At 36.4% G+C, this 144,179-nt stretch overlaps 1 long non-coding RNA gene across 1 annotated transcript; it reads right to left on the reverse strand.

Annotated features, from left to right (window-relative positions):
• Positions 1-27,916: 27,916 nt before the first annotated feature.
• LOC144375854 (uncharacterized) lies at positions 27,917-98,671 on the reverse strand. The gene is made up of 4 exons (XR_013435706.1): positions 98,577-98,671; positions 95,454-95,500; positions 34,255-34,410; positions 27,917-27,994 (listed from the first exon to the last, which is right to left on the reverse strand). It is a non-coding gene; the product is annotated as an uncharacterized LOC144375854 (long non-coding RNA).
• Between the last annotated feature and the right edge of the window lie 45,508 nt (positions 98,672-144,179).

Raw genomic sequence — 144,179 nt, forward strand, 5'->3', positions numbered from 1 at the left:
TTTTATAATTCCCCAAAGAAATCTCATCTCATAAATTGTCTTCTTATCCTCATACCTGTCCTAGACAACCACTAATGAATGTGTTCACTGTCTCCGTAGATTTGCCTCTTCTGAAATTTTCATATAAATGGAAGTAGACAACATCATGATCTTTTATGACTGGCTTCTATCAATTAGCAAAACGTTTCAATGTTTATCCATCATGCACATGTATCTGTACATTTTTATTACTTAATTATATTCTATTGTATGGATATATCCATTTATCAGCCAACGAACATTTGGATTGTCTCCAATTTGAGATTATTCTGAACTATGCTGCTATGCACATTCACATACAATCTTTGGTATGGACATGTTTCTTCTCTTGGATGCAGGTAGTCTTGTCGGGTTCTACAGTACTCACAGGGGTCACCTTTTGAGGAAGAGTCAAACTTGTCCAAATTGAGTGTAAGATTAGCACTTCATAGAAAGTTTATTTTTTGCCAAAGGACAGCATTCGAACTTAACTGCTATCAGTACATTAGTCAACTAAGAAATAAAGCCACATAAATTGAACGGGATTAAAAGTGCTCTTGGACATGAGATTTAGTGAATATTTGAAGCATTTCACCTTGAAAACATTTTAGTGTTTATCAAGAGAACATGAGTCTTGGGTCGGATAACTTTGAGTAAAAATTCACCCCTTCTATTCGGGAGACCATCCTCATAGACTGAAAGCCTAGATAGAATCATAAGGACTGTAGACAGAGCAAGAAGGAGGAGGATACCAATAGGAATACAGAATGCATAGTTCAATCACCTTTCGTTACCAAGGTGAGTGCATTCCACAACCTAGAATGGGTGATAGGCACATCAGTCTGACACCAAGTGTGACCTCCAATCTTAAACTCCAATCTAAATCCCTTAGTGAAATAAAACAGCATGCAATTTTACAAAAATCAAGATGCACATATCTTATATGCAGCTGTTTTCTTCATGTGTGGAAGTTATTGTACTGTGCACAAGGATCAATACTCAAGGATCCCTACTCTTAAACCCTAGGGAAGTTCAGACCATAACACAAAGGCAAATGTGGAGCTGCCCATCTGCCGAGCCTAGGGATCCTTGAGTATTGATCCTTGTTCACAATACAATAATTATTCAAACTGAAACGAAATATAACCGCCTTTTAAAGAAGGAACGAAAGCAAATGCTAGCATTATGCATATGAGTTAAGATAAACAAGTTTGGCATAGATAAGACGAATTGCATAAATTAGAATTGCAATATCAAATTATGAAAAAATTGCAGCAACTTATTTATTGATGCAAGTATGTGGCATCTCAAAATTTTTAAAATTTTACTTTTGGTTTAAAATTTACAGAATAAAAAATATCAGAGGGATTAGTAGGATGAGCCCCATGCATTCTTTACCTGCAAGGTAAAGGTTGACATTCTGTCACTTGTGTTATTTCTCTACACATGTGCACATTCACACACACCTCTTCCTGAACTGTGTGTATGGAAGTGTCAAATTTCATGACTTTGCTTATCTCAATACATGCCACAACCAGATAGCAAGGACATTGTTCTGCACAACCATAATATAATTATCACATTTAGGGATGTCAAAATTCAGACATATAAAATAAAGGTTATTCATGAAAATGCAATAAGAAAATAAAAAATATTGTTCATCTCAGAAACTTTCTCAGGGTTTATCTCTCCAGGTTGGTAGCCCCAAAGCAAGAGAAGTAGCATCAAGTAGGGACATAAGAGGTATTCTGCTATGTCTGTAGTATTTTGTTCCTTAAGAAAAAATATTTCTTTTGTTTAAAAAAAAAGTGATGCCGGTCAGGCACGGTGAAACACACCTATAATCCCAGCGAGGGAGGCTGAGGCAGGAGGATGGAGAGTTCAAAGCCAGCCTCAGCAATAGTGAGGCACTAAGAAACTTAGTGAGACTCTGTCTCTAAATAAAATACAAAATAGGGCTGAGGATGTGGCTCATTGTCGAGTGCCTCTGATTTCAATCCCCTACCCCTGCAAAACAAAGATACTGTGTAACTGTAACCTACATTGCCCTAGAGGAAAGAACATCCAGAGATGGTAATACGAAATGAAAATATTTTAAATATCAGAATTTCACATAATTCAACCTATTGTATTACATCTACTTAATATAATAGTATATATAATATTGTATCTCTAATACTGTCTCTTTATAACCATCAACAGGGAAGCTTATTGAGATATACAGGAGTATCTGTTGGCTTGATTTTAAAAATCTACATGCATAGATTGAACATTGGAAGTTCAGACCATAACACAAAGGCAAATGCGGAGCTGCCCATCTGCCGAGCCTTCTGGAGGAAATCCATGCGGGAAACCTTACAAAGACAGGAACAGAAGTAAGTTTGTAAGTTTGCAAGTGCCTCTCACTGTCCTCCACCCAGTGGCAGCTCATAGCAGTCTGACATCTCTGAGTAACTGACTCCAGAAGAGAGACACTGATCCTGGACCTTGGGGCTTTGGAACTTTATAAGAAGGGAGACTGCAACATGCCCGGTGTGAGTGAGCAGCGTCTGTGCTACAGAAGCAGAAGGTCTGGCAGTACCTGGGCTCCAGCCCTACCCTGCCATCCCAGGGTCTGTGGTCAGGAGATCCCCGCTTGAGGGAGAGCAGATTCCAGGCTTCACACCGGATCTCTCTCACTGCTGGGTACACGTGGAGGTAGCTAGTTTCCATGGAATTTCATAAGAGGCTAAGTTCTTTTCTGGGGTGCAGACTTGTGTTTAATAAATTAATACTTTCCTCACGAGCACCAAAGAAAAGGCGTGCCTGCTCTGGATGATAAAAATTGTTGATGAATAGGAAGGAAAAACCTAGGGAGACAATATAACCTAAACCTATTGCAGAACAGGTTTTAAGCACGTGACAGTGTAAGGAGATATTGCCGCACTCCGGCTTCAGCAAAATAACCCAAAGGGGGGGGGGGCAACAACTTGTGTACGTTGATACAGCAGGAGTGGGAGCCATTTATTGTAGGACAACAGAGCTATTTATACATTCCACACAGCTTATCTTAATTAACATAAACTCGATATATCAGTCAACCAATAAGGAATCTCCACACTTAATGGCTCACTTTTGTTACTTCTCAAACCACTCCCTCTGGCATTTTGCCAGGCACCATCCAGACTTGTTTACGAACTCTAACATTCCCCTGGCAAAATGCCAGGTGTTATTTTGACTTGTTTACAGACTCTAACAGACATGAGTAAAATGTGAGAAGCTTGCAGGATAAATCGGGAGATACACATCAGAGCCCTTGGATTTTCAATCCTCAAGGGCTCTTAGGCAAGCCACTGACGTTTGGATTCTCCTAATTTTATCTAAAATTGTATGCTGAAGTTTTATCTGAAAATAGAATGGTTTTGTTGAAAAATTCTTTTGACTCACATCTGTCTCTTGGTAAGGTTCTAAGCATTAGATTGTGGGAAGAAGAAGAGAGTCTCTGATGTCAATCTTTCTTTTTTTTTTTTTTCTTCATCTTTCTAATATGGGGTCAAGAATCCCCACCTTAGTAATAGTTTCAAACACATTATCAAATCATTTACCCTGTTAGTCTTGGTCTGCACCTTGCCTTTGGTAAAATACACCCTCAATATTGTAGGTATAGTATATCCCATAATACTATAGGGGAACATAAGAATTCCATAATGTTGTAACATTTTGATGATCGGCAAGTAAAAGGGGTATCCTTTAAAGAGTTTTGTTCTCATCTTCATTTTTATTATTTTTATATCTTCCTTCACAGTCTTCCTGAGTAAGAAGTCAGTTACAGGAAACTAATAAATGGTTTCTGGTTTTGCTTTTCAAACTGATTTTTTTTAAACAACTATTTACTAGATTTTCTATCATTAATCAGAATTCTGTATTTTGTGAAATGGTAACATTAAAGAATGGGAAAGCACTGACAGTGAATCAACCATATCCGAATTATATTTTCAAGGATCAAAGGCTTTGTACAACTCCCTCAATATCTCATCCTGGTTGTTAAAGTGGTAGAGGAGGAGACCCTGAATAAGACAGATAGGACTTCTCTTGAATTAGCATTTTCAAAAATTTCATTTCTTACTCAACTTATTACCCAATTTTGTCATTCCACAAATCCTTCATAGCTTAACTAGAAAGGGAGAAGTGAAAATATAAAAAGAGACCAAAATTTGACAAGATTTTCAACATTTCCCATATAATCTTATTGTATCTTCTTAGCAAAACTGGTAGCAGATAGGAAAAACAGAACTCAAGAGAGTCAAGAGATTTGCTTAGGAACTCATTGCTAAAAAATCATAAAGTTGGAACTGGAATTCCGACCTTTAGATTCTGAAATTTTGACAGGGTGACTTGAGTGTGTAATAGGATTTTCTTCCAAGACAGTGATGTCTCTCCATTCCCTGACAGCGTGTCTTGGGAACTAAGCTGAAGGGCCCCATGAGGGAGTGCCCTCCTGTCCTATGAATGCAGAAGAGCTGTCCTCAGGCTCCCCAGGTCTCTAGGCGGTTGTCCCATCCCTCCTTTTGATATGTCATTAACAATTCTCAAACCACAGACAGTTTCTATAAGAAATCTAGTTCCCTTCATGGGTAAGCCTTGAATTACAGTTATCAAAATATCTGACATGAACAACTTCATGGGGAAAGGTTTATTTTAGTTCAGGATTTCAGAGGCTTCAGGCCATGGTCATCTGGTCCAAGGCAGAAACATCCTGGTGGGGGCATGCCAGAAGAAAGCAATTAGCATATGGCAGCTGAAAAGCAGAGGAGGTGGGCAAAGGCAGGAGATGTAGTCCCCAGGGGCACATCTCCAAGGATCTGCTGCCTCCAAATAACTTCCAACTCCTACAGTTTCCACCACCTCCCTCTAATCAATTTAGCTGTGAGTTCCTCAGTTAATCTAGGGATGTGGACAGAGTCCTCAAGATGCAGCCACCTCCCAAGAGCCCCACCCCGAACACCACTGCACCAGAGACCAAGGCTTCATTCAATACCTGGAGCTTTGGGGACATTCCAGACCTAACAGTGCCTTCTCAGATATTGCTAAGGACCCCTGAGCAGTCTTAGTGGAAACTAAGGTATTACAGACACATAAGAAAAACATTTACCAATGTTAAATATTGTCATCATTGTCCCTTCTCAGGCCACCCTTCTCCATGACCTCTGCCCCTCCCACATTATTTCAGGAATCTGAGCTTCTCCCAGGTCACTGTGGTCTAAATGTGTCAAATGATTCCTTTTTTGTTTGTTTGTTTCTCAATACTGTCCTAACATTAAGCATTTAATAGATGTGAGTCAGCTTTTCATGTAGTATCTGGGGACTGTAGCCAAGTAGAGGAAGAGTCAACCTGAATATTTTTTTCAAAAGTCAATTGGCATTCTATCCTTGACATCTATCTGCTTAGCCATCTACTGCTTTGAGTCTGGTGCTGAGTCGTTAGTATTTCCCATTTGTTCCAAGCAGCATCCCCCACCCCATCTGCTACCCACTTCTGTTGAACCCAAGTTGCAAGCCACAGCTTCTATCCCAACTAGAAGCCAAAAATAATTCATGTCATAATCACCTCTTCATTCAATGAATATACTCCTTTTACAGTATTAGGCAAAGCACTCAACTCTTGACTATTACAAACTCTTCCTGAATAGAATCTTTCACACAACCAAGAAAAGTATCAGTGTTTTACAAAAGCAGAAAGCTCTGAACCTCAAAAGCAAATTCCCCTGCTTATTGTGCAGTGGAAACATGATAGGAGATTGTTTTCCACCACATTCTTCTCCTCTTTCTTCATCTTCTTCTTCACAATATCAAAAATCTCAAATCCACTTTCCAGACAGAATTTACCCTCAAACCTTCAGATCCACCCCATCCGAAAGTCACTAAAAACTTGATACTTTCTACAACAAAATGGATAACCAAATATGTGCACAGAGACAGTATAGCAGCAAATAGGTAATATTACTAACTTTTCCAGATCCCCAGATCCAAAGCTGTGTTTTCAGTGTTCCCCAACTGCCACCATCTTTTAAGGAAGGCTTATGAAATGAAGGCAAGGGTTGCAATCTATGGATGGATTTCCCTTCAGCATACACTGCTAAAGAGCATTTGTAAATGAGATTCCTGTACTAGTCTGATTATTTACACGTGAGGAAAAGCATAATCCTAACATCTTGCTGGTTTGGTTGCCTATTTGTTTTTCTGATACAATCTTTTTCCTAAAATGACTTTTTATGCTTATAAATTAAAACCATTCATCAAAACTGATACTTCCTACATCTAATTTTTAAAAACCTCAGCATCACTGGATAGTTGGAGAAATTGAAAAAAAATGAAATAAAACCTGCATTTCACCAAAGGGAATGAAGAAAATTAAGAAAAATAGTGTGCACCTTGCAGATATTGGATTTGGACAGTTATCCTTGAATTCAATACCTTACTCAATAAACTAGAATGAAAGCCTTTTAGGTAAACTTTGAGATAATCTTAGACATCCATTTGTTGAGCATATGAGGAAGCTAAGGCTTTTTCTACAAGAAAGTGATAGAATTCAGTTTGAAGCATAGTTCTCTGCCTTTGGCCAATGACACCAGGAATTCATCTCCTTCACCTATTTACCAAAGCAATTTAGGTCCTTCATTTACAATATTTTTGTTATATAACAATGTCCTAAGAAGGAACAATCATATATATATATATATATATATATATATATATATATATATAACAGTTTCTTTAAAATGCAAGCACACTTCTGTTTTCAGAGTCAAACAGTGTTGTATAACATTGTGAACCGCAATGTACTTTTCTTTCATGAAGTTTTCTTTTCTCTATATAGGAAAATGTTCTTGCTCCCAAGAAGAAAGAACAACTGACCCAATCCTGTCTCCTCAGTCATATCTGTTTGTGGCCAGGGTCAGGATCTCCTAAAACAAGACATCAAAAAAACTTGCCTTCTGTCTCATCTCAAACCTATCATGAATTTAAAATTCTGCCTTCTCCATCTTTACAGTACAATGTTGTATGTGAAAATCTCTCTGTATGGTATTCACTCTGTGATGGCAGTCACATTTGCATACACCCCACACCATCCACCTCACTTTTCATTAAATGTGCATTAACCTACAACTACCCTGGACTATAAAAGTATAAGAGGATATGATAACATAGCATTAAAGTGACAGTAAATCAGCAGAAACAGAACAGATTTTTTAGTTCAGTTGCTTTGCAGGCTATAAATGTGAACCATTCTTCCATGAAGTTATAGATATTTTCAGTGAGCATAACTGACCTCTCCTGGAGTCGGTTTTTAAATCAGAGAAATAAAAGCACATTTAGATGGGATGATAACCATATTTTCATAATGAAAATTAAGGCTACAAAATAGCTTATTACAGTTTCTAATTTGCAACCATATTATTTCCTACTGTAATGCACTTGAATGTATGCATGAAAATGTTAATGAAGCCATTTATTGATACAGGCCTTCCTCTAAGGCTACTCAGATTGTTTACTTTTCTCAAATATTTCAGAATTGTTGTTGATTTAAAATATATAAAAAAGAGAAACCGTGTAACTGTCTTAATTGAATATCTAGCTATAATAGTTTCTACTCCAAAACTTTCTCATGAAGAAACACTGATACTTTATAAAGATCTAAGTATTTTTCTTACCTGATTTAGGTAATTTGTATCCCTTCAGTAATTTTATTATGAAAGTTATAGAAATGCTATTTAATTTAGAAAGAAACTCATCCACTAATACAAGCAGTTTTTATTCTACTATATTTCTTTGAATTTCTTATAGTTGCACAACCTATTAACCTCTGTTGTCCTGGTAGAATTTTGACTGAGTCCATTCCAGACTCAGTTTCCCAGTAGGAATCCCCAAGTTGAAGATGGTGACTGAGAAATAGTTCTTTTGGTTTTCCAGAAGCATCTCGAAGGTGGGTCAAAATACAGTGATGTTGTAGAAAGGTCAACAATGAAGGAAATACTTACAGGAAGAAATGCCCAAAATCTTCCTGGCAAATTCCATGAACTATAGACATTAGCTCTAATAATAATAAAACACATTTTCAACAGCTGTCTAGAAGTTACAAAATGATTCTGTAGGAATTTTTGCAGTTCATTAAGACAACATTCCAATAACATACCAAGTAGCAATGATCTATTTTGCAGATGGGAAACCGGGTCTCCGGTCTTCAGAGTATTTATTTATTTATTTATTTATTTATTTTTTTAAATTGTTGGTCGTTCAAAACATTACACAGTTCTTAATACATCATCTTTCACAGTTTGATTCAAGTGGGTTATGAACTCCCAACTTTACCCCGTATACAGATTGCTGTTTCACATCAGTTACCCTTCCATTGATTGACATATTGCCTTTCTAGTGTCTGATGTATTCTGCTGTCTGTCCTATTCTCTACTATCCCCCCTCCCCTCCCCTCCCCTCCCCTCCCCTTTTCTCATCCCTGTTTAATGTAAATCTTCTTCTCAAGCTCTTCGTCCTTACCCTGTCCTTGTTTACTCCCCTTATATCAAAGGGGTCATTTGGTATTTGTTTTTTAATGATTGACTAGCTTCACTTAGCATAATCTGCTCTAATGCCATCCATTTCCCTCCAAATTCTATGATTTTGTCGTTCCTTAATGCAGAGTAATACTCCATTGTGTATAAATGCCACATTTTTTTTTATCCATTCATCTATTGAAGGGCATCTAGGCTGATTCCATAATCTTGCTATAGTGAATTGTGCTGCTATGAACATCGTTGTAGCAGTGTCTCTGTAACATGCTCTTATTAGGTCTTTAGGGAATAGACCGAGAAGGGGAATAGCTGGGTCAAATGGTGGTTCCGTTCCCAGCTTTCCAAGAAATCTCCATACTGCTTTCCAAATTGGCTGTACCAATTTGCAGTCCCACCAGCAATGAACAAGAGTGCCCTTTTCCCCGCATCCTCTCCAGCACTTATTGTTGTTTGATTTCCTAATGGCTGCCAATCTTACTGGAGTGAGGTGGTATCTTAGGGTAGTTTTGATTTGCATTTCTCTAACTGCTAGCGATGGTGAGCATTTTTTCATGTATTTATTGATTGATTGTATGTCCTCCTCTGAGAACTGTCTGTTCAGGTCCTTGGCCCATTTATTGATTGGGTTATTTGTTATCTTATTGACTAATTTTTTGAGTTCTTTGTATATTCTGGTTATTAGGGCTCTATCTGAAGTGTGTGGATTAAAGATTTGTTCCCAGGATGTAGGCTCCCTGTTTATCTCTCTTATTGTTTCTTTTGCTGAGAAAAAACTTTTTAGTTTGAGTAAGTCCCATTTGTTGATTCTAGTTGTTAACTCTTGCGCTATGGGTGTCCTATTGAGGAATTTGGGGCCCGATCCCACAGTATGTAGATCATAACCAACTTTTTCTTCTATCAGATGCCATGTCTCTGATTTAATATCAAGCTCCTTAATCCATTTTGAGTTAACTTTTGTGCATGGCGAGAGATAGGGGTTCAGATTCATTTTGATGCAAATGGATTTCCAGTTTTCCCAGCACCATTTGTTGAAGATGCTATCCTTCCTCCATTGCCTGCTTTTAGCCCCTTTATCAAATATAAGATAGTTGTAGTTTTGTGGATTGGTTTCTGTGTCCTCTATTCTGTACCATTGGTCCACCCGCCTGTTTTGGTACCAGTACCATGCTGTTTTTGTTACTATTGCTCTGTAGTATAGTTTGAAGTCTGGTATCGCTATACCGCCTGATTCACACTTCCTGCTTAGCATTGTTTTTGCTATTCTGGGTCTTTTATTATTCCATATGAATTTCATGATTCTTTTATCTATTTCTACAAGAAATTCCATTGGGATTTTGATTGGCATTGCATTGAACTTATAGAGAACTTTTGGTAATATCGCCATTTTGATGATGTTAGTTCTACCTATCCATGAGCAGGGTATATTTTTCCATCTTCTAAGGTCTTCTTCTATATCTTTCTTTAGGGTTCTATAATTTTCATTATATAAATCTTTCACCTCTTTTGTTAGGTTGATTCCCAAGTATTTTATTTTTTGGGGGGATATTGTGAATGGAGTAGTTGTCCTCATTTCCGTTTCAGAGGATTTGTCACTGATATACAGGAATGCCTTTGATTTATGCGTGTTGATCTTATATCCTGCCACTTTGCTGAATTCATTTATTAGCTCTAATAGCTTCTGTGTAGACCCTTTTGGGTCTGCTAGGTATAGGATCATATCATCTGCAAATAGTGATAATTTAAGTTCTTCTTTTCCTATTTTTATGCCTTTAATTTCTTTCGTCTGTCTAATTGCTCTGGCCAGTGTTTCGAGGACTATGTTGAACAGAAGTGGTGAGAGAGGGCATCCCTGTCTTGTACCAGATCTTAGAGGGAATGCCTTCAATTTTTCTCCATTCAGAATGATGCTGGCCTGTGGCTTATCGTAGATTGCTTTTACAATGTTGAGGTATGTTCCAGTTATCCCTAATTTTTCTAGAGTTTTGAACATAAAGGGATGCTGTACTTTGTCGAATGCTTTTTCTGCATCTATCGAGATGATCATATGGTTCTTATTTTTAAGTCTATTGATGTGGTGAATAACATTTATTGATTTCCGTATATTGAACCAGCCTTGCATCCCAGGGATGAATCCTACTTGATCATGATGTATCATTTTTTTGATATGTATTTGAATCCGATTCGCCAGAATTTTATTGAGGATTTTTGCGTCAAGGTTCATTAGAGATATTGGTCTGTAGTTTTCTTTCTTTGAAGTGTCTTTGTCTGGTTTCGGAATCAGGGTGATGTTGGCCTCGTAGAATGAATTTGGAAGTTCTCCCTCTTTTTATATTTCCTGAAATAGCTTGAAAAGTATTGGTGTTAGTTCCTCTTTAAAGGTTTTGTAAAACTCTGCTGTATACCCATCCGGTCCTGGGCTTTTCTTAGTTGGTAATCTTTTGATGGTTTCTTCTATTTCCTCTATTGTTATTGGTCTGTTTAGGTTGTCTATATCCTCCTGACTCAATCTGGGCAGGTCATAAGACTTAAGGAATTTATCTATGCCTTCACTATCTTCTATTTTATTGGAGTATAAGGATTCAAAATAATTTCTGATTATCTTCTGTATTTCTGAAGTGTCTGTTGTGATATTACCTTTTTCATCCCGTATGTTAGTAATTTGAGTTCTCTCTCTTCTTCTCTTCGTTAGCATGGCTAAGGGTCTGTCAATTTTATTTATTTTTTCAAAAAACCAACTTTTAGTCTTGTCAATTTTTTCAATTGTTTCTTTTGTTTCAATTTCATTTATTTCAGCTCTGATTTTAATTATTTCTTGCGTTCTACTTCTTTTGCTGTTGTTTTGCTCTTCTTTTTCTAGGATTTTGAGATGAAGTATGAGATCATTTATTTGTTGGTTTTTTCTTTTTTTGAGGAATGAACTCCAAGCAATGAATTTTCCTCTTAGAACTGCTTTCAATGTGTCCCATAGATTCCGATATGTTGTGTCTGTGTTTTCATTTAACTCTAGGAATTTTTTAATTTCCTCCTTGATGTCTTCTAAAACCCATTGATCATTCAGCAACCTATTGTTCATTCTCCAAGTGATGCTTGATTTTTTCTTCATTCTTTTATCATTGATTTTCAGTTTTATTCCATTATGATCAGATAAGATGCATGGTATTATCTCTACCCCTTTATATTGTCTAAGAGTTGCCCTGTGACATAATATATGGTCTATTTTTGAGAAGGTTCCATGTGCTGCTGAGAAAAAAGTGTATCTACTTGATTTTGGGTGGTATAGTCTATATATGTCAATTAAGTCTAGGTTGTTAATTGTGTTATTGAGTTCTATAGTTTCTTTATTTAACTTTTGTTTGTAAGATCTGTCCAGTGGTGAGAAAGGTGTATTGAAGTCTCCCATGATTATTGTATGGTGGTCTATTAGACTCTTGAACTTGAGGAGAGTTTGCTTGATGAACACAGCCGCACCATTATTTGGGGCATATATATTTATGATTGTTATGTCTTGTTGGTGTATGTTTCCCTTGAGCAGTATGAAGTGTCCTTCTTTATCCCTTTTGATTAACTTTGGCTTGAAATCTATTTTATTAGATATGAGTATGGACACTCCTGCTTGTTTCCGCATTCCATATGAGTGGTATGATTTTTCCCAACCTTTCACCTTCAGTCTATGAATATCTTTTTCTATCAGATGCGTCTCCTGTAGGCAGCATATTGTTGGGTCTTCTTTTGTGATCCATTCTACTAGCCTGTGTCTCTTAATTGGTGAATTTAAGCCATTAACATTTAGGGTTATTATTGAGATATGATTTGTTCTTCTAGCCATATTTGTTTATTGATGTTTCTAAACCTGATTTGTTATCCTCTTTGACTATCTTTCCCCCTTTACTGTCCCATTTCCTCTTCCTGTAATGTTTTGCCAAGGATTTTTTGAAGAGATGGTTTTCTAGCTGCGAATTCTTTTAACTTTTGTTTATCATGGAAGGTTTTAATTTCATCTTCTATCCTGAAGCTTAATTTCGCCGGATACACGATTCTTGGTTGGAACCCATTTTCTTTCAGTGTTTGAAATATGTTATTCCAGGATCTTCTAGCTTTCAGGGTCTGTGTTGAGAGATCAGCTGTTATCCTGATTGGTTTGCCCCTAAATGTAATCTGCTTTCTTTCTCTTGCAGCTTTTAAAATTCTCTCTTTATTCTGTATGTTGGACATCTTCATTATAATGTGTCTAGGTGTGGATCTCTTATGATTTTGCACATTCGGCGTCCTGTAGGCTTCTAGGATTTGTGATTCTGTCTCATTCTTCAAGTCTGGGAAGTTTTCTTGTATAATCTCACTGAATAGTCTGTTTATTCCTTTAGTTTGGAGCTCTGTGCCTTCCTGTATCCCAATGACTCTTAAATTTGGTCTTTTGATATTGTCCCATAATTCTTGGATGTTCTGCTCATGGTTTCTTAGCAGACTTGCTGAGCTGTCTATGTTCTTTTCCAGTTGAAATACTTTGTCTTCATTGTCTGATGTTCTCTCTTCTAAGTGATCTAATCTGCTGGTAGTATTCTCAATTGAGTTTTTAAGTTGGTTTAATGATTCCTGCATTTCTAGGATTTCAATTTGTTTGTTTTTTATTACCTCTATCTCCATGTGAAATTGATCTTTTACTTCCTGGATTTGTTTGTCAATGTGATCTTTCATTGTCTGATTTTGCTGTCTCATGTCTTCCTTGAGACTCCAGATCATCTGAAGCATATATATCCTGTACTCTTTATCTGACATTCCGTCTGTTGCAGCTATTACCTCTTCTAAAGTTGAGTTGACCTGCATTGCTTGTGGTCCTTTCTTTCCTTGTCTTTTCATACTGCTCGCGTTTCTTTCTGCTGGTGCAACTGTTGTGTTTTTGAAATTTACCTCCTATTTATTTATATTGCTCTTATATAGTTGGGAAGTCTCCCTTGCAGGGCGGGTAGTGGCTGTGCTCCTCCCCTAATTAGGGTGGTCTGTCTACCACACTAATTGGTCGCAGGTCTGCCCCCACTGCAGGCACTGGTGGCTGTTCTGCTCTGACCCCACTCCAATTGTGGTAACGTAACTACCACGCCCTGGGGTCGTTGGTCCTGATCTGGATGTGGGTGGCGGCTCTGCTGTGCCCCCACTCCAATTGGTGTGACGTGTCTACCACGCTGGCAGACCTCTAGGTCGGTGGGTCGCAGTTCTGCACAGGCCCCACTCCCAATGGGGGTACCTGACTACCTCTCCAACGGGTCGCTGAGCCCCCTCCGGACCCGGGCGGCGACCCTGCTCCACCCCCACTCCAACCAGTGTGACGCGACTGCCTCAGTGTTACGTGTCCACCACGTTGGCAAGCTACCTGGCCTGTCTTGCCAGTGGGTCGCTGGTCCTATTCTAGGCGTGGGCGGCTTCTCTCTTCAGCCCCAGCTGCATTTGGGGTTTCATGATACCACGCCGGTGGGTCACTTGGCCTGCTCTGGGCGCAGGTGGAAGCTCCACTCTGCCCCCACAGCACCCAGAAGGACCCTGGCCGAGAAGCAGTCACCGCCGGTTCCCTAGCCTTGGGCCAAAGCAGCTTAGGTAGCAAGAACCCCGCCTTTCCGATCCAGATACACTCTCTCCGCTAGGAGCTGGCTCCAGCGAGCGACCCCCACGGGTTCCCCAGCCCCAAGCCAAAACTGTCCCCTGGGAGTCAGAACCCAGTCGCCCCAAGCTCAGCGCACGCTCCACTCGGAGCTCGCCTTCACAGGCAGTCTCCGCAGATTCCTCAGACCTGGGCCTGGTTAGCCCCGGGAACCCAAGTCCCGGGAACCCAAGTCCCGCTGCTCAGTACCCGGCGCACGCCTTGCCAGGCACGAGCCTTCAAGAGTATTCTCCACAAGATCCCCAGTCCCGATCCTGAGCAAGAAATCTGTCTGCTAGACGCAGGCAAATACCAGCCTGAATTCACCTGTTCTGTAGCTGAATGAGCTGAGATCAGCAGAACAATGGGATGATTACATCATCTGTCCAAGATGGCGGCCGCCGTCCTCCGTGGTCAGACCGGTGACTGGAACCACCGCTTCTCTCCTCTGTCTCAAGCCGGAACTCCGCACCAAGCGCTGCTGATGTATCACTGGCAGGAGCCCTCCAAATCCGTATCGCTGTTCTCCCTCTCCTCGCTGTTCTCCCGCTCCGGTACCCTGCCGATCCCCAGCGCGCGCCACAGACAACCAGCCGCGGAGCAATCAGGCTATGCGACCCTCCGTGCGGAGAAATGGAGCTCCCACTGCCGAACCTCGCACGATGGAAACCTGTCTATTAGATTCTGTAGCGCCTCAATTTCACTGGAAATTCCCAACAAGATATCCTTCAGCCGTTTCATATCTTCTTTCACTGGCTCAGTGATGCGGCACACTGGGGTGATGCACTCCCTTCGCCGCCATCTTCTTCCCCTTCTTCAGAGTATTTAATCCTTGCAATAGAGTGTGAAATTTCCAACACCAAGCTAAGGTGAGGCTTCCCACTCTTGACTCTCAATACTGTTCTCTAGAAGTCAATACTATACACAAAGAAGGTTCCTACCCACATGTATATTTTTGATGAATGGTTGTAGACTAAGATTTTACTATTAAGTAACTTTATTCTAGTTTTTTTTTAAAAACCCTTTACCACAAACATTTTTTTTTTTGGTTGGTTTACCTATGTACTATGGAATTTCTTGTTCTATCTCTAATATCTGATTTGGAAAGAGAGTTCTGGAGTCTCTGATTGATTCCTCTGGCTTCTAATGGTTACTTTTAAATTCATCTCTCTGCAATCTTTTCCTTCAGAAACTGGAATCTAAAAAGTGCATTTCGGAAAAGCAATATATGTAATATCCCAAGTTTACTGGGGAAAAATTGTACAATTGAATCCCATCAAATGTACGATCCAAAACCAATATATAAGAAATTTTTGCACTTTTCTGGATTAAAAGAGAGTATGGAATAAAAAACCATCTAGGAAACAGTGATAGAGTGAAATAGCACAGCAGTGACTTTCTCTGAAATATTTTTAATCTAACAATCAATAAATAGATTTCAATGCCAGACATAGAATTATAGCTGTTCCTCAAGTAATAACTGATTCAATCACAAGCAATATGCTTACATATGTGTTTTTATTATTTTCATGTCAAAAATCAAGCCTTGACACAATGCCAATTTCTAAAGTGAAAATATTTTGCCAATTGAATTTAGTAATATTTCTTGTAGAACATAGGATTGGCTGAAGGCTGAAAAACATGAAAGAAACAGGTATAAACCTCTACAAATATCTGACTTTTGCTAGCTCCTAAAATAACGGACTTAGAATTGCCTGGTTTCTGATAGGTAGTCGTCCCCTTTCTGCCAGTATCCTTATCTGTAAATATGAATACCTCCTCAATGATCTACCCTATTGCAATGGTTTAAAAAATTAAAAAATAGTATGCTGAAATATTCATAAGATGTTATTCTCTTTCCATTTCTCACTTCACTAAAGTTAAAATTATCGATGAATCAATTATTTTAATATGGTACTTGATTATGAAATGTTTTGAACTATTCACATCAGAATCCTTATCTTTAATATGTCAATGAACGACAAGACGTTGAAGATCTCAGATTGAAAATTTGAAAGTTTGCTTAAAGAAATAAATATTAAGAGTGGACTTGTCACTCCTACAAAAGTATTTTCCTACCTCCCTAGAGAAATCCACTTTTCCATGTGTCTGATTCATATTACTGACTCATCTGGAATATTTTCATCCTCTAAATAAAATCCCATTCGACCCTAAAGCCCCTGCTGCCTTTAATCATCTCTCTCTTTCCATTCTCGTCTTATATATTGTCTTTACCACCCTATTGAAAGCCCTTTTTGCTCACAAATTATTTTATTAATGTTAGATTCATCTCCCCTTCCGGGTATGCTGAAAAGCAGTGGTTCATATTGCACAATGGTGTTGGACTACATCGTCACCACTCATAACAAATGTTCACACTAGCAATTTTATGAACTTGGACAAGTTGCCAGCTTCTTAGTTTCCTTATCTGTAAAATGTTCTGTTGTTATTCTGAGTATTGGAAAGTACATAATACATCCAGACAGCATGTAACACTTAGCGAACTCTCAAAAATTGTTGTTTCTTTGGTTATTATTAATGCTGTTTAGTTCCTCTTCTGTAATATCCGACATGGAAACTTGTATGCACTCTTTGTCGCGTATACATCTGTTTTTCAAATGATGCTTTTGTAAATGTGGTGCTGAGGTCAATGCTAATTGATGTGGTTTTGGTTATTTGTGTTTACCTAAGAGTTTTACTCAACATAATTATATTGTATATTGCTGAAATGGTTCTCTGTATTACTGAATCTCAATAACATGGAGTTTCATCCTATTATTTAAAAAAAATTTATGAATAATCATTTTAACCAATATTGACTCTCTGATATAGTTAAATGTATCTTCTCAGAAGAAAAGAAAGAACTAAAACACATATCAAGAATCACGGAAAATAGAGCTAATGAAGGATTTTTTTGAACTTCTCCCTAATGGGAGGCTCTCAGATCACATTTTCCTCAGTGGCCAACAAGCTAGGAGTTATCATAATATTGTGCTTAACCTAGAATATCAATATCCTTGAAATATCTTCTAAGATAAAAAATACTTCTGAAATATTATAAAAATAATAAAATTATAATTATGATTGGGTCACGAAAATTTAATGGTTAATTATTTTTAAAGCTTCAGAATTATGGAAGAAAAGCAAATATTTCCCCTTATTGCTGAATCCTAGATTCCAGCTGTAGTCAGGAGGTTGCACGTTGACCACAGAAAATTGACATTCATTTTCAAATGAATTAAAGGAAGAGGTGAGTTATTTGGACACAAATCATTTATTGCCTTAAGTTCATGAATTTCTTTTTTCTCTGTATATTCTTCTTGCCTGTCATGCGTGCCACCTGGGTTCGAGCCTCAGCACCACATACAAATAAAGATGTTGTGTCCACCGAAAACTAAAAAATAAATATTAAAATTCTCTCTCTCTCTCTCTCTCTCTCAAAAAGTCTGTATCTACAATGGTTTATCCTTGACATCATTTTTTATGTATTTTCTTCTCATCTTTAGAGTTTGTAAGTGGGCATTTTACATTACTAAATTTTCACAATAGTCAAGTAGAAAGTTCCTTGTGGGAAAGACATGGGCTAAATGAAATAACATTGAAAAAACATATTGAAGAACTGGGCAGAGTTCCTGTTTTGTTTAAAACATAAATTTCATTACACAAGACACTATTGAGATTGACATTGGTGTTACACTATAGCTGAATATCTCATTATACAATATATTACTATTTGGAATTACATGATCAGTTCTTTCAAAATCAACTTCTTAAAGTTGTTTAGCTGGTGTCCTATCTTCTGGCATACCTTTGTAGGAATTTTTGTCAGGGCCACAGCCGAGTCGGGATGATGCATGGCATTTTTGCCAGAAGTAGTGGTTGAGAGGTGATGCCAGCGAGCCATTAAGATGATGAATTTTGAGTTCTCGTGGAGTTTCTGTTGAGTTCCGGTTGAGCTCTTCCCAGGGATTCCTGAAGAGTTCGAGTTGGTTGGTGAAGTTCCGGTGGTGGGAGTTCTAGTTGGTGTGGTGTGTTCCTGGAGGAGCCTCATGGGTGGCATTCGGGAGAGTTTCAGGGAGTGTGCTGGTGGAGTTCAGAAATAAAGTTTGTTCCTGCTTGAGTGGCTCGTGATTTGTGCCCAGCCAGACTGAGGCAGGAATTTATTCCCTACAAACTGAAATGTTTGAATGTTCTTAACAATCTGTAGTAGTTCACAGAATCAAAAGTTTTCTGGCTTGTTAATAAGTGCTGCATTTTATGGATAAAATAAATCCTATATTCATACTTACCGTAATTCACAGAATTTCATCATCTAATCCACATAACAATTTAATTCAAATTACAAAAGGAATGTTAAACTATGTCTGAAATTGAATGTTCACATATGAACAATTAGTTAGAGCAACACATTTTATGAGGATTTTGTCTTCCTGCTTATTTATGGTGGTAACCAACACAATCATTCAGTTATCTATTGTGAAGAGTTCAGGAGTTTCAAAAATGACATGTAAGTGGGCCTGGAACTTTCTAAAACTCAAGGATAAACTTAATATCAGATTTGGACTGGAAGTTTAACCATCATATGTCCTTTACATAGTTTATCCAGACCCACATAAATACACAAATATCTTTATAATCAAATGGGTATATGTTAAAGAAACATAAATCATACATATACATCTTTATATCCTTTTTTACCCACAATTTTGTATTTTATAATTTTGTATTTGACAGTTTATTAAATGTTCTTAAAATATTTAAATAATTACATGATTCAGCTATATCAAAGTTCTCAATCATTCTCTTATTCTTGAGCTTCGTTATCTTTAAGATTTTCTATTTTTAACACGTTAATTTAATGTTGAGTAAAACAAAAACCTTTTAAAAATCATATAAACACATTATCAACTCAAATACTTACCAAAAGGCAAAATTGTAAGCCTAAAGTTTAAGGAATTAATTAAAGATAATCAATCAAAAAAATAAATATTTTATATGTAGATCATACTGTATATTACATGAGAATACCAAATAATAGCTCTCATTGAAAACAATGTGAATCAGAATTTTAATCAGTGTCTTTGAATTCATTTTATGATTAAAGGAAGAAAGGGGAGAGAGTCACATAAATATATTTATCTGACACTAGACAGAGGTCCAAACATGTATGTGGAAGAAAAGACAGCCTTTCTAACAAATGAGGCTCGGAAAACTGGAAATCCATATGTAAAATAATAAAATTTGACTCTTACTGCTCACCTACACAAAAGTCAACTCAACATAGATCAAGACCTAGGAATTAGACCAGAAAACTCTGCAACTGCTAGAAGAAACTGTGGGCCCAACACCCCAGCGTGTTGGCACAGGAACCAATTTCCCTAACAAGATTCCTAAAGCATGAGAAATAATGTTTTACAAATCAATAAGTGGAATGGCATCAAATTAAAAGCCTTCTGCATAGCGAAGAAAACAATTAAATATGTGAAGAGATAGCCTACAGAATAGGAGATTTGTACCTGCTTCTCATACAGCAACAATATCCAGAATATGTAAAGGACTCAAAATGCTTAGCACCAAAAAAAAAAAATCAACTAACCAATAAATGGGAAAAATAAATAGACACTTCTTAAAAGAAGAAAGACAAATTGCCAAGAAATATATGAAAAAAAATGTTCAACTACTCTAGTAATTAGGGAAATTCAAATCAAAACCACATTCAGATTTTATCTCAGTCCAAACCCAAAGACAGTTACCAAGAATATAAATAATAATAAATTTTGGCAACCAACATGAAAAAAATTCAACATCACTAGGGAAATACGAATAAAGTATGTGGGGGAAAGGTACACTCATACATTGTTAGTTGGACTACAAATTAGTGCAACCATTTTGGAAAATAGAATGGAGATCCTCAGAAAACTAGGAAGAGAATTCCCAGAGGAACCAGCTGTCACACTCCTAAGTATTTAGCCAAAAGATATAAAATCAGCTTACTACAGAGATATAAACCACATCAATGTTTATAGTAGCATAATTCACAATAGCAAAGCTATCTAACCAACCTAGGTGAATAAACAACAAGAATGTGATATATATATATATATATATATATATATATAGAGAGAGAGAGAGAGAGAGAGAGAGAGAGAGAGATATTTACACACACACATACACACATACATACATATATACATACATACATACATATACATACATACACTCACACACAGGCATATACACAATGAAGTATTACACAGCCATAAAGAAGAATGAAATTATGGCATTTGTAGTTAAATGGGCGGAACTGAAGTCTTCATAATAAATGAAATAAACCATTTCAAAAAATGAAAAGTTTAATGTTTTCTCTGATATTCAGATACTAAACCAAGCTAATAAGGGGGAAAATAAAAAGAAAGGGACAGCAGGAAAAAATACGGTGATGGAATACCATCAAAGTAGAGGAAGGTTCAGTAGAGTAGACAATAAGAATTAAGGGGGAGGGAGGAGTGATGGAATAAGGTAAGATCAGTGGAGTGAATCTGACAGAACTTTCTTTACATGAATATATTACAGTGAATTTTAATATCAAGTATATTCACAAGACACCAATTTACAAAAAAAAACTATAAATAATTTGCAGAAAATTCAGTAGAATAGAGAAAAGGGTTCGGGGAAGGTAGGAGAGAGTGGAAGGGGAGAAGAGCTGGGGATTGAATTAGAACAAATTATATTCCATGCTTCTATGCTTTAGTGATTGTGTCACAATGTATCTTAATGTTATCTATAACTGTAAGAATTAATAAAAGGATAAAGGAGAGGGAGAAAAAATAAAGCACAGTACCCAAATTACCAGATTGAGCCTGGAATAGAATTTCATTAAAATTTGCCTCTTTAATAAAGTTCCATATACATATATTGAGGTGCCGGGGGGTGACGAATAACTTCTGTAGATTGATGCAGCAGGAATGGAAGCCGTTTATTGTAGGACAACAGAGCTATTTATACATTTTGCACAGCTTATCTTAATTAGCATAAACTAGATACATCAGTCAACCAATAAGGAATCTCCACACTTAATGGCTCACTTTTGTTACTTCTCAAACCACTCCCTCTGGCATTTTGCCAGGCACCATCCAAACTTGTTTACGAACTCTAACATTCCCCTGGCAAAATACCACGTGTTATTTTGACTTGTCTACAGACCTTAACATTGAGGAAAGAGAGAGAGAGAGAGAGAGAGAGAGAGAGAGAGAGAAAGGAAAAAAAGAGAGATTCCAATATTCGTTAGTTATAAAAATCAACTCAAAATGGAATAAAAACTTAAATTTAAAAACTGAAAAGCATTATAGGAAAACAAAGGGAAAATCCTTCAATGTACTGGAATGGGTAGGATTTTTTTTTGGAAAAGAAAAAGCACAGAAAATAAAAGCAAAATTAGACAAATTGGATTCCATAAAGCTAAAATAAAAAAAAAAAACTTGTGCATAGCAGAGGAAACACAGCACAGTGCAGCGACAGCCAACAGAATGGGAAAAAGTGTTTGCAATGCATATACATCATAGCAAGAATACTTGAGGAACTCCAAAACCTCAATGGCAACAAACAACCTCATTAAAATAATGGACAATATATCTAAAATATATTTCTCCAAAGAAGAAATAAAAATTACCAACATGAAAAAAAAAATCTTCAACATCACTAATTAGCAAAGAAATTCAAATCAAAACCAAATTGAGCTGTCACCTCACCCCAGTAAGAATGGCTAATGTCGAAAAGACTCAAGGTGACCAGTACTGGTAAGGGTGTGGGCCTTGTGCCATGTTGGTGGGAACACAGATTAGTAATGAATTAAAGGCAATAAGACAAAGGTGGCTTCAAAAATTGAGATCTTTTTAATGCCATTAGATCCAGCAATTCCACTAACATGTCTACCTCCTAAGGAGACAGAATCCAGGAGCTGAGAGACATTTGAACTCCCATATTCATCCGAGCACTATTCAAAATAGCCAAGACATAGAAACAACCTGTGTGTGTCAACTGATGAGCGGATAAAACAAATGCTATTCATGCACACAGTGGAATAATCTGTACCTACGAAAAGAATGAAATCCTGCCACTTGCGTCCACTTGGATAGAGCCGGAGATTGTTATGTTAAGTGAAATAAGTCAGACACAGAGACAAGAGGAGCATCCTCTAGCTCATGTGAGATTTAAAAGAGTAAATTTCATACAGTGGAGAGTAGAACGGTGATCCCCAGAGACCAGAGACAAGGGGCACTTGAATCTGGGGATGTGCCTTTTGGGGAGTTAGTTGCAGTTACAGCGAGCAGTTCAAGGGGCTGCCACACAGTATGGTGATTGGAGATGACAATCATGTTCTGCACTTCTCAGAAAGACAGAAAAGAGGATTGTGAAGATTTATACCACAAGGAAATGATAAAAAGTTTAATTTTAAAAACACAGGAAAAAAATCATAGAAATATTTCCATTTGAAAGAAGAAATAACCCCTACGTATTCAAGAATGCATGTTCAAACAACAAAAAAAAAATCATCTGGTGAGAAGCAACCTGGCATCAGGAGTTTGGACACCCTCAGGTAGAAACAGTGGACATGACCACTCCTCACATTCCCAGACTGGAGGCACCAGCTTTAATCTTTATGAGGTTGCATGGAATAGGTCGAAAATGGTGAAATGGTTGAGTCCTTGTGCCCTTTCTCTGGTCCTTGGAAGCTGTATTTATCTGCCCCTGCCTCAGCTTTTCCATATTTCAGATTTCTTCAGCACTTACACTGAGAGATGCAGAAAAGAAGATACCTCTAGGGTGTTTGCCACAGCATCACCCCACCATCTCAAGTCCCTAATCAGCCTACCTTCCTCCACATCTCAGACAGAGTCCTTTGTCAGTGACCTTATCATATTTGCAAAGGGTTTTCATTGTTGTTACTATAAATAAATATCATGAGAAATAGGCTTAAAAGCATTTACTACATAAATCTAGACAACAAATTATTTTTTTTTTACTAAGGTACAAAGAAAATTTAATTGACAATAGATAGTCTTCCCAACAAATGATGTTGGCATCGATATGCTAAGGAAATTATAATCCTCAACATTCTCCCACTATTGAATACAAAAAGTTTACTCAAAATGAAACAGGGATTTAAACTTAAAACTATGAAATTATAAAATATATAGAAGAAAATGTAGTGAAAAATCTTCATGAACTGGAGTTAGACAGTAAGTATTTATGCATGACATATACATGACACCAGAATCAAGATATATATATATATAACAACTAAGGAATGTGACTTATTCAAAATTAAAATAACTTTGAACAGAGAAACTATAGCATGCCTCACAGCTTGGATGGTGCCTGGTGTTATCATATGGCTTTTTGAAATGCTGTCTGGACCCAGTTTTGAGTCCCTGGAGGGAATCTAGTGGGTGTCTTCTCTTTAGCAGCTGATTAAATACAGCATCTGTCTTATTATTAAAGATTCCAGTAACTCCCCACCACCTTCAGTACCACCGCCTTCACTCAAGGTGCCACTGTCCTTCAGGTGCAGGATCGTAATTATTCCTTCACTCACCTTTCTACTGTCCACATTTGTCCAGCTCCTCACTCCTTTCCCCAACATATCGCCCAGGAGAATTTGTATAAAAATATAAATTCATAGCTCTTAATAGTCAAGGACTTTCCATCTCTTTCAGAGGAACATTTACAATCTTTGGAATCCCTTGAGGACATCACACTACTTGCCACCTTCCCAAATCCTCAGTACCATTCTGATCTCTCATCACCTCCCTCGGTGTTTGCTCCTTCTTATAATAGGGTCTCCATACTCCAAGAGCTTGGGCTCTGGCTGTTTCCTCTGCTTGGAGCACTTGTTCACTGAGCTCTTCACTGAAGCCTTCCAGTCTCTTTCCATGTTTGATTCAAATGTTACTTTCTCAAGAGACCTTACCCTACCGCTGAATACATTTCAATACTACTGGGTACTTCCCATCCCCTTTTCTCCTCTATTTTCCTCCATAGCAGATACCATAGAAAATATTGGATGAAGATAAATGAGAATATGGTAAGATTGGACTCAGGCATTCTAAACAGGAAGGGCAAAGGAAGGTAGAGGGGAATGAAATTGATTATATTTTTATATGCATATATGAAAATAGAATAAAGAATCCCACTAGTACCTATGATTACAAAGAACCAACAAATTTTTTAAATGAAAAATAATAAAAGGCAAAACCATAAGAACAGTCAGGAATTTTTGATTGATTGAGTATAATGAGAAAATGGAATAAGACAGAAATCATTTGCTGACTTCTGGCTTTGATGATTTGTAAATGATGCCGCCATTTACAGGCATGCATATGAGAAGCAGCTGGATCTTGGAAGAGCAGTTTAAACAAAATTTCAGGAGAAAATATTGAATATTAAGTGTCACTGGAACATCCTGAGAAGAATTCCGAGTCATGTAGATTGATCTGGAACTACCTAGAATAAAACCCCCTCCACTTGATCTACATATTAGGGTAAAGAAAGTAACTGAAGTTCTGCAAGGGGGTGAGATGATCAAAAAGCCAAGTGTAGAGTGAGAAGGGAAGAGAAGCAAAGATGAGACTTCTGAAACATCCAAGGTGTAGCAGGCAACCAAAGGACTGAGCAGGAGCCAGAGAAAAAAACCAGAAGGGAATGTTCAAGCAGAGGGGGGAAAAAATGAGCAGAATGGAGAAGTCAATAGTCTTAAATGCTATATGAGATTAAACCTCTGGTGGACACTGGATTCAGTCATTAATAAATTATGCATATTCTTGGTGAGTTCTAGTTTTAGCCCCTAAAACCATGAAGAAAAAAATATCTATTGGAAGAAAAAAAAAAAACAACTTTCAAATAACCGAAAACAACAATCGTGGCTTTTCTTCTGAAAATTTTCCTCCAGGAACCACAATGTCTGACAGCTTCAGTTTGTTAGCAGGTTGCACGTGAATTTCCCCTGGCCACTGCCCCTTGGCCTCACAGCTCTAACAGGGCAACTGAGGCTGACTAACATTTGACTCTTCAGCAACTTTTTTTTTTTTCTGAAAGGCCTCTGTTTTCTCCAAAATTGATGAAATTAACGAGGCCTGGTTTTGAAACAAAGACTAGTTTAATCAGATAATAATTAAATTCTGGAAAGTTAAAGTCATGAAAGAGTGAAGACTTTCTTGGAGGTTAATATAATAAAGCCTAGCCCTTTGGTAGTTCCTTCCGGGCATGAATTTGCCAAGAAAGACTTTCAATTTAGGAAGGAAGATAATAGAACATTAAAATAATATATAAATGGAAAAACCTGGATCATATAAATTTGGATTAAAAGGTCATAATATCTCCTCAAATGATCGATTGCTTCTTTATATTCTAACCATAACAACAGAGAAATGTGTTAGGGGCTCTTCAAGTCACAGAAGACAAGATGAGAAATGAACCTATTATCTGTGAGAATCACAAACAACATCTTTCAAACAGTTGAAACTAATGAAGGAAGCCTCAATGAAGCAATATTACTTGTATTCATTATCTTAAATAAGCATGTATTTATTTTGCTATGTTAAATGATTTTACAGAAATGACACCGATTGCCAGCTACTATCAATATTTTGCTAAAATGGTCATGCCTCATTTTAAATCAGTTAGATGTACTCTGGGTCTGGAAGAGCTGGGGTTTTATGAATTTGCTACAGTAAAACTGTTATGTAGCAGAGTTTCCACTCTTCTAGAATCAAATCAAAGAAACTTCTGGTGACTCCCTAGAGAGGCTGTTCCACTGTGTCAACTGGGCTAAAAGGAAATCACATTTCCAAGAACTCCCTTTTCTTCTTGGTAGGGCTGACCATGAAAGAAGTCTGCATGAGTTTTAGAAGGTGAAATTGAAAGAACTGCTGTTTTTTTTTTTTTTTTAAACTTAAAAGGCCAGAGTAGCATTAAGCTGTGCAGCAGATTCTTTTGGGGATATCTCATGCTGGGGTGATCACCTGTCCTAGTTGAACAGAAGCTGTATCAGGTATTGAAAGTTCCTTGTTCCCTGAAACCCCTCAGTCCTAGGCAAATCAATACAGCCATTGACCCACTGCTGGTCACGTTGGTAAAAGGCAAAATCTGAGTGCTTCTCCCCCAGACCTGGATGGACTGAATTTGAACTGGACTTCTTCAGTTTCTCTGATGCCAAAGCATCCTTTTATAAACCTAGCTTTTCCAGCAGGTCATCCATATCAGTGAAGTTAAGAAGTGTGGGTGAGACACAAGGTAAGTGTGGGTTCCAGGGAGAACTTACTATTTCACTTCATCATTGAAGGCTTCGGTTTACCTGTGTTCTCAACCTCAAGACCCCTTTTCTTCAATATTGATAGCCTGGCCACCAGCCTAGCTGCCTACAGGTCAACAATAAATGCAGAACCGCTATCCACCACTGCTTGCCCAGGTCCCACGCTGTGTCTTGTCAAGTCCAATAATAAATCCCTTACTCCCATCACTTCTCTGCTCAAGCAAAGAATGATGTACCTTTGCCAATACCTGGAGCACAAACCTGTGAATTACTTTAGCATTAGTAATAACAGCCCCTTATATTACTATACTATTATGTATTTGTTAAGTATGTGTATTAATCTATCTATCATAATTGGAAAGAAAGAATTTCTATCACTATTTCCAATATTTACAAATATTAATATTTAAATATATTCAACATTAACATATAAAATAATTAATATTTTAAAATCTTTAAATATATTCCAATATTTACCAATATATAAACATATTCCAAGAATAAAGCCTTGATCTTATTCTTTTCTTAAATGATTTCTCCCCTCTAAAAGAAAATTAAAATAGTCATTTAGCCAGAAATTTTGAATATATGATCTATTCTACCATGTGCTAAAGGATCAGTGTATAAAATGTACACATGTAACCAAGCTATGGATAATAAAATTATTTTAAAGATTCCAACTAGCTTAATAACTGATTTCTTTATTCTAATTTATTTGAATTCCAATCTATGATGACTAGTGAGTTTAATCCTAATTACCTAAGAAAAATTTTGTCTTTATTGATTGAGAACATGAGTCAATATTTTTACTTCAGGACCTATACATAAGGATCCATATTTTTTTAATATCTTTATTTTTTATCTATTCATTTTTTATGTGGTGCTGAGGCTTGAACCCAGTACCTCACATGTGTGAGGTAAGTGCTCTACCACTGAGCTATGACCCCAGCCCCTAAGGATCCATATTTTAACTTGGAATGTTTTTTTCTGAAGCATTGACAGTACACCTAATCAGGACTTCTTTCATGCAATGATAATATTTTATCTATTATTTACAATCATCGTTTCCTTTTTGTTCTTCATCTGCCCTACAATTTCTTCTTAGAAGATGGCTCCTAGGTCAAGTCATCTTAACACACTGGAATCCAGGACCTCTTGCATGAATCCTGTATCTGTCATGACAGCTGTCCTTTCCGAGGTGATGTTTGGTCTTAGTTATCATGTCTAACATATAAAGTCAGAACAACAGAGGAACAGAGCTACTTCAACAAACACAGGAAAATAATTTGATAAATAAGAGAAAGTTTCTTTAAGTTGAAGTTTCTCAGAAAAAGAAGTGAATCATTTCTATGTCATCTTATGCTTTAGTCAGCTTTTCATCACTGTGACCAAAAAACCCAACAAGAACAATTTAGAGAATGAAAGTTTATTTTGGTTCATGGTTTCAAAGCCTCAGTCCATGATCAGCCAAGTCCACAACTCTGGGCCCTAGATGAAGCAAAACAACATGGTGTCAGGGTGTGGGAAACTGTTCAGCTGATGACATCCAGGAATCAAAGAGAGAAAAAGAGACCTCTGTCTGCCAGGGACAAAACATAATCCCAAAGACATGCCACAAGTGACCTACATCCTCCAGTCTTACCTACCTGCCCACAGTTACCACTCATTAATCCATTGAAATTATTAACCCACCAAATGGATTAAACCACTGATTAGGTTACAACTCTTATGGTCTAATCATTTCACCTCATGTTCCTGCATCTTCTTTTGTGGGAGATGAGTTTTTTGGGGACACCACATATCCAAACTTTAACACCTCCATATTGTACTATAGGTATTAGTGCAATGAGGAGAAAATAAATAATTAAATAATAAATAAAAGGAAGAAATAAAGGCCATCATTTGCAGAGGATATGCTTTTGATTATCTACTCAGAAAATCAAGCATCAATCAAAACACTATTTGAAGTAAAAAGTAAATTTAACAGTGCTGATGTCAAATAAAGTCAATAGTCAAAATTGATTCCATTTGTACATTCTGATAACAAAGTTAACAATAAAATTTGAAAACCATTTACGAATAGTATCAAAGAACACTAAATGCCCAATAGTATATTTAACAATTTTTTTACAAACTTTTATACTGAGAAACACAAAATATTATTAAGAGAAATTAAGGACTATCTTAAGTCAAATGGAAAAAGATTGTTTTCATAGATTCAATATTTTGAAGATGTTTGTTCTTCTCAAATCAGCCTATAAATTGTGTGAACCCACACGTATGTCTCTGCAGATATGTGTGGAAATTAATTGGCAATTAACCTGGAAAGAATTTGAACCCAAACAGAGAGTCCCTAAAATCTTCATTTTTAAGCCCTGCTAATCTATAAACTATTACAATACAAGCAGAAAATAGAAGAATGAACACTTTAAGAATCCCAAAATATACTGAGAGAAGTTTTGAATGGTGGCTAATACCTTCATATGTAAATATTGAGTGAGACATAAAGTAAAATGCTGATAGGATAATTCAAAGACATTTAGAAGATACATATCTGTTCCAAATATGGAAAAAAATGAGTTTCAAAAACAATATAGCACACCCATGTCATAAAGTTAAAGAACTGGTAGCTCTTAGTATAAATCTCTGGAATCATGCTAATTTAATTTAGATTTTTCTCTCCTCTTTTAGGAATTGTCAGGCACAGTACTAAGATTAATAATGTTTAGTATTTGGTGTGTCTCTTATAAATGTATTCACTGGAAATTTCTCCAGCTAGAAAATATTAAGAATAACTATAAACAGAACAGGACAGTAGTAAAAGAGTTCTTAGAGCTCATTACAATTAGAATATTTTATAAATACTTTTAGTCTATCTCTTCAAGATTACATGTAATCATTAGAAATTGCATGAACTGTAAAGAAACAAGTGAACCTTGTGTAAATCTGTATGGCCTCCTTATAAAGACACCCCCTCCAAAATATAACTAAGCAAGTTTATCTCAAAATTTCAATACAGCATTGTCTTTGATGATCATTTAATGCTAAGGCTGTGTTTCTTTATTAAATAGTTACTCAAGCATGACTTTAATGATTCAGCTAGGAAAGCTGAATTTAATTCTCATAGGTGTTTACATGTCCTTCCATGGTAACGTAAAGGACAGAATAATGAGCTAAAAAATGTATTTTAAATTGTATTCCACCCCGCTGTTGAATTTCCCCTCTTAATAATAATTGTTAGAAGACAGTCACTAGTATATTTCATGCTGCATATACATTTTAATACATGCAGGCAAGCTTTCTCTCCTCACTCTTAGCTAGTTTCAGGCCCCCTAGTGGACACACAGGTACATTTCCAGGGAAAAACGGCATTGGATCCTATTTAAATGAATATCATCTTTTCAAGGTTTGGACTTGGTGTAGGTATTAGAGACTAATGTATAGAAAATAAATGTGCTCCTTTTTTAGGAGATTAAATCATTGCTCCCTTGATTAAGAATGAGCTTTCATCTGTATTGTGGTTTACTACAACTGATATTTAGCCTTTCTCAGGTTTGATAAATGCCATATCATCAGTAAGAGGCCATCAAAGAATGACAGAAGATGATACCCATAGTGAGCAACTTGACCATCCCAAGCATTCTGCCACACAGCAGAGAGATAATGACAATAATCCCAGTGAAGTTCACCCCAGCCTTTTAGGCTGTGACCTGTGTTTCTGTTCACACCCATCTGCTCATAGCAATTGATGAGGATAATGGCAGTACCAGTATGCGCCGTTGTTGTGTTGGCTTCTGTGGGAATTTTTCCTAGGCAAGAAAAGCCATAAAATAGGAAACACAATGATAACCTTTACCAAAAAAGAAAATATCCCACAGCTGTCCACAGGCAAGAAGGCCTTTCTGCTCTTTTAGTGGGTTCCACCCAGAGGACCTCACCCTGATCTTGGAGGATATTTCTGCTTATAATTCCGCTTGCACTTGTGTTCTCTCAGCATTTTCAGTCAATTGTGCTTGTATTTGCAAATTTTTATATCTCTTGAAGCACTCTACTGTCCATGTTGTCCTAATTCTCTCTTAAGACCCAATTATTGTTATGCAAAAATATAAAGGGATATTGGCTTAGAGTGGTCTCCCCATAATAAGATTTTCTCCTAAGCCCTATTATAGCAAGTGTGTGAATTTGCAGAAAGCAAGCTTTTTTTGCATATACCAGGTAATAGAAGAATACATTTTACTCAACTAATAGGAAATAAACGAATCACTTGAGTTTAGGTAATGAAGTGATGATTAAAAAATATTTAATTGAATAAAAATTTTACTCTTTCAAAACAATTACGTATTAATATAATTTCCAGAGATAGTTTGTCATCAATTTGATTTATTTAATCAGTTGATGCCTGTCTGTACTTTCAAGAGTATATGAAAATCATTCCATATTTTAGTCTCCTAGGAACATTGTATGATCTATACCACAAATTTATAAAAGATTGCTGTAGGGCTATAGATGTTGAGCCTGGACATCATTCTAGGGCCTTATTCTTATGAGTAATAATTTATTTCTTAAAGTCTAATCTAGGTTTGTTGGTTTTAATTTTATTTGTCTATATTATACATTATTGATTGGATCAATCTACAAGCACAGCTGGTCCAGACGTTGAAGCTAGAGAAGACACCACCATCTTGGAATTTCCTGAGAAACTCTGCCAATGCTCAAATGTATATGAAACAAGAAATATGGTGGCCATGGGATGGAGAGTGGAGAGAGACACAAAGGTGAGGTAGGAGGCATTCCTTATCCTCTCTCACACCTAATATGCCCCAGAGAATGAATGCAAATATATTGAACATTCTTTTTCCACCACTTTATTGCCTTATGGTTCTCTGGATATGAAGTGTTTAGAAAATTATAGGAAAAGAAGAACAATAATGACCCTGAAATGAATTCCCTAAATATTATTGGTAACAAACTGGGAAAAAAAATTAAGGAACATCAATTGACTTTCAAATTTAGTATGCTACTCTCATTAGGTTTTTGAAAAGCTACCTTTGGAAGTAGTGGTTTTTCTTCCCCATCTAATATACTCATTCATGTTAGGATTAGAACATTCTTTTGCTCTCTGTGTGTCTTAGGCAGGATCTAGAATATTCCCCAGTGGCCCATGTGTTAGAGGCTTCTCGAGAATGGTGCTATATGGATGTTGTAAAACCTTTAAGAAATAGGGCCTATAGGAATGTCCACAGGGGATTGGGGATATGCCCTTGGGGATATGCCCTTGTAGGAAATGGTGGGACCCTGATCCCCTCCTCATTCTCTTTCCCTTCCTAGCCATGCAGTGAGCAGTGTGGCTCTACCATGCCCTGCTGCCATGATGTCATCTCCACCAGATGACTAAAGGCAATGAGTTTGTCTGATCTTGGACTGGGACCTATAGAACTGAATCAAAATAAAACTTGTTTTTGTATAAGTTGATAGCTTCAATAATTGTAACCTTAATGAAATGCAGGTTAATGTACTGGAGTAGTATACTCCATGAATCTTTAGCTGTTTTATGCATAAAAGCTGCAGGACACTGGCTTCTGAATGAGTTGTAAAATATAATTAAGGAATGTTCAAAAGCCTCTGACTGCTTAGAAACATGAGGAAAATGATCACTAGGAAGAGATCAGAGGGAACAAATTTCAAAAAAAAAAATGTAAAGGAGGCCAAAAATAGATTCTACACCTTTGCATTGGGGGAGAGGACCCCAAATATATACCAAATGAGCCATACTTGTTAGAACTTTGTATGTCCTGTCTGGGCAGAAACCAGTCTGTGATGAACTGTCCTCTGCACCTTTCAGAATCCTGAACCAGGAGGCATCTCTCCACCATGTAGAGTCTGTCCCCAGGATGCCACTTATGGCTAACAGAACAGACTGACCTTCATGTTTCTGAACATGTCTCTGAACATCTGTGTCCTGAATATGACCGTGTACACCGTTGGCAGGTAGCTAACATAGCAGCCTATAAATTAGTAAGCTGATTACATAATATAACTGGGGAAGCAAAGGAGATAGAATAACCAAAATATCTTTTTATAGAAAAAAAATTGTTAGAATCACTACTCTCTTTCAAAGTTACAGTGTGAAATTAACATAAGATCAATGTAATACAATTAACAGAATAGGCCCACACATGGATGGGTCTATGTGTCAGATGCCTCACCCTTCCCTACAACTGAACCTCAATCTTTACCTCATACCTTTTGCAAAAGTTAACTCAAATTGGTCATTGACTTAAGTATAGAACTGGAACTATAAAATTTCCAATTAAAATATTTATTAAAAAAATAATTATAATCTTGAGTTATACAAATATTTTATAGTCTATATGATAATCAATTTATGTCTCAATTTAGCGTATGGTAAACATTGTTGGTTTTTTGAACAAATACTAGTATAAAAGTTGCTATAAACACTTTTGTTTTGTTTTGTTACTGGTTATTAAACCCAGGAATGCTTTGGTCCTGAGCTTCATCCCCAGCCTTAAACCAGTGATCCTCCTGAGTCAGCCTCTCAAGTAGCTGGGATAATAGGTGTGCATCACCATGCAGGGCTTGTTTTGTTTTACTTTCTTTTGCTTCATATTATTAGCATTTACAATCAGTGGACTCGCCCTGTTATCCTCTTAGACTGAATTACCCTCCATAACATAGGTCAGCTTCAAAGAATCAATTGAAGGCCAAGGTGGTGATTTTTGAAAGAAGAAGGAACTCTGCCTGCAGAATGAAACAAGTAAATCACACGTGAGTTCTCAGCCCTCAGACTTAAGAATTAACTTTCTTTATTGTAGGGTCAAAAAAGAAGAAGAAGAAAAAGGAGGAGGAGGAAGAGGAGGAGGAGAAGCAGGAGAAGCAGGAGGAGGAGGAAGAGAGAAGAAGAAGAAGAATCATCATAACGTGAGTTCTACCCTCTTGATTTTTACGTGGACATAACACCATTGTTAACCATAGGCATGATGTCCCTTGAGCGGCCATAGTCAACACCCCAGACTTGGGAGCATAAATAACAAAAGCTTTTTTTTTTTTTTCTTTGCCATTCAGGAAGCTAGGAAGCCCCAGGTAAAGCTGCTGATCAATTCACTTTCTACGGAGGGCTCTCCTCCTCTTCTCCTGGCTGTAGACTGCTCACTTACAGGTATGTCCTCACATAGAGTGACCTGATCTTCCTAAAAACCCTACTTTAGAACACACTGCAGGGTGGAATGTCAGGATCTTAATTTTGGAAAACACAGTTCTGTGAACCACCTTGTACATGTTGATCCTAACTTGTCAACCACAGAGACTACATGTCACAGTTCAGAACTTTAATTCTCCTTTTCTCTCATTTCTTCCTTTTCTTTCTTTCTTTTGTTTCATTTTTTTTTAATACTGCTGACACCTTAACCTGCTCTTCCCACAGCCTGGCATCATCCTCTGCTTTCTCAGTAAAGGCCCTGTTTGAATGCTCTGTAGCCAAAGCCCTTTGGACTTCTCTCCTGCTCATTAGTGAATGGTGAAGCTGCTGGGCAAGTCACTTGATGTTCCTGTTTATGACATTACATCTCAACTGAGAACGTAGAGATGGATTGTTTTTGAGTTCCTGGTAACGTATGAGTTTATGGTATTGTACAAATCTGCCTTAGAAAGTCCTTGTGGGCTTTCAACCCTGCTGCCCTGCATGTCACCAAAGTCCCTCCATTTTAGAACCCAGCCCATCTTCCACTTACCTGAGTTAGTTGTCATATATATTGGGTCTATTTTATGAATTCCATGATGACAATGACCTCTCAACCTCTAAGGTACATTGTTTTGTGTGCATGTGTGTCACTCCTTCAATATGTGTTCACTGAATTCATTTTAGTTCTTTGAGTAAGCTTTCACACCTAAATAGAGACCAGAAATCAGTCAGACTCATTAGAAAAGTTACCATTTATACTAATGTATCATAATTTATAATAATGTATCATAATAATGTCAATCAGAGGTACCAGCAGTTATATCAACTACTATTTTATATATCTTTTCATAAGAAATGAATCAGGGGAATGTGGAGAGATATAACCTTTTCAGGTTTTCAGTTGAGGGCAGAAAGAACAAACACATCAATAATGCCATTCAAGTTAGTAGTAGAGCAAAAATGAAAACTCAAGTATCGTTTTCTTTGTTTTTTCCAATGTTTTTTTACTTTTCCTTTTTAAGGATTCAAGTATATATTTAAATAATTCCACTTATTATTTAAAAGTATTGTTGTAAAGTATTTACAACAACAGCCCTAGCATATACAATAGTTAAGAATCATTATATTTCAAAGGAATTTACTGAAATATTGAATATGTCACACGTTATAAAATATAAAATTAAACTCCATGTGTAGGAACATACATTCAAAACAGGAAAAATCAGACAAAACAGTTTTGACAGTCTTCCTCTCCTTCAAAAATTATTCCTTAAAAATTACGAATTGGCTTCCAAAACAATACACATAGTAGCAGAAATCATAGACTGAAGCAAATACAATAAAATAATAAATAATTATGTGCAAATAGTGTCAAAGAAATCATAATAAGTATATAGCATATTAAAAATTCAAAAATCAAACAGCAAAAACTGAAAAGTAAAAAATAATCATAATAGTATAGGACTTTCAGGGGTAAAGCAAGAGGAAGAACTGAGCGATAAGATTTTGACTAGTGACCTAAAATCTTACAGAAACTCAGCTGTGAAAATGATCAATGGGAAGATGCTAAAATCAAACCTTCATTTTCAACTGTTTATTCTAATATAACGATTTGATTTCAGGATGAAGTTCAGGACAGGGATTGACAAATCGCTCTGTGTCACTGTCTACTTGGACATGGGCATGTGAATGTGTCCTTATTACTAAACTTTGGTGTATTTTTACATACTAGCTTATGAATTTAGTGTTGAATCTTTAGATGCCTCTGAACTTGGAAATGTAGCATATGGTTTAGAATCCAAGAAATTCCACTTATTATTTAAAAGTTTTACAAAATTGATGGAAAAGCAATAATTGCCAATAGCTTCATATGAGTTAAATACTCAATCAGTGTTGTATAAAAGTACTTAAGAAGAAATATGCCATATACATGCAATGAATAAATATTAGCTAAATATGCACTGAAATTGAACACCATACTTTGTAAATGTTTAATACCTCTTTGTTGCTTGAATGAAGGCAATTATTAAATAAGACATGCTACATTAGGTTTGGTTTCTTTTCTATCATAATTACATCCATTTGTCCATTTTATGTGCTTAAAAAGTGCACAAGAAAACCATGTAATAGTCTATTGCTGAAAAATATTGTTTTTATTCAAAAGTACTTCAGAGTATGAGTCTAACATTTCTGGGGTTCAGCCATTAATTAGTAATTATTGAAAACTTATAGATAGAGGCCTGTCAATGCCCTTTGTATTTTTTTTTTATATTTTTAAATGACTGATTAGATAGGCCACTACCACAGTCACTACCTTCTTCAAAGTAGGTGGAGCAACGTGGATTGTGATGGTGTTTATAGCTCTAGGAGTTCACAAGAGAATCTAACATGTCTCTTTCTACACCCTTGACAGAGGGCCACAGAGGACAGGTCATTTGTGTCATTGCACAATTTCCTTAGCTACAATCCTCACTCACTATGACTAGGAAATTAACATTGCAAATATCCTTTTATGTAATTCTTAAGGAATTCTGCAAAGGATGATCTTGTCAATGAAGACAGCTTCTTGTGTTTTATTTTCAATATTCTACTAATATTGTAGTCATTATCCAAAAGGTCAAAATATACATTATTTGGTTTACCAAACTTAACATTATTCATTGACTCTCTCCCTATATGTGCTGCAATTCCTTGCCTAACTTCTGTGCTTCTTGTCTGTACTCTAAGTGAAGATTGCAAGCCCCAGAAGACTAAAGTATTACGATCAGTGTTTCCTTTATCAGAGAAATATTCATTTATTTACCCTTTCTTCCTTTACCTCTTCTTGTCTTTCCTGAACTTCAATATATATTTTCCCAATGACTGAATATCATGGTTTATTAATTTTTAGATCATGGGTGCATGTCTTAAATTCATTGAATTTGCTTTTACTCCACATTCATAGAGACTTTTTTTATATTGAATTAATACATATTTCACATATTTTCTTTCATTGATTTATGCAACAATTCCCTTGTTTCTTGACTTTCAATGTTTTTATTGAAGTCACTGTTAACCTTATTGTTTGTATTATGTCTTTGGTAATTTTTTTATTAGATAGATGTATTTTTATTGTCTTTTTCACATTTGAATTTCAAAAAAAACCCTTTTTTGGAATATGGCTAGAAGTGAATTTTTTATCTTGTTTTCTATTCAAATTGATGGTCTTTGTTCCCTCTGCAAAAAAATAAACAAATAAAAAAAATTGTTCAAGTAATATCTCTATCTTCTCCTTTGTTCTCTACACTGCTATTCAAATGAAGTATCTATTATTCTTTCTCAATGTATTGGTATATCTATGCATTATTGGTATATACCCTGTGTTTTATTTAGCTTTTCGTTGCTATGACCAAAAGACTTTACAAGAACAATTTTAGAGGAGGAAAAGTTTATGTTGGGCTCACAGTTTCACAGGTCCTAGTCCACAGACAGCCAATTCCATTGCTCTATGTCTCAGATGAGACAAAATATCCTGGTGGAAATATTTGGAGGAGGAAAGCATCGCAGAATATGGTTCTAGAAAGTAGGGGGAGGGGAGAGAGAGAGAGAGAGAGAGAGAGAGAGAGAGAGAGAGAGAGAGAGAGAGAGAGAGAGAGCTCTATTCAATAGGACAAAAGATAAGATCCAAAGGCAAACCTTCAGTGATCTACAACTTCCAGCCACACCCTATCTGTAAATAGCTACCATCCAGTTAATCCATTCAGCTGGATTGATGCACTGATTAGGTTAAGTGTGTCATGATCCAATTGTTCCCCCATGAGTTTGGAGGAAATGTGTTGTATCTGAACTATAATACTCTGTCTTTTGTATTTCACAAATTTATTTTCTGTTCTTTGATGTTGTTTTAGTCAGTTTTCTTTTTCTGCTGTGACTAAAGGATCTGACCGGGACAAATGTAGAAGAGGAAAGTTTATTTGAGAGCTCATAGTTTCAGAGGTCTTAGTCCACAGAAGGCTGGCTCTTCTTGGGGCTAGAGATGAAGATGAACATCATTGTGGTGTGTGTGGCAGAGGGAAGCAGCTCATATCATGGTGATCAAGAAGCAGATAAAGAATCCACTTTCCTGATATAAATATATACACCAAACCAAACCTCAATTCCCACCTCCTCCAGCCACACCCTACCACATCAGTTACCACTCAGTTAATCCCTATCAGGGGATTACATCACTGACTGGGTTAAGACTCTTAAAACCCAATCATTTCTCCTCTAAACCTTCTTGCATTGTCTCACAGGTGAGCTTTTGGGGGACAACTCACATCTAAACCATAAAAGATATCAATATTTTCTTCTCTTCTACCTTCCAATTTATTGTTTCTCTTTCAACTATGTTTCATCTGCTTTTTACTTTGGGTTTTAGTATTTCTTTAGATATTTTCAATCTTTTAGAGTTTCAATTTTTATTGAAAATCTTTCTTTAAAAATATTCTTAACCATATTAAGCATGTTCATTTAAAGATTTTTATTAATAACTGTTCATAACCCACTTGAATCAAATATATGAAATATGATATGTTAAGAGCTATGTAATGTTTTGAACAACTAATAATAAAAATTGAAAAAAGAAAAAATTCATCATAAAAAAGAATAACTGAGTTATCTGGAATTTAACAATGCTGCCATCTACATTGATAGCCTATGAATCTAACCGATTAATGATTTCTCCTGGTTTTTGTCCTTTGCTTGTCATCAGTCAGAGTATTTTTTGATTATCAGTTAATATTAAAATTCCATAAAATAATTTGATGATATTTTCCTCAGTAGGAGATTCACATTTGTTTTTCGCATATGACTAAATGGCATTCGCCACTTCAGAATAATTTTTTTAATGGACTTTTGCATGAAGAGTGTTTAAGAAAAGTTTAATATGAAATGTAATATTGGCTATGCCCATTTAAGCCATCTTCAAGCCAGTTCTTCTGTTTTTTAATGTTGTTTGTTGGTAAAAATGAATGCAATAATGGTATCCTCTTCTAAGTGTTGATGTAAAGGACTTAATAGCAATCATTGGGAAAGTGTTGTCACTGAAAAGAATTCCATTATAATTTTTATTTACGGTGATGATGATGTTGATGATATGCAGCAAATAGAGTTAAATTGGTGCCAAGTGCTGAAATTTGAATATATCCTAATGAATACAAGATAAAGAAATGAAGTACAATTACTCACAATATTAGCTTTGCATTTTCCCATCGATTATTTCTGATAAAACACAGGAACTAGAGGAGGTTCCTGTACAGTTGGTAATGTATTTTATCCTTTATCATTCTGCTTCACGTTTTCTTGCTCTCTTGGAGTATCTCTTTTCTTTTTTTTCCAAAATATCATTGTATCAAAGTGACTTTTTAATAATACCTTTTGTTCATATAGGCAGTAACTATAGTTATTACAGTGTTTTATAGTACAAAGATGCATAGAGTTCAGAAGAGAAGAATAAATGATTTGATGAAACTTGAAACAGCATATCATATTTTCAAATTCTATAACATATTAAAAACATACCTCTTTCATGGATGTTACTCAAGTTTTAAATAATTTTAAACATTTAAGTATCAGGTTTCTGTATAACATAATATAATTCAATTGAAATGATGACTATTTAAACATTTTCTTTGGTTTTTATGTCATTTATGTATTTGAAAGTGGTAACCATTATTAAGAAATTAAATTAAAATCTTAAACTAACTTCAAAGGAAGTGTAGAGAAAGTGCACTTGGAAGAGATTAGTGAAGAAATGTATTGCTTTGAAGACAATTTGTTTTAAATTATAGCTAGAAAAATTCAATCTATGAATCCATAATGTGAGACAAACATTTTCTGAAAGTGAAAATGACTAGAATTGACAACTTTTGTAAACTTTAGTTCAAGAAAATTTATTACAGCTGAAGTAAATGACCTCAGTAAAAATCAGAATAAAAAATAATAAATAATTTTTTAAAACAACAATATGAAAAGAACTATATATTGAATATGGTAAAATTAATTTGAAAATATTTTTTTCTCTAAGATAAACTTGATTTATCTGAGCCATCTTAGAAAAAAATATTTTTTTTTTCATGTTTAAAAGAAAATAAACTTGATTTATCTGAGCCATCTTAGAAAAAAAATATTTTTTTTTCATATTTAAAAGAAAGAAGAAATATCTCATGTCAAAGCATAAAATGGCACAGAAATTCTCTTGTATGTAAGACACTGGTGCTCTCCCTGTAAAAATCTACTAAATGCTGAATACTTTCTCCTATACTTTTTCATTTAATCCACATAACAACTCTGTGGAGATTGAGTTCATTTTCATCAATGTTAAATCAGGAAGCTGGGATTCCATTTTTGCCAAATTTACCCCAGGCCCAAGAAAGGACAGCATTTTGGTTGTGTTTCAGCAGAGTGTCTTTTCACTCCGCATGCATCTTCTTCTGAGTATTGTGCTCTATGTAATAGAATTTGCTCCTAATGTGTTTTCTTAAGCAACCATTTACTACCAATTATAAGAAATGTGACTTTATTATACACTTATGGTCATATTATGTTTTATTTTTGTTTGTTTGTATCCCGAACAGAGTTTTCCAAGTGAGATTGAAAAAAAAAGTCTGAGTCCCAAAGTGGGAAACTGATGATAAAATTCAAATCTATGTCTTCCATGATAAAAACTTTTATTTACACACACACACACACACACACACACACACACACACACCACACACACACACACACACACACACACACACACAACTTATGTTGGGCCAAATATAGCATTTGATGAATAATGCTGGCATATTCCTGATTCATTACTTAGTAGTTCAATAATGCAGAGATTGAGATTGGCTTTAAAATATTTCAGGAAAACAAATGAGACACGAAGGAGACAGGTGAAGTGAAACTTCCAGTTGTGCCGGTCCCTGCCAGTGTGGCACCTCAGTTGTGGCCATTATGCTGCTCTCTGCAATTGTATGTGTGAAAGTTTTCATAATACGGAGTTATTTCCAGATGCCATAATGAATCAAGTTCTCTTTGTTGTAATCCAAAGCAATATCATTTGCTATAGTTTCTTAAGGACTTGAATTTTAAAAAGAGAAACAAGAAACACAATCATTTCTACCAGGAATTTTTACCTAACTTACTATTTATTATGACCTTCCTTCCGAAACCAATAAGCTTTCACTTTAAAACGAAAAAAGAACAAGTGAGAGAAATGAAGAGGAAAGAAAATAAAGTAAAATCCGAGAACACTAACACACCTCACCTCATCCACCCAACCGTCTGAGGATTTGCTCCTGAATGTCATTTAATTTTCATGCTGCTGAGCAAGATCATAAGAGGAATGACACTAAAAGGCCAGAGCACTAGGAGGACTGTCACTGTTGTATTAAAGAGAAACAGGCTTTCGTTCTCAGGCTCCCTCTCAATTTTCAGAATTTAGTGTCACAGACTACCCAGCATACAAATGCATTTTAAATCCCATGATTTTTCCTGCATCTAAGCAAAGAATTCAAAGAAAGAGAGAGAGAGAGAGAGAGAGACTTGCAATTGCAATATTTAGTTGTTTTAATTTAAAAAAATAAAATGAACCAGAATCGGGAAAAATATCTAAACCAAATGCAATTAATTGCCTGAAGAGCATTACACAGGCTCAATTTGATATTCCTCTGGAAATGTTCCCTACAGATGCTAAAATGGCTCTCTTATAACCATTTTCCTCTGCCTTTGTAGCAAATCGCAGTGTTTCAAGTGTAGTTAGAAACGATAACCAGTGCTGACACAGTAAAAGAAATATAAACTGCTTAAAATTGACCGAAGAAATTGAAGATAACCAGGCACTCAATGCCCTTGATCATCCTTCTTTCCTCTCACAGTGCATGTAAATAGAATGTAAAATAACCCCCATGCAAAGCTCCTTCTAAACCTAGTGTGGTCATTTTCCTGAAATAATTGCAAAGGACTGATGTGTCAACCACACATATTAAAGCCTTAGCATTAATTATCTGAGCTAGAGGACAAAATTAAATAATCATTAGAATCCTCCAGAAGTCCTTGGCTGCCAATTGTAGCATGTCCTGCCCATGGAGGATAGGGAGGCTCAGGAAGAACAATCACTGGGCATAGCAGGCCTGACAACGGGGAGAGCAGGAGACTTCACCAGTGATGTGTATGGAGGAGACTGGAAGTCATTTTCCTCCTTGCATGCTTTCAATTTCCAGCTAAAAATTCTCCTTTTAGTTCATCATTAAGTCAATGACATGATTTACTTAAAAACAACACTTTATCGCATAGAATGGGGCTTTGTTGCAAAACTCAAGATATTAAATTATAACACAAATTGCTTTCTGTAATAGAATTTTAGAGTGGAAAAGTTAGATTTTCCAAAGTAAATATGGTGATTGACAAAGAATTGTGCAGAATTATATATTCATTCAAAAAAAAAATCCAGTCTCAGATATATTAGGTGCATAAAAACAGGGGCAATCTTGTCACTGCTCTGTGACATTGATCTGTGTCATGGTGACCTAGTAAAGGGAACAAAGCCTTTAGAGTTTGAAATGTACTACGTTCCAAATGTCAGGTGTGCAGGCACCAGCTCAAAATGGTGCATCAGAAGCAATTGTTCAATTTTCAGAGATTTTCTGAGCCAATTATTGAACACATTAATTAATAAAAATTTAAGTCATAAAGCTATAATAAAATAAATTTTATTCCCAAGAAATATAATAAATCCTCAAAAGTTATAATTTTCAAATTATTCTGCTACATTTCACTATTATCTGTCTATCTCCACTGTAGTATGTAGTGGAAATATCAAGCAATAATGTGTTATAGTATAGTTCTTTCCACCTTTGTCTTCAATGACATCATATTGGTTGGTTGAAATGGGATGGTAGAATTTGTTACATATCTGATATCAACAAATACTCCAAAGCAAAGCTGTTTCTCTTAGTCAATTATTAAACATTTATCAATGCACCATTGCATATTGAATTTGTAAGAATAATCATCAATACACACGTACATTTATAAGCTAAAAGTAGGAAAAACATATGCTCTATAATATTGCTGTTACAAATTCTTGTTTGGTTAGCACCTCAGCTAAGGACAAGAGGAATAATTTTATTTAATCACAGGTCTATACAGCAATCTAATTCGCTTACTCTGCATATTACAATGGTCCTGAACAATATATTATGGGCAGAAAAAGTATTTATTATATCTGTAATTGTGCAGAAAAAAAAGTTTGCACTTTCCCAAATAGTAATTATTTCCAAGTCTATTTACATCAGTCAGTCTCTCTCTATGGCTAACATTTAGACTAAAGATGGAGTAAAGCTGACTGGCAAACAAAAAATAATAAATGTTTACAGCAGAAAAACAGGGAGTGTTATCTCAGTCACTGTCAATACAAAATCAATCCCAGAAATTAGCAGATACTACTTGCCCGGGTACCAATTGCCAAAAAAGAAGTTGACTTTGAAACTCTATTGTTAGAAACCCAATTAAAAATCAAATTTCATACAGAAACTCAGACATATGAAGTAACATGAAAATAGTACAAAACTGTACTAATAAAAAGTCAGAAATATCTACTATAGAGGAAAACACTACTAAAGTTCATCAGGATAATTTCATGATACTGGAGAAATTTTAAAAATTTAAATGGGGCTTTTGTAGCAAGAATAGAATACTAAATAAAGAGGAACAATCCACCTGGCAGCATCAATGAACACAATTGCTATAATTTCCCACCAAATAGCTAATTTGAAGCTGATAATACAATCCCAGAGCTGTTTGTATGATTACAATACGAATGCTTTCTACCCCCAAACAGGCTCTTCTTGACGGAGACCTTGAGGAGCAGCCCTGGTTGAAAATTGTCAACAACTATCTTGTCATGTTAAAACTGCAAGAACTTGCATCAGTAAATTAAATGTTCAAGTGGAACTTGGTTGAGAAACAGGCGAAATAATAAAAAGACATCCATTTTTTGAAGGTCTCAGATAAAAATTTATGATAATATGAAATATTTGGCAGAGGCTAGTGCTCAAATTCGGCCTCTGTGGATAGTTGTAGTATAGTTCAATGGCTCCCACCCCAAGGACCCATGTGTCCCTGCATGAGGACTCTCTGTGGCTGCAGATAACTGCTTGTCCTGCTTGAAGAGCAGTCCAGACATGGCCTTAGACACTAGGAATAACCTGCAACCAGTAAGGCCAAGGGGTTAATGATAAATGTCTCAGCTCCTTGCCCTCATCAGGAAAATTGGATGGGTTGTTCTTTTAAAATATCCTCTCAAAGGCTACCCAGCAAGGCTGAGCCCCAGCTGCCCCAAACATGGGTACATAGTTTGTTGTGTCTCTTATCTTCCCTACTTCACTTCCCTGCTCCTCCAACATGCTTCCTAAGATTGTCTCCCTCTGTTACTCCCTAAAGCCCCTGGCTCTCAAACCTTTATCTTGGGGTGTGCTTTTGTGAAAATTCAAACTATTATGGAGTCTTTAGAGATGTTCAACATGGGGGCAGGTGGTATGAGAAAAACAATAATTCATGACTGTTTCCATTCCAGGTTAGTTTTCATATTATGTCAGTACGAATTTAGGGGTATGAATGGAGATTCCAAGACAGCCAAATAGGTGTGCCAAGCACTTTCCTTCTCCACAAAAAAAGATTAAAAACAGTATATGAATAATTACATTTTGAGGTGAGTAGCTGAGGGAGAGCTATGGAGCTCACTCACAAAGGGGTAGGAACCTCGTAAAACGTGGGAACATGAGATGGCAGCGCATAGAGGGGAACAGAGCTCATGGGAGCTATGCTCTCCACTCCCCTAATGGGGGGGGGGCTCTCATTGTGGGGTAAAGGGCAGAGTCCCAGAGGGCCCTATCACCAAGGACACTGGCAGTCCTGAGCATAGTCATCCAAGCTTGGATCCCATTTATGGGAAGCGACTGGAATTTGAACTGATCTTTGCTTCAAAGAAAAACCTCACCATGTCTCCCCAAACCCCTAGTGCTCAAACTGCTACACCATGGCACAATCTTGAAAGCAGGTGATGGCTACGTCTACACTATCCTAGGGAACAGAAGTCCCTATGTATCCTCCTCCCTAGGGCCACAAGCATTTCATCCCCTTCACACAAGACTACAGCTTCACAGACCAAACTTGACCCTGTGATCCCAAGACCCAGGCTCACACAGTGCCTTGCACCACCATGACCAGGGAGTACAACACAGTTGGGGAAGGGTGCCATGCCCCAAATCTGAGTAACCAAGACACTTGCCCATGGGACTTGTGGCCTGGTCCACTTGATCCCCAATGCCCCTGTTGCTGTCCTGGAGCTCACAACCAGAAGACCTGAGGATGCATGTTCTGTGGGACACACCTTTGGGCACTGCCAATGCTGAGTCTCCTGTCAATGGGGAGCTCAGGTTCCTGCAGGAACTGAGGACGTGCTCCTCATGCTTCATGGCCCTGGCACTATCACTGTCATTGTAGAGCTTCTCACCCTAATAGCAGAGCTTGCCTCCAACAGGGCCAGCCACATGTCCACTGTGCTCCACAACTGATCCCACTGCTGCCACCACCAGAGGCCCCCTGCCTGTATTCTGAACACATGGCCCCCAGAGTCCAAAGCTCTTTCACTGCCCCTGGTACTACCAAAGGCCTGCTCACAGCTGGTTATCAAAGCTCACTCACTATGGGTCCTGAAGTCACATACCCCAGGCAGCTCACATCTGGTACAATGTCACACCACTACCTCCACAAAACCTGCAGTCCAAACCCCGGAGACACTTGCAGACAGCTCTGTGGTTGATCACAGCTGAGGAGTTCCCATCAAAAGCTCACTTTGTGCCCATCCAGAACCCAAAGCAGCCAACAACCTGTGAATCATCTGCCAGAAAAAAAAACTCCTTCTCCACAAAAGCTGTTCCATAAAATTAGGAGACTGTTACACCAGATGGGCAGACATCAGCATAACAACATAAGAAGCATGGAAAAGCAAAGAAGCATGACATTCCCAAAGGAACCCAATAATTTTCTAGTCAAAAACCCAAAGTAATCTACAAAGTGCCTGGAAAAAAAATTCAAAATAATGGTTCTAAGGAAACTCAGTGCAGTGCAAGGTAACATAGGGAGATGATTCAATGAGGAAAATGATTGAATGGCAGTTAATAAACAAATAGATGTTATAAAAAATGGAATTTGGGGAAAATTACGAATTAAATCAAGGAAAATACATGGGTAAGCTTCAACAATCTAGTCTAAGAAAGAAAGAATTGATGAACTTGAAGACAGGTCTTTTGAAATAAGCCAATTTTTAATGAAAAAAAAAGGAAAAGAAAAAAAAAGAAGTAAAATGAAGAAACCAAATAAGATTTATTGTAACTTATTAATGAACAAATATTCATATTATGTATATTCCAGAAAAGAAAAGAAAAAGCCTAGAAAACCTATCCAACAAAATCATAGTTAACTCTCCAGATCCTGGGACAGAGTGGGCCAAACTCACTTTCATATGGAATTTAATCCTACAATACCAAATAACCCCTTTAAGAGTGCTTAGACTTCATGACCTATTCTCTTCTAAAAAGTCGCATCTCTTGAAACTATTGCAATGCAAATAAAGTTTCTAATGCATGGACTTCAGGGGACACATTTAAACCATATCACTTTTCAGTGATATTTGTTAGGATTCGATCTTAGTGTAACACAGCATGTGGGGTGGGTGGATACTTTGGGGTGGGTGAATTCTTTGTCTCACATATTTGAAGAATGAAATCCATGACACTGAGTAAAAGCAAAGTAATAGACTTTATTAGAGTAATACAAAGAAAGCAAGCAGAGCTCCTGCCCCCTAGGGGTCTCAAGAGAGTATTGCCAACCAGTGTCTGTGGTCCAGGTGTTTATATGCATCTACAAGGTTAAGGAAGTCAGCCCCTAACAAATTCCTGAATATCCACAAGCTCCTCAGGAGCCCTTTGGCCCAGCGAGTTATGGTGACTTCTTTTGGAGGGGCTCTGGGCACTAAGCAACAGATGTGTCACTATCAGTTTTTCTGCTTAAACAGGAATCCGCCTGACCTTGTTGAGGCCGGGCTTTTTCTGTCTATAGTTTCTCAGCCCTGCTACAGAGACAGACCTAGAAGGGAGTCAGGGTTCCTTTTCATCTATTTCAGCTCTTTTCCCTGCCTCACTAGCAAATGTGGGGATATTCTCAAGAACCAAGAAGAGAACAGAAATTTACCTAGATTTTTGGAATTATAATCGCAGCAGATAGTTATCAAATGTACCAATGTTATCCATCTGAGATGGTCTAGCTCTCCATTCAAAACTCATTGTTCCTTAGGTTTTCCTTGGATCTCTACTCAATTAAAAACTCCTGGTGGGTGTTCCAGACCACCCCATTCTACCCTACCATGACACCTGCCTCCTGCCAACCAGACATAATGTACCTCTTTAGCAATTTCTAGGTGTCGGTATCCAAACTTAACTTCAGTCAAAAGCTACAAAATTTGTAAGTTCACCAAAACACAACAGCCTTGGGGCTGGGGATGTGGCTCAAGTGGTAGGGCGCTCGCCTGGCATGCGCGCTGCACTGGGTTCGATCCTCAGCACCACATACAAATAAAGATGTTGTGTCCACCGAAAAATTAAAAAATAAATATTAAAAAATTCTCTCTCTCTCTCTCTCTTCCCCCGGTGGAGGTGACTAGGTCATAAGGGACAGCAATAGAGTGACCATAGTCAGAATACCAATAAACATGTCATTACTCAGATTTGGTGCTCACTCTGTGAAATTAACCAATATCCAATTTCCCAGAAGCTAGAGCCACATAATGTACTCTCTGAAGCACGTTAATTTTTATATTTTTATTATTTCCCGTTCTGCTATAAAATCACCATCCAAGTACATTTGAAAGCAAAAATATGTATGAAAATGATATTAGGAATGCTACATAGGCGACTCACAATACAATAAACCTTCCTCATTTCCATAAGAAAGCATTCTCTTTTTAATTAGATATTAATAAAAGTTAAGAATAACAGTGTGGATTCTGTCCTTGTGGGGACGAATTGGGTACCTCACTGAGAGACACAAACCAAAGCTACATCCTAGACAATCCTACCCCCCAGGGCCCAGACGACTACATGTGGTGGAATTTGGTATATCAAATCAAGTTCAATTTCTGAAATTGGTGCCAGGAATATTATGTTGGAAAAGAATAAAAGCCAATAAATTTTAATGCCAAATCACTAATCAAAACAATATGACAATACACTAAGGTTAATTGGAGATAATTTCTTAAAATTAATATCAAATTCCCTGGTGTCTTTGATTTGGAGGGTAACTGAAAAGGACCTTCCTGTTAAAATTTGCAGTACTATCAACCATGGGACCTAAATCTCCAATCCCTGTACTTTATTCTTTTAGGTCTTACAGACAATTTTTGTCAATTTCTTTAAATTGAAGTGCTTACAATAGGGAGAGCATCCTCTTATCGCTGAATACCTTAGACAGCAGCTGGCATCTATGAACTACTACACTGAGTAAATTTTGCATAGCAGGGAGAACATCAAGAAATGAAGCAAGAGAAAAACACTCTTTTGCTAAGAACTGGTTCTTGCACTTGATTACCTATAAGCTATAATTTAGCCTATTACACAAATGATTACTACTTTCATAAAGGAGTTCTGACTGAAGAACCCATTTAAATATGGGATGATTTTTACTCAATTGATGCTATTTTCAGAGAAAATTAGATTATCGGGGTAGCAGTAGGTCTTGGAAGCCATGTGGTCTAAATACCTCAATATACTAGGAAATTGAATCTCAGGGTGGTTGACTTGTCAAAAACCAAGCAACCATTTGTTAGCAATACTCCAGCTAGAACTCTGGTTTTCTAAATCCCACTCTACTCTTTTTTTTTTTTTTTTTTGGTGGTGCTGGGGATTGAACCCAGGGCCTTGTCCATACAAGGCAAGTACTCTACCAACCAAGCTATATCCCCAGCCCTCTACTCTTTCTTAAAACATAAATATTATATCTTCAGGGAACAATATCACATCTTGCTATTAAAATAAACATAGATATATTATAAATGTTTTCATTTTATGCATGTACAATTTGCAATGATCTCTTTTTGACCATAGTCATCCTTAGTCTAGTGATTATAATAGTACTAGATAAAAGAGATAGGAAAGATTTTTAGTGGAAAACTTTGAGAAAAAATTTATTACAGAATTGTCACTTCTTGTCATTCTCATTTCTCTATATCCATTGACATCCGATGTATCATCATGTCTCAGTTCCTGTAAACTAAAAATTGATATTAATCATCTAAAGGTTGATTTTTACTCAATATTCATGATTAAAATAACATACATCAGTTGCTCATTGATGGTATGGGGAGTAATTTATTCTTTCAATGCAAAAATATTTTTTAGATTAGTTAAATAGCATTACATAGCAATAACTATGCAGAAACTAATAGCAACACTTCCCAGTCTGTGAACAGTGAAAGCAATTGACAAAGTAACCAAAATGTTACCATATGCCAGAGGGCTCTAAATTGATTTGAACTTTTCCAGGGGAAATTTTCCTCATTTATATTTAAAAGTGTAAAGCTGAGCATATTTTTTCACTCAATAATTTATTTTCTCAGCCGTTATCAATAGAAGTGTCTACATTTGTAAACAAAAGTTAATCTCCAAGATGTGAATATTTACATTTTAGAAACTTCTGTCTCAATCTCATTCACCTGGTTGTTTACAGTGTTTAGAACACTGCTTCCCTCTCTTTGCCTGACTAACACCTATTTAATTTTCATCTCTATGTTAGTGTAGGTTGGCTTACTATGTGTAATAAGTAATTCTGAAATTTCAGTATCTTCATGTGAATGAATACACTTCATTTGTCACTAGCATGGTCCAGGGTGATTGCAGTCCCTCAGATATCAGTTCTGATAAAGATTGCACCTTTTGTAGTAACAGATTTTGGAACAATAACCTCTGTGGTCATCACTGGAGATAAGGAGACTTTGCACATCATGCATTGGATTTTGGTACCCTGGTTGCATATATGATCCACATCTCTTCCATTCACATTCTATCAACCTGAGATAATGACATGTGTCCACCAACTTGCTCAGAAATACGGAGCAGAGATGCAGCATGTGGACTGACTGGAGAACCACCATATTTGCTCCAACTTCTTAGAATAAATGATCGCTAGAAGTTTTTTTTTTTTTTTCTAATACATCTTAAATTGGGCTGTGAGAAACTGCACCTTCTAATAAACCTGTACTTCCTGACATTGGTATTTATGATTAAATGTTCCAGTAGTGCTGCTGTATTCTTTTTATATCTTGTTTTCTTTTATCATTTGGGCAGGAAAGATAATGTTGTCATTTATGTACTTTTTAAATAGTTCAAGTACTGACACATGCATTCAGTACATAATTGAATGAATAAGTGAAACAATTTCAAGCAGAATTTTTCCAACAGTAAAATTAGACTTAATGAATAGAAATGTATAGAATATTATATACATATTAAAATGAAGTTCTTGAAAAATATTTAATAACATATAAATTATTTCCTATTTTTACAGGATAAAAATAAGCTTAAGCAAGCAGTCTATTTCATTTTTGGTAAATAAATACATTGCTAGAAAGTTAAGTATTAATGTTAATAATGGTTATTTTTGGTTTTATATTTTCATTTTTTCTCCTTGGCATTGTTCCATTAAGATTTTTGAAAATACAACAAATGGTACAATATAATGTTCTCCCAAAATTACAAGTCTTACAAAATAATTAATTTATACATGTGGTACTTGAAAATTAAAGAAAATGTCATTTGCACAGATCTACTGTATTTGGCTTATTTTCATAATTGATTAAAGCAAAAGTGATTTTAACAGTTTTTGATAACAGCAGATGATGTGAAACTCTGGGTTATAGATATCAAATTAGAAATAATCAGTTCAGTGGCTTGATAAGAAATTTATCCATAGTGGAGCAAAAGGTAGTTATTCCTTTTGTCTTGGATTCCAAAAAATATTTGGTAAATTATTTAATCAATGGGAGTATACATTTCCTCCATATGAGCAATCCTTGCCTCATAGTTTGGCATGTGGTTACATAAGATATGTCTTAGCATAGTACCTTGCACAATAGCAGACACTCAACAGCAGCTGGCTGTTATTATTAACAGTTTATCATCATTTAAAATGAAAAAAAAAATCAAACCAACTTATAAACTGAAAACCAATAGGCATGTTAAAGAAATAATTTGTAGCAAAAGATATACATTTATAAAGAGAAAGCAAAAATTAAATCCTAATGATACTTAATTTTCATACATATTTACTTAATAGATTTGTGTATCAGTATATTATATGCACATATGTATTTTACTGCATATATAAAATATAGTTTAGTGCATAAATAAAAACAAACAATAAGTTAGAAATTGGAATGCGACAGAAAGGTAATTAGTAACCTCTTAATTATCACCAAACTTAATGGATTTGGGTTTGTGCTATTTGAAAAGTTGACATGATAAAATGATAAGAAATAATTACTATAATCAGAGAGTTCTGGAGAAAAATTCCATCACCACTAATTAATGGCAATTTGCTTTCTAGAAAATCAGTTATCTCTCTTCAATATTCAATAAAAATTAAAGCAAAAGTTTTCTGAAGATGGGAGACAAAAAATTAAAAAAAGTTTAACTTATCTTTTTTCCCTTACTAGGAAGAGGAGGAAAGCGAAATTGTAACATGACAGTGATCTGTCATTCTGCAAGCAGGCATTCTGGGCTGCAATAAAGATGAGACAAAAGGAGTGGCGTCCTCAGACGTGGAAATCAGAACACAGAGGGAAGGCATCCCCACCGAATATGCAAGTGACCTGACCATGAGCTATGCTTGTGATGGAGCATTTCAAGTCCCAGTCATCTGCTGGGAGCCTCATACTGCTCAGTGCCAAGAATCTGATAAATAGGTAATGAACTCAACAATTGACCTGTTCAAAATAGCTTTCCACCATGGTGGACTGGCTGAAATATAAATGTGGCTGTGTCACGGGAGCTACTTAGGTCAATCTTCCAAACAGGGCATCTCTACTTCCAAACTGGAAAGATGAGACTGTGAATACCTTTCCTCCTGATTTTCTCTTTGCTGGTGAACTTTTTAGAGGAAAGTGCACTGCAAATACATACAACTTGTATTGTTGAGGATTGTTTTAATATGCGAACAAAAAAGGAGGTTAACAGATCTGTTTGTTTACTTTCACCTTTCCTTTTCATTATATTTAATAATTCTCTTCAAGAAAATGTAAATTGTTAAGAAAATTGTTTTCTTTTAGTGCCTTCTGGAATGTTACATAATTTTTTCTTTAGCCATTATTGCCAGAATTCCTATATTCATCCCAGTGCCAGTGAAGACAATGTAAATTGTTAAGAAAATTGTTTTCTTTTAGTGCCTTCTGGAATGTTACATAATTTTTTTTTTTAGCCATTATTGCCAGAATTCCTATTTTCATCCCAGTGAAAGTGAAGACAATGTAAATTGTTAGGAAAATTGTTTTCTTTTAGTGCCTTCTGGGATGTTTCATAATTTTTTCTTTAGCCATTATTGCCAGAATTCCTATCTTCATCCTAGTGCCGGTGAAGACAAAGATAAAACCAATCTATAGCTTCTGCAATAGCCATCACTGAACTGCTTGTAAAACTTGCCTGGACTATGTATCACCTGTATGCATTGTGAACTCACCTATATGCCTTGTGAACTATCTGTTGGTACAGCGACTTGTGGTAGTGTTGGGGTATTTTTGCTGATGATGTCATTGGTGGTACAATTTTTCCAAAAGGAGCCGTCAATTGGCTTGGTGTATCTTCCTCCCTTCTGCTTGTCATGATCATTCAGCTAAAATTTTGGGGCCAACAGAGGTGAGGAAAAGAACCTCACCCCCCCCCCCCGCTGGTACAAAGACCTCTCCACAGATCTGTAGATCTAATAGACATCTAATAGATGTCTATTAGATCTACAGATAGTCTCTGGTTCAAATGATAATTATTTAAATTTTATGATGACATAAAAAGTGTGGCTGTATACTGGACTGGTAGTCAGTGACAGGTAAGATCCAATTGCAATGGTACCAACCTAAGACAGGAGGCTGACGCCTTGAGGTCAGCTCATCCGATAATGGGTAAGGACCATATGTAGTATTGGACAACCTAAGGCAGGCACGGTCCCTAAGCCACATGCTTGTTGTTTAAACAGAGAGGGGGAGATGTTGAGAGCCACAGCCAAAGGGGCCCCAGCAAACTTCCAGCTGCCAGCAAACTTCCAGCTGTCGGCTGATGATTGGCTCACAGCTGCCCCAGCAACATCTAGCTGATTGGCTCCTCTGCGGTGATGCTCATTGGGCTGTTTCCCTGCCCTTTCAGACCACGGAGCTGCTCATTGGGGGACTTTTTGGCTCTGCCCATGTGAGTCAGCCAATCGACCTCAAGAGCAGGAGGATTGTGGGAGGTGGTGAGGCTTGTGTGGGTGAGAGGCTTGTGGGAAGCCGGTGGTGGCAGTTGGGCTCTGAGGGTTTTTCCTGAGGAGATGTTTTGTTTGGCCTGTGAGATTCTAAAAATAAAGTTAGTTTCTTTTGACAAGTGGCTCCTGAATTGTTGACATGCTAGGATGTGAATATAAATTTAATTGTCACTTTAAGAATACTTTTCTAATAAAAGTAGCAATGTGTGAATTGTCTTGTGGTATAAAATATAATCTATCCTTGAGGATGTTTTCTACATGCATTTGAAAAAAAATATGTACTCTGCTATTGTTGGATAGAGTGCTCTATAGATGTCTATTAGATCTACAGATAGTCTCTGGTTCAAATGATAATTATTTAAATTTTATGATGACATAAAAGTGATATGCATTGAGTGGAAACCATATTGTGAATTTTGCTCTTTTCCCAGGCTACCAATACAGAACAACCATTCTGTTTTTCACTTTCATTATAATATTAAATAAATCATATGATGTATTCAAAATCTCAAAATGTAGCAATTGAGAAAGTGTATTAAAGATATTATGCCCATTCATTAACTTAATAGGAAAATATTGATCACTTAATGTTAATAATATGTGAGTTATATGTCTTGTTTCCCTTTTTTAAGCTTTTTTATTTGTTTTAATTAGTTACACGTGACAGTTTAATGCATTTATGCACTTCGATATAACATACATAGATGGGATATAATTTTTTATTTTTTTGAGTGTACATATTGTAGAATCACCTTGGTCATGCAGTCAAATATATACATGAAGTAATAATATCTGTTTCATTCTACTATACTTCCTATTCCACATCACCTCCCCTCATCTCCATTCACTTCTCTTTACCTAATCTAAAGTAACTCTACTCTTCTCTAGTGCCCCCGCTTATGGTGAGCTAGCATCTGCATATTAGACAAAATATTCAGCCTTTGGTTTTGGGGGATTGGCTTATTTCGTTCAGTATGATATTATCCAACTCCATCAAATGCCATAATTTCATTCTTCTTTAAAGATGAGTAATATCCCATTGAATATATATACCACATTTTTTTAATCCATTCATCTATTGAAGGACACCTCAGTTGGTTCCATTGTTTAGCTATTGTGAATTGAGCTTCTATAAACATTGATGTGGCTGCATTACTATAGTTTGCTAATTTAAAGTTATTTGGGTATACACCAAGGAGTGAGATCGCTGGGTCAAATGGAGTTTCAATTCCAAGTTTTCTAAGTGGTTGTACCAATTTGCAGACCTACCAGTAATGTATGAATGTACCTTTTCCCCCACTTCCTTGCCAACATTTATTGTTGCCTATATTCTTGATGATTTCCATTCTGACTAGAGTGAAATGAATTCTTAATGTAGTTTTGGTTTGCATTTCTCTAATTGATAGCTATGTTGAACAATTTTTCATATATTTGTTGATCAATTGTATATCTTCTTCTGTTACATGTCTGTTCAGTTCCTTAGCCCATTTATTGACTGGGTTATTTGTTTTATTGATGTTAATTTTTTTGAGTTCTTTATATATACTAGAGATTAATGATGTATTGAAGGTGCATGTGGTAAAGATCTTCTCCCAATCTGTAGCCTCTCTCCTCATGCTATTGATTGTTCCCTTGCTGAGAAGAAGCTTTTAATTTGAATCCATTCCATTTATTGATTCTTTATTTTACTTCTTGTGCTTTAGGGGTCTTATAAAGGAAGTCAGATCTTAGGCTGTCATGGTGAAGATTTGGGCCTACTTTTTCTTCTATTAGGCATAGGGTTTGTGTTCTACTGCCCAAGTCTTTTATCCACTTTGAGTTGATTTTTGTGCAGGGTGAGAGATAAAGGTTTAATTTCATTTTGCTACATACAGATTTCCAGTTTTTCCAGCAGTATTTGTTGAATAAGCTATGTTTTATCCAAGTGAATGTTTTTGGCACCCTTGTCTAGTATGAGATGACTGTATTTATGTGGGCTTGTCTCTGTGTCCTCTATTGTGTACCATTGGTCCACAAGTCTATGTTGGTGCCAATTCCATGCTGTTTTTGTCACTATAGCTCTGTTGTATAGTTTAAGCTCTGGTATTATGATGCCCCCTGCTTCACTTTTCTTGCTAAGGATTGCTTTAGCTATTCTGGGTCTCTTATTTTTCCAAATAAATTACATGATTGCTTTTTCTATTTCCTTGAAGAATGTCAATGGGATTTTAATAGGAATTGCATTAAATCTTTATAACCTTTTTGGTAGTATGGACATTTTGACAATATTAATTCTACCTATCCAGGAGCATGGGAAATCTTTCCATCTTCTCAGGTTTTCTTCAGTTTCTTTCTTTAGTATTTTGTAGTTTTCATTATAGAGGTTTTCACTTATTTTGTGAGACTGATTTCCAGGTTTTTTATTATTTATTTTTTTTAGGCTGTTGTGAATGGGGTAGTTTTCCTAATTTTTCTGTCAGTGGATTCATCCCTTGTTTAAAGGAATTTTAAATAGATAATTTGAAGCATGCCATAAACATTGTCATTAATATGCTGGTTTTGTTAAATACTAAGCTTTTAGAAAGTACAATGCATTTCAAATAATAGATGAATTCAACAGATGGAGGAAATTTTTGTGGATCCTCAAATTTTCATCATGTTTTCTCCTTGATTTATAAAGTAGGGAATATGTTCAAGAGTCAGAAATATTCCCTAAAACTTCCTTCTGGCAGACATGTATGTAATTTTTACTCAAAGTGACCTACTCTATAAAATCTATATCAGAGTGGCATGTAAGGCAATTAGAAGCACCAGGACACGTGAGTCAGGTCATAAATGGGTTGGTGAATAGAAGACGAACCTGAGACATACTTTTGAGATGGCAACTCCAGACCACTCACTAGGAGCAAGTGACATAACAACTCCAAACACTTCTGTCTACCTTCAGAAATGAGTCTAAACCTCAGTATAGTAGGAACAAAAAAGCAGTAGAACAGATTGATACACACTTGTAATCTGTAAGCAACTCAGGAGGCTGAAGCAAGAGGATCATAAGTTCAAGGCCAACCACAGCAATAGAGCAAAATCCCATCTCAAAATTAAAAACAATAATAATAATAATAATAATAATAATAGTAATAATAATAATAAAATGGGCTGGGATGTAGCTCACTGGTAGAGCACCTCTGGGTTTAATCTCTAGTCCTACAGGAATGGGGGAAGGTCCAAAGAATGTGAATTACAACCATTTCCTGATTCCTAGAACCTCACCTGCGTAAGTATTGAAGCACTGAAGGGCGCACACACGTGTGTGTGTGTGTGTGTGTGTGTGTGTGTGTGTGTGTGTAAAACAGAGAGAGAGAGAGAGAGAGAGAGAGAGAGAGAGAGAGAGAGAGAGAGAGGTAGAAAGGGAGACAAAGACCATAGTGGCTCTCAAGCTTCTTAAATTTAGTAGTCCCAAGATCCTGTACACTCTGCACATTTTTTGTCCTCTTCATGAGGGGCTTTTGTTTACATGGGGAGAGTGGCAACATGTCAAATCTTTGCAGACCTTTAGACTTTGAGTTAATAGAAAACAGCTAGTTTCCATTTCTGCTTCAGTATTTAATCTTTTACTATGCTCATTTTGGCTTAAGTATTTTAAAAAGTCAGCCTCAAAAGAAGAAGTTGGAAAAAGGATGGGTATTTTAATAGTCTTTTCAAGTTAATATAGATTTTAGGTTTTGATACTATACCAACTGTTAATGAGAATTAGCTTCTTCAAGTTTCTTGCAATGCTGAATCTACAATGATGCCAATAAACCTTCATATTCTGTTACATTGAAATCTCTGGCTCCACCTTGTATTTGAGTGAATTGTTACCACTGAATGACTTTGTAGCTTATGCATCTTTCATTTGGAAAATACTACTTAACTGAGGTATGCAGACTTTTTAAATGTTCACACATTCCATTATATTTTCTTTTAAAATCACGTTTTTAATATTAACACCATTCTGACCACAAAAGTCAGGATGTGGAAGCTGTTAGGCTCACAACTGTGGGGACAAGTTTTCCAAAAGTCTAATTTTCACTTGAAAGTTCAAATTTTGCCATTGGCAACAAACACAGTCAGTTATTTTCCTTGAAGTGACAGGCTCAATTGATTCTTTTATTTTTTTTCCCCTGTCAAATACTCAAATTCGAATAAGTACAGTTTGTTAGTTTTTCTTTCGAGTAAAAGGAATATATTACAAAAATGAAAGGAAAAAAGAAAGACAGAGAGAGAGAGAGAAAGAAGCTAAACCACTAGCTAGCTCAGCTCCTGGCTCAAGCAATCACAATGTGCTTTTCATTGAACCCACTGTCTCATCCTTATGCAATAAAGACCTATTGAACTTCCCATTTCAGCACACAGAATATTACAAGATATACCAAAGAGTCAGAGCTTAATAAAATTAAAAATTATTCATACTATATCAAGGACATTCTTAAGTCGAAATACACACACTTATTTATTATGTTTATTTACTTTTGATGGACTGTGTGTGACTAAAGGACATGGCACCTCCAGGGCTTTCTGTTGCCACTGTCTTGCTTCCCCAGAGGTGCCAGCAGTTTCATGCCTTTTTCACTGTCAGTGCAAATGTCCCGGAAGGCAAAGAGCAAATCACATTTTAATATTATTGTGAAAGAATAGCTTCAATTTCATGGAACCCCTGACAAAGCCAGAATTTCTAGGGGTTGCAAGCCTGCACTTTGGGATGTGTCCTCTAGAGCTCTGGTTTCCTGTGAGGCTATAGACGGGCAACAAACTGGGGGCCTATTTAAAAGGTACCAGGCTTCTGGTCCACTCCAAGTTAACCAAATTAGACTGGGTCGGGGGTGACACAGGCTTGTTATAACTCATGTGTGGAATGTGTACCAGGCAGGAGAATGGCCAGTTTAGAGATGAGCAAAAGAAGGTGGAGCTGGAATCTGTTCTCATGAAAGAAGTATACTTGGTCAAACTGTGGAGATAGTCAAACGATTTCCTATAGGCTTTGGAATAGCTTGAGATTCTCTTTGATTCTTTCTTAGAAGTCCAGTGTGTTGCCATAAATTCTTGTAAAATCTCTTCAGTGGTATCTAAAAGGTTTGGCCAAAATTCATACACAACCGTAACAATCCAGTGATACAGAGGAGTCCGGGGATTACCAAGACAAACAATGCAGATATGTCAGTATATATTTTTAATATTTTATTTATTTATTTATTTACTTTTAATATATGACAGTGGAATGCATTATAATTCTTATCACATATATAGAACACAATTTTTCATATCTCTGGCTGTATACAAAGTGTATTCATACTAATTCGTGTCTTCATACATGTGCTTTGGATAATGATGTCCATCACATTCCACCATCATTTCTAACCCCATGCCCCTTCCCTTCCTCTTCCACCCCTCTGCTCTATATAGAATTTGTCTATTCCTCCCATGGTCCCCCTCCCTATCCCACTATGAATCAGCCCTCTTATATCAGATTAAACATTTGGTATTTGGTTTTAATTCTTGTGCTATAGGAATCTTATTAAGGAAATTGGGGCCTAATCTGACATGATGGAGATTAGAGCCTTCTTTTTCTTCTATTAGACACAGGGTCTCTGGTTTAATTCCTAGGTCCTTGATCCACTTTGAGTTGAGTTTTGTGCATGATAAGAGATAGGGGTTTAATTTCATTTTGTTGCATGTGGATTTCCAGTTTTCCCAGCACCATTTGTTGAAGAAGCTATCTTTTCTCCAATGCACATTCTTGGCACCTTTGTCTAATATAAGATAATTGTAATTTTATGGGTTATTCTCTATGTCCTCTATTCTGTACCATTTGTCTACCAGTCTGTTTTGGTGCCAATACCATGCTGTTTTTGTTACTATTGCTCTGTAGTATAGTTTAAGGTCTGATATAGTTATGCCACCTGCTTCACTCTTCCTGCTAAAGATTGCTTTAGCTATTCTAGGTCTCTTATTTTTCCAGATGAATTTCATAACTGCCTTTTCTATTTCTATGAGTAATGTCATGGTATTCTGGTAAGAGTTGCATTTAAATCTGTATAGTGCTTTTGGTACTATGGTCTTTTTGATAATATTAATTCTGCCCTATCCAAGAGCAAGGTAGATTTTTCAATCTTCTAAGGTCTTCTTTGATTTATTTCTTCAGGGTTCTTTAGTTTTCATTGTATAGATCTTTCACCTCTTTTGTTCAGTTGATTTCCAATTTTTTATTTTATTTTTTGAGGTGATTGTAAATGGGGTAGTTATTCTCATTTCCCTTTCAAAGGATTTGTTACTGATATACAGAAATGCCTTTGATTTATGGGTGTTGATTTTGTAACCTGCTACTTTGCTGAATTCATTTACTAATTCTAGAAGTTTTCTGGTGGAACTTTTAGGGTCTTCTAGGTATAGAATCATATCATCAGCAAATAGTGCTAATTTGAGTTCTTCTTTTCCTATGTGTATCCCTTTAATTCCTTTCGTCTGTCTAATTGTTCTGGCCAGCATTTTAAGAACTATGTTAAATAGAAGTGGTGAAAAAGGATATCCCTGTCTTGTTCTAGTTTTTAGAGGGAATGTCTTCAATTTTTCTCCACTTAGAATGATAATGCCCTAGGGCTTAACATAGACAGCCTTAAGGATGTTGTGATATGTTCCTGTTATCCCTAATTTTTCTAGTGTTCCATACATGAAGGGGTGCTGTATGTCAAATGCTTTTTCTGTGTCTATTGAGATGATCATATGATTCTTATCTTTGAGTCTATTGTTGTGATGAATTACATTTGTGGATTTCCATATGTTGAACCAACTTTGCATCCCTGGGATGAATCCCATTTGATTGTGGTGCATGATCTTTTAAATATGTTTCTGTATCCAATTTGCCAAAATTTTATTGAGAATTTTTGCATCTATGTTCATTAGACCCAATGGTCTGAAGTTTTCTTTCTTTGATGTGTCTTTGCCAGGTTTGGGAATCAGGGTGATATTGGCCTCATACAGTGGGCTTGGAAATGTTCCCTCTTTTTCTAATTTCCTGAAATTAATTGAAGAGTATTGTTATTATTTCTTCTTTAAAGGTCTTATAGAACTTGGCTGTGTATCCATCTGGTCCTGTGCTTTTCTTTGTTGGTAGGCTTCCAATGGCGTCTTCTATTTCATCATTTGATATTGGTCTGTTTCTTCTATTTCATCACTTGATATTGGTCAGTTTAAATTGTGTATGTTTTCCTGATTCAATTTGTGTAAATCATATGACTTAAGAAATTTGTTGATGCCTCTGATATTTTCTATTTTATTGGAGTACAAGTTTTCAAAAAAAAATTTCTAATTATCTTCTGTATTTCTGCAGTGTCTGTTGTGATATTACCTTTTTCATCACATATGTTAGTAATTTGAGTTTTCTCTCTCCTTCTCTTTGTTAGCATACCTAAGCAACTATCAATTTTACTTATTTTTTTCAAAGAACCAACTTGTTGTTCTGCCAACTTTTTCAATTGTTTCTTTTGTTTCAATTTCATTAATTTAAGCTCTGACTTTCATTATTTCCTATCTTCTACTGCTTTTGGTGTTTATTTTTTCTTTTTCTAGGACTTTGAGATGTAATGTTAGGTCATTTATTTGTTGACTTTTTCTTCTTTTAAGGAATGAACTTCATGCATGAACTTTCCTTTAGTACTGCTTTCATAGTGTCCCAAAGATTCAATGTGTGTGTCTATATTTCCATTTACCTCTAAGAGTTTTTTAATCTCCTCCTTGATGTTTTTTTGCAACCCATTGTTTATTCAGTAGTATATTATTTAATCTACAGTTGTTGGTGTAATTTTTATTTTTTATTTTGTCATTGATTTCTAATTTCATTCCACTATGATCTGATTAAATGCAGGATAGTATCTCTACTTTTTGTATTTGCTAAGAATTGCTTTGTGGCATAATATATGGTCTATTTTATAGAAGGATCCACATGCTGCTGAGGAGAAAGTGTATTCACTTTTTGAAGGATGAAATATTCTGTATATGTCAGTTAAGTCTAAGTTATTGATTGTATTATTGAGATCTATAGCTTCTTTGTTCAACTTTTGTATGGAAGATCTATCTAGTGGTGCCAGAGGTGCATTAAAGTCACCCAAGATTACTGTGCTGTGGTCAATTTGACTCTTGAACTTGAGAAGAATTTGTTTGATGAACATAGATGCTCCATTGTTTGGGCATATATATTTATAATTTTTGTGTCTTGTTGATATATGTTTCCCTTGATCAGTATGAAATGTTTTTCTTTATCTCTTTTGATTAACATTAGCTTGAAGTCTATTTGATACAAGGATGGAAACCCCTGATTGCTTCTGCAGGTCATGTGAGTGGTATGATTTTTCCCAACCTTTCACCTTCAGTCTTCGTATGTCTTTTCCTACCAGAAGAGTCTCAGGGGGCAGGATATTGTTGTCTTTTTTTTTTTAATCCAATATGCCAGCCTATGTCTTTTGATTAGTGAGTTTAAATCATTAACATTTAGGGTTATTATTAAGACATGGTTTGTAGTCCCAGCCACTTTTATTTATTTTTGGTATTTAACTTGACTTTGTTTCTACTTTGATTAGTTTTTCCTTTAGGGTAATACCTCCCTCTGCTGATTTTTATCATTGCTTTTTGTTTCCTCTTTTCTAGTAATGTGGCATCTTGATTTGTTTGTGGCACTTTCTTCCCTTGTCTTTTCATGTTGCTTGTATGTCTTCCCTTCTAGCACTGTAGGTCCAAGTGTTATTGTTCTTACCCTATAGGCTTACAGTGAGTTCTCTCATAGGGTTCCAAGACCTCTCCTTTGTGGGGAAGGACAATGTTAACCATTCCCCAAATAAACAATATACCACCTATAAATAATTTGTTGCTATTAAGACATTTAAAATTTGGTCACAATGTACAGAAGTGTTGAATTGATTATTATCTATAATAAAATCAGTTGGTTTGTAAAAGGGTTTACAGTTTCTGATGATGGACAATGAACTGGAGGTGAAGAATAGGATGATATACTGAGTAGGCAGGATGTGAGAATATAGTTACTATATCTTAGGAAGTATGAAAGAGAAATCTAATGAAGAGGGTTAGTAGCAAGAGATTAGACAGGAAGTAATTTTGGGTTGATAAGTACGTGGGAAGACAGTAGAGTGCATAAAACAAACACATATATGTATTCAGAAAAATAAAGGATGTTAAAACAGTAAAAATTGGAGGGGAAAAGAAAAGACATATACAACACAGCTATAATATATTATTCAGATATCCCAGTCATCAAAATCCTAATTCATGCAAAGTATTTGGTTTCACATATATTGAGGATGTGAGGGTCGGGAGATAGAGGGGGAGAAGAAAAAGGAAAAAAAAAAGTTTTGAAGAAAGAAATCAGGATTGTTAATTGTTTTGGAGATCAGTATCTTTCCTACTTCTCTTCTCATCCAATAGGTGAGGTTGTCTGTTGTTGGCTGGTATCTCTACATCAGGATAGTAAATGTAACCTGGTGCAAGGCACCTGGAAGTGAGACATGGCACCTGCCAGTCCCTGCAGAAAGACTGCACCTCAAGGGTCTCTTTTTGGGTCCACTCATATGACTTGAGCACCTGGTCGTATCTCCCTCTCTTGCCTGAAGATTTCCCAGTTCCTAATCTCTCTGTTAGTCTCCAAACTTTTGCACCATCTCCTTCTCCCTTAGCAGTTCCCAATTAAGTGATCTCTTTCACCAGGGCTCCCTTGGTTGGTACCCTGGTCACATTGCGCCCTCGTCCCCTCGTCACATTGAGAGCTGTTTTGTGTTGGGTAGCTACTGTGTTATGTTACCACCGCTGGGGAGAGGGGGAAGTTGGAAACCAAGTACCTGGCTTGCTGAAGTTCCAATCTGGGTGTTGTGCGATGTGTTCCTGAGTGTCCTGCATGGGATCAGAGCACAGTCTGGGAGTTCTGCAGCCGTGCTGATAGGCTATCCTGCTAAAGCACTTGTGAATCCTGCGTGGGCTAGAACTTCAAGGGTTGGATGTGGGGAGACAGGAGTCCCGTGCGAGGGCACAGTGCTGGTGATTTCTGGACAAGAGCAGCTGTTTAAGCAGCCTCTATTACTCTCAGAGAAGCAGTATTCCCACTGGTTGAGATCTGGGTCCTAGGAGCTACACAGAATCCTGCTTCCCTCTGGCCAGCCATCTTGGATGATCTCAGTATTTTTCTTAATGTAAAAAATTTTTTAGGTTTTGCAGTGTCATGAAAAATACCTTAAATTATTTCACTTAAGTCACGAAGTATCATTCTGTTAAATAAGATATAAAATTGGATGCATAGAAGGATTATCTGATTGCTTATGAGAATATGACTTAGGCAGGCTCTCTGCAGTCAGGTAGGTCCCTGCATGACAATTTCTGGTTCCTCCATCAATTTAAGCAATGCCTACTGAAATTCCACTCACTTTGGGGCTCTACTCATTTGATTAAGACTTAAAGCAATTTGTAGCTCTTAAACACAGATTGCATTGTTTTTCTCAGTAATGCTAAAAGATAAAGCATATTGACCCTCAATAGTGAGCAAATCAGAAGCTTCCTCAGTGTTATCTAAACTAGTATCAAGGAAGGAAGTCCCTGTGATATAATAGAGTTTGTCCATTCCCAGTCACTCAGGCCATTTTTATGTTACACACTGTGTCTGATGCTAAATTACTCAGTCATGTTTCCTTGACAGCACTCTCCACCCCTGGAATTGGACTTAGGCTCCTCCTGGGGCTCCTTTGTGGGAAGTGCAATTCTAAAATCATCAAGCAAAGTTTACTGATCATTTAAAGCTAATTCACATGTGACATGTACAAACCAAATAAGATAATATTATGATATTTAGAATAATATATTGCATTAATGTTCAGTCAATTTCAGATCCTAGTAATATAGATGGCATAGAGTTTGATCAACTCATTTTTATACACCCTTCTCAAAAAAAAAAGTATTTCACATGGAAATGATTAATACATTAAGTCACATCCCTTCATCATATTTTTATTTAACATCTTATTCTGTATTAATTGAAGTGACATTTTTCCATTAATTTCAATTTTTATAATATCTATTAAAGCATCTAATTCATGGCTTTTCCAGTACATTGGAAATTCTTGAAAGAAGGAACTAGGTTATCTGCTCCTCAGAGCACACTGAGTTGGTTCTAATACTAAATTGCTTCTATAACACTAATTAGCCAATAAATAATTGATAAACTGAGGGTATTGGGCTCCCCATACCAAATGTTCCTCTCTTAGATAAGGCCACAAACTCAGGAAGGATAAATTTCTTCTTGTGTCCACCTTCACCAAAGCCCCCCTAGCTCAGCTGTTGGTATATCACTATCTCAGTGACACTGAGCCAGAATTCCCACTCCATTGGCACAGTCAATACCCCAGAAAAGCAATCCTCAGCTGATTTGTGCTCTTGTCCAGACTCTTTATGTTATTTCCCAAAACATAATTACTATTGAGTTTTGGTAATACTTTGTTCATAGCATCTCACAGGGTTTGAAGTCAGCCTCTCCTTTTTTTCTAATATTCTCTATTACCTTAATGAAAGATTTACAAAATACATATTTCTTCAGGTCCACGTGTATTGTGTTATAGAAGAGTACCTATGGTAATTGTCTTGAGATAAATATATGCTAAATATGTTAATCAGCATTTAACATTTATTATAAAACTAACAACTGAACTTTTAAAAGTTTTTTCCATATAGACTTCTTTTTATGATGTAGCATTCCTTAAGTCCTATTACAATTTTCTATGTATTTTAATTTACTGATTTTTTAGACATTTTGTTTTGGGTTGGGAAAAAAATTGTTTCAAAAATATTCTCCCTGTTATTAGTTATTTCCATCTTAAATATAATAAATACCAGGGTGAGCACTGAGACAAAAAATATTTTTGTTCTTTTCATTCTATATTTAGTACAAAGTCAAAGTACTATTTATTAAATTAAAATCTAGTTAAAGTTTCAAATCTGGTGTGATAAACATCACTTTTATCATGCTTCGGAGAAAAAATATGGCTAAATATAACTCGTTTCTTATGAAAATATCTATTTCTTAGTGCAAACAAATCCATGAAGAAAAGAAATTTTCTAAGTCTTGAATCTGCATACATACATTGCACTGGACAGTCATAGTTGTCCTCAAGGCTAAATCTTTTTCTTGCCAAGTGGATTGCAAAAAAAGGAGCAGACTGTCAATATTTGGACTCTTTCCCCTTTCCAGAATAGGAGAGAGGGTGGAAGTGGAGAGACATGGGTTTAGAAAAAAGGAAATACCAAGTCTGAGTTTAGTGAACTTATTTATTATACCACTGTGAGAGAAAACTCAGCCTTTGATACAGCCACCAACACTGCGTTATAAAAGGGCTCCTTGTAGAGTTTAATGGGGCACATTGCTTCCACTGATAAATTACCCATGAAAGAAAAGTAAGAAAATATTTGTACTGATTTGCTAGACCATCTTGAATACTCCCACCTGTAGGTCTTGACTCAGATAGTGGAGTAAATCATCAATACTTCCCTGAAGAAAATAAGCAACAACAACAAAAATTAGTGAAGGTATATAGCAAGGCTAAGAGGTGAAATGTAAGACATTTTGCAACAGTTGAGACAGTGCAATGTCCTCCCTGGCTGGGAAAACTTCAGACACCTCTTCTGATAGTCAAATCACATGTCCAAGATAAAGAACTTGACACCCAGGTTGATGTCTTGGTGAGACAACCTGGTGTACTTCAGTAATCCTGAGGTGCATATTTTTAACATTTGAATGGCTCTAAGACCATAGTATGTCTTTTTATGAACTCTCTCAAGTATCACTGAAGAATGGTGACATTGTTTTTGTTACTTGTTTATGTGCAAAGTTGGTGATTTTTTTTTCACTTCAACTTAGTTTTATTTAACAGGCATTATTTTATTTAATTGACATTTACAATGAATTCCTGGTTGATGTAGAGGAACTTTATTTTTACACTATCTATAATGCTTTAGACAGTTCCAGCATTAACATTTTTAGAAAAGTACCAGAGGCTGAGAAGAATAGCTGAGAGACCCAAATTGAGTACTCTTTCATGAAATACTGTATCACAAATGCTTTTGAAGATGCACTAGACAAAAAAAAAAAACCTGCAGAAAAATTATATGAAATAAGAAGGCATTGTGCCATAATATTTGGCAACATTTTTTCCTTGCTTAGCACATGCAGTAATGGAGCATCTCGGCAATGAGAGCATAAAATATCATGAAATGCAGTATTTTGGAGGAGAGGACTAATACACAATTAACAGCAATGAGCATTTGATAACAATGTTAATGATCTTTGCTCACAAAGTTCTCACCTAATTCCATTTGAATGAACTGTTTTATGTACAAATTTTAAAAGATTATTTTATATACTTATCACACTCATTTTCTTGAATTAGAATGTTTCTTCTAGATTCTCAGTTCCTAAAATACTGCTGAGATTACCAATTTCCAAAATGTGGGAGGATAAGGAAAAGTTTTCATTAATTTCTATATTTTTAAGAATTAAGACAATATCGTTCCATACTTCCATAAATGGCATACAAAATAAAGTGGATATCTGATGTTGCAAATGCCAACAAAGAAGTGATGTATCTCCAAAGAAATAACATCACTCTAAGACAGAAAATACCTTCAGTGGGAGAAACATACCTTTTATTACCTTCTGCATTCATTCAACAATGATTTGTTTTTTATCTACTTGTTGAGCAGAGATCTCATATTCCATTACACATACAAATATACACTAAAATATTTTCTAATGAACAGGAACACTCATTTTCAAGGTTTATATCCATTCCCTTGTACATAGGAATAAAATCCCACTTTCCAGAATACAAGAAAGTGTATATTCTCCTGATATAATAAAGAATAGCAAAAACAGTGCCACATACCTTCATACCCCACTTGCAATATCTAAAATATTTCATTTATAAATGTAATAACGCCATCAAAATTTTCATCTTCAGAGCCCACCAGCTGACATATAAACAATGATATCTTTTGGCTTTTTTCAAGATTTTTCTGCCAGTAACAAAATGAAATGGTTCTTTTGGCATTATAATATTCCCAAGTTATCAACTAAGAAAACATTGCAATATCTAAATATGAAACTGATCTCTGTTTGCAATTTAAAAGGAGGTCCCTGTAGAACTTTCTGAGAAGCAGCTCAGCCATGGATGTATTTACAGTTTCTTAAGTTGAACTAGGAAACCTCCCCCACCCCAGTAGTGTCACAGGTCTGTAACAATCTTTAATAAACCCATCATTGGCTCTTTACATGGAATCAATATCTAAGTAAAATGAACATCTCCCACAGTTGAGAGAATGGAACCGCCATTTGACCCAGCTATTCCCCTTCTCGGTCTATTCCCTAAAGACTTAAAAAGAGCATGCTACAGGGACACTGCTACATCTATGTTCATAGCAGCACAATTCACAATAGCAAGACTGTGGAACCAACCTAGAAGCCCTTCAATAGACGAATGGATAAAAAAAAAATGTGGCATTTATATACAATGGAGTATTACTCTGCATTAAAAAATGACAAAATCATAGAATTTGCAGGGAAAAGGATGGCATTAGAGCAGATTATGCTAAGTGAAGCTAGCCAATCCCTAAAAAACAAATGCCAAATGTTTTCTTTGATATAAGGAGAGTAACTAAGAACAGAGTTGGGAGGAAGAGCATGAGAAGAAGATTAACATTAAACAGGGACGAGAGGTGGGAGGGAAAAGGAGACAGAAGGGAAATTGCATGAAAATGGAAGGAGACCCTCATTTCTCCCCCTTGTTTTTCCCCCTTTCCCCTCAAGTGAGGGGAAAGGGGGAAAAACAAGGGGGAGAAATGAATTACAGTAGATGGGGTAGAGAGAGAAGATGAGAGGGGAGGGGATGGGGGATAGTAGAGGATAGGAAAGGCAGCAGAATACAACAGGCACTAGTATGGCAATATGTAAAACAGTGGATGTGTAACCGATGTGATGCTGCAATGTGTATACGGGATAAAAATGGGAGTCCATAACCCACTTGAATCAAAGTGTGAAATATGATATGTCAAGAACTATGTAATGTTTTGAACAACCAACAATAAAAAAAATAAAAATAAAAATAAATTTTGAGATTTAGCTATCAGAAGATCTTTCTCTCTCTTGTGATGACCACACAGAAACAGGGAGACCTCATCTAAAATTTGGTTGAGATAGCAACACTGACATTGCCACATTCTCACAAAGAGCTTATAAAAAGTCTTCTATACATGTAATGAGCAGTTGGGAGAAGTCTTAAGCAGGTATGGCAATGTCCTAAGATATGAGGAAAGAAGAACAGTTTGGGATTAGAAGAGATGCTGTCCTGAGAGTCCCATGCATACTCTGAACTTCTCATCTGCAACAAGTGGATGGGCCCACTGGAGCATGTGGGCCTCTTGCCACCTTGCTCTTGTGTGGGACAGAAGGGAAGAGGGAGGGTGGAGCTTAGTGGATTCAGCAGTCAACTCTCAACACATGAGCTCAAACTTTTTATGCTTATGAGTCCCAGCCCTTCTGTTTGATTAGTAGTACCTACTCTTCTTACAGATCACTTCTTCTCTCTTCCTTCCTTGGATTGTAGATTTTATGAATATCCTTGCCAGTTATCTGTGCTCAAAACAACTAAATTCTCCAAAATGATTCTAGTAAACTCTTTACCTCTGATGTGGATTTGGAATGTTGTATATGCAATTAAAATTTCCTAATCAGGAAACCCAGGGCCACAGTAGCTAGTGAAAGTGCGTAAGTAACTGCAAAGACGTTAGAATCACTGAGAGGTTACTGTGCCAATGTGAGGGAACCCAGAGACAGGGAGCAACCTTGAGCAGGAACTGTGACAGAGGCTACCCTGAGAGAGCAAGAAGCACACAGGCAGGTTTTCCCATCAGGAAGCAGAATCAGGCAGAGACAGAGACATTGCCAGAGAAGCACATGAGCAAAGAACAAGGTTGGGTTTGCCTCAAAGTCATTGAAAATTTCAGAGTCCCCAGAAGACATCTTAGTGGTAAGTTTTCATGGTCCTGAGTTTGCATGGTCCTGAGTTTCAAAGTTGTTATGAGCAAGAAATTTTATTAGGATATCTTAGCTGTAGTTGTTTAAGAGCAAGATAATTTCAGTTTTCCTTTTCTCACATTTTATTCATTCCAGATGACATGGAAGTGGCTGCCAGATAGATCCAATAAAGAGAAAGTTGGGTCAGAGTTGCAATCAATGAGGTTCCAGTGAGTTATAATATGTGGGTGACAGTCACTTTCCTGTATAGGTATCACCAGTCACTCTGCTGTAGGATGGGCTACTGTCCATGAGGCTGATATTGTAAGGGTCTGGCAAAACGTCAGAGAGAGAGACCACCCAAGAGACTGACTCCATGCAATTGGCAAAAGGGGATATTTATTGGGGATCCATTCCAGCGCGCTGGGACTCTGTGCTCACTCAAGGAGGGAGAGCAGCCCAGAGCCCCGAGCAGAGGTCAAGCAGAGCTTAAGTACACTTTCTGGAGAGGGTGGTGGGCTTTGCATACATCAGAACAAATCATCATGAGGCGCGGGAAAATTGAACAACAATTCTGAGACGGGATTAGCACATTCATTGGCGGGAACAGGTTGGGCGTGGGTGATTGGTCATTCCTAAGCGGGGTACACATTCAAACTGATTGGTTCGGGCCCTGTGACAAACTGCGCAGGGCCCTAGGCTAAATGGCCAGTAGGGCATTGTCTTAACTATCTCAGGAATCTGGGTGTAACAGAGGAATTTAATAATACCTAATTTTAATTCAGGCTTTCCAGCTTAGAAACTTTACCCTTTCATTATATCTTCTCCTGATAGGGAGAGGCACTGCAATATGAAGTGCTCTAGGGTGACCAGCCCCAAGTATGTGGATGTGGAAGGGAAATTGCATTTGCAATACATGGGATTAAAGCCACCTGTAGAAAATTCCTCTAATCACTGATGGTGAAAGAGATAAGTACACAGATGATGAGGTGGTTATTACCTAAATAAAACAAGACCTCCTTTTTTTCAGGAATATACTATATAATGCTGTATATACAGTCATACATGTGAAAACAGTTTTATAAAGATTGTGCAAAGTTTAGAAGAATCAGAATGTGCTCAGGGCCATTACCAAGTAGGAATGACGCATCGAAATCCTTGCCAGCGTACCCCATGTTAAATGGACTTGCCTTGGAAATTTGCTGCGACCTTGCTTGTGTGTTTGAGAAAGGTGACCCTGCTCAATGACCAGGGTGGATCCAGGATTAGGGTGTATCTTGCAGGAAGTATCCCCATCCTTGGGTTTAGGGCGTGACAATAGGAGTTTTAGGGAAGTTGGAGGTTGAAGATTATTCCTGCTGGGAGTAGGGCGTGCCTGCTGCCTGAGTTCCAACCGAGTTCTCATGAAGAGAAAGTATTTAGGACTTGAATTGTGCGGGAGATTGGGATTGCCCCTGGATTTGTGTGGAGGCGGTGTGAGAGCGGGATTAAAGAATTGCTGTTTGAACCTACAAAGGTGTGTGGTGGCTTGTGATTCTGGTGCCAAGCCGAGACCTTGGCAAGAATGTATGTGTTTTTATCAAACAAATCCATAGCACTACAACAAAGAGCTGAGATGTTTATGTATGAAATCACCATGCTTATATATTTCAACTATAAATATTTAAAAAGCAAGTTTCAATAAACCTTTCTAGAGGAAGCCAAAAACTCCTGTACTCTATTTAGATAAAATATTGTCCTAAGAAGAAGTGATTGAAGAGTATGCAGTCCAAATTTTTAAGGAAAGACAATAAATATTATGGATATGTATCAGTAAGTTAATAGAAAGCTTATGCTATTCCTCTTGGTTTTTCCATGTCTGTGGTATTAGCCAGCTTTCTGATATTATTAACTTATAGCTGTTTAGTTTCTTATTCTAGATAAACATTCACTTTCAGGTTTAAATTATACTCATAATTTTGAATTTTTCCCCTTGAGAAGTCTCAAAATTGTTATGTACTTAGGTTCCAATAAACTTTTATCCATTTCTGCCAGAAGAAAAGGGATTTTTGTCCTTTTGCTCCCAATCTCTAGACTTTGCTTCCTCTTGACTTAATATGCCAGTGAGCAGTTGAGCCTCAGGAAAGCTGACTGAAGAGGTCAGCCCTCAGATGCAGTGCAGCCCCCTGAAACACAGAGTGACAAGGAGGCAGCAAGGGGTGGGTAGATGCTGGGGAAAGGGCGATGGCTGTCGAAAGCCCCCACAACTGCAAGCCATATTTGGGAAGTCTATTCTGGCTGCCCACTCTCTCTCTCCTGGCAGTGAGTGTAGGAATTGGCCACCAGAATTTCCCATTTTCTTGCTTAAATTTCTAAATCAAGGCACAAGTTCAATTTCTGGTCAAGTTCAGGGTCAACTAACTTATTGCATTAACGGCTTTTGGCAAAACTTGAATGTAGCTTTCCAAAAAGTTTAAAAAAGAGAAAGAAGATGAGGTCTCAAATCCACCTTTGCAATTCATCCTTTTGGGTACCATTGTGAATCTAGTCTATGAAAAAAAAAAAAAAAAACAAAAAGCAGAACATCCAGTTCTTTTCTGAACTAAAGGGGCGCTTAATAAAAAAGGAAAAATCAGTTATCTGCATTCAAAACAACTAAATTCCCAAAATGAGTCTAGTAAATGCTATGCTTCTTATGCACATTCCAAATGTCGTGTACATAATTTAAAAAAAAAATCTCTTTAGGAAAAAGTAAACAGAAATGGTTGTTCTGTTAATTTTATTACTCCCCAGTGTGTTTAGAGATGGTCAGGGAATATGTGGCCTAATTCATTTTTTTATGTGCATGTACAAGGGAATGCCAGAAAAATAAGTGAAAAAAGATGTTTTACTACTAAAGAATCCACATATGTGTGTTGAACTCACCACCTTAAATACCGGTGGCTATGAACAACTTAGTGGTAAGCGTTTACTGTGCAATAACATTGGTTTTATGAGTTGAAATTAGGGAGTCTTCTAAAATAGAAAGCATTCCTTCATAAATGGATATGATTAATATCAGAAATAAAATTCTGGTTTCCTATACACTATATTTAAAATTGTAACTGTATCCTTTTTTTAAGGTCTTGAAATCAAAGATTTTCAATGTTGGCTACAAAAGATGAAAGATACTAATATTTAAAATAATTTGTTTTAGGAGGAACCTCACTATGTTCCCCAGGCCATCTTTGAACTCCTGAGCTCCAGTGACTCTCAGCCTCCCAAGTAGCTGAGACTACAGATGTGCACCACTGTGCCCAGAAATAGTACTTTAATTTAAATAAGATTGCTAATGTGAGCAGCAGTATAGAAAGTTTTGATTTAAATATATTTAGAAGCACATTTTAGACCCTACAATGTGCTAGACATTGCTGAGGATTTTGATATCATGGTAGCATTGCTTTTCTCACTTTATACTCAGCAGAACTGAAATCAGTAAGATTAACTCATTCTCTACACAACATAGAACTATGGAGTGATGAATTCAGAACTAAAAAAAATCAGATATTTTCTTTTTTCTAATGTATTGAACTTTAGGTATTGAAAGCATTAAAAAATGTGTGATAGTTGTAGAAATATAAGTTGTTCCTTTAAAAAGGAAGGGTAATTAAAATCACAGATAACTTTAACTACAGTTTTCACAGTCCTCAATCATCTCTCTCTTAGTAGCTATGATTATGCAGAAGGAGGTGGACACATATCATTCTTGTGGGATTTAATTATAAGCTTCAGAAACCCCAGTCCTATCTTCATTTGCCAATACCTGAAATGTTGGCCTGGCCTTTCATTTTTTAATTAAATTTCTCCAAATCTAACCCTCCAACCACTTTCATCAGAATTACTGAGGGACCCAGGCAGTTAAGAAAAAGAATATATACTGAAAAGGAGGAAGTTGCATTATTTGCAAGTGACATGATCATGTATAGAGAAAATTTCAACTGATCTACTAAAAAAAAATAGAACTAATAAATGAGCTCAGCAATATTACATTAAAAAGAGTAACAAAAAATCAAAAGGCTTTCTGTATACTAGCAATGACTATGATTGAAATGGTATTAATTAACTTCATATCCATAGTAATGTTAGAAAAACAAAATATTTAGATATAAATTTAACAAAAATGTACAAAATATCTCTGATAAAACTGCAAAATATCTAAATAAATAGAAACACTTTGCATTTTCACCATTCACAAAACTTGATGTTGTTGATTTGGCAATGTTTTTCATGTGGATGGACAGATTTCAGAAATTCCTATCAATTCTCAGCTAGAATCTTTGTAGAATGGCAAGTTAATCCTAAAATCTATTTAGAATTCCAAAGGACCCAGAAGAGCCAAGCAATCTTGAAAAAAAGAGCAAATATGGAAGACATTCACTTCCTAGTTTTTAAATGCAACACAGCGTAAGAGTAATCAAGAGTTACAGTGATTAGTGGGATAAAATGGGACTCAAAATGATCTTTACATCTATGGTCAATTGACTTCCAACAGGTGCAAAAGCCATTTAATGGGGTAAACAAACAAACAAACAAACAAAACCAAAAAAAAAAAAAAACAGTCTTTTCCCATAGACCAGTGGTAGGACAGCTGCATGCATATCCACATTAGGAGAAATGAGTTGGACCCGCAGCACATATTCCAGGCAATAATTAACTGAAACTCAATCAGAGAGAGAAAAAGACAAGTTAAAATTATAAGAACACATCTGAATAAACCTTCATGTTTTGGGGTTAGGCAATGATTTCTTATATATGACATCAAAAGCAAAAGCAACAAAATAAAAAATAATAATTTGAAACTACATAAAATTTTAAAACTTCTGTGCTTCTGTAGCCACCATCTACAAAGTAAAAAGATCAGCCACAAAATAATTGGGGGAAATGTTTTTAAACCATGTACTTGAAAAAGATCTTGCATCCAGAATATGTAAAGAAGTCTTAGAACTCACTAGTAAAATACAAATAAATTAATTAGAACCTTGGCAGAGGATTTGGACAAACATGTTTCTAAACAAGGTATAGAAAGGCCAAAACGTCTATGAAAAGAAACTTAACATCATTGGACAACAGAGAATTTAAATAAATTAACAATGTAGTATCCTTTTCTCCTAAGAAAGATGACTAAAATAAAATATCAAAAGGGTAATAACAAGTGTTTATGACAATGTAGAAAATTTGGTGTCCTCATCCATTGCTGGTGGGAGTGTAAAATAGTACATTTGGAAAAGAGTTTGTAGGTTTTCCAAGTTAAGAATCACCATATGACACAGCAAAGCCATTTTTAGATTTTCACTCAAAAGATATAAAAACATGCATCTGCACAAAAGCTTGTATGTGAATATTTATATCAGTGTTATTCATAGTAGTCCAAAAGTTGAAATATAAAAATGTCCATCAACAGATTCATTAATATGATGTAACCATGTAATCGCAGGGTTTTTGCCAATGAGGAAGGGGGAATAAAATATGAATGCGTGCCATATTCCACAAGATGACTGAGAATTTCCTTATGCTAAGAGGAAGAAGCTGGTTACAAAAGATTGTTTAATTCCATTTACATGAAATGCCCAGGTTGGGCAACACTGCACTGATAGAAAGTAGATGAGTAAGATGGAGGAGAGGGATTGAGGAGTTACAGATAATGGGTACAGGGTTTCCTAAGGGTCTAGAGAAAAAGTTTTTAAATTGACTTTGGTAATGATTTCATAACTCTGTGAAACTATTAAACCATTTGAATTGAACATATTAAATCCATAAATTCTATGAAATGTAAATTTTATCTTAGCAAAGCTACTTTTTTATATATCATAACTGGGCAAAATACTCATTTGCGGGTACTTTTGAAAACATAGATCACTGGACCCCACTCCATACAACTGAAACAGAATTTCTCAAAATACAGTCAAAAAAAAAAATGTGGTGCATTTTGTGATTTCACCAAGTATTTCCAGGCACCCTAAAATATGAGAACCCTAATTAGACACTGGAGATCTCCGGAAGGGAACCACCCCTGGAGCACTGATCCTCTTGTTGTTAGCTGTTGTGAGGGCGAAGGGCCTCAGGTGATCTGTAGCCATCAATGAGCTAAGAAACACAGAAGAAGGCAATCATGGCTTATGGGCAGGGAGCACTGGAGAAAGGCTCTAGCTTTGAGTTGGGTTCAGGGCAGGGTGTCTCAAGAGACAAATCACCCAAGTGATTTCTCAAGTAGGGGTCAAAGGCACCAGTGTGGAAGTAACCATCTAAACCCTGGGCTTTGGGGGCTTATGCAACTTTTAAGAAAGATTAAAAACAATGAACAAATTAAATGCTAAGAATATTCAGATAATGCAGAAAATAAGCATCTTGAGCTTTATTTCCTTAGAGTTCTTTTTATAAGTGATCATTCTATATCAGATATAACACTACGTGGCAAGAAACGCATCTTTTTTACTGTAAAGCAGATCATCTCTGCAGAATACACACATCCCAGATCTAAATTATCCATGCAGCTTTTTGTGGTCACCTCATTTGATGGATAAAGTGAATTCTTAAAAATACAAAGTTTTATTCTGTCATGTATACTGAGACACCTTGTCTCACGTAGTATATTAAAAATTATTTCATTTTATAAAATAGACCATATTTCTTTGGACTCTATCCCTAACAATCACTTTTGGGAGCTTCTCAATGGAGATTTAGGGAAATAGCATTTCTAAAGTAGAAATTTGTATTTTTCCAAATAATGAGAAAACCTCTTCAGTCTTTTTGTAGATATCAGTGTTAAGTATCACTATGACATTTAATAACTATCTCACAAAAAGTAAATTAAGTACCTTTATCTTCTTGCCATCACACCAGACTTCCTCTTACTTAACCAAATTATCATATTATTGAAAGAGACTCAGAAAATAAGATCTCTGTTGTAGAATCTAAGAGAATATTAGGGTCCACAAAAGCCTTAAAAGTGTATCTCAATAATTAATTTAACATTTGCATATTCCAATGAGTCCTTTTTTATTAGAGCCATCTGGACAGAATGAGCTGTTAGCACAGCTCACTGCATGATTCTGTGGATTTTAATGATTTATATAAAGATGTCTATGTCAAGCTGAATGCATTTATCATTAATTATTTTAAATCCAATTCTTAACTCTTAATTTTATGATTTAAAATAAATTTAGAGTTCTCAGGCTCCCTTCAGATTTATAAAAGGACCTTTTGTGAGAAAAAAAAAGTTTGTTGTTATTTATCAGATTGTTATATTATTCATTTAAAATGAAAAGACCCAAAGTAGTTTAAAAGTCCCTTAAGAAGTTATATTTTGGGACCGCTTTTGACATTTTAATGCAGTGATTTTTTTTCTTTTTTTAGTGAAACTTTTAAAACGGAATACAAACCAGATCCCTATAAAGATTTTATCTAAATTTATTCAAAGGACTGGAGTTACCAAAACATAACGAACTAATGACTCTTTAGTAACTAGAACATCATACAATTTTTAGAATTTATGTAGACAAAACCTACAATTGTCTGGTTTCCAAAACACTGATTGAAGACAGGTAGATTTTGTAACTTGTGTATCATGTATTTTATGTATGTCCTGAAATCTCAGATTCAATATAATAAAACATGTTTATTCAGCATAAAGACATCGCAAGGCAGATGGGATAGGGAAAAACTTCAAGAAAAAGTAAAGTATTTGCTCACATCTTAAATTTCTTTCTAAGAAAGGAAACAGGATTCATTATATATATTTTATGTATTTTATTTTATATAAAATTGTCAGTGTATTTTATTGAAAATGAAATAAGATAAATACTTATGAAATTATGTGTAACTCTTATTTTTCTGATAATGCTCTCTAAAATTTATGTACTTATATGGAAATGTGTATAATTTTCATATTTATATTTCTAAATTAATAATGTATTCATTTTATATTTTTCATTGCTCCAGAGACATTTATTATTTTTCACTAAGAAGTTTTCACATATGCATCAAAGTCAACAGGCTGCTACAATGTACCTCCTGTATCTTAACCTGTGTGAAAATTGTAGATTTTGCTTCTTACTTCACTAAACCCCTTTCTCTTTTTCCTCTTCTTCATTGCTGAATCATTTTAAGGTAAATGACAATATCAAATCAATTCATTCACATAGTTTCCTATGTGGCTATAAAAATGGGTCTTGATCTCATGTAGCCTTTACTCCTAACAAGATTACCAATGACTGGTGAATATAATTTTCCAAATTATCTAAAAATATATTTTTTTCAGTTGTTTTGATTGAATTCTGAGCTAAACAATATTCACACAGGACACTTGAATGCAATGTCTCAGAAGTGGCTTTTGGTCTAAAATAGAACACACTCCTTCCCCACCCTCTATTCTGCTTCTGACCCATAAGAGAAACTGGGTCAGTAATTGCACAGAATGTCCCATATTCTGGGTATGCCTGTTTGTGTTCCTGTGTTATGTTCCATTTCTCTGTTGCTGGGTAACTAACAGTCCCAAATTATTTCAATACAGCAACCTATTATTATCACAGTAGTATGGGTGACTGGGCTTAGGCATGGGGTTCTGACTGTGGTTCTGTGGTGTGGTCTTAGTTGGATGGTGGTGAGGGCTGAAAGTCTTAGAAACCTTGACTAGGTGGGTGTCTAGCCTGTCTTCCCAATGTTCATTTGAGTCAGTGCTGTCACTCAGCCCAAAGTCAAGTGGGCCTGTCAATCACAGTGTGTATCTCGGTGGCATCATGCAGGTTAAGCTTCATACAGCATGGTGGCTTGGTTACAAGAAAGAACAGCCCAAAGCAAATGTGCTCAGAGCAAAAGCTTCATGGTTTCTTATCATCTATCCTTGGATATGATAGTGTCACTTCTGTGGTTTCAGAAACCACTGGCGTGAACAATTATTCATTTAATTCCAGGAATTTCACCAAATAGATTGGTCCAGTAAAATACTGTATGCTCAATTATATTTAACCTTTAAATAAGCAATGAGTTTTAGTATGTTCATGAACTATTTAGAATATACTAATACTAAAATATTGTTATTTATATGAAAGTCAAATTTAACTTGGTGTCCTATATTTTTATTTGCTTATCTGGCAGCTATTACCCCAGAAAGCATGAAAGAGGCTCTCTGGATTTAATGTTTAAGAACAGTACTATATCATATTGATTTAATTGGGAAAAGAAAATTGGTCTGGTTCTTACAGCCTACTTTATTTACATAGCTCTGCCTAAAAGTTTGAAATTTCCTCTTAACTGTATTTTGTGCCTAGAAAATATTATTGCAGACATTACTACTCGATTCCGGACATTACAACTCCAATCATGGTACGTATGCATTCTAAAAATACTGTGTAATAGCTGTGGTTACTAATTACACTGCTACCTCATACCAAGCAAAGTACAAAAGTATGACTAACAAAACTAGAACCTTTCCAGATGAAGAATGGACAAAAGGGTGACTCTAATTTTGAAGTAATTATGGGCCAAAGCATCTTAGTAGGTCAACCTCACCATAATCAACATCCAAAAGACACACAAAAAAAGTTTTCTCTGGAAAGAAAATAACATAAATGTCCCTGAGAGAGAAATCTGTCTTCTATGAAACCTCTTTTAAGATTTTAAACAATACACCATTTAATATGACATAATCTCTAGAGTAGGGTTTAGAATTCAGGCTGCCCAGATTTATATTCTTTTCCCAGCGCTATTTGTCCCCATGCAAATTTCTCACCTTCTCTAGGTCTCAATTCCTCCACTATATTATGAAATAAAATAATACCTACAGCATGAGACTCTTTTGAGAATTGAGTGAAATTCTCCAGGTAAGATCCTTAACCCAGCTTTAGTACATAGTGAGCACTCCATCAATCTTGACAATCAAAAGTGATAATGGAGAGAAAAGTGGTTAGTAGGTGAGGGTGGTGATAGTGATACCAAAAATAAACATCAATAAAAAGAACCATGAAGATGCTGTCTTTATCTCTGAGTAGACTTGGGGTTTTTGTTCTATATTATAATTAGGTAAAATTAATATTTTAACTGACCCTACAATAAATAATGAGAGTGCATTTTTTGAACAGCTTGAACACAAGACATGTCCTTGTTCCAAAAGGTTTCCTCATTCTACATAAGTATAAGTTGCAATCAAGCTTTTAGAATAAATCTGTATTGAGAAAAAAAAAAAGAGAAGATATAGATATAATCACAATAGAGTGTAGGTATCGGGCACATCATGCATCAGATAATTTAGTCAACACAGAGGAAAGAAATAAAGAAATAGACAAGATAAAAAGATTTTCATGGGGAAAAGCAGGATTGGAAATGCCAACCAGGAAAGCTCTGGCACCCTTGAGGCTGTTTGGGGTAAAGGCATGGATAAGGGTGTGCTGAGCACAGTCTGAAGGCATAAGGTATTGGGGCATGATTTCATACTGAAGAAATTTGGGACACCAATTAGGAGAAGAGCCAAGAAATTAATTGATTTCATTCCTGACTTTGCCTAGCACAGTTCTCACAGTAATGATGTTAGAGAAAATGATCACTTACTGTGTTTATTTAGTTTCAAACTGTTCACATATTTTAAGTTTTCAATGCTTTGTTTTCTTATTCAACTTAGTTTGGTAATGCTGTGCATATTTCAGAGGTAGTTGTTATGGTTTGGATCAGAAATGTTCTCTGAAAGCTCAGACGTTCAACACTTGGCTCCTGTTTTGGTTTGGATCTAGAAATGTAACCCAATAGCTCATGTGTTAGATAATTCAACAATGTTCAGAGGTGATTGTGGAAACTGCAGTCTCATCAGTGACTCACAGCTCAAGAGTTTGCCTTGAATCTCAGGGGAGCCTTTGGATTTGAACTTTAGAGCTATGCTGTTAACTATTGAGACTTTAAGGGCTCTTAAAGAGAGCCTGAATGCATTTTTCATTGTGTGATGGCATGTTATGGTTTGGACCCAGAGATTTTCTCCCAATAGCTCATCTGTTAGGTAATGAAACAATGTTCAGAAGTGAAACGCGTGGTAATTGGAGGCAGGTGGGGCATAGGTGAAAGAAGCAGATCATTGGGGTCATGGCCTTAGACTATACCTTGTCCCAGGCTTCTTCCTTCTGGCTGCCATAAACTGAACAGGTTTACCATGCCACACTCTTCTGTCATGATTTCCCGCCTAACCTTGGATCCAGAGCAATGGAGTTGACCACCATGAACTGAACCACGGGAACTATGAGTCCAAAATAAATGTTACCACCTTTAAGTTTATCTTGTCTGGTATTTTTGGATACAGTGAGGAAAAGCTGACTAACACACTCTCCAATCAAGCAGCATCAGATGTGTGGCCTTTGGGAGTTGATTGGCCCAGGAGGGATCTGATCCAATTAATGGATTAATCCACTTATAAATTCATAGGTTAGAGGTGAAGAGCCTTCTTATACAGGGAGCTCTCCCTTTTCTTCCTAGCTTCCATGAGTTCAGTAAGTTTACTCCCCCACATACTTTGTACCATAATGTTCTGCCTCACCACATGCCTAGAAACAATGGAGATGAGTGACTATCAACTAAAACCTCTGAAACCATGAGTGAAATAAATCACTAAGTTGTTTTTCTCAGGCATTTTGTGATAGTGACGGGAAGCTTACTTACAAAAAGCCACATTTTGACCCAGGAACCTTCTAAATATAGTTTCCAGATTCTCACAGTCTGGACTTTAACTAATATTTAATTGCTTTTTTGTGACCTCTTTTAAAGAATAATCTCTTGATCTTTTTTTTCTAGCTAAAACTTCTCTCACGATCCCCATGTCTGTAGACACGTCCCTGGACTTGCCCCCAATTCCACAAACTCAACCTGTCCAACTGAGAAATCAGTATCTTCCTTTCTTACCATCTATAACCAATGTGTAGGATATTAGAGACTGAACAACCCATTTGTATTTATCTCCCTTCATACAACCCACAAAGTTCTGTTTTGCCATTTCTTCTTAACCATATCATTCTATAACAGTTTTCCTTTTCCTTTTTCTTTTCTCTTTTTCCAGTAGACAGTTATTTATACCATAGAAGAAAATGTAAACTCCACCCTTGGAAACTACTCTCATGTTTTCAAAATACAACACTACTATATATTTAGGATGTTCCACTTATACTTTTCTAAGTAAGATTATTTTATTTTTAGACCAACCTCATGCAAGGTTTTTTCTTTTAAAGGGCATATTATTTCTTTAAGTAGTTTATAATCAGCTGGATAAAAAAAATGATCTCCTCCAAATCTTTTAAACACATAGAATGTTTCTGTTAATAATTAAATACATCCTTCTAATTTGGAAAATCCTCTTCTTTTTATATAATGAAAATAGTAATGTATAGACTGAGATTACAAACATATTGAAAAATTCAAAAACAATTTCCAGTGGCAAATTTGTAAAGAACATCTGTCATAAGTAAGTCAGTGATTTTTCAATTTAAAAAGTCATATGATTGACATATTATGCAGATTTTAAAATAAATTTCAAAACAAATTACTTAATTGTAATAATCGATAATTTTTCATATTAACTGTATATTTCCTCCTCCCTCTACCACATTCTGAATTAGTTTTTTTTAACAATTTTATAACACTGAATAGGAAACACTTTGCCATCTGAATTACATGTATTATTTGTATTTTTTCCTCAGAATGACTCAATGAATTTTCTAAGACACAGGAGAAAATGAAAATGCTATTGTGACATACTGCTCATTGTGTTTGTTCCAAATTTTCCAAATTTTATTTATATTCTTTGACTGAAGTGCAAGTTGCAACAATTTCTATGCTCTCAGGAAATTCTCAAGAATTAATGGAAAAAGGGAAGCCATTGTCATAAGCATTGTTTCTGCTGTGATAAGAAAGGATGGGTTGTCAGTGGATGTGATTATCTAAATGGAGAGCAGCTGGGGATAGGAAGGTCTACACAGGTGCCAGCAGCACTGATTCACTGCATGTGATAAGGCCATCTCTTCTTTTATTTTCCATTTGTATTTCTCAAGATTCAGACCGACATATCTGAGCAAATGTCAGAGTGGCATGGATAATGGTGCCCACTTTCAAAATCCTCTCCTTAATGACTCCACACCCACCAACCTATGTGACCGTGCTACGGAATTTCATGGACATCATGTCAGGAAGAAAGATGGTAAGGAGTCATGAATGTATATGACATGTCCCCAAGCATAACCCAACCTTCTGAGGCCTTTCTATTACAATTCCTCAAATGGCAACAAGGCACAGGTCTTATAACTTCTCTTATAACTTTGAATCTGATCTTTCTTTACATTTAAATGCATGTGCAAACCAAGAAAGACCTGATCTCCTTTGAACCAAAGAAGTATTGTATATTCATCCTTAGTTTGTACATGCAACCCCAAATAATTTCAAAGCATGCCCATATCTGTAAACAGGTAACCTTTAATTAATAGTGGGGTGGTTTCCTTGGAAAGAATTCTGAATTGGGAGCTAGGTATGTGCATAACTATTCCATCTTTGCCATTAGTATATGACCATGTGTTTGGGAAATACAATGAAAAACTAAATCTCCTTTCCCCTGTCCAGAAGACAACTCCACAAAAGTAAAGTGAAAGAAAACAACTTCATTTCTGAATATTCAGCCAGAATATGGGCACACAGCAGACAATCCACCAAGGAGATTGCTAAGACCTGAAAACATTTTACCCTTTTATACAGCCAAGCAGACACAACCCGTGACACCCCTATGCTGAAAATAAACAGTCATGAGTCCTGTAGTAAGAGGATTTGAGAATTTTATCTGTTACACAAAGTTCATCCTAAATTCACCTGATAATTGGAGTAACCATCCATACTAGCTAATTTACTTTATCCAAAGGATTAAATTCTCATATCTTGATGAGAGGAGGTGGTTTTGCAACTTAGCTTAAAGTATCAGTGTTTAAGTTAGGCTTTCACAGGACCTGCGACAGTGGGCACAGTCCCCCCTGCATGGCTACATTTCACAGAAATGGTTCCTGGGCCTTGAGAAAGCTAAGCCTGGAGCATAAAGCTGGCAAGGAGCTTATTTAGTTTCTAAAAGGACTTACAAATATTACAAAAGAAGCAAAGAATTTATACATTTTCTGTGGCAAATGCTCTAAGGAAACAGGATAAGGAGTCTCTTACTTTTAACTGTGAGAATTCACCCTCCTGTCCTTCACTAACATTTGCCTATACAATTGGGTTCATTATTAACGTCTCCTAATGCAAGTTCATATTTTATGACTGCTAGCCTACACTAGCATATCCCTTACTTTATTTTTCTTTTCATTCTCAGTTGTGTTCGGCTGTCCTTTTTCGACTTGGTGTCATCTAAGAATTTGATTATGTTAATTTCTGAGTGCTTGTCTAAGTCTACCACTGAGAAGGAGGATAACACCCCTGACACCGCAGTTTGATGCTTACAGCTCCGTCTGTTAGCCTCTGGCTGAACATAAACCTTCTCACAGCAGTAGATGATGACAAGGTCACTCTGATAGTTCAATGAAGTGAAATGAAGCAAGGTCACGGTGCAACCCACAAAATATCAAACTTCCATTCCTCCTGACTCTCCAAGGAGTTGCTATTGCCTTATCCATTACACACTCAGCCCCCCACAGGCTGCCTTCACTCATAGAATTGCTCCTACTTCTTGACAGTGTCCAATCCAGGCTAAAGACCCTCTTTCCTAGACCCTCCCCCAAATTACACAGCCAAAACCCAAGTTCTAAGACAGAATCAATCCTCCATGAAAAAGAGTCTCAATCCCTCCAACGAAAAACAATCGCACTCTCTTCCATTATAAGTGTATGGCTGGAGGTCTTTAGCAGTAGGGAATTGACATCATCGATTTTAAACAAGATGTGGAACAGGACAAAATCAAGGGCAGAGCCTTTGAAAAACTGCTGGCACCTTCACTGCTTATTGTCATTGATCCTTTAATCAATAACTTTGGCCATGGTCATCCCACCTGGCACTTACCTACCTGACTACACAATGATTTATTTCACCTCCTTTCATTTTCTTCACAAGGATACCAGCAGAACTTTTCTCAAATTCACCTTTTTGAACATTTATGCACTATCCATTTCATAACCCTTACATTTTCCCCTTTTCAAAAATTTTAACTGTGTGAATATGTTTAAAAATTGTAGATATTTTGTAACTGGAGGTGGTAGTGATCAAAAAGTGTTTTGGCTTGCCAATTTTTACTAGGGCCACATCAATACTTACTGTCTCCTTCATTCTCTATAGTTGTCCAAATCCTCTTCCCCACACTTTTTTTGAATCTATACTATTCTTACCTAAAGTATCTTAAATTTCTCTTCTTCCCTTTCAATTTGAATATTTTTTAAAGCAAATAGTAAAGTGATTATTGAAAGTTCTCTTTCCTTCTGTCATGTAAAGTTTCTACCTTCTGTTATAATCAGCATTGCTGAGTCCCTAATAAATTTAATATTCTGTTTTTTATAAAATAATCCTTGATGGGATGGCTAGGGTTGTGTGGCTCAGCAGTAGAGTGCTTGCCTCGCACATGTGAGGTGTTGGATTCTATCCTCAGCACCACATAAAAACAAATAAACAAAATAAAGGTATTTGTCCAACTACAACTAAAAAAATTAAATAAATAAATTAAATAATCCTTAATAATTAACCTGGATATACATTTTTAACCAAAATTAATTCATTAGATACTTAAGAATTGTCAACCAGATCTAAAGTGGTTAAATAAGCAAGGTCTAAGGTCCACAATGGTATCATGGAAGTGCCCACCACAGGAAGCATCCATCAATCTTAGGATTGGAAGATAAAGAGAAAAGCTTGGCTAACCATAGAATGCTGATGTTAAGTCCTTTGGGTATGGCTTCCTTAAGTTCTTTAAACATATTTAAAACCTTTATTTAAAACCTTTTCTTAAAGCAAGTTCAAGGTTAAAAAAAAAAAAAAAGGCTGGCATCAGTGATGATTGGTGGTGGGATCTGGGTCGCTGGGGCTTCAAGGAGTGGGACTTTGAGCAGGAAGTAGCTGATGGCTGGTGCCTGACTCTGAAGAAGCCCATTGAGCAGGTCCTACTTGTGAGGGGGAAACTGCATCTGCATTCTTCCCCAGGGGGAATGGCTTCTGCCCTCGAGGATACCCAGAGAAGCCACAGAAAGGAGAATGTTCTTCTCCCCGTCTCCTGTGTCCTCTGGCATCCCTGATGCCTGAGTGTAGGAGGGGCTGGAAGAGGAGGAAATGTGGGCCAGAGAGGAAGCCCGAGCCCCACAAGCTGAGCCTACAAGGGTGGGTAGGATTAGAGTCCAGAAGGTAGCCTAACAATAAGTTTTGTTCATGGCTTTTGTGTTTGTCTTCCATCAAATATACTTCTTCTCCTTAAATTTTCCATTGTTCACCATGATTTTTTTTTAAGAGAGAGAGAGCGAGTGAGCGAGAGAGAGAGAGAGAGAGAGAGAGAGAGAGAGAGAGAGAGAGAGAGAATTTTAATATTTATTTTTTAGTTCTCTCAGCAGACACAACATCTTTGTACGTGGTTCTGAGAATGGAACCTGGCCGCACACATGCCAGGCAAGCGCACTACCGCTTGAGCCACATCCCCAGCCCCTCACCATGATTGTTAAGGCGAGATTGCAATAAATCACCAAGTTGATCATAAAGCAGGAGATGGAAACTTTATTCACCAGCCTGCGGTCCAGATCCACTAGCTGGTGGGCTAAGGGGAAGGCTGCAAGTCTACACCCTGGGACCCCCTCCCATGGTTTGTGTACACCTTTTATAGTCCAAAACCATATTAAAGCATAAGTGGCTGTTGCTATGATTCAAAACCATAAACAAACGTCGTGAGATCTAAAATCATAAGCAGAAAACAGAGTGGGCCAAAACATCCCTAGTTGTGTACAAGTTAAAAATGGTTACTAACATCTAGACAACCAATCTCTGACAGGGTACATTGTTCAAGAAAAACAGAAACCAAAGAAAGAACACTTTCACATTGTATAAGAATTGTCATTTTGTGTTGACAAACATGCTATGCTAAGCAACTGTTGATGGGTACAGAGGTGAGGCTTTCCCTGGTAGAAGCATTTCTTACATGACATGTAGTTTCAGGTCAAAATGGAGTGTTTTGGTCATTGCCCATGTAGCCTGGCCCATAACATGATCTTTAAGCTGCTTTGCTTAATGTTCAGGGCCCACTAGATCAGACCCAGTTGGGATTCTGATTTCCAACATTACCTGGCATTCTCTCCCTTGGATTCCTTTCCAATAACCCATTTTCCTGATGGGTCAAATTAAACACAGTGAGATATTCCCCTCCATGGTTTCCTCCTCTGTGTAAAATGTGTGACTTTAAGTTTTCTCCTAGTGATGAATGCACTCATAAATCTGGTTTTCTTCTCCAGGCCCACCTCCAGGAACACACATTTTGCCCTGTGGATGATATGTATCTTTTGAATATTTACAGAATGAATTAATGAAAACCCTGGTTAGTTTCGGGTAAGCTTTTTCCCTGGTAATACACATAAAATCTGAAGATTTTATAAATCTTTTTCTTCATAGTCAGCCTATTTTTTTTTTGTTTTGTTTTAGTATCCTTGCATTGAAGTCATCTAGGTATTTTTTATCTCAAAGTTTAATAATTTGTTTTCTAGTCTTTCGAATTTTTGGATCAATTTTATGGTATTCTAACCTCAAACCATATACTTTTGTTTTATTTCTAATTTGGATCCTCTGTTTCCTCTAATCTATTATTTTGTTATCTGTGCTCAGGTTTTACCCTATAGTACTACCAATCCCATTGTGTTCTATCTTCTCAGCTATGGATACCTCCAGCTGCTCCTTATCACATTCCTTCCTTCCTCTGTGGGCTTCAGACACTACTTTAGAGCTTAACCCTTTATCTCCCTCCTTCAGCAAAAGCTCTCCTCTCTTTAGCACCCCAGCTGTCCCTTCATGCACCTCAGATCCTCCGTTTTCTTGCTAATCTTTCTAACAAAGAACCCCCTGGAGCCCTTTCTCCCACCTCTCACTCTGTTCACACTGAGAAATTATTCTCACTGGTCTCTCGAACATTCCCTTTCCATTTTGATTTTCTTCCATGGAAACTCTCCAACTTCTGTGATTTGGGAACCTATTCTTCTTCATCAAACAAACACACAGTTTAGATAGATGATACTAATCTCCCTTTGTTTTTTACATGTAAAATATCTGTTATTTTTACATCACATACATAGTTTTTGTTTTGTTTTCCCATAGATTGAATATGTGTTTCTTTTTTTCTTTTTTAAAGAAAGTTCCTGGAAAATGGATAATTTCATATTACATATTACCCTCTCCAGAAATTTAAATAATTGTATTTCCCAGTACAAATCTCAGTTGATCTTACATATAATGGAATTGCTAAAATAATGCAGCATGAATGACAAAAATGAAGAAATTCTGCCTTTGAAAAGAAAATGGAATAAGCTCAAAGTTCTCTGGCAACATAGATCTACTTTCTCCTGACAGAGCCCAGAATAAATCAAATATCTCAGATTATACAAATCTAATGTCAAACTTTCCTACTCCCAGGATTTGGAATACAATAAACTTGCCCTTTGGTTTATTCTAATTGAATTAATAATACTCTCAGTACTTTACATTTTCTTAAATCCTTTCAAATATTTGATTAGTATAGTACATTGTGAAATAGGCAAAAAAAGTAAATATTCTTTCTATGTTATAGGTGGAAAATATTATTCAAAGTCACACAGAAGTTGAAAAATTTGAAACTAACTCTTGCTGGTCATATCTCCACACAATTTGAGAGATGCATGAAATGAAAAAACATTATACCATTAGACTTTGTCATAAAAATATTATAAATTCTTCCAGAAATCTATCTGGCAATGGAAATCAAATATCATAAATATTTTCTTATTCTTTCACCTAAATATCTCACTTCCACCAATCCATCTTGAAAAGATAATCTAGTGTACAAAAAAGAATCATGCACAAATATATCCATTCTGAGTTATATATAACTAGAACCAAATGATGTCAACAATGTGATGATTAGATAAATACAATAAATCCACAAGGTGGAATTATGAATGGCTGTTAAAATTATGCCTCTAATGATTTTGTATTTATTAAAAATTTTAATCTATCACAATTAATTGAACAGGACAGGATTCACTTGTCTATACAAATTGAGATCACAACTTTTATGTATTCTCATCTGATATACCTTTTCATTTCTACACATTTAAATCATCATTTCTTTGTTTCATTTTGTTTTCTGAAAATATCAAATTATTGCCACATCATATAATCCATGGCATTTTTCAAGGAAAAATGTTTTATTAAATGTACAAAAAGAACTCTGGAATAAAAGTAAAAAATGTAAAGTCATTTCAAGTAGTGGAATTGCAGATAATTTTTTCTAATACTTTTTTGTATTTCTTCGTAACCTCTAACTTTCTAAACAGTAAGAACAAGAATGCTCTCAGAGAAGTCTGTCGTCCATCTCCTCACAGAAGCTGAATACTTGTTCTGCTCATCTATCTTCATTCTCAGTTCCTTTAGAAATGTAGCTACTATGGAAATGTCATTTTAAATGAGCAATATTTTATTTCCTTGTCTTAAGTCTTTATATTTTCTAAATTTGTTCTTCCCTTTTTTAAAACTAAAGTTCTGGTCTGTTGTTTGTTTGGTTTTGTTCTTACTAGCTTCCCAACATGAAACTAACTCATCAAATTTGTTTGTTTTGTTGTTTTTTTAACCTAGTCCCCTTTCCTGCCTTACAGAAGCCACTTTCTGGTCTCCTCTCTAGTTCTCTACACTTGCAAATTCTCACATGACCTTGAAAAGTGACCTCTCAAGCTTTTCAGATTCTTCAGTGCCAAACCTCAGTGCCTGACATCCCATGAAACCAAACTGTCAGGAGTCTGTTTCCATGAGGAACTGAGAAATCTACTGGAGGAAGTTTGTGTTGAGCAGACAGAAGATCCTGCTTATGTGTACATATAAAGGTTAAGCCAATGAAAATCATGTCTTCGTCATTCAGATATGTCTTGGGAGATTAGTCTTCATCTGAAAGAAATGTTGGTACATAATCAGATTACTTTTTCTCTCTTGAGCCTTCATAACTGTACATAATGCCTCTCTGAGAAACAAAACAGGTATTTCCTAGGACATAACTTTTCTGTCAGAGTCAGAGAAGATTCATTATCTCGATGTTAATCTGTGGTATATTAACTATATTAGCTTCTAATTAAACAAAGGTAACTTAATTAAAAAAGGAGCAATGTACAATTTCCCTTGCCTGTGAGGTTGCAGGAAAATGGTAACAAATGTCATGTCATTCAAAATTCAGATATGATGGTTCATCAAATAGCACTAAAAAACAACATATAGTGAATATGATGTGACATTCAGAGAAGAAAAATGGGGAGAATACTCTGTATAGCACTAAACGAATACCATGCCTTATCATGTGAGTATAATAAGGAAATATTTTTAAATTTCTTCATAAGGTGGTCACTTAGTTACCAGTATTTCACTAAACTCCACAGAAAGTTTGTTCTTTAAGAAATTAAGCCTATTGCTTTGTAGTACAGTTTGAAATTTGGTATCGCTACACCTCCTGATTCACACTTCCTGCTTAGAATTGCTTTTGCTATTCTGGGTCTTTTATTTTTCCATATGAATTTCATGATTGCTTTATCTATTTCTACAAGAAATGCCATTGGGATTTTGATTGGCATTGCATTGAACCTATAGAGAACTTTTGGTAATATCGCCATTTTGATGATGTTATTTCTGCCTATCCATGAACAGGGTATATTTTTCCATCTTCTAAGATCTTCTTCTATTTCTCTCTTTAGGGTTTTGTAGTTTTCATTGTATAAATCTTTCACTTCTTTTGTTAGGTTGATTCCAAAGTATTTTATTTTTTTTTTTTTTGAGGATATTGTGAATGGGGTGGTTTTCCTCATTTCCAGTTCAGAAGATTTGTTGCTGATATACAGGAATGCCTTAGATTTATGCATGTTGATTTTATATCCTGCCACTTTGCTGAATTCATTTATTAGCTCTAGTAGTTTCTTTGTAGACCCTTTTGTGTCTTCTATGTATAGGATCATATCATCCGCAAATAGTGATAATTTAAGTTCTTCTTTTCCTATTCTAATGCCTTTAATTTCTTTTGTCTATCTAATTGCTCAGGCCAGTATTTTGAGAACTATATTGAATAGAAGCGGTGAGAGAGGGCATCCCTGTCTTGTTCCAGATTTTAGAGGGAATGCCTTCAGTTTTTTTCCATTTAGAATGATGCTAGCCTAAGGCTTTGCATATATAGCTTTTACAATTTTGAGGTAAGTTCCTGTTATCTCTAGTTTTTCTGGAGTTTTGAACATAAAGGGATGCTGTACTTTGTCAAATGCTTTTTCTGCATCTATCGAGATGATCATATGGTTCTTATCTTTAAGTCTATTGATGTGGTGAATAATGTTTATTGATTTCCATATATTGAACCAGCCTTGCATCCCAGGGATGAATCCTACTTGATCATGGTGCACGATCTTTTTGATATGTTTTTGTATACGATTTGCCAGAATTTTATTGAGGATTTTTGCATCTAAATTCATTAGGGATATTGGTCTGTAGTTTTCTTTCTTTGAGGTGTCCTTATCTGGTTTGGGAATCAGGGTGATATTGGCCTCATAGAATGAATTTGGAAGTTCTCCCTCTTTTTCTATATCCTGAAATAGATTATGTAGTATTGGTATTAGTTCTTCTTTAAAGTTCTTATAAAACTCTGCTGTATATCCATCCGGTCCTGGGCTTTTCTTGGTTGGTAGTCTTTTGATGGCTTCTTATATTTCCTCACTTGATATTGGTCTGTTTAGGTTGTTTATATCTTCCTGACTCAATCTGGGTAGTTCATATGTCTCAAGGAATTTATCGATGCCATCACTATCTTCTATTTTGTTAGAGTATAGGGTTTCAAAATAATTTCTAATTATCTTCTGTATTTCTGAATTGTCTGTTGTGATGTTGCCTTTTTCATCCCGTAAGCTAGTGATTTGGTTTCTCTCTCTTCTTCTCTTTGTTAGCGAGGCTAGTGGTCTATCAATCTTATTTATTTTTTCAAAGAACCAACTTTTAGTTTTGTCAATTTTTTTGATTGTTTCTTTTGTTTTGATTTCATTGATTTCAGCTCTAATTTTAATTATTTCCTGCTTTCTACTGTATTTGCTGCTGATTTCTTCTTCTTTTTCTAAGGCTTCAAAGCAATAGTAACAAAAACAGCATGGTACTGGTACTAAAACAGGCTGGTGGACCAATGGTATAGAATAGAGGACTAAGAAACCAATCCACAAAATTACAACTATCTTATATTCGATAAAGGGGCTAAAAGCATACAATGGAGGAAGGATAGCATCTTCAACAAATGGTGTTGGGAAAACTGGAAATCCATATGCAACAAAATGAAACTGAATCCCCTCCTCTCGCCATGCACAAAAGTCAACTAAAAATGGATGAAGGACCTTGATATCAAATCAGAGACTATGTGTCTGATAGAAGAAAAGGTTGGCTCCCGATCTACATATTGTGGGGTCGGGCTCCAAATTCCTTAATAGGACACCTATAGCACAAGAGTTAATAACAAGAATCAACAAATGGGACTTACTTAAACTAAGAAGTTTTTTCTCAGCAAGAGAAACAATAAGAGAGGTAAATAGGGAGCCTACATCATGGGAACAAATTTTTACTCCTCACACTTCAGATAGAGCCCTAATATCCAGAGTATACAAAGAACTCAAAAAATTAAACAATAAGAAAACAAATAACCCAATCAACAAATGGGCCAAAGACCTGAACAGACACTTCTCAGAGGAGGACATACAATCAATCAACAAGTACATGAAAAAATGCTCACCATCTCTAGCAGTCAGAGAAATGCAAATCAAAACCACCCTAAGATACCATCTCACTCCAGTAAGATTGGCAGCCATTATGAAGTCAAACAACAACAAGTGCTGGCGAGGATGTAGGGAAAAGAGTACTCTTGAACATTGCTGGTGGGACTGCAAATTGGTGCGGCCAATATGGAAAGCAGTATGGAGATTCCTGGGAAAGTTGGGAATGGAACCACCATTTGACCAAGCTATTGCCCTTCTCGGACTATTCCCTGAAGACCTTAAAAGAGCATACTACAGGGATACTGCCACATCGATGTTCATAGCAGCACAATTCATAATAGCTAGGCTGTGGAACCAACCCCGATGCCCCTCAATAGATGAATGGATAAAAAAAATGTGGCATTTATACACAATGGAGTACTACGCAGCACTAAGAAATGACAAAATTATGGAATTTGCAGGGAAATGGATGGCATTAGAGCAGATTATGCTAAGTGAAGCTAGCCAATCCCTAAAAAACAAATGCCAAATGTCTTCTTTGATATAATGAGAGCAACTAAGAACAGAGCAGGGAGTAAGAGCAGGAGGAAAAGATTAACATTAAACAGAGTCATGAGGTGGGAGGGAAAGGGAGAGAAAAGGGAAATTGCATGGAAATGGAAGGAGACCCTCATTGTTATACAAAATTACATATAAGAGGTTGTGAGGGGAATGGGAAAAAATAAGGAGAGAAATGAATTACAGTAGATGGGGTAGAGAGAAGATGGGAGGGGAGGGGAGAGGGGATAGTAGAGGATAGGAAAGGTAGCAGAATACAACAGTTAGTATTATGGCATTATGTAAAAATGTGGATGTGTAACTGATGTGATTCTGCATTCTTTGTAATGTTTTGAATAACCAATAAAAATTTTTAAAAAAGAAATTAAGCCTACAGAGGGCAGTATGACATAGTGGTAAGTATTCTGGAGCCAGACCCTCTGGATTCTGTCTTGGCTCTGCTACTTGATCAAGTTTCTAAACCTCTTTGTACTTCAATAAATTCATTGGTGAGATGGGAATGATCATAGAACCTAACTCAAAACATTACTATGTGAATTAAGTAATTTACTATTTACATAGTCTACGTGGAAAAACACGTAGTACATTATATCAATCAGAGTCCCCCAGAAAAACAGAACCAATAGCTATCTATGAGGAAATGCATGATGGGTATTGGCTCATACAATTATGGAAGCCAAAGAAACCCTACAATATGCTCTCTGCAAGATGAAGACCTAGGAAAGCCAGTGAAATAATTCAATTTGAGTTTAAAAGCCCAAGAATCAGAGGAGACACTGCCAAATAAAGAAAAGAAAGAAATTTGGGGAGAAAGCCAAGATTTTGCATTGAATTGTGTCCCAGGGGTGGAGAAAAAACATCTACAGGAGGCTGGGACCAATTGGGGATGAGTTTTACTGATTACAAGGAGGTGTTTGAAATGGTCAGTTGTGCATGTCAACCTGACTAACTTATAGTATCCCTTTATTTAACTAATCACTAACTTAGGTAATTCTGTAAAAATATTTTGGAAATGAGATTAACATTTATAATCAGGTGGACGTGATTCAATCAGTTGATAAGCCTTAGCTAGAGTAAAACTATGGTTTCTCTAAAAAGAAAATTTCTGCCTGTGACAGGAGTTGCCTCTAATAAGAGTGTACTAGTCAACCTTTCAGCCCTATAACTAAAATACCTGACAAGAATAAGTTAGAGGAGAAAAACTCTATTTGGGACTTACATTTTCAGAGGTTCAGTATATTACCATGAATCCAAAGTGAAGCAGATGTTATAGCAGAAGAAGGTGGCGGAGAAAATCTGATCTGCTCATGGCACCCAGGAAGCAGAGGAAGAGGGTGAGAAGCCAAGGACAATATATAATCCACAAAGGCACACCCTTAGTGATCTAATTCCTCCCAGTCATACCCCCCCCTACCTATAGTTAGCATCCAGTAGTCCATTCAAATCATAATCCATCAGATGGATTAATTAACTGATAAGGCAATAGCTCGCATAAGTACTAAACCAGGTTTTTGTGTTGGACTTTGATTGGCCTCAGCAAAGTTCACAAATTTCAGAGACTGCCCATCCCATCGCAGGCCCACAGCGCTAGGAAGGAAGTTTAGTTCCAAGAGACAGGTTGCCCTCCATGGTCTCACTGCTCAGGGTCACCTCAGTCCTCTCTGCCTTTCACCGCTGCCTTGGATAAAACAGACCTATATACAGTTCAGCCTGCAGCTCCAGAGGGCACAAGTAAGTTCTGGTGGTCTCCATATTGTGCTGGTTCTGCAGCTGTGCAGAATGCAAGAGCTACAGAGAGGTTGGATGGCCTCCACCTAGATTTCAAAGGATGTGTCCAACTGCCTAGGACCTGTCAGGATGAAAGGTGTCACAGAGAATCCCTACTAAAAGGCAATGCTTAGTGGAGCCATGGGAGTGGGGTCTCCCTTGGGACTCCAGAATGGTAGCACCACTGGTAGCATGCCTGGGAAAGCTACAGGCACCAGTATGCAACCCCAACTCAAAAGAGAAACCATCTGGGTTAAGCCCAGAGCATTCATGAGAGCAGCCTTGCCCAAGACCTTGGGGGCCCAACTCCACCCCAGTGGTCCAAAAGGGAACACATGGAGTGAAAGATAACTTTGGAACTTTAAGACATGATATCTTCCCTCTTGGGGTTCAGACTTGCTTTGATATATACATATATTCTCTTGGTTCTATTCCTCTGGAAAACAGAAAATGTGTACAAAGACACACACCCAATCCAATATCATTCTGTATAAGTTAGGTAAATTATTTGATGAGATTGTAACCACTCAAATTTTCCCTCTTCTGAAAATTGTTCTATGAGTTTTAAGTTATCCAGGTGTAAAAATAAATTTATCAACATGGATAACTCATTGCCAGCAGGAAAGCAAAAATACTCAAGTGTTTCTTTGATTAAAGAAAGACATTTAATTTAAAACTGCAATCTTATGTCACAAAAAATAAAACAAAATCTGAAGTTGAAATGAAAAGAAATTTATTTGTAGAAATCCTGGATCTTTGACATTCTAAGATTCCAAATTAACTGGATATTTTTGAAAGGAAGAATTTGCAAGATCAAAGTCAAGATGAAGACTGAAGCCAAAATCTCACCTCATATAAAACAGGCCACCGAGTGAGTAGAGTCCCAAAGCAAAAATCTGAAAGAAGAAAGAAAGAAAGAAACAAAAGCAAAAGAGTCAGAGGCCAACTGCAAAAAAAAAAAAAAATCTGGAACAAAGTTACATTTTTGCAGGTCTTCTGGAAACACAAAGAGCACTACTTGTGAGCTTTATAAAATATGCATCACCCAAAGTTACTGCTCAGGTATGCACTGAACCAGGTTTCTGCAAATTTAAAACACATGTTCTTCTACAGTGAAGAGAGAAACGCAGGTAGCCACTTTGATCATGGTGAAAAGGTGTGTTTGGTTTGTCTGGTCTGGATTTACTTTCAATGAAGCCTTATGTAAGGAATTCCATATTTTAAAACAATCACTGAAAAATAAATGAAGGTTGAATTTATAGCTGAAAATACATAATAGTGGACAAAAATTCTAAGGTTTGGATTTGTGGGAATGAAGAAACAAACTTCCTGCCTTTGATAAAAAATAAAATAGCAGTAACTCAGCTTATTTTGAGATGTCAAAATTTTGGAATTGCCCTGTGATTAAAAATTATCTCCTGAAATGAAGCGCCTTTAGAAATTGACATGTTTTCAGTAACTGACATGTGCTGCAATTCAGAGGTGTGCTCACCGTGAAAGTCACTTTCAGTGCAGAATCTCCATGTGGCTAGAATCCTGCATCACGGGCTCAACTTTGACCACCTATGTATGTTCCATAGCCTTCTGATTCCCTATAAGTAATCTGATGCTCTGATCTATGTTGATCACTTTTTCTAGAGGCAGCAAGAAGAGATGATTAATATCTTATTTTGTGTTTACCAAACACAGTTACAGTTAGAGAGTTAATGTTTGGGAAGAACTTTCCCCAAGTCCAGTCACACTCACTGTTCATCCTATGGTGCCAGAATTGCCATCCCTTTCCCTTATTAGTGGGTCTCTGTCCAATAGTTCCCAGGTTCACTGATGTCCCTGGACTGCCAAGAAATGACATTCTTTCCATCTGTGAGGCTGGGAGCCATACAAGACTAGCTGCCTGTAAGGACACTGAGTCATTGTTTCCAGAGTATAAAACAATCTTGTCCTTTATGATAGTTTTTCATACCTAAATATAATAATATTTACTTGGTTAATAAAAAATTTATTATGGTAGAATATATACATTAATCCTTCTGATCCCTGGGGTGCATTCCAAGACCCCCCCAGCCGATACCTTAAATAGCAGAGAGCAAAGAACATATAATGTAATGCCTTTTCCATCTTAACCAAGCTCTGATCACACATTGTGGCCATAACTTTTGCAGTTTGAGATGCAGAAGCAAAACCAGCATGAAGTTATTTTTCCTTCACAAATTTGTTCAATAGAAGATTCATTCTCAACACAAATCTTTACAATCTTAGCCTATGACGTTTTTTTTTTCTTTCCTAAGGAAATTAAGAATTTTCATCTTTTCACTTAAAGAAGGCATTGACAGCTTCTATTTGGCATATGTGAATCATAAGGATTACTAATCTTGCACTTTGGGTCATCATTAAGTAAAACAATGTAATGTGAACACAAGCACCATGGTACCATAACAGTAAATCTAACAGCTAAAAAGGCTATTATGTGACTAATGGGCAAATAGTATATACTGCATGAATACATTGGATATAGGGATTATTCATATCTCAGATGGGACAAAATGGTACAGTTCAAAATTTCATCAAACTTTTAAAAATGGCACATAATTTAAAACTTATGAGTTGTTTATTTCTGAAATTTTCTAGTTAACATTTTCAGCCCCTGGTTGACTGTGGGTAACTGAAACTTAAGAATGTAAAATTGTGGTTAAGAGCCACATACCTTTCAATAACATAAAATTTGCCATTTTTTTTGAAGTAATGGTAAGAACATCTAGCATGAGATCCAACCTCAATACATTCTTAAACATCACACAATATTTCTAACTATAGAGAAAACATTGTCCATCCTTTTCTAGAACTTATTCTTCTTATGCATCTGAAATTTTATACCCATTGAATATCAAGCCATTCCTCACCCAATACAATCCCTTCCCCAAAACTTGACAAACTCTATTAACCATCTGTTTCTATGAGTTTTGTCATGTACAAGTTAGTGGTATTAATGACATTTATAAAGCTGTATAATCATCCCCACCATCAGTCTCTAAAATGAAATGTTGTCATGACCCAGAGAAGAATCTAGCTATTCACTAAGCTGTCACTCCCAATTACCCTTTTCTGACAACCCCAAGTAACTTTTAATTTGCTTTCTGTAATGAAATTTACTTTTAAATGTAACATTTCTAAAATGGCCCTTTTTGTAAATTATGGTTTGCCAGATTAAAAAATATAGTAGATATTTAAATACGCTATATGAACTACATTGCCAAGGTATTTTTTATATTTGACCAGTTATTTGATTAGTTTTAAAGACAAAACTAATTGGCTTCTATAGATTAATCATTTTTAAGTTTTGTTGATGATTATAAATTGTATTGATATTGCAAATTATATTAAGACACTTTTCATAAGGTACTGTTTCCCAATGGAGCATCCTCACACAGTCGCAAAGGTAAAACTAACCCAAATCTGTGCAGAGCAGAAACAAACCATAAGACTAAAGGAAAACATAAGATCTACGACCATACATTAAAATTCACCCCAATGATAAACCAAGAGCCTGGGCACTGGGTCACAGTAAGATGCTTTTATGAAACAACTAATTTTGGTCACATTCATAGAGCAATTTTGTTTTGTTTTGTTTTCTTTTGTTTTGGTACTGGGGATTGGATCCAAGTGCATTTAACCTGGAGTCACAACTCCAACCCTTTTTTTTTTTATTTTCAAGGTTTATTAGGTAAACTAATTTTTTAATTTACAGGTTCTAAGTGCTGAGTCTGGCTTTGATTTTGTGATCCTACTGCCTCAGCCTTCTGAGTTGCAGAAATTACAGTTTGGCACCATTGCAACCAGCTCACTGGGTAACCTTTACAGACGGTGGCTCATTAAGAAACTATAAACCAAAGAGAAAAATAAAACAGAAAACATTAGTAAGCAAGCAAGCAAGGGAACTCAGACAATTAGTCTAAGTAGTGAGGACTTTCCTACCTGCAGATAGTGCATTATACAAGCCAGTCCAGCTTTCAGAACAAGTGGGTTCCTGGAATCAGAAGCGGAGTGAACTCTAATTTATTTTCTTACATCCAAGTCAACAATTCTGACTGGAGAGCACTAGGGCAAAGTCTTTTTTTTTTTAAAAAAAAAAAAAAAGGAAAGAAAACCAGAAGTCACAGTCTTTTCAAAAGAAAAAGAGGAAAACAGTATGTACTTTTTAAGATTATAGATAATAAGACCCAATTGAATCGAAGAGAAGGAGAAAAACAGAAAATAAATTGTGATACATTTTATTTTAAAGCTCTGTGTCTGTGCCATGTACAAAAACTTGGTTTTTTTTTTTACAATTTAGTAAAAATATCAAACATGATTTGAGTTTAAATAAAGTACTTTCTTGCCAAAGCCAGTCTATTCAAGCATTAAAACATGTAGTGGGTATGAAACTTTACCTTGATTTTGGAGATGAATATATGTTTTGTCATGGTTGCTAACAATTATTCTATTCAATTGTCACAAAAAAACAATTCTGCCTCTGAATGGAGGTTTCATTTGAAACCAAACTACATCCATTTAACTTCATCACCACTGCAATAAAATGATGTTTAATATTCAATTTGATTTAACAATCTATTTAACTTCTTTACTCAGGTTCCTCTAAAATTTTAACAGGGCAAACATACTTCTAATATATTATAAATATATAACTCATTTAAAAAATTCTTTTAAGAAGGAAAAAACCTTGCAGGTTTGAACATTAATTTAGACATGCAAAGAAGACAGCAGTCAGAATTGTAAAATATTTACAAATGCAAAAACAAACTCTCCTTCAGAGGACATTTACGGAGCATCGATTTTGTGCCGGCCATTATGCCAAACACCACCAATATGCAATTAGGAATCTATTAACTTAATCTTTCAACAGATCCTCCATAGTGAAGAGGACAGATATAACCAGGAGTAACCAAATGACATGGAAATTGCCATAATTTAAGGACGAATAAAGGGCTATGCACACTTAAGAATGACAATTAACTATTTCAATCTGTGATGTCTGGAAATGACTTCATAACATCTTGAAAAGTAGCAAAGAGATTGACATCTCTGTTAGTCCTTCCACCTTCCATCACTAGAACACAGGCCTGAGATAATCAATTTCAAAAGAAGTTTTATTTTGACTCATGGTTTTGGAGGCTTCAGTTCATGATCAGTTGTCCCCAATGCTTTTAGGCCCATGATGAACAAGGAGTGTATGGCGGACCCCAGCCGCTCACCTCAACACGAGTAGTCAAAAAAGAAGAAAAAGAAGAAACTGAGGTCACACACTCTCCCTTAAAGACACACCCCCAATAACCCATACCTTCCACCAGGCCTCACCACTTACAGTTTCTAATACCTTCTAATTGCTGCACACTAGGAATTCAAGCCTGTAGCAAATGGCCTTCAGAGACTTTCCAGAGCACCATCCAAAAATGGAGGGAAATATTCCAAGGAAAGGCATAAAAAATGAAATGACCTAACATGTTTTCTCATTTAAAAAGTGTCAAATATGTCCTCTCCTATTCACAGTCACTGCCACCATCCTGGCCTGAACCACAATCATCTTTCCTGAGATTTTGGTAATTCTAAGGAATCTTTGTCATCCTGTCTGAAGTGCTCCATGCCCTCTACCATGAATATACCACCTAGCAGCCAATTTATTTTTGTTTTTTAGTATCTGTTGATTCTTGTAGATCCACTGTTTAAAATCTGTTAACATTTTCCACTGCATAAGAATTAAATCTAAATTCATCATCACACTACAAATAATCTGTCAATTCTTATTTTAGTCTCCTCACTGCTACCCATGGGCCCTGATGTTGGTTTCTTTTTTACACTCTGTATTCCAAACAATTTTGCTGACTTGGGGGAACTATGTTTTTTAAAATTTTCACACACATTTAATAAGCAGAATCTATTTCAAATAGTATTTCTTCAAAGTTAGCTAGTTGATATTTTTGTATATTCTTTCTTACCCAACTAGCAACAAACAATTTCAGAGGGAATACCTTAATAGTAAGTACATGGGAATACTGATTTATTTACTAGATGTGCTTGTGCAAAATGAAAAGAATTTTTTTATTTGAATTTTTTTTAAAATTTGAAATCATCTTTAAATAGCAAAAAAAAGCTTCCTGTACTCATGAATTAGATAATTCAGAGAGACCTCTCCATTGAGAGAACTAGAAAAAAAATCTGGTAAAAATACAAAGACAGAAACTTGTAAGATATAGAGAGCTAATAAGGCCACAGGATTATTAGGTCAAGATTTGAGAGACAATGGAAATCCAGAGATATGCATAAAGCATTGGATTCATTCTCGTTTTGATGCTTAAATATTTTTCAGAAGCAGTAGTTAGAGTAAAAGCCAAGGCAGTCCTAAGAAGCTCTGGAGAGAAATGTGAGGCTGAGAAGCCAGGAGATTTCTTTCTAAACACCCTTTTGGGGATAAGAGCTGAAAGATCAGAAATAAACTGTCTATTGGATCCCACAGAAATTGGTTGCATCCCAATTTTGAATTATCTCACTCATTAAAATTGTACTAAAGTGTTTTCTCAGGTGGTCTAGTAACTGCAGGTGTTAGACAGAAGCAAACAAAATCACTAACTCAAAGAGAATAACACTAGCTTATCCTCAAGCTATTCCTATAAATAATTTTCCAACCACAGTACCTAGCATACAATGAAAAATAACAAGGTATAAGAAGACAAATACTGCATGATCAAGAACCAGTAGAAGTAACAAACAATAGAAATAGACCCACTGACTGTTAATAGAGCAAAAGTACCAGAACATTAAACTTTGATAAAAGACAAATGTTTCAATATCTGAAGTAATAAACAAAAAAAAAATTTGAGTGCATATCTTCCAAAATTATTGAAGGCAGAAACATAAACTAATAAAAAGTCAAATAAAAGAAGTTCAGAAAGAAGAGAACACATCAAACAATCTGAAATTACAATTAATGTAATGAACTAGATGCTCCATTTAAAAAACATGACTCATCAAAATGAATAGACACAAGAAAGTACAGCATGCTAGAAAGAATAAAAGGTCCAGGCAGAATTCTCAGCAAGTCAGTGCTTTTGGATAGGTGTGTAGTCTTGGAAAAGTTATGTCACTTCTCTGAACCTCTTCTGTCTGCAAAACTGTGAGTAAACTATGTACACTCCACCTGTCTAGGTGTGGCTAAACAGTGAGATCACTTAGGGAAGGTCCCCATATACCCCATTTTATCTCCTGTAAGATAAACTATCATGTGAAACCCAGCTTTGTTATAATTAGGTTCACTTAAAATGAAGTGCATCTTTAGGTTTAATATGGCTTTCCATGATGAGAATAGAGCTGTTCTAATACAGCAGTTGTCCATAGACATACATGGCATGAAGCTGGATAAATAAAGCAACTAAGTATGTCCTAATGCATTCGTTTAAAAGCTATATTGATATTGTTGAAAGAATATGAGAAGTGAGAGTGATTTTCCCAGTTTTGTGGGTCAGATTTCATTACATAAATGTCTCAATTTTAATCAGGCAGTTATTATGCTAATGTATTCCATTAGCAGTGGATATTTATTTTCTACACCTAACAATCTACAATCATGAAAACTAATTTAAATAGATCTTTTTATAACAAATCTGTGAAAACTGTGTGCATTCATTAAATTAAGGATCATTGTGCATGCCAGCACAACCAAATTGTATTTTGAGATGATGCAGGATAAACAACAGATGTGTCCAATATATATTTTTCTTCAGTTGCTAAGGCAACATTGTCCAGTCTTTAAAAGAGTAGGATGAAGGGGTAAAAAATAGGAAATAATTCCTTTGAGCAATTAATTGACAAAGAATGTACCTTTAACACTGACCGTTATGATCTAGCCAGTGTAATTCTGGTATGTTCTAGGGCTGTTGCCTATGTTATATTTTGTAAATCTTATTATTGTGTCTTTATAACAAGTTCCTGTTCTGTTGGCACAGATCTGAGCTGCTATCAATGCTCCTATGTCCCAGACACTGTGTGCTCATCTCCCTGAATGCTGACGTTGATCTCAGAATATCTCAAGCTGAAAGTGGGATTCTGAAGGTGACCAAGAAAAATTTGGAGAATCAACTATTAGATTTCTAAATATTAGGAAAAACTACTTGAGTAACAAAATGCAGGTTTCCTCAGTCTCTTCCCATTCAGGAGGTCCATTTCTCCCATGCATTCCTGGTTATTCACCTCCCTTGTTAGTAGGTATTTCTACTAAAAAGTTCATTTTGTGTTGCTATTGTTGCTTCATTATTATTAAGTCCTCTAGAACCAAACAAGGAAAAGGCTACACTAATACATTTTACAATAACATGTAAAATACCACTCAGTTATTATTTTCATTTTTGTTGGTGGAGCAACATGAGTTTGCAAGAGGAAACACAGGGTCTCCTTGGAAAGCTCCAAATGTAAAAGTTCTGGTAACCATAGAGAGATTTTAGTTCTTTGACTGAAAATAACACAGGGAGTTATGAGGCAAGAACCACCTCCCTTATGTCTCTTAACATAAGACAGAGTTACTAACCTTAATCAGTGTCACTCAATAGAAAAACAGAAATTAATACTGATCCTGGAAAGAATGCTGTTGGTTTGCACTTTGGCTTTACATTTTGAATGTCCTTTAAGTATTTTGGTGTTTATGCAAAGACATGCTAGAGTTGTATCATAAGCAAATTGGAAAAAAAGGGGAGGGGACATTTTACATGGTGCAAATACATTTTTTAGAAATCATTTTACCAAAAAAGGAAAACTTTTCACAAGAGGTGTTGAGATTGTGTGATATCGATAGTTAACTTTCTGAGGTCTTTAAAAGGTGAAATAAAACTGAAGTATTATTTTAACTTCTACACATATTTGACTGTGAAAACTCTATTTTAATGATTTTGGTCTCATATTAAATGTTCTCCTTTGGTCTTGGAAAGTTTTTAAAAAAGGCAAACATTAAAATCGACTTTTAGTAAAATGTGCATAATGCTAGATATTTTAGAAGATGAATATGATATTCCATTATTAAACCATTAAAAACTTTTAAATGTTGCAAGTGAAGTGCTTCATATCACTTTAAGAATCTATAAATGGTAAGTCACATCTTTTGTGTGTCCCACAAGCTTTGAAAGTGGAATTGAGAAATGTGCAACCTATTTTGATGGTTCTCACTTATAGAATGAAGGAAAGAAAATAACTTATCCATTTTTTAGTTAATCTGATTTTTCAGGTGAAATTAAACATGTGTTTTGGAAGTTGGAATTTTCTTGAAAATGAATTATTTCTTATAAGCTATTATTTTAATTTTCATAATAAAACAAGATGTCTGAGAATTATAAAAGACAAATTTGAGTCACATTAGCAACGACAGCTCTAAGACCAAGCTACTCTATATTTAGAAAATGAGGCAATATTAACTAGAGACACTGAAATATAAGATAAGAAGTAATTTCAATGAAATAAATGAAAATAATCAAGAAAGACAAATAAGAGAAAAATAATTGAAAAATTAATATTTAAATATCCATTTGGAGGATAATCAATCTCAAGAATCCTAATTATTATTATTCACTTAGGACAATTAAAAAACATACAACCCATTAATTTTGTAAGAAGTTCTAGAAACCACAAAGAAATTTTTATAGTTATTATTTATGAGCTACTAGATATTTATTTACATATTTAATTTTGAAAATGGTTAGAAATATTTTTTAAAGAGGAGGATAAATTTATTTTGGAAGTTACTGGGGATAATTTAGTCCCATATTCCCACATAGAAAGTAGGGGAAAATGAGGTGGAGAAGGATAAAGAAGGTGAAGAAGGTTAAAGGTTATTGGGTCAAGGTCAGAAAATGTAAAGAAATAAGAGGAATGGTAGTTGTCTATGGAAAACAAGCTAGCTCTAGTACAGTATGTCTTTAAGGTCCTGCAGGCACACCTTTAGCAAATGTAATTAAGGGAGAATGAGCCATCCTAGGAATTAAAAGGCAATTTTGTGGGGCGGGGGGTGCAGTACATGGAGGATTCTGGGAATTGAACTCAGGGGCACTCAAGCATGGAGCCACATCCCCAGACCTTTTTTGTATTTTATTTAGAGACAGAGTCTTACTGAATTGCTTAGCATCTCACTTTTGCTGGGGCTCTATTTGAACACAAGACCCTCCTGCCTCAGCCTCTCAAGCTGCTGGGCTTATAGGTATGTGCCATATGCCTGACTTAAAAGGACATCTTAATGAGATACAAAGATCTTTCTAAATTTAATTTACTATTTACAGCTTTTCAACAATAAACTCGGGATTCTATCTGAAATCTTTTTTTTTTTTTTAGAAAAATACAAAATACAAAATCTGTCATAGGAAGAGGGTAAGCATAGCCAACTCTCCTGGGAACAAGTATGAATGTGCAAGTTATTACCAGCAAGTTCTAGTGAACCTTGAGAAACAGATATATTTGTATGATACAAATTGCTTCCGGGCAGTGAACATGTATCCTACCTTGAGTTTCAGAATTTCTGTTAAGACACCACTAAGAAAGGCATACTAAGGACACCCTGTCCTATATTTGAAAGCTGTTAGGGCGGTGGCACGTGCTATGGCTACATATGCCAATGCACTAAAATCGAAAGGAAAGAAAAAAAACTCACACAAGTGTATGTATTTTAAAGATTTAAAAATATTTAATATAATACTTTATTTTATATAACCTAGAGAATAGTATGTTAAACAAAATAGAATTAATTCAAGACTCTGAGCTTCATTAGAAGCTAACTGGTTTGTTTTCCATATAGTTGTAACAAGTATCAGCTAGTAAATGTATTTTCCAAAAGGAATCCCTTCAATATAGGAATGAAATCTATTTTTGCAATATATTTTAGAAGAAAGATTCAATAAGACAGTACAACTCAATTGAAGGACACTAGAGGGCATAAAAGAAGTTGACATTAAGAATACATTTGGAGCTGAGCATGTGGCGCTCACCTCAGGAGACTGAGGCAGGAGGATAGCAAGTTCAAAGCCAGCCCCAGCAAAAGGGAGGCGCTAAGCAACTCAACGAGACCCTGTCTCTAAATAAAATATAAAATAGGGCTGGGGATGTGGCTCAGTGGTTGAGTGCCCCTGAGTTCAATCCCTGGTACTCCTCCCCCAAAACAAGAACTCATTGGAAAGAATATTTAACATTTTAAAGACACAAATTCTTCCCAATGCAAACATAAAAAGAATGCAAACATTTTTTAAAAATTAAAGTAAAAAATTAATTACCAATTTAAGCCAAGATTAAAACATGCTCAATCTGAACCAAAAAAGTTTTGAGGAAAAACATGAGATTGATCTATTATACTAAAATTGAACACAGGTTACAAAATTATAAAGCTCACAAAATAATTTGGTTTCAGACAATATGTTAATATGACAGAATAAGAGTTTCAGAAATATACTATATATTTGAATTTAATAGATAATAAAAGTGACATTTTATACCAGTGAGAAAGAAAAAGATTGCTCAATCAAAAGTTTTTTATTACATGAATATTGGTTTGAAGAAAAACAAAGTTAGACCATCACGTTGTTTGGGGGGGAAAAAATGCTACATGAATTAAACATCTAAACAGAAAAATTTGAAAATATAAAACTATTATAATAAAACATTGATTAATTTGTTTTTATCTTTGGTGTCATGGAGCTCTTAAAACAGTAAGTACAAAGTTATGTAAAATAAGAGTTATGATTTTATCTACATATGAAATTAAAATTTTTACATGAATAAATACATCTTAAATAAAACATAAATGACATTTAACATACAATATGTTAAATGGATAAAGAAAATATTTCCAGTAAAATTATGCTCATCAAAGTATACAAACTTTGCATGTGTAGACAACCTCTGTTGTCAGTGGGCTCACAGAAGAGAATTAAATCAAGACTTATTTTTACCCATTTACCCTTATTTTTACCACATCAAATGTTTCTAAGGAAAAGACTGCAATCAAACTTTGACAAGCAAGTCAACTATTTGAACATTTAACAATCATGACTGCATCTAAAAAAGGTATACCAGAAATCCAGGGACTATATACCTTACATGATTACATCTACGTGTGTTAAAGGGTGCATGTACAAAAGAATAAGAAAGGACATTTTTGAAATTTCTAACCATAGGGATAATCAAATAACCTATGGACAGCCACATGTTGAAATACCATGCAGATGCAGTAAAAAGTAACCCAGTTCTTTAAGTGTAAAACAATTCCCTGAGATTTGTAGAAAATAATGCTACAGAAAAATAAATGCAACATTTATTCAAATACACAGAAAACACAAAAGTGTTATGTAAAAACAGTAGTTTTTATGTAAAAACACTACTGATAAGGTGGTTATCTTCAGAGAAAAGACTGGAAATTTTAAGTGGGTATGTACACTTTGGTTTATCTTCAGGGTTTAATAATTTTTAAAGGAAAGAATAATGTTTAATGAATTACTTTTATAATTAAAATACATTTCTAAATCATTACTTATAAGCCAGGCACTAGGTAATATTATATAAAATTAAATCCAGCAGGCATTTAATGAGCATATAAATATGACAGAAATTGCATCTCGTTACTTAAAGAAAAATATCAATTCATTTTTATATAGCAATCCACACAAATCATGTTATGCCAGGACCATATTTTTAAGCATGGAGACTATCCATAAGCATTCAAGGCTGTTATTTATACCTCCATTTAGAGTATACACAGCACATCTGGGACTCATCTTTAATGTTATAGCAAGGCTTTTTGTAATTAAAGAGAGTTAATGAAAACAAAATTGAACTTAAATGACTCTTATCTTTACTCTGAAAGGCCCAAGAGAAAACCATACAGTCAAAATGTTACTCTTTGGGCTAATTGACTATTGTAATATTGCTCAACAGACCAGGACACAAGCAAGTCAACTACTTGGAGCAAGAGACTTACTTGAAGGAGGGTAATTTTATTAGAAGAGCTTGTGTTCCCTGAGGAAACATGAAGGCGGGTGAAGCTGATAGTTCCAGAATCACTTGGGAAAATTACTTTTTAAATTGTGAGGTAGTTTTCTGAAGCACTGCTAAAGATGTCTATTGCAATTTCAATTCAAGCAATATTTATTTAATGCATCTCTGTCATGATACATAACACATATAATTACATATGTTATATAAAATGTTTTATATATATATATATATGAAATGAGATATATAATTCTAGATTCTAAAGATCTGGAGTTCATAATCTGATTGGAAAGATGAAATCCTATAAATAAAAATAATTTAAGTATATTAGAACGCTGTATATTCTCAAGTGTTAATTGATGGATGAAATATGTAATTCTAGGGCAAGGAATCAGCTCAGTGGTAGAGACTTTGGGTAGCATGGGTGAGTCCCTGGATTTGATCTTATTTTGATAAGGTAAAAAGCAATGTTATCTACAGTAGGTCCTCACGGGAATGCATCATTATTTTTCGAAGCTATTAGTTCATTGAGTAAGTTGAAACAAGACTTAAATTCCTATAGTAGAATCATGTTCCTAAATTTTAGTATCTACTATAGCCTGCCAAAAGCACATCTGTCCTAGGATTGACAACTTGCAGGGTAGGCCAGGAACTCACAGATCACTGTGGGCCAGTTCAGAAGTCTCTTGATTGTTTGTGTTAAAGTCTTCCTTCCTGTGATTCTCAACCACAAATCCAAGGACATAAAGAAAGCTGTAATTTTGTTTTTTTTTAACTGAGGGTCCTCAATATGTGACTGCTCTGCTAGTCAAGTTTCCTAACTGACAAGATAAAAATCTGCTCTTTAATCTTCTTCTCATGACTGTGACTCTTCAGCCCAGTCATTCTGGTCTCCTAGAGTTTTAGGTCTTCAGTGTCTGATTGTGCTACACAGGATGGAATTATTAAAATCAACAGAAACATACCTGAGTGTTTTCACCAAAACTTATGTGGATAAGGAGGAGGGTCATTAGCAGAATGCAAAGGAATCCTACTAACCCTCAGGTAAAGAATTCCTTTTATCTGCTGAAAAACAAACAGGAAGCCACTTTTGAGCTTTGGTGTTCCTCTGCCCCCTGCCTCTTTACTTCTGCTAGGGACTGACTGTGTCTTCTTCCTCATTCTCTTGCTCCTTTTCTCTTTGTTTATTAGTTAATCTGTTCCCCAGTTTTAACATTGTAATAGATTCTTACAGCTGTCAAGTTAGATAGTAGAGATCTTGCCCAGCAGAGGGATTTGGTTCATGTCAATCTTCCCTGTAGAGTGGCCCAGTTTAGATGTGGCAGATAACCCCTTATCTGTGCAATCCACCCTGACTGTAGGCTGTGACATCAAGTTGTCCAAAATGACAGTGAAGCAGGGACTGGAGTACAGATAAGAGATTCAATCTGAGTTAGGCAAATGGCTAGAAATGTAGAACCCTGAGCTGAACTATAAAACTCTAGGACCAATGCAGGCACATTGGCACCACAGGGGCACAGCAGGCTGTCAGAGATGAGGTCATTTGATTTCAATACATTAGTAAGATGAGATGGAAAGCAGTTGACTGTTTTAAATTTGCCTAGTCAGTTTCATGGCTGAATACTAGGAATAATACATCTTTCTCTGAGTCCCACTAGATCCTCTGGAGGGTCTTCATGGAGCTATTTCTCAAACAAAATACTTCTACCACCAAAATGTTTTTAAAAAAAGGATAACCATTGTCCTAATAATAAAAGGACAGGGCAGAGAAAATTGTCAAAGACTGAGTACAAAAATTCTTTCATGGTAAACTATTATAGCTAAAAACCCTACTGGCATTAAAAAAAAAAAAGTGAGGTATGTGAAAACTTGCCACACAGAAATATAGAACAAATTCCAACTTCTACTGATGTTTTGAATGAAATAATTCATGCTTTTCCCCTGAGGCATAATAAATCAGTTACAGAGTACAAAACATACAATAATATTTTTAAAGATACAAGTTAAAAATTTTCACCACTTATGCTGAGGGCCATTACCAAGTAGGAATGACGCATCGAAATTTCCTTGCCAAGCGTACCCCATGCTGCTTAGAGGAAATTCGATGGGACATTGCATGCATGCTTTAATAAGGTGACCTTGCTCAAGGACCAAGGTGGATCCGGGTTTAGAGCTGATCAGGTTTGAGGAAGTAACCGAATCCTTGAGTTTAAGGCGTTGCCAGTTTAAGACAATGGGTTTTAGGGAAGTTGGAGGTTGAAGATTATTGCTGGGATTAGGGTGTTCCTGCTGCTTGTTCCCGTTGAGTTCTCGTGAGATTAAAATGGGATTTGGAGAGAGCCTCGTGGAGTAGGTGAATTGTGCCGGAGACGGCAGAACGCGTTTGCCCCTGGACCTGTGTGGAGGCGGTGTGAGAGCGGGAATAAAGAATTGCTGTTTGAACCTACAAAGCTGTGAGTGCCTCGTGATTCTGGTGCCAAGCCGAGACATTGGCCTTTGGCACACTTATATTCTACATAATCATTGAATTGGTTTTGAATTTCTTCTGTATTGAAGAATATTTTGTATTCTTCATCTCCTGGTATTTAAATCCTTCCCTTTCTAGATACTGCTCTTCCCAGGACTAGTTTAATCATAGAGGTAGAAAATTATCCCTTTTGAGAGCATGAACTCCCTCTCCCTACTCTCCTTTATCAAACTCACAAGCATAGAGTCCATACGCTCCCTGCCCTGAATCACCCAGAGCAAGATACCAGATAGTTGGGAACTAATCTTCCCAGGGCCTGCCAAAATTGTTCAAACTTGTATAATCCTAAATTTATATAGTACATCTACCCTGGGTCTTGCCTTCCTTCTCAGAGGAGACTCAGTAAATGCTCAGAACCATACAGTGCTCACCTTCTTCTTCTGCTTCCTGTGTGACTCTGGCACACCCCACGTGTCCTTGCAGGAGCCTTCTGTTTTCAGGAATATGCCAGGGTGAATACCTTCATGACAGTCATCTTCATGTCTGCTATCCTACTGTACCTGATGAAAACAAATCCCACCTACATTTTAGAATATGTCTCTAAATTTTAACATCTGGAATGAAAAAAAGAAAGAAAGAAAAGGTAAAACCAAAGTACTCAATAGTGGTAGTGGTAGTTACTGGCCTTAAAAAAAAAAAGTTATTTTCTTGACTAACACTGAAAACTTTTAAATACAGTTAAAAAAAAAACAACTATCCAGTTCTTAAGGACCTTTGGAAATTATTTTTTAAATAATAAGTTGCTTTATACTTATGGGGATGTTAGAAAAAATTTTAGAGTATAATCATTCTCTTTTAATTTCTTTTTCTATTTCCAAGCATAGAAATTCCTGTGATGAGTCAGCATTTTTAAATCTTCTTGAACAGTTTATTCTTAATTTTAATGTAACTTTTGGCCTAATACCACTGTTAACAATTTAATGATTTTCTGAGTTGGCTAAAGTAATCTGAAAATGCCCTGTTTGTTTATAGCTTAGTATTTAAATTAATTAGTTAGCATGTGGCTAAAAAACTACTATGTAGCTGAGAAAAATATATGTAGCATTATTTGAAGTTATAAGCCTATTAAATATGATGTATTATAGACAAGATTCATACTATTATTTCATGCATATAAAAATGAAATATACAATGTAATTGTTCTTTATATAATAAATAATTAAATTTTATACATGTTTCATTACATGTTTTTATAGAAGGCTATGGAAAAAAATGGTAGCTGTAGTTACATTTGAAGAAATAGCTTGTTAGGAATAGATGTTTGAAAGAGAAGGTAATGTTTTCTGCTCATTTTATGTTTTCCTGTGAAGATTGGATTTTTACTAATCTCATGTGAAATTTTAATTTTTAAAATTAGGCTTTTGAAAAGTCTGTTATGCAGACATTTAATATTTGTATTTTTCTTCCAAGTTTATTTGCACTGCTTGACTTTCTTTCAATCTTTTGTGTCTTAACAATCATGTTTACCAAATAGAAAATAGTCATGTCACAACTTACTAAAATGTGCAAACACATGTAAGCATTAAACATTTTTAAATAATAGTAATTATTTAAAATTTAATAATAATAGTAATATGAATTTTAATAAACATTTTAATAACACAGATCATTTATCCAACTGTAAAATTTTCCCCAATTTCTTTTTATCAGGAGTAATAGGAGACAAAGCCCACAGACTTAACTTTCCCATTCTGGGCTTGGTATCCTGAGAAGCCCTGTACCTTAAGCTGGCTGTGAACTCCTATGTTTCAGACTCTTATGTGCACACACAGAGACACACCTCACATATGGGCATTCATGCACCCACATACAAATGCAAGGCAACTATCAACTCATAAGACTAGTGATTTACTGAAAACAGATTGGAGACACAGCACTATAGCTTCTAGGTGGATTTTTCTAACTGAAGGATCAAAGATTAATTCTGGGAGCTCATCATGGAAACTCATGACCCCTTCCAGAGTTTAGGTGCCTAATTTCACCTGATTTCCTATGTGCCTAAATCATAGACCTTCAGCACAGCCAACAAATCAGATAGGAGAGGCTACCTATCTGATTCCAGCCGGCACTCAGCACCTACTCCCTGAGCTTTACATTATCTTTCTGATATTCCTCCCTGGTGGCCATCCCTGTACCAAAGGTGTTGTGAAGCTTAACAAGTTAATTACTACCACACTCTTGTTGATTTATCTTTCTAGCTAATACAGGGTCTTACAGGAGTCACCAGAAGTTAAGAAGATAGGCTTTGAGCTGGATTGACTGGGTTTGATTCCTTATTACCATTTACTATCTCAATCAGTTAAAATTTCTCCATAGTCTCACTTCCTCCACTTTTAAAATAGAGTTAAACTCCAATACATGATTTCTGAAGGAATTCAATAAGAAAATATGTGTAAAGAGTCATTCAGGGTCCTATTCTCTGATTGGACATGATGAATATTGATATCTGCCAGAGTCAAATGTTGACACAATCTGCCAACAGCTGGAATTTATCTTTTGAACATGAAGGACCAAGAAGGGTGCAGAGGGCTTCATGTAGCCCTAAAACTCTCCTCAGCCTTAAATTCATCCCAGGAGGTAGGTTACAGAATTATTTCAATGGGGCGGGGGGGGGGGGTAAGGGCCAGTGGAATGTAAATATTTTCTCTTAGTTAAAAGTAATGATGATAAACATGATGATACTGATGTAGATGACCATTGAATAGTAGCACCGTTTTGACATAGCAACGTAGATGAAAGCAAACTTTATTTGATGTTATTCTGCTGAACTTGGTTCTTGCAGAAACTTTTGGAGTTATGGATTGTTATCAATATTTTACAAAGACATCTAACTGAAACCAGTGCCTGTAATCTCAGTTACTGGAGAGGCTGAGGCAAGAGGATCACAAGTTTGAGGCCAGCCTGGGCAACTTAGCAAGACCCTGTCTCCAAAATAAAATTAATATTAAAAAGGCCAGGGATGTAGCTCAGCAGTAGAGCTCTTGCCTAGCATGTGTCAGGCCCTGTGTTGCCTCTCCAGTTCCAAAAAGAAAGAAACCCAAAACTTAATAAGGTCACAGAGCAAGTGAATGTTAGGAATTAGAATTGAGTATTAAATTTCAAAATTTAAAAACTTTTTCCTATTCACACTGAGCTGAATTCCTAACCAGGGAAAGAAAAAGGTTCCGTGTCCACAGTGGAAAACACAACAGCCATAACTAATTACTTGGGGTCTGAAAGATGGAGGCAGCCAAAATGCCTCCAACCTTATAATGGCAACAGACATGGAAACTACACCAAGGCCTTTCATGGTGGATCAGCGTCCTTTATCCCATAATGAATGCAAGGTCAAGTGCTCTCAGATGTTGCTCTTCGGCAGTCATCTGCTGACAGTGGGCTTCTCCATCAGTTTTCTCCTCAACCCCTAGGCTGGCAAAGCTCTGTTGGTGATAGGAGTCAAGCAGGGGCGCCGACCTGGCATATTTTATTTCCTCTCCCCAGCAGGAGGAAAATGCACATGATCATCACAGCTGATTTTTGATTTCTTTGTATGTGTTAGGCTAACAACAACATGTATTTATTCCTAATTTTATAAAAAATATAATAAGCAAGTAAATATTAATTTTAGACAATAGAACTAATAATAACAAAGTGTCAATAAAAAATCTGTATACATTAAACATTATTATAATCCTTATTGCAGAATGTGTTCTATCTCTGAGAAGGTGAAAGTCTACAGTAGTAAAGAGTTGAGAGTAGAAAAATAGTTTCATTTTTTAAATAATTTTACTTATTTTCTCTCAAGATGGTACATGGATTTTTTAATTAATTTATTAATTTATTTATTTATTTGTACAGGGTACTCAATCCAGGGACACTGAACCTCTGAGCCAGTCCTCAGCTCTCTTTTATAATTTTATTCAGAGACAGGGTCTCACTAAATTCCTTAGGGTATCACTAAGTTGCTTTAAACTCACTTTAAACTTGCAATCATCCTGTCTCAGCCTCTGAGCTGTGGAATTATAGGCATGTGCCACTGTGCCTGGTTGAAATATGGAATGTCAGAGCATTTGAGCTCTATATAAAGAATATTGATTATTTTTTTCTTAAAACAAAGAGGGAAGAGACAGATGTGGAAAAGCTAACAAATACAATGAAAAACAAATGAAGAGATTCAAGCAACACAGAAGTTGGAGCCAGAGCTTAAGAGTACATACCCCTTCCCATTTGGTAGTGCTGGGCTTACAGCAGAGTACACTCATCAATCTCCTGACGGTCAATCATTTCATAATGATGGATCAAGTGCTTTCTACTTGAAAAGTCATAAAGTGTACTACATATTTGGAAAATAATGTCATCCATAATAAAAATTATTATTAAATAGGAAGTCGAAGTGATTTAAAATATTCAATTTTGGTGAAACAGATTCTTCTTTATAATTGCAACTAAATGAACTTTATTTCTAAATGAAAAGTCATTTAGGCATTGATCTAATTAAAGTCATATTATGTCTTTATTTTACAAAAACTAATTTATGCAAATTTTTGACAAATTCGATAGTGGATCCTTGATTGGTTTCTAATATTTTGAATGAGTGCACAAAACTTTAGTGGAATGTATTTCACCATTAAAGCTTACTTAAATTTAGATTCAAGTCAGTTGTGAAAAATATTTGCACCAGTTTTTATTTATATGGTACAAAACTAAGGAGTCTTAAAAGTGGTTTGGATCTAAAAAATGACTGGCCCTGGAATAAAAGGAAATATAACATATTTAGTTGGTCCTCTTATCAATCATTGGCTGGCCTTTTGAGAGTAAAATATTTTGGGAGGTGTGAGGGTGCTCTGTGTAGACAGCTGCATGCATTCTTTTTAATCTTATGAGAAAAAGAACAATACAAGATGGAAGAAGCAATCAGGAACAGGGTAGAACTGATAAATGTGTACAGAGGTGATGTGAATTTTACAAACCAAATAATACATTTACACATAGAACGCTTTCAGATGATTTGCAAAGCTAACTCAAGATTTTCCTACTTTCATTCTCTCAGTACAATGTAGTAAAATGCTCTGTTGAAATGCCTGCAGCATTTTTAAAATGTAATTTTACATTCTGCTAGGAACAAAGCATATGTGTGAGTTTTGATTTATTTGAATTTCTTCATATGATATAACAAGTAGACCTCCCTTTTATTGGTTTATAAGCTTTAGAAAGACATTTGATTTTTCTGGGACTCAGTTTCCACAATGTAAACTGAAAGCGGTACCTACCTCATCAGCTAACTATGAGAATTTAATGAGAAAATGTATATACAAATGCTTGCAACCTCTAAAATACACAAATGTGAGTCTATGTTATTATTACCAGCTTTTCACATAGCCAAAGGGTTTATTCATAAATCCAAATGTATATACACACCTACACACACAACTAAGCCCAAGACTGCAAAAGGGATATATGTGCAGCATAGAACAAGGCTCCCGAGAGCAAGCAGCTCATATTCTTCAATCTCTGTAATATGGTACCAAAGTCAAATGTCCCCCAGATGAGAGAATGCAAAGGTAAGGTACCAATGCACTGTTGTATAACAACAGGGTATATTGAGAGCTACAGAAAAGCGAAAAGAAGGTATGTTCCTCTTAAAGCCAATCACATCCAATTTTAAGATCATTATGCTGGCAAATGCACACACAGCCCTTAACAATGTGTGGCTCCATATGGTGAAGACATAAAATTAAGAGTAATGTCTGGAGCTCATTGGGTGGACAGGAAAAAGAGAGAGAGAGCAAATTGAGATTCATGCACAGAGCATGAAATGAATGAGCCTTCACTGAGGGTCATTCCTCCTTATCATACTGAAAAATCATTGAAGATAAGCTAGTGATTTATAAGGTTGAACACAAATGTAAGGAAGATGGAAAATGAAACATGATTAGAATATGCTATGCATAGTGTCCCTGCACATCTGCAGAAAGAGAGGTTTTAGGTAGAAAAATTGAGCAACATAAGCATATGAGAAAAAACATAACCAAATGAGGACAGAGTACAAAAAACAAAATTAAAAAAAAGTGACACACATTTTAACATAGGAAGTTATTTCAAATGAGTAATTTATGAGTGATTTATTGTTTATCAATTTCTGTGCATCCTGAGATATCTTCCATACCTTGGCGATCATCCCAATCTAGAGAGTTGGTTTTTTTTGGGGGGGTGGGCAGAGGTGGCTGGGGGTGCCAGAGTGGAACCCAGGGCTAACACATGCTAGGCAAGCTGTCTACCACTGAGCTGAATCCCCAATCTGTGAGCTGCACCTTTTAATCTTTGAGATATTTTTAAAACTCTGTAGATTGTAGAAAATGGATAGAAATGCAAATAATTCTTGCCTTACAAGTACAATTGAATTTGGCCTAGAGGAAGAAATTGATTCCTCCTCCAAGAAGATTTTTTTAAATATATTTAGATATTAACTATTATTTTTGATTGCCTAAATGTATATATATGCCTGCTCTTTGCCTTCTCCCAGGGATGAGCTTTTAGCATTTCACAAGTTCCCTCATGTATTACTTTCCTGGGCTGCAATGTAAAGGGTCATATGCTTGGAAAGTTAAAACAACAGAAATTCATCCTTTCTGGAGAATAAAGGGACTAGAGGTCTGAAGGCCAGACACCAGCAGGGCCATGCTCCCTGTAAGTCCTAGAACTGAGATCCTTCCCTGCTTTGCAAGTTGCAAGCAATACATGGTGTTCCTTAGTGGTAGGCTGTATCACTCCAGTCTTCTACTGACCATTGCATGAACTTGTCTCCCATGTCTCTCTATTCCTGTCCTCACATGGATCTCTTAGAAGGAAACTAGTCATTTGATTTAGGATCCCCTCTAATCCACTATGACCTCATCTTAATTTTATTATATGTACCAAGGCTTTATTTCTAAATAAGGAATATTCTCAAGTACTAAGTGTTAGGTTTCGACATATCTTTCTGAGAGCACAATGCAGCCTACAATATCTCAGTAGTTAACAAATTGATAAAATCTGTAACTTGTCTTACATTTTCTGAGAAAGATAGTCTTTCCTTATTAAAAAGAGTTAATATTTCAACAAGATTAGTGTCTTGTAAAAGAAACAGGACCCACCCTCTGTTCTATATTTCCAACAGCTGGGTTAAGTCTTTTATTTATTGCTCTACCCCCCAAATGTATTATTACCTCTCCAAAATGTAATGTTATGACAGGCACCATAATATGCACTTGATAGAACGATTTAGATAAATATAGATATATTTTCGTTCATTTCTGTTTACTTTGTGAACAGTCCCTAAGACAAGCCCATTAACCACAATAATTCAACATAGGAATGAAGGATTATTCAGACCCTGAGGAGCTTGCTAGCAATTTCCATCTGTGAAGTGCTAGCGGCTGAGTCAAATCAGAATAGAGGAGAAAGAGCAAGCCTATACAAAATGCCAGAATTTGGTGATGAACCCTAGGAAAAGAGGAAGAAACAATCTGGCATGAAACAGAAGTCTAGTATGGCTTTAATATTCTCAAATAACCTTCTAGAAAAGAAGAAGTCAGCATGTTGAAGAAGACTGTGATATTGTAATATAATGAGGAATACAAATATTTGTTGTCTAACAGTGCTTCCTGGCATACAGCTCCTAAAAGCCTTAGGAACACCAGAGAAATAAGAGAGTGTTTGTATGCTAATGGGATGACTGGTGGCTAAGATCCCTAGAGAGTGACAGGATGTGGATAATCACACAGTAGACCAAGTCATGTCTAGAGGCTTGGGACTTTCAGCCCCAGCCCAACCTTAAGAGAATAGCCAATGGTTTAAGGAAAAATGCCTCCATCAAGAAGCCTCCGTAGAGCTCCTAAAAGGCACAGGATTCTGAGAGCTTCTGGGTTGCTGGACGTGGGTGGGTGCTGGAAGTGGGGTGCCCAGCGAAGATACAGGCTCTCAGCACCACTTCCCACATACTTTACCTTGTGCATCTCTTCCATCCGGCTGTTCATTGGATTATTTTTGTAATATCCTTTATAATAAGCAGGCAAAGGTAAATGTTTCCCTGAGATCTGTGAACCACTCTACAAATTAACTGGATCCAAAGATGGAGTCTCAGGTTCCCTAGGTTTACAGCTGAGAAGCCAGAAACAGGGAACACAACAAGAGGCCTGTGATTGGCATCTGAAACTGAGGCCAGTGGTTTGGAACAGATTGCTTAACCTGTGGGCTCTGGTGCTGTCTCCAGGTAGGTAACATCAAGTGTGAACTGCACTAGAGGATGCCCAGCGGATGTCCTCTGGAGAATTATGTGGAATGTGGGGAGAAATTCCCACACATCTGGTGTCAAGAGTATTGTATGAATGGCAATGTGAGGATAGGAAAAAACACTTTTTTTCCCCCTAAAAGAAATAAGCATAACATGGTCAAAACAAAGACTTTTAGGTGCTTCTTTTTGGAACATGTTAATGATATTTGCAGAGACATAGCCAATCCACACAATCTGGCAAGTGACAGACCAGGGCATTTTGACTTTCAAGTACAAAGTCAACTATAAGCACCAGAAGCAATTAATACATACCTGGATTGTCATTCTGTATTAGGAACATATTTTGCTCACAAAAGGCTACCCATGGTGGCATCTGCTCTGCCCTCCATTTGCAAAGAGACATGTTCACCTCTCATGGCTCTGTTGGCTTGGGTCAATAGAAGACCTCTGTGATTCTTAACATCTGGTAAGGAACTATACATTCTCTCTTTTCAGGTCTATTCCTTACCTTTTCTGTTTTGTGGTGGCCCTATGTGTTGGACCCTTATAGAATGGCTTGGTGTTCTCTGATTTTCAGTGCATTTGGCCAAAGGAAAACATGGAAGTGAGGATTAGCAGTAGGCAGGAGAAAGGCTGAGGAATAGGGGTAATGTTTTGTGTTTCATTTCCCCACCACACTCCTGTACCCCCACCCCCAGAACGCACCCACCCCCACACACTCACAGGGATGGCACTGCCTCTGTCCCTTCAAGACTGGGACCCCCACCCCATTGCTCTTCTCACCAGGCCTTCTGCACCTTTGGTCTCTTTAGACCTTAGGTAATAACACTTGCCCTTTGTTCACGGTCTGCTCTCCATCCGTCTTCCATCTCTGCTCACATCTCTCTAAGCTAAATTTTCATTAAAGTTCTCAGTTGGACTCTCTAAATGAAATTCCATTTCATGCGTGGACGCTGACTGATAAAGTGTTGGGTCGTTCAATAAAATTCAACAGGAATTAGCCCTAAATTGTACATGTTACTTTAATCCATATGCACAGTTGTAAACCACTTAAAGCCACTATTTGTGAAATAAAAGGTTAAGGAAAAGGCTAAAAGACTAAGTTAATGTTTCCAGATGGGGCTAATCACAAATTTCTGAAGCTTCCTTTTTATTTTCTCTCTATATATATTCTTTCTATGTTTGCCAAAAATCTTTTTTTTTTTTTACTTTTTTAAATACTCTTTCATCTTTTTTATGACAACTTGATGAATCATAGATCTGTCGTTATTATAGGGAAGCTCAGCGTAATTGGAGATCTAAGAATAGCCTATGTAGTAATATAGAATTATACAGTTCCACGTGTCTTTCGGGACCCTGCAATTGCACATGCTAGTTAGCTCATGTAAGTGGTCAGAGGACCACCCATGATTTTCAATTTCACAAGTAGTAACTTTTTCTTGCAAATTTCCAACTCATGTACTCTATGTATTTCCTAAAATAAAATTAGGCAAAAATATGACTATAAAATATTCAGTCATAGAAACTATTTTTTACAACTGAACTCTCTCTCTGATATCTGAGCCTAGGGAAGCTGACCAGTTAATCAGAAAATCAGCAACTTACTTCTATTACATTAATTTACTTTGTGTTCATGAAATGAGATTTATTACTCAATTTTCCATGTGGAGTCAATATTACTTTGAGAAAATATGGTCCCTATAGGGATAAGAACAAGAGTAAATAAGTTAAATAGCATAAATGGTGCCAAAATACTTATGCTCAAGTTTATTCCCCACCTTCTCTTCCTCACACCTCAGAAAAAGCGTAGAGGACATCATTCTGTAATGGGCATGAGAAATCAGAATTTCCATCCTGACTCTCTGCCTAACTGTAATAGAACTTTTCCGGGCTAATGTTTTCTCTCAGAGATTTGGATTTGACATTTATTAAGATCTCTCAACAATTTCTTTTCACCGTCCTGGGAGGATGGCATGAAGCACTGTTGGTGTCACAGGAGCGCAGGTTTCCAGTTGCTCCTGTGATACATGATCTCAATGTAGGGCTCCTACAAAACACATAAACATGGCCAACACCAATCTTACAGATGTTTTCAAAAGAAGTCTAATCCTTACTAAAGGAAAAAGACACTTATTTCCTTCATGATAATGAAATTTACATCAAACTCAAAAAGGTGTAATTCTCTCTAACCCCAAAAGGTGAGTTATTTAACAACCTAGGAAACACAGCCAGTCATCCTACCTTATGAGACCAGTAAGTTAGGAAAAGGAAAGAGCAGACCGTCTCTTACTTTCTTTCTTTTTGTTTTTTTGCACCAAGGATTGAACCCTGGGATGTTTGATCACTGAGCCACCTCCCCAGCCCTTTTTAACTATTTTATTTTGAGACATGGTCTGCTAAGCTGCTAAGCCTGGCTTGGAACTTGCAATCCTCCTGCCTCTGCAGGAAACAGAACTTTTTGAGATCAAAGTCGTCTGTAAAAGTGACTTTTATGATCACCAAAATTAATAAAAATTTTTAAATCAGTGACATCACAAGTTATTAATAATGAAATGTTGCAGTGGCATAGGCCTCTAATCCTAGTAGCTCTGGAGGCTAAGGCAAGAGGATCGTGAATTCAAAGTAGCTTCAGCAAAAGCAAGGTACTAAGCAACTCAGTAAGACCCTGTCTCTAAATGAAATACAAAATAGGGCTGGGAATGTGGCTCAGTGATGGAGTGCCCCTGAGTTCAATCCCCGGTAACACCCCCCTCAAAAAAATGAGAAATTAAAATTCATTTACCTTTACCAAGCCTTTGTTAACTAGAGCTTTTAGATTTTCTTTCACTAAAACCTTCATTAAGATATTTGTGTGTGCACTGGCTATAGAGAATATGCATGCTTAGAAATGTTTTTAATTCCTGGGCTGAGCATTTATCCAAAGGGAAATAAATGGCTATTTGATATTTCCCCAGTCAGCTTCCCTTAGTCCCAGAAATGGATAAGCATTCATTTGTTTAACATGTAAATTTTTGGTTACCTTTATTAAATATACTCAGCTAAAGCTTTTCCCAACACACATGATTAAAGAATCTGGTCAGCCCAGGATGACTTTACACCTCTGAGACGTTTGTTTTCAGTCTGTCTTTCTGCAGCATACTGAATTTATCTTCTCTAAAGATCTCAGGAGTGCAGATCTATCTTTCTGGTTGACTTTCACAGTTCTCAAGCTTTACTGCAAGGTCCTCTAGTCTTCTGAATCTGTCATCTGTTTTATTTCTCTTTTATATTTCCAGTTCCTTCTTTTTCTTATTATTCTCCAATATAAATGAGTCATCGTTTGGTGGAATTTAAATGCTCTCATCCATGGAAAAGTAAATAGAAGTAAATCCTGGAATCAATGTTTCTGCTAAGTGAAGTTACATAACTGCCCCTTGAGTCTCAAGCAGCCCTGGGCAGGGACAAGAGCTTAGGATTCAGCAGAGGTTGAAAGAGAAGCTTTGTAAAGGGACCCAGGGAAGAACGAACCGATGAAAAGAATTAGGTTATTTCAGGGTATCTGTCCCCTGCCCAATCATGTGGACAAACTTTGAAGCCCTTATGACAAATGCCTGAAAGCCAGAGGGGAGGTTACAATCTCTAAGCAGTGTGAAACTGCTGTTTCTGGATTAAGGTGACTTAAGACAATGCAGAGTTGGAGAGACCTAATTCTTCCTTTTTTGCACAGAACCCAGTACATTCTTCAGCCCTTTCCAGAAAGGACAGCTTTGTCCTCTCCACCAGTTTCCAAATTGATGTTCTTATAATGCTCACAAAATTAGCTTTGCACCCACAGAACTGCCAGACTTGTAGTAGGGCCACACAGAAGACAGCAAGTTAATGGATGCCATTTGGTACTGCAGAGAGCAGCAAGTCTGTGGATCCCCACCATACCCACCGGTTGGCCCTGGATATGCTGTAGGGAATTTGTGTGCTTAATTGCAAACTAGAAATTTGGTGTTACTGAGATGAACAATTAACACCACTTATTCTATATCTCTCTATATAGGTAAATAATGGCAATATTCAGGTAACGATTCTCTGAACAAAGTGCATTCTGTAAAAATTAGGTTTTTTACAGAATGCTAAAAACTCTATATGAATGCATTCCTCATGGTTTCAATTTATGTAATGTATTGCAAAATAATTGATTAAAGCTTAGAACTTATGTTCTTAAAAAACATAATCATAAAAAAATAAATCAGATTTTGAGTAGGCACTAAAAAAACAGGAAGTAAAGATGGAAATTTATTCTACAGACAATTTTCTAATTGAAAAGGTCTGCTTAAGGGAAGACAATTTCAGAAGGAAGGTGAGGCTAAAAAGAAATATGCTGTCTTAAGGAACATGATGTTTACATTGCTTGTTTTGAAAATGAAGAAGACAGTATCACCCTAGAAAACTTCACCATGAAGGACCAGCCCCGCCCCTGGTGAAACACCTTCCAACAGAGTTAATTCAAGTACTGAAAAATGAACTCAATAATATGATTGCGCAGTGTTTAAATGTCAGGAAAAAAAAAAAAAAACGAAGTTACTTGTTCCATGTTACTATGTGTGTAAATCAGTGCTATTGTTAATAGAGTACAATGCTACAGAGGCCAGTGCCAGACTGAAGTTACACCTTATCTCCACCAGTTTCCAATTGGCTGCTCTCAGTTTCCCTGCTCATAAGCTGGAGATAACAATTAGCCTCACAAGTTTTTATGATGATTAAAATAATACATATTTTGTAGAATACATGGAATGTGGCCTGCACACAGCAAATTTTGAAAATTATTTGAGTTAATTAATAACTATTATTTTTAAATAATAATGTACTTCAGAGTCAAAAAGTGGCTTTTCTGTTGCCAGTGCTAAATATCAAAGTCTGTCCCATCTTACCTAATAAGAAGGTACAGACAACAAGTCCACTTTTTATCAAGCTTATTTAACTTATGTACAATGGAAAAATCAGAATATTCCTAAATATTTCTGGCTCCACAAGAAGGTTGTAGGTAAGGTATTTTCAGGTACTCACAGGCATGCATTGTTGGGTGATGTTATGGATTAAAATATTTTCTCTTTTGCCATTTTTTGGGAACGGTAGCTTACAGCAAACAAGAACCCAAAACCTTTATATGGCCATGGCTATGAACCTAGAAATGGAAAAGAAAGCAAAATCTGAGAAGAAAATGCTGACCGTGTCAGGAGTCAGAACCAGACCCCACAGAGGGATGAAATGACCCATGGCTCTGAGCCTCCTAGAACCATGTCCAATGGGGTCAACATGCCATCGAATTAAGTGCTTCCATGACAGTTCACCAAAGCAGCCTGTGTTTCCCAAGGGACATTTCAGTAAGCAAGACTGAGGGAAGATGGAGAAATACAGGAAGCCTAGGACCTTGGGAGTGGGAAGGGTTTGAGGAAAATACAGGAAAAGAATTCGGTCCAGCTACATTCTTCATGGGTTCATGTGTTTTTACTCTCTATTGTGTTCTGAAATATGAGATGGCACTGAAGCCAGATTTAAAGTTAAGTAGTCAGTGTAGTTAGGTAAATCGGGTCTAATACCGAGTGAAATCTAAAATGGAGGCCATGCTGGGAATGACTCAGGGAAAACACAGGACAACTCATGGAATGTTAATGAAGTCCCAAAGAGGCCCTAGGCCAAAGTCCACCTGGAAGAAGCATTAATGAATAGCCCCCAGCAGATTTGAAGATAGCCCATCACAAAGAAGTGATAAAGAAGTCCTTCCTGCTCAGACTACTTATTTGGCCCACCTGTGTCCCACCCCTCAGGCCTTCCAACCTACATTCCATCACCAAAACTATAAAAAGGGGAAACAACCGCACTTCCACGGATTCCACCTCCTGGGTCCCCTTCTTCCTCCGGGAGAAGTCTTTTCTGCTGTCCTTTAATAAACTTCTAATTTCTACTCTGACCTTGCCTTCTTTGGTGTTATTCTTCAACATAGGGGAAGCAAGAACTCGTCACCGGTCAACAGCGGTAACAGCACCATGCAATTCAGGGTAGTCGCTTATTCTATTAAAAATAATAATAATAAACAATATTGGCTAGAGATAGATAAATAAATGACATATTCCAATTAATATTCATAGAGGTTATCAATGAAGATATTATGATAACACTACATTTTTTATTTCTACTTAGTTGTCTCACAAATTTTGGGGGAAATCACCCATAATCTGTCCTAAGTATTTTTTAAAATACTGAAGGTGCTGTTGAGGTGGAAGACTGTCTTAGCTTCAGAGAGACTCCCTCTCTGGACCACAGTGGGACATGTCTCATTAGGTTGAATCTGCAGTCTTTGTTAGTACTGATCCAAGTACATTAATGTTAAAGGACCTGAACAAAATCTGCTTAAACTTCCTTCTGTGAACCAGCAGAAGTTTTGAACAGTCTTCTCCACTGCAGAGAAGGATGGCAGAAGAGAAACAGATGTGGAACTTCGGGCCTGGGTGGCTCTGGGCTCTGTCCAGTGGTAGGTTATCTGTCCTCTTCTCTTTCTCCAGCATTGACCAAGAATAACCTTGCAGATTATCACCATGGCCAAGAGGAAATGTTTGCCTGTTTCCTTAAAGACAGCAAGATACCTTCAGACTATCCTACAGGAGGAACTCCTGCCACCATTGGCTCTGGGTCCCTTTAAAGAAAAACAGGTTTTTGGCTAGCACTGAGCCTCAGGTCAAGTCTTTGCTCCTTCCGGCTAAACAATGATACTGGGAAGCTACTACCTAGGCCCCAAGGATTACCCATTTTCATAGTTCTGCTTCCTGCTTCCTGTTTCCTGGTATGTGGATGCCTTTTCTGTGCCTAGAGAGGGCATCATTGTCTGAAGCCATTGAGTGTAATATAGAGATGAAGAACTGGTTCTAGATCCTGGAGGATAATGGCTTATTCAAGTAGAGAAAAAGTGTTGTTTTTTGAGGGCAAAGGAGGCTATTTTTGCAGAAAAACATAGTTTTTCAGAAGAAATTGCTGACCTGAATTCATTTTACCAATAGAAGAAAATGGAGACCTTCAGCTTGAAATGCAGCTAAAGCTCTTCTGTCACCAGTGTTTGTGTGTGTGTGTGTGTGTGTGTGTGTGTGTGAGAGAGAGAGAGAGAGAGAGAGAGAGAGAGAGAGAGAGAGAGAGAGAGAGAGACAGAGATATTGTGAGAAAGAAAACTATCTGGACTGAAAAGTAACAAGTTTCTGTGTTGTCCCTATTCATAGTGTGTTATGTCCTGTACAAAGATAAACAAAAGAGTGATTTCAAGGAAAAAAAAAATTACTTAAGTTTAATGAATAGTCATCACATATTGATCTATGTACTGAGACTCAGGCATGCATTGATAAGGGATATGTGTAAATATCTACAAATCCAGAATCAGATGGCCTTCCTGCCCTCACTGTATAAACAACCAGACCTGATGCTCAGGCAAGAATAATCAGCTTGTGAATTTTCAAACCCACAATGGCTGGTTTGCACTTCACATTGAAGCTACCCTACAATCAATCCCTGAATTTTGCAGAGGGTGCCAATTTTATATGCACATTAAACAAACTCATCATAAATCCTGATGCTTTGGCCACACCTAGCATTGTTTTGGTAAGAACCTCTAGAGTGGGACCTGGGCATTTGTTACATTTTTAAAGTTCCCTAGGCAATTCCAGTGTGCAGCCAAGTTTGAAAACAACTCTCATGCTTTTCACTCAGACAAAATTTCACAGCTTTGAATTTTGTTATATATATAAAATTGTAATAGAGCATCTGAAATACTCACGGACTCCTATTTTCATAAATTTAAAAATAGCTAATATTAAACATTGACATCCATATTTATTTCTAACCATTTTCAAAACTCTGCATGCTCCTAGGAAGACTTAATCCAAATTCTTCTTTCCTATTAGCAATTTTTCTTAGGTCATTACTTTCTGCTTCACAGATTAAATTATTTTAATCATAAGTAAATAAACAACTCTCTGAAACATGATGGTTGAGGATTGATGATTTGGGGATTGCATATCTGGGTTTGAATCCCAACTCCATCACTTCACTAGGAAAACTTAACCTTTTTGTGCCTTGGTTTTATCATGTCTGGAATGGGTTAATAATACTACCCGACCTGTAGACCACCATCAGAATTGAGCTACCTGTAAAGAAGACCTAAAATGCCTGTCTCAAATTAAAAACTCAATAAAGCTCAGTCATTATCATTATTTTTAATATAACAGAGGAAAACGAGAATGGATTTTGCTCTGTCTTATATACATTCACTAATGAATTAATGACCTAATTCCATTTTGTATAACCTCCCCAAATTTGAACGATCATTTTTTCTCATCAGTACAAGGCATTTCATTACCTTCTTTTCATTACTAGAAATCTTGCTGCAAGCTTTGGTTACTTTTGTCACTGAAATTAATTTGTCCTGAAAATGAGTCTCATAATTGGTCTGGATCAATTCTTCTAACTTGAGATGATTACTATTCACCGGTTTTGTTTAGTGTAGCGCTAGAGCAATTCCGCTCTGCTCCTGAAGAGACAGGCCAGTAATTAAGACAAATTCTAAGTCTGGTGTAGAATATGGAGCTGAAATCTATTTCTACCTGTATAACTTTACAAGCTGCCTCCCACCAGGACCAGAATTCAGGGACTGGAGTGAGCAAGTCTTTTTCTAACTTGCACATAAAAGGAACTTGCTAGAGATACAGTGTTGGGGTTTCCAGCTTTCTGCAATGTGCATCCAGCAGAACCTCAGCTCTCCACTGACAGTAACATTTGTATCATAACCTAACAAGGTTTTTCAATTTACTGAACATCATAACACATATTGGCAGCAGCTGTACTCTCTTTTTTCTTCTGCTTTTCTTTTTCCCTGGAGATCTCAGTCTGAAGGCTGCAGACTTTTTTCTTTGATTGACATAACATTTTCTATACATTTTTCTTATCTCTCTGCTACAGCACATTTTGCTTAAGCCACTTATTTTCTTCCTTTCACTGCTTCTTTCAACACAGGCTATTCCATTTCACCTCCGAGAGGTACTTCTTTCAAAGATGGCAGAGGGAATTTTAAAAGAGAACGCAAATTAGGTCTCATATACAGGACTGGTCGGTTGGCTCCATTTTAAAAAGTGAGAAAAATATCAGCATTCCAACAGAGAAATAGATGGAGGTATTCACAGTGGCCTGGTCAAGTTCTGCAGGTTCTTCTTACATGTTTGAACAGAAGTAACCATATAAACAAAAAAGTCTAGACTTCATGTGGAAGGGGGAAAAAGATAGTAAAACAAGATATCAATAGAGACTATTTAATTATCAAATGTGGTACATTCTGGACCTATTTGCTGATGGATGTCTGATGAAGCAGTCCTTGTCTACAAGGTCAAGTTCAAGGTGGTCTGCTCAGAGCTGTGGCAGGGGCAGATGGATTTCCCCTCAATGTGGGCTCAGCCAGAGGCTTTTCAAAGCAAGGTGGAAATAAAGATTCCTATTACTTGAAAACAAACCACTTGGCATTGGGGAAATTTGTCACACATCATAAATACAGTACCCAGGAGTAAACTGTGTACATTTGGAAAACACATCAAGCATTAAATGGGGCCTCAGTGCATTAACATGTTCTGTTAACCTTAAACACTTCATGTAATCTCCCCATTTCCCCCATCAGACTCCTGGGCAGTTGACTAGCTAGCTACACATTTGTACAGACAGTTGCATCCGGTTTACAGGTGAGATATCACCTCCACTGTTCATGTGTAGTGATGACCCTCCTGATTTTATTTTTAAAAAATCTACACTTGTGCCTGCTCTTGGAAATGCACATTTGTGTGATAATATAACAAAAGTCTTAGATCCACCTATTTTAAAATAAAAGACATTGACCACATTATATTAAACCATAGCTGACCTACAGTTGGTGCTTCATATAAAGAGCCCAGTATTTTTACATTTCAGTGCAAGGATGGATATGCAGGAGTACTTTTCCAGATCAGAACCAAGATGTTGCCATCCAGCAGTTATTTTGTAAGGCAAAATACAAAAGCGCATGTTAAGGCTAGGAAAACATTGTCAGTAACATAGTGATCTTCAAACATTTTGATTCTATAAACTCGTTAAAGGAATGGCTTGAAATCTCAATTGTCTAAAATCTACATGCTATAACATTGAACCTCCGTTTCTCAAAGAAATATGAAAATTAAAATGGTATTGTTGTAGGGACAAATGAGGCAAGGCTCCGAAGATAGCAGAAAACATTTATTTATTTATTTGGCTGCAGCCAGGTTCAGAGGGTACAGCCTTTGCTGTAATCAATCAATCCCCTGAACCCCGAGTTCAGGGAGTTTCAGAATTTTATACCCAGCATGTAAGGGGAGGGGCTCAGAAGTTCACAGTCTGCAGAAGTTCACATAAAAGCAGCTTTTTCTTTCACTGTACGGGCAAGTTAACTCTTTAAGGGCAACATCTGAGAAGTGGAGAGCTTCTTCTACCCTTTCTTTCCTCCCCCTGCCAGCTGTTACCATGGAACCCAATTGTAACTTATCTTAAAAAATGTAGACATCTCTGTGAAGCTCAGCTCAAGGCCAGAGGCCTTGTTTGCACATTTCTTCAAAGTACTATACTGGATACGTTTGTGAAAAACTAGTAAGGGGGTGTCCAGTACCTGGAGTGTTGGTACACTTGGCCAGTGGCCAAGTAAACAGGGTGACATGAAAATAGGAAGTTTATCTATAATGGACTCTTTTGCTGACAGTCTTAAAATCAGCCATGGTGTAGAAGGCTTTTCTGTGGAGAAAAGGGGTGCCACTTCAGTATGAGAGTAAACATATCTTCTAAAATTAGTAGGAATATACAATAGCAACATTATTATTTCTAGTCTTATTCAAACAAACTGGTACTTGATTACGATAGTTGTGTTTCCCCATAGCTTCATCAAAACATTTTAAATCCATAATTATTTAATATTCTAAATATTCATTATGAAACTATTTATTTTTAAGCAAATGCAGTTTACTTACATTATGAATATCAATCTGTTATTGCCATCTCACATAGCATGCCTAGCAGTTAGATAGGAAATGTTTTTTATTCCAGCTCCAGCTAAAATTATAACATTTTACTACCAATATCATATGCCCCATATTCAAGCTTGAACTTAATAGTAAAAAATTTATTAGCTTCCATTTTTATTTTCACTTAAATGTATCACCACACCTAAATGACCAATGAAGGAACTTAAGGATGGATTGTCAAATGCCTCCAGTTTCTCAGCTGCTTTCTGGAGCTCCATGGGATGTCTGACATCCACCACTAGCTTCTCCTTTGTTTTTCAGTGTTTGTAATTACATCCTTTAAGCTTATCAATTGGCCCAATCCAAACTCTTTCTTCACCACTGGGTAAATTGATAAGTAGTCTTTCATAAGGAAATGCTAACAAACTGATGCTCATTTATGGCTGCTGGTTACAAGACCTACGAAGCATCTCCTCCCAGATGCAGGATCCACATTTTCTTGCTTGTTGACACTTTCTCTGCCTGCTCTGAACACAGACCAGGAGGTCAGGAGTCAAGAAAGCTGAGACTGGCTTTTGAATCTAATGGTATTAGGTTTAGATGTGGTGTCTCACAAACACTCCCTGTGAGACAATGCAAGAAGGTTTGGCAGAGAAGTGATCGGGTAACATCTTTAACCTAATCAGTGAATTTCTCACTGATGGGATTAACTGGGTGAGAGCTGGAGGCAGGTGGGGTGTGGCTGGAGTAATTTCATTGGGGGCATAGCTATGGGGTATATATTTGTATCTGGACAGTGGAATCTCTCTCTCTGCTTCTGATCATCATGTGAGCCACTTCCCTCTTCCACACTTTTCTGCCATGTTGCTCTGCCTCACCTGGAGCCCCTGGGAATGGATCTGACTGTATATGGACTGAGACCTCTGAAACCGTGAGCCCCTAAACAAACGTTTCCTCTTAAAATTGTTCTGGTCAGATGTTTTATTCAGAGTAGCAAAAAAGCTAAAACACATGGTGTGAACAGCACAGCACAGGTTCTCGTCTGTATTGTCCCTTCAAAATACAGAAGCAGGTCCCTATCTCCTTGCACACTCCTGTGTCCTAAGGGAGACTCCTTCAAGACAGATCTGTCCTCAATCAAAACGCAAATTGCTTTCTGATACTCCTGATGATCATCCAAAAGTGGTTTAACTTCAATAAACTTATTGACTAGCCAACTATGGGGAGAAGGGAAGCACAGATTTCATATTTTCACTACTTGTCTTTCTTTCTTTCTTTCTTTCTTTCTTTCTTTCTTTCTTTCTCTCTCTCTCTCTCTCTCTCTCTCTCTCTCTCTCTCTCTCTCTCTCTCTCTCTCTTCTTTCTTTCTTTCTTTCTTTCTTTCTTTCTTTCTTTCTTTCTTTCTTTCTTTCTTTCTTTCTTTCTTTCTTTCGTACCAGGTATTGAACCCAGGGACTTTTTACCATAGATACATCTCCAACCTTTTTTATTTTTTTATTTTGAAACAGAGTCTTGCTAAGTTCCTTAGTGCTTCACTAAGTTGCTGAGGCTGACTATGAACTTGTGATTGTCCTGCCTCAGTCTCCTAAGCTGCTAGGATTACAGGCATGCCCAGATTATTTTAATTTTATTTGTTCACTTCTTCAAGAATTTATTTGAATGACAGCTGTGATGTAGTGCTCTGATTTTCCTTTCCTCCTATGGCACTTTTCCATTGACCTTTGTGTAGTTATTTGTGTTTCATCATCTCCCTTCTTCCTTCATCTCAAATATTCCGCTTTCCTCATTACTGGTGTTTTGATGTGTGTCTTTGTAAGCTATCCTGGATTCATTTGTTTACTGATTGGTGTATCTGGCATACTTATGTAATTTGGGGTTTGTAATCTATGTAAAATAATTGTTCTTTTCCTCACCGTTGTGTTTTGGAGATCTATTAATGTTGTGATATGCTTCTTGTGTCTCCTGGCCACTGTACAGTATTACAGTTATATCAGAGGAATATCCCACAAATACTACTTATCCTAATTTACTTGATTTAGCAAGAGATCAACTGTGATTGTGATAGTAGGAGCAAATGTGACTCCATTTTGTTTTATGACTTCATCCTGTAAAACAACCGTGTCAAATAGAAGAGTCATGACTGGGGCAAGATGTTCTTTTCCTTTTGCTATAGAAACATTTAAGAACACAAAACTACCTAATGGGATATTGTTTCTGTCAGTAGGGTAATGGGGCTCTGTTTCTGTAACTGGGGTGACTGGGCTAACTGTGTGTGATTGGTTAGGCTTCCCTCCACTTGACTGCACTGTCCCGCTTCTGTAACCTGGCTTGCTTGCATTGGCTAGACCCTCCGAACATCCCTTTTGCAGTTTTCAGGCTTATAAGGAGTGCCCTTGCAATTGTTCGGGGCTGATCAGGGGAACAGCTTTTATGTTCTGGTCAGCCGCCAACGGTATGCTTCAATAAAGTCTTGATTCCATTATATGTGAGTGGTCTGGAAGTCAGTTTATGAAACCTTGGGACAAAACTTTAACTATAACAGATTACAATACAAGGGTTATATTGAATCTGCTCCCCACTGAGAGAGGACTGGGAACTGGGCTGCAGTTGATAAATTCTAAGAGTAGGAAACTAATCCATTTTGCCAGAGGAACAAAGAGTAAGGTGCTATTACCATTACAGATCTGCAGGAGTAGCTGATCTTAAGGTCGCATGTGTGAATTTCCAGAGACACCAAATAAAACACAGACACACACTTTACCTTGAAACAAGCTTCAGAACAGCTCCTCTGCTCTCGGCCTCAAGCTCCCCAAATGGGAGAGTGAGGGATAGTCACAAGAGGCTGGTGGGCGGGGGGGGGGGGGGGGGGGGGAGAGAAAGAGAGAGAGAGAGAAAACATTCAGAAGTGGGATTCTTCTATTGGGAGGACCCTCATTCTTAGAAAGTTCCATCCAAAAACAGTAAGAAGGGGCGGAGTTACAAGGGACATGTGGGTGTAATTAGACCCAAGGGCTATAGGGCAATGTCTACATCTGAAGAGGTGTCCTCAAACTTCGGGACAGGGGCAATGTCCAAGTAACTATCAGATGCAGAGAGGGCCAAAGCCTCTTCGCTCCAGGACAGAAGACAGGAATCATTCAGAGTGGCTCCCCACAGGAAGGTGGAACATTGGTCACTGGGACCACTCTGGCTGACTTGGAGATGAAGAATGTGACCATTTCCCAAGATCAATCACAATGAATCCACTCCTCTGGAACTCAGCAAGTTCTGCCTGGCCTTTATTCTTCTTAGCCTACTCAAGGGAGTCAGGCCAGGAACTTACCACTGAAGGGGACTGAGCCATTACTGACTTGATTCAGGTACTTCTGCCTCCAGCATTTTCACTTTCCCTTCTCCAGTTTGCATGATCTGCCATTAAGATTTGCATTCACCACCTAGGCCACTGCCTGAAGCTACTTTCAAGAGACAACACAGCTGTCTCAAATTCAAGCTTAAAAGCCACTCCCAGGAATCAATATTTTGGTTGAGTTTGCCTTATTAAATGCAATAGAGAAATATGGATCAAAGGAACAAAATTGAGGGTAATAAGCTGTCGGGATTTGAGAGAGACAAGTGGTAAGCCACCATTCCTCCAGCAGAGAAAATCCATGGGTAGTACATTGCCACCCAAAGATCTGATTAGCCTACTCTAATTGGACTATCATATATCCACAAGAGACTTATTATAATAGTCTATATTTCACCTTTGGTGACCACATGAGAAAATTTGAGTAATTACATTTTCAGTAATCCTTAAATTCTGAAAGCAAACTCGTTTAATTGTGTTTATTCACAATAGATTTTTCTTTCCCGGTTTTTCAGTAATAAGGCTATTCTTGAAAATAAGTAAAGGTTTCAAGAATATAAGTAACGTTACGTAAAAGGAAATGGTAGTAGTAAATGGGTTTGATGTAAAACTTCGCTCCTGATACACAGGAAACACTCTAGTTACTGTGACATTTGTCATATGAAGAATATAGTGACATTTTTCATATGAAGAAAATCTTGTGCAACAGGATTAGATTGTTGACTTGATGTTTATATTCTTTTTTCCCACAAATCTCAAACCTGATGATTTGTAAATGATCATTATTAAATATAAGGCTGTTTTATTATTGGATAATATTATTCAGTTTATTACAGTCATGATTTATCAAACTCCAATTATTGTGATGACATAATTATGCAATAAGATATACACTTATCTTACAGTACATACAGGGAATATGTAGAAGAAAGCAAACTATGAAGGGAAAATGTGAATGAGAAAAACATTTATATTTTATTAAAATTTACATATTTTCATATTACACTAAAAATTTAACATTATATTAAAATTTATATAAATTTTATATTTACATGTTTTTATAATTTTTTATATTTTATATTTATATAAATTTATATTTTAATGACAGAAAGTATAAAAATTATATACATTAATGGGTATTATATGATGGTTTTATAGATATGCACATTATATAATATTTAATCAGGTTCAACATATCCATCTTCTGCAATATTTATCACTTCCTTAGAGATATCAAAATTCCTTAGTGTCTTCTAATTTTCTGAACTCTTAGGTACATCATTTTACCTGTAATCATGCTATTGGGCTACAGCACACCAAAGCATCTTACATTTATCTAACCGTAACTTAGTACATATTGATCAATACTTCTCCATCTCTTCCTGCCCCTACACTCCCCAACCTTTGGTAGTCTTCACTCTACTTTCAAGAACTATACCATGAGCTTTTCAAGATTCCACATGAGTATGATTGTGTGGTGCCAGTCTGTCTCTGCCTGACTTCTTTCACTTCACATACTGTCTCTAGTCCCACCCATGTTGTTACAAATGACAGGATTTGATCCATTTTTTACAGGTGAATAGCATTTCATTTTTTATCTTACCACATTTTCTATATTCATTCATCAATTATTGGAAATGTCAGCTGTTTCTACCTCTTGGCTATTGTGAATAGAGCTGCAATGCAGATGTCCATTTGATGCATTGATTTTATTAATTTTGGATATACACTCAGGAATGAAATTATTCAGTCATATACTAGTTCTATTTTTAGCCTTTTGAAGCTCCGCCATACTGTTTACTACTAATTTATATTTCCACCAACAGCATGCAAGGGTTCCCTGTTCTCCACATACTTGGCAGTTCTTGTTTTCTTTGGTCTTTGTTATACAAGTTATTCTTATTGGGATGAAATAATATTTTGCTGTAATTTTAATTTGTATTGCCCTAACATTTCATAATTTTGACCATTATTTTAATATACTTGTTGGTAATGTGTATGCCTTCTTTTGTCTATATAGGTCTATTGTCTTTTCTAGATTGGGTTATTTGGGCTTATTTGCTATTAAATTTTTGGATTTTTCTATATATTCTGATTTAACCCCTCATGTCGAAGTCTGGCTGCAGCAAAATAACCAGGGGTTGACAAGCAACTTGTGTACATTGATACAGCAGGAGTGGGAGCCGTTTATTGTAGGACAGGAGGGGTATATATACATTCCACACAGCTTATCTTAATTAACATAAACTAGATACAGCAGTCAACCAATAAGGAATCTCCACACTTAATGGCTCGCTTGTGTTAGTTCTCAAACCACTCCCTCTGGAAAAATGCCAGGCGCCACCTTGACTTGTTTACAGACTCTAACACCTTCATCTGATATATCACAGACAAATAGGTTCTCCAATTCTGAGTTGTGTCATCACTCAGTTGCTCATTTCTTTCACTATGCAGAAGCTTTTTCGTTTGCTTTTTCCTTCCCTGTGTTTGTGGGGTCTTGTCCTCCAAGAATCGATGCCTATTTCAATGTCCTGATGTGTTTTACCCATTGTTTTCCTGTTGTGGTTTCATTTTCTCAGCTCACCCATTTAAGTCTCTAATCCATTTTGAGTTGGGTTTTGTAAATTATGAGAGAGAGAGAAATCCTTCAACAATCCTCCCTCTACCTCCATCTGTGCTTCATTCTATTGCTGGATTTAACTTTCTACTGTCCCCTGTGATGTTAAACCAGGAAGGTTGCTCTTTTGTTAGAGGACAGGGCTCATAATTTTAACCAAAGCTGTCTAACCTTCAGCTATTCTTGCCTATCCAGATCCATCACTTCCCACTCGTGTGCCCTATTCTGCAAATTCCCCAGTTATTTATATTTCTGTGAGCAAGTCATGCACATTTTTCCCAGAGATCTTTCATTCATCTGATTATCTTTCTCTAAAATGCCACTTTCCCATTCTGCTTGGCAAATTCTTACCCATCAAAGCTTAGCAGAAATACCATCTCCTCTGCATGGCATTCTTGGAGATTTCGCCCCTTCCCTTGTACCAACAGAACTAATCTTCTTCCCTTTGTACACACTTGTCAGTAGATAGGTAGTTAAGTAATGCCCTCTCCCCAGGAACTGTGCTCTCTACAGTAAGGTCAGTAACTATCCAGTCCTGAAGCCCTTGAATCCTACCTTCTTACTGTAGAAGAAGAATATATAATAAAGACAGAATTATGAGTGGCTGTGATAAAAGGAAAGACTGTGACAATCATTTTCTTTATCCCTTATTAAGAAAGAAGATGTGCGGGGCTCAGTGGTTTGTGTCTGCAGTCCCAGCTACTGAGGCAAGAGGATTGAATGAACCCAGGAATTGAGGTCCAACTTGCTAAACATAACAAGCCCCTGTGTCTAAAAAGAAAGAAGAATCAACATTTATGCTTTCAAGTGGAGAAAATATGTCCCTTATCAAATTAGGGGGAAATTTTATTGATCATTTTTATAACTGCATAAGAATGATCCAGGGACTACAACTAATTGGCCCAAGTTTTTCTTTTCTTCTTCTTCTCCTTCTTCCATAAAAAAGGAAAAGAAGTTTTATTGCTTTATTAGCAAAGGAGAAACACAGAGGACTCCTATCCCAGAGGCTGTGATTCTGACCATCAGCAGGAACAGGGGGCTTTTGAAGAGGTGATCCAAAGGATGCATTCCACATGTTCTCTGTTGGGGTTGTAATTTGCTTGTTAATTTGGGAGATAGTCATTTCTGAGTTGTTCTGGTACCATCCCCAAAGTCTGGGTTATTTCTTCTGATGGTGGGTATTTACTCAGGGACAGATAAACCTGCCCAGGATGGGGAAGATAGGTAACCCTGTTTTCCCTGAGATTAGGGAGGGGTAACAATTAGGGAAGAGCAGGAAGAAGAGAAAGAAACATGTTCATTTTAAAAATAAATTGCAGTGGAAGAGCAGCAAGCACTATATTTAAACCATGAAGGGGACCACTGTTATATCTCCCTACTGTCAATTTCTCTTTTTTTTTCCATTCAACAGACATTTATTGAGCAATTATGCATCAGACTCTAGGACAGGGGCTTGGGACAACAGGATAAGACTGATAATGATACTGATGGTCAATTTCCACATTCCATTTCTATGGAAAAATTGGTCAACCACATCTCCAAGCTGCTTCCTCCTGAAAGGGGTGAAGTTGGAGAAAGTAACCCAAAGTCGTCTGTTCTTATCAGGCGGGTCATGAGCAATTAAGGTTATTCCACATCATAAGACTTCTCAATGTTCAACTTTCCACATATCTTAGAGAGAACAGATGAAGGAAGTGTTAGCTCTTTTGAAGACTAGAGAACCTCAAGCACAAAAAAAAAAAAAAAAAAAAAAAAAAAAAAAAAAAGCCAGGACCTGGGAACTAGCAACCCAGGGAGATTTCCTTCCATCTACCATAGAAAGAAATCCTCTGCTCTTCCTGCTCTTCCTTTTCTTTTGTTCATCCTTCTCTTTCTTCTCCTAAACAATCACATTCAGCTTATCACTATGGCTAAGAGACACCAACATAGCTACTCCTCCGTGAACAGTAATTCTAAAATAAGGACACCACCAACCTTTACTATGCTTTCCAAAACTTTCAGCCAAACATATACAACATCCATGTGAGTGCTCCTGTGTATATTATATTATATAAAATGCCCTTGAGATTTTGGAAGTTGCATCTGAAGAAAAAGAAAGCACAGCAGGTGACTAGATCAACAATTCTCTCACAGTTGGTACAGAAGTGTTAAGGGTTAAGAATTAACAAGTATTAGGAGAGAGAAGTGCATATTTTGCTTATCCTGGAAAGCAAAGCCACAATCTGATTGAAGATATGTGTACTTTTAAAATTCCATTGAAGAGGTGATCCAAAGGCTACAGGACACAGATACCTCAGACCCTAGACCCACACACTAAGAGAGCAGCCTGGTTGTGGGGAATCCAATCAGCATGGCAGCATTAGTGATAACTATTTAATATACCTTATAAAGGGTCAGCTTCAAAGGACAACCACAAAAATCTATTTAACTATGATTCCTTAGGTCAGAAATTTAAGCAGAGGTTGGTTGGGTGATTCTAGCTTGACTGGTTCTGACTCTCTCATACATCAGCTCTCAAGTGTGGGGGATTGAATTTGATATTCTCTGGGATCCCTTACATGTTTTTGCTTTCCACTGAGAAAACTAGACTGATGTTACTGCTTCAGCATGATGTGATGTGGAAAACAGAATAGGGAGGGAATTTGGAGCTCGCGCTGCATGTTAAAAGAGGCTAACTTTATGGCCAGAAGAGAACCCAGATCTTACCATATTTCCACTGCTATCCCCCAAAAGGAGAATTTGCCAATAATTCTGTATTCTAAGCAAGACGTGTCAATATTCATGGTAAATCTTACTTGCTTCTCCCCAAAGAGATGAATAATAATTGGCTTGTGTTACCATTGAATTCTGCAGAAGTCCTGCTGATCAACCTCTGTCTTTCTCATGACCTTTCAGACCAAAGCAAAGGGGAACCTTAAGTTACAGCCCCCATGCCAGGGGTATACCAGACATGCCTAAAGGTTTCTGCCTTACCTCACCCAGCTCTGACACATAGAGAGGAGGTAAATGAACCCCACTTTAAACACAAGGAGACTCTATTTTGATCTCAGCTCCCCGACCATGCTCATAACTCCACCAGCAATAAAAATGATACTATATTTTTAATTTGACTTCTTGGGACAGTTTTTCAACTTGGTGCAACCATGAAGGAAAGATGAGAAAGCAAACAGTCCAACGTAGGCCAAACACTGCTAAAAGTAACTAAAGGAAACTAGAAAATAATATGACTCCATTGGATTTTTGAAATACCTGAAAGTTCAAGTGCCTGAACAACTGTGATCTGCTTTGGCTGCTGGCTCTGTCTTCTGTCTGTCTATCAGTCTGCCTACTCAAATATCTATTTATCTACAGAGAATGAAGAGAGGGAGAGAACCCTCTAAAGGTTGTGTGTGTGTGTGTGTGTGAGTGTGTGTGTGTGTGTATAGCCATGTAAACATATGTATACCATATGTATGTAAACTCTGTGTGTGTATCTGTGTGTGTGTGTGTGTGTGTGTGTGTGTGTGTTTGTATCAGGGACTGAACCCAGAGGCACTTAACCACTAAGCTACATCCCTATCCCTTTTAATGTTTTATTTTGAGAGAGTTCTCACTAAGTTACTTAGGACCTTGCTATGTTGCTGAGGGTGGCCTTGAACTTGTGATCCTCCTGCCTTCACCTCCTGAGCTGCTGGGATTTCAGGCATGTTTCACAGCATCCAGCTCTATGTGTGTTTCTATATGTATACTAAATCAATTTATCAAGTAAATGTATCAACTATTTAAATAGATTCATCATGTTGGGAAATAGTTTTTTATAAGCCCAAAGACTATAAAAAAATTCTTAGGGAACTTAGGTATATCACTTTTCAAGAACATGAGAAGTTTAATGATAAAGATTAGGGGAAATTTTTCCCATTCAACAATTTACTCATCATATAATCTGAAGTATGTCACTTAAAATCTGTCTCTTTTGCCTTATTTGCAAAATGAATTAGTATTTGCCTTATCAAGAAAAAATTATAGCAAGACTTAAGAGAATGGAAAAGAATCACATCTTCTTGTTAAATAGGAGAGGCCATGCAATTATTTTGCTGACTTTAATTTAAAATAAATAAGACCTTAGAATGAGGGTCATACTTTACTCCCCAGCTGTTCATGACTTTTTAAACCATAGCAAAATCAGCATTAAACTTACTAAATTATCCATAAAATTACATACTTTAAGAAAAATGTCATATTTTCACCAAATCTATAGTTACATCTACAATTTTTTTGGTACCAGGGATTGAACTCAGGAGTATACTGAGTTCTGGACCGCTGAGCCACATCCCCAGCCATATTTTGTATTTTATTTAGACACAGGGTCTCACTGAGTTGCTTAGCACCTTGCTTTTGCTGAGGCTGGCTTTGAACTCAGTATCCTTCTGCTTCAGCCTCCTAAACTGCTGGGATTACAGGCATGTAAATGATCTTAATTTATTACTGAAAAAAATCCCCAATATGTGTTCACAACTGCACACAGAAAGGCTATGTAGTTTTGTAATTTAAATCATGGATTTTAGACTTGAGAGTCTGGGTTCAAATCGTGTGGTAGTTGTGTATTCTGCTTGAATTACTTAACCTTTTATGACTTCTACTCATATATAAAGTAATACTTACTTCACAGGTTTCTCTGTAGGATTGAAATGATAAATACGTATTAATCATTTAATGCAGTATCTGGCATAGGACTTAGCTTTTATTATAAAAGTGTTTGCAGTAACAGTTTTGTTTTGCTGAGTGTGGCTCTTTATTCATTCCAAACTGTTATAAATATCCCTAAAATGCTAATGTCTCCATAACTGTGCAGTCTTCCTTGAATATTTCTTCCAAATATGAGCCCAAATCATAATCAGGCAATGAAAATTATAATAGCTCAAAACCTATAACCAAATTACAAAAAGAAAATAAATACATCCATTCAACCAAGCAATTATTATCTTGGTGTCCATGTCATCATGTAAAATAACAAACATTGTTCACTAGCTTGTCCTTTTTGAACTTACATGACTAAATGGAATTGTTCTTTTGGCTTATAGGCCAATTCTTTGATATCACCACGAGTTGCCAAGCACAAGTCTAGATCTCCATCCAATTGTGTCTTTAATTAATTACATGCAATAGATTTATGATCCCTCTGATGACAAGCACTTCTGAAAATTTCAGAAGATCCAAGAATCTGTTCTAAAAGCAATTACATTAGCACATTGATGAACATCGAAGGGCTTTGGCCAACTTGTAAGTATTGTATGGCAAATCAGAGGGTGGGAGGGAGAGAGAGAAGAAACATCTAACCTCAAATATCTTTCTTCCTTCTTTCTTGTTGTTTTTTTCAGAATTGGTTGTTGGATTTGACTTCTTTAACTTGTCGATTTTCCCAGCACAATTCCACCCATGAGACAATGTGTATTGTTACAACACAACCAATATCTATGACCATTTCGTAGTTTCCAAATTTGTTCTTCGAAAACAAGAGGTAGCTTTCACATGCTTCATCACCATTTGCAAAGTTCAAACCTTGGAAATCTGAAAGAGTGGGTGAGTTCATTAACCTTTTATATTGGATCTCAGGTTGAGTTATAAATGACAACATTAGAACCAATCTTGAAATGGGATACACCCTAAGGTTCCACTCAAGTAATTAAAAAAAAAATTCAAGAAAGCATGTTTAATGTAATAAAATTTTGAAAATTAGGTCAGACAAGTGTTCCACTATGGTGCTGATTGTTCTGTATTAGTCTGCTGGGGCTGCCATAATGCAGAAGGAGCCTTCCCACTGTGACCTTGTCTGGCTTTTTCCCTGTCGTGCACACTCCTGCTGAGTGCTCCTCTTCTAGGAGGGCACCAGGCCTGCCCAGAGTAGGGTCCCTCCCATGAGGGCTCATTTCGCCTTAGTTGCCTCTCCAAAGATTATCAGCCCTACTGGGGGTTAGGGTTTCCATGTACAAATTTGGAGAGGACATGATTTACTATACACCAAAATTGCTTATAGAAATTAAAATGTCAACAGATGCATTAGCAATAAACTCATTTATTCCCAATTTATAAATGTAAATGTTGATTTATACGCTCAATGATGAAATAAAGCTGAAAACTCCTGATGTGTTAGGAATAACAAAGGAGCGAAGAATAGAGATCAAAGCAGAGAGGGAAGCTGTTAATTTGCTAGTAATTATTTTATCTGATTATATTAAGAAATCATAGTTAAAAATTGAAATCATAATAAAAACAAGTTTCTCATCATGTATCCAAGGTTATAAGATACAGACACATAAATACTGGTATTATAAAAGCAGATATATCAAGAAAGATGAAAAATTATTATAAAGAGAAGAGTTCCCCGCCTTAACCTAGAAACACTAAGTATAGGTGGGAAGGGTAGAAATATTTTACCCCATATGCACAGCCTTCCAAAACAAAGATTTGGTGCATATATGTACATAATATTTTTCAAAGTACTTAAAATACTAAATTTTCATTTAAGTTACTGATTCATAATAACTTTTTTCCCTTGTGTATTTTTTCAAAGGAATGATATCTATAATACAACTAAGATGTGGCAGTTTTTGAGACCTAAAACTATGTGCACAAGAATATAAACAAATAAAAAAAATAAAAATTTGAGAATAAGAAAATTATTTGTAGTGCAAATTCAAAATAGAGAATCAAAGGCCAGGATGGTTAGTAAAAATATTTTGGAAATGGTGGAACTTAAGAAGGTAATTGAGAAATGGATTGGAGTACTCATAACAATTTTACAAGAGGGAGAAACACTAGAAATTCAAAAATGAAAATAAGATGAGTCATTGGACCAAAGTTTTGGCAGGTAAAATTGAGTACCTTGAATACCCAAATATAGAAATAAAATTTTATCCCAAAGGATTTGGTACATTCAAAGAATTTTAGTAGAAAGATATCCACAATGAAAACTTTCTTGAAGAACATATATTTGTCCCTTGCTTTTCTGTTTTTCTTATATCAATAGTCAAATTTTCCCTGTAAAACTACCCTTCCTGGACTCTTAGTCCATGAGGCAATGGTAAGTGGGATTCACTGTATCTTCATTCTCCAAGGTTAATACTGCTCACAGAATTGACTAATTAATTTACTATACTCACTTGTCAAGCTAGAAACTTAGGCAGCTCGTAGGCCTATATGAAATCATACAGGAAATTTGTTGGAACCGTTGACTAGGATAGAATTATTATACTTGGTATTCTAGGCTCTGAGGATGTACACCAAGAGGTACTTGGAGTCACCAACAGAACCTACTGAAGAAAAAATATATATGTAGAAGAGTAAAACCAAGAAGTGGAGAGAAATAGCTTCCAGATGACAGATTCCTGAGCACCTTGATAAAATTGTGACGCTGGGACATGTTGCTATATTGGCAAACAAACACCCTTTGGGGCTTATGCCAGTTCAGCATCGATTTTTAACTCTCACAACCATCACAGCTCGTATTAACTCACGGCTAGGACAAGCCTGTAGGGTAGTGTAAGAAAACAAAGCCTGTCACTATGGAAAGAGGACAACCTAAGTTACAATGTGCATGGTGCTCTGGCTCTACCACAAGGAAAGGAAGCTGGTTCCCAGTGTGGCGTTTTTTCCAGAGGGAATGATGGGTGGAGTTAGAAAACCATGAAAGAAGGAATTAGTTTAACAGATGGCATCAAGAATCAAACATACAATCACAGCTAAAGATGGGGACCAAGCCACGAATCCAGGGAAAGTGGTCAGTCATAAACTTATAATGGAAATTTGTAGTTCCTTGTTAGGAATATAGTTTTTGAATGTAGCAAATCTGATTAGAATCTAACAGGGATCAAATAAAGAAACATCTTGAAGAAATCTCAATACTTGGGAGGCATTTTTTTTTCCTTGCTCAAAAAAACAGAAGCATGAAATGTGTGCTTCAGGCATGAAAATGGATGAAATGGCTTAATAAGAATGGATTAAATCTCCCAAACTGGTATTTTAAATCAAATATTTCTGATATTCATTCTGTAAAACAAGTCTATAAGGTTTATTTAAAACTCAACCTCTAAAAGGAGATTTTTATAGGATAAACTTAAATTATAAAAATATTTCCAAGAGAACTTCAAAAAGTGAACTACTATTTAAGCATAGTTTGTATAAAAATTTGCTGTGTAGTACTTTTAAAAATTATCTTCTGGGCTGGGGATGTGGCTCAAGCGGTAGTGAGCTCGCCTGGCATGCATGCAGCCCGGGTTCGATCCTCAGCACCACATACCAACAAAGATGTTGTGTCCGCCAATAACTAAAAAATAAATATTAAAAAATTCTCTCTCTCTCTCTTTAAAAAAATTATCTTCCACAAAGATGCTCTAAACTTGTTGTTTTGACTAATCATATCAAAATAAAGAATAATTCCATTTGACCAAAGAGAGAAAATTGATAATGAGTTAAAAACAAAGAGATTATAAAGGAGACACAAAACAATGACAAAGCAAGCATATAAGTACCACAAATTCTCTGGGTAATTTGGTCTAATATCAACATGAGATCAAAAATATTTTTTTTTAGAGAGAGAGAGAGAGAAAGAGAGAGAGAATTTTTAAAATATTTATTTTTTAGTTTTTGGTGGACACAACATCTTTATTTTATTTTTATTTGGTGCTGAGGATCCAACCCAGTGCCCCGCACATGCCAGGCGAGCACATTACCGCTTGAGCCACATCCTCAGCCCAAAAACATATTTTTATTGTCTAAAAATGTGGCCTCATTTAATTAGAACCAAAAGAAAAAAAGAGAATGAAGGGTGGAGGG

Source organism: Ictidomys tridecemlineatus, chromosome 3 (assembly GCF_052094955.1).
Source record: "Ictidomys tridecemlineatus isolate mIctTri1 chromosome 3, mIctTri1.hap1, whole genome shotgun sequence".
NCBI lineage: Eukaryota > Metazoa > Chordata > Mammalia > Rodentia > Sciuridae > Ictidomys > Ictidomys tridecemlineatus.